Genomic DNA, 131963 nt, shown 5'->3' with positions numbered 1-131963 from the left:
TTTTATCATGATAACAAATAACTCCAACTGAGCAGCAATGCACAAAAAGAAACCTATGTTCTCTTCAAAAGTCAATGTCAATGTCAAAGGTTCAATGTCTAGATTAGTGAGAACTTAAAGAGACATAGAAATTAAATTTGATGTATAGCGCTAGCCTAGAGGTTGACCTAGAAAAGCAAAACCATTTAAGTTTTATTAACACAACTTAAAAATTTGACTATGGGGGGGTCCACTCTCAATATCTCTCCCCATAAAGAGGAACAAAATAATATAACACATAATTTAATTTTGCCCTTGTATTTTCCCTTCCCTTTCCCATTTATTATTCTTTTGTCTGTCCTTTTGCTGTCCTTGCCTTGCTCAGTATGAGTAGGGTGATGCCTCTGGTTTAGTATAAGACCTTGGGGAAATTCTATTATCTCCACAGGACTCGGACTTTTTCTTCCCACGAAATTGGAATAGTAGAACTTTATCTCTGGTCTTGTGTGAGGAATGTAGGAATCAAATGGATCTACATGTGTGAGAGTGTAAGAAATGACTTTTAACAACAATATTTGTTACCAATTTCCCCTGGATGCCAGGCCGTGTACTATTACAAGTTCTGATTTAGGCTCCAAAAAGATAAATAGAGATCATAAAATTTATAAAATCGTCAAAACTAGCAATGATATGTGAAACCCAGAAGGAAAGTTTATGCTTTCTGTTATAGACAGCTTAGCCAATAATTGTGTTTGTCTTCTGGGAGACAGGGTCTGCTACGCTGCCAGGCTGGCATTGAACTCTCAGGCTCCAGTGATCCTCTCGAGTCTGTCCCTGATGTAGCTGAACCTACCGATCAATACTCTTGAGATGGGGATGAAGGAAGTGACACCTCAGCAGGGGCCTATTTCACAGCATCTTGATAGACATACATCACTCATCAATGTCTCACATAACCCTTAATTATCATTTCAAAACTCATACAAATTTACTGTGTACACAGTATTAATTTCATGAGAGAAACTTACCAGGTCACCTCAACTGAAGAGCTTCATTTGACAATGAGTAAGGTAGTTTATATCACCACCACCATCATCATCATCACCATCATCATTGTCTTCATTGATACCATAAAGCTAATGAAAATAAAGTATTTAACTGGGTCTAATCTTAAGGCAGGTCAAAGAAGAAAAATCAATTACATTACTAATGTTAAGGACACAGATTATGATAGTGTAGTTATTTGAAACAGGCCATATATAAACATTGTCTGGTTTCAATGTCATGTTAAGAGAAATACAGTCCTAATAAGATGAAAACTCATACAGGAAGGGTTTGCCCAGATACACTGAAACTAATAGAAGAGAAAGTCAGGAAGATCCCTGAACACATGGGCACAGGGGAAAATTTCCTGAACAGAACACCAATGGTATATGCTCTAAGATCAAGAGTCAACAAATGGGAACTCATAAAATTGCAAAGCTTGTGTAAGGCAAAGGACACTGTTGTTAGGACAAAACGGTAACCATTAGATTGGGAAAAGATCTTTACCAATCCCACATCTGATAGAAGGCTAATATCCAATATCTACAAAAAACTCAAGAAGCTAGACTCCAGAGAATCAAATAACCCTACTAAACCCCTATGGGGTACAGATCTAAACAAAACATTCTCAGCTGAGGATTATCAAATGGCTAAAAAGCACCTAAAGAAATGTTCAACATCCTTAATCATCAGGGAACTGCAAATCAAAACAACCCTGAGATTCCACCTCACACCAGTCAGAATGGCTAAGATCAAAAACTCAGGTGACAGAGGATGCTGGCGAGGATGTGGAGAAAGAGGAACACTCCTCCATTGTTGGTGGGATTGCAAACTGGTACAACCACTCTGGAAATCAGTCTGGAGGTTCCTCAGAAAATTGAACATAGTACTCTCTGAGGACACAGCTATATTACTCCTGGGCCTGTGCCCAAAAGATGCCCCAACATATAACAAAGACACACACTTCACTATATTCATAGCAGCTTTATTTATAATAGCCAGAAGCTGGAAAGAACCCAGATGTCCTTCAAAGGAGGCATGGATACAGAAAATGTGGTACATCTACACAATGAAGTACTACTCAGCTATTAAAAACAATGACTTCACGAAATTCTTGGGCAAATGGATGGAACTAGAAAGTAACATACTGAATGAGGTAACCCAATCACAAAAGAACATACATGGTATGCACTCACTGGAATCCTCAAGATACAATTCACAGACCACATGAAGCTCAAGAAGGATGACCAAAGTGCGGATGCTTCAGTCCTTTTTAGAAGGGGGAACAAAATACTCACAAGAAGAAATAGATAAAGTGTGGAGCAGAGACTGAAGAAAAGGCCATCCAGAGACTGCCCCACCTGGGGATCCACCCCATATACCAAACCCAGACACTATTGCTGATGCCAAGAAGTGCATGCTGACAGGAGCCTGATATAGCTGTCTCCTGAGAGGCTCTGCCAGAGCATGACAAACAAAGAGGCAGATGCTTCTTCCATTGGACTGAGAATGGGTTCTGCAAAGGAAGATTTAGAGAAAAGACTGAAGGAGCTGAATGAGTTTGCAACCCCATAGGAAGAACAACGATATCAACCAATCAGACCACCCAGAGCTCCTGGGAACTAAACCATCATCCAAAGAGTACACATGGAACAACCATGGCTCCATCTGCATACATAGAAGAGGATGGGCCTTGTGGGACATCAATGGCAGGAGAGGCGCTTGGTCCTGTGAAGGTTCAATGCCCCAGTGTAGGGGAATGACTGGGGGGCAGCGAGAAGGGGGGAAATCACCCTCATAGAAGCAGGGGGAGGGAGAAGGGATAGGGGGTTTCCGGAGGGAAACCGGAAAGGGGGGGATAACATCTGAAATGTAAATAAAGAAAATATCCAATAAAAGAAAAGAAAAAAAGGGGGTTGTACCTGTTTTGTTCCTTAAAGTTAATTCTATTCTTATCTAATCAAGCTACCAATACCTAAGAAGGTAATAAAGGATTGTTTTTTATAACAACTGAAGTATATGAAAAACTGGTCCAACATGGCAACATTGTTTAATCTACAATTACACGATGGATTAAGGATAATAATTACAACAACCTTTTCAACCCTTTTTATTATCTCACTATGAATGTGTCCAGAGATGCTGCTACACTGTTTGTTTGTTATTTCCCATTGCAAGTAAAGAAACTATTCTTTAAATAGACTTCATTCTCTGCAATAAACACTACAGGGATATTTTTATTATGATGATATAAGCATTAGATCATCCATCACATCCAAATAAATTAAATTTTCCAAGAGAATGAAACTGCCACTAAAACATCCTTTTAAGTGGTATTCTTTCAAAAAAATGAATCTTTCCATGAAATGTAGGGAATAAATTTTAACAATTAATGAATGTGTTGTCTCTTTGTAATTAGGTGGAAATAAAACTGCTTTTACAGAGAGAGGCGCATGTTTGATCTGTAATAACGTCAATAATAAGAATGACATTCACTTTGAAAATCAGGAGATGGACTAGTGGTTTAGTAAGCCACCTTGGTATTTTCTGTCTTGCAAGCAAAGTGATAAGCTGACTAGAGCCTTAGTTATGCATTCCTCTCCCTTAATTAGAACTCTGAGCTAACTAGTCCAGTTTATGAAAGACTGGAGCCTAGCCTATAGAAAAAGCTGCCCAGAAGTTTAGGCAAACCAGAGCCGGGGAGTAGGGAAGTGTCCATCCCTCTAGGCGGGACAAATAAATAAGAAGAACGAAGACTTAGGGGTCTCTTAAACGTGGCAGCTGTTAGGGAGACACGACTCATGACCCGGTTTCTACCGTGTCCAGCCTAGAGTGAGAGGCACCGGCACACAGAAGTAGTGGCATGGGTAGCGTAGGAGCAACCGCCACTTTTTAAGAAAAAAAAAAAATTATTAGATTTAAAACGTACTGTCCACAAGACAGAACTCAACCCTATAATCGCTACGTGTAGTCACAACTCATGACTCACTGGCTAGTGCAGAACCTAATACTGTTTTCTGCAAAATGGACCTAGTGATAAACTGCCCTATAAGTTCCGATCTTTGTATCCTTAAATCAGTGCACTTCTCAAGCCTCCTAGGAAGGCTTTTATTTGGTTGATTTGTGTAGTGGATGGCAATTCATACAAAACCCCTTGACCAGTCAACCTACAGAGAATAAGAGACTTCGAAACACTGAACTTAAAATGGGATGCCTATATGTCCTACCCTCAGGATTCGAGTCAGAAGGGGAAGCAGAAAAATAGTTAAGAGCCAAAGGAAATAGACATCTGCAGCAAAATAGTATTTTTCCAGATAAGACAGCTCCTCTACGCACATGAACTCTCAGGGGCTTTGACTTCAGTACATAACCTGCTCAAAATCAGGCCAGTCAAAATCTCCCAAAGAATGGGAGAGAGGCTCGCTAAGATACTAGATAAGGGGTTACCATCAGTTGACAGCTAGAACAAAGACTGAGTTGGTTTTCTTCAGGAGTGTGGTCTGTGAGAGGCTACCCACGTTCCAGTCCGATAGCCCACCACCCATGCACACACAGGCAGCGCTATGTGGACTCAGTATCTTTTAAGAAAACAGAGACACAGGAAGCTGAGAAACGAATGTTGGGGACGAGGTGGGGGCGGAGACTAGAGAGGACGCTTGTATGGGGTGGATTTAAAACACATTATATGCATGCATGAAATTTTGAAATAATTAAAAAAACGCTAATAGTCCACATCAGAGTTATGTAGCTATGAATTCTCTGAGACACCGTAACAACTGGCTTGGGAAAGTACATTATGAACTCTGGTACAATTTCCACAGTTTTCGCGTAACTGGTTTGCATGTTTTAACCATTTTCAGAACCATCGAGCACTTGCTCTAATTTCTTGAATTTACTATTGTTCACAATTAATGATTTTAAGTTATGTAATCCAGAGAGGTAAAAATGTAACTTGACTCTCAAAAAAGCAGGTACATTTGCAGAAATAAATCCTTGGTCTTGAAAGATAACTACACCTAGACGAAAATCCACTTGGTGCTGCTGTGGGGAAGCAGCGACACTGGCCTCGCCTCGGTCAGCCACTAGAGGACGGTGTGCTCACGCGTCACGACCTTGCCAAGGCCCAGAAGGCACCCTGGGAGAATGAAATGATTGTTGCCAAGTCTCATCGCCCAGCTTCTAGTCCTACCCTTGGCAAATCCTGCGCGCAATTCTGGCTTCCAAATGTGGAGAGAAGAAAAAACAAATAGCGAAATTAGAACGCGTAGGTGATTGGCAAGATTAAAAAGTCACAGAAAATTGTGCAAATGTCAGGAGTCTCGATGGGGAAAGAAAGTGCAGGTCAGCAGACACTGTGCAGCTGTCAGGACACTGAGAAAGTGTTGACGCTGAGAATATTTGACTCAAGCTATTCCTGCGAACAGGATAAGGTTCTAGCTGGCAGTGAAACTTAAATCTGAGTTCAAGGGCGAGAGCCGAGTCAAGTAAACGGAATGACAGGGAGTCAATGGCTAGATTTGGAGTCCACTGCTGTCAAGTATAACCACTAGTAATTTCTTTAGGAACCATAACAGTCATAAAGCTGTGTTTTCCGGAATCTGTGACAAAATAATAGAATTGCAGCAGCCATGCATGCAGTGGGGGTTTGTAAAATAAGACCTGAAAAAATTCTGACAGCAGCCTTTTCTGTCCTTAGCAAACTCAGATCCATTATAGCTTCCTCAAAGCTATCAATTACAAGCTGCGTTTCTAAGGAGATGTTCCCACGGAAGTTTATTTTGCATCTCCATCTTCTCTTCAGCTGGAAGATTGCTGATGTGGGTTTCTGAATCTGGGATAATTCAACCACAATCTTATTGCCCTGAGGAAAGAGGTCCTCTGTCCGTTAGATTTGCATGGATTTTCAGTAATCTTATAAAAAAAATACAAATATTTTCATTCTTTCAAAAGCATAAGATTCTGTTTGCTTGTTTGCTTGCTTGTTGAGACAGAGTCTTGCCACACAGCCTTGGCTGGCCTGGAACTTGCTGTTTAAACCAGGCTGGCAGAGGCTCTTTGGTGCTTTTCTCTCTACAGAGTCAGGACAAGGAAAGATCATCGGCTCATGTGTATACTTCAGAAAAACACCCTTTCATAAGGCAGTTTCCAGAAAAAAACATCACGTGACACAACCACTTCCCCAGGGAAGCCAGAAATTCCCACGTGAAGTTTCTGTAGCTTTCCTAAACATACACAGTATTTCTGTAGGTCTATCTGTGGCTTCCCCTTTGTTATTGTGCAAACGGTATCTATGGGATAAAATGTATATATTTTAGCATTACCCACTTTTATTTAATGTTTTTAAATCACGAGTTTTAACTAAATACTGCTTTTAAACTCAGATTTCAAAAGTTGGCTTTAAAGATAAAAGCTAATTTCAGGTAGTTTTTTCTTAAGGCATCAGGCATTAGGCACCTAAATTTCAGTAACTTCATTTTATGACCTCTATGTCAGATATGAAGCACCCGATTGGTAAAACTGTAAAATGGCACCGGCACTTTGGAAAATGCTTCTGTTTCTTAAGTGACCACACACACATCCATGCAATTATTAAGCAATTCTACAATCAATAAAAATAAAAAGATATGCCCATGTGAGTGATTGTGGTGCATCTGAATAGAGTGCATAATGTCCCTCAACAGGAAAGCAGAATGCTATACTTCAGGATAGACACGTAAAATTCTATTTTGCAAAATGAATAATTGGTAGAAACCAAAACATGGATAGATTTTAATAGCATGCCGAGTTAAAGCACTAAAGCAATCAGGTTGATTGAAAGTGGTAACATCAATTTATATAAAACTCCCAAAAGGTTACAAAGGATACAAAGGATACCACAGGATACAAAGACAATTAACTTTATTATAGCTATCAGATCAGATCAGGGTTACCTTCTGGATATGGAAGGTAAGGAATTAATTGGAAGGGGCTGAAGGAAGATTGCTGAGGTAACAGAAATAGTCTACCTTGAACTTTGCCAAAACTATCTGATTGGTACTTTTGACAGCTAAGCACTCCAGACTCTCAATACCTGTCGATTGCATTTCAATGAAAAAAAAAATGAGTGTGAATTAAACATTCTGCAGAAAGAAAAGGGGTCCCTCCTGAAGGTATGGGCCACATTTGTGTAGTAGTCTCTTCTGGATTAATGTCCTGTCAGCTTGCATAGTGATAAGAAAAAAAAATTTTGAAGGAAACTTCACTTAAATAAACAGACTTGAAATAAGACCAAAGGAGCATTTGTACCCCATTTTGAGATAATATTGCTCAGCTTCTGTCTTGATAAGACTGTTTCAACCCTTCCTTCTTCGCTGGGATAGTTTCCAATTCGAAAGATCACCTTTCTTCCTTCCTTCCTTCCTTTCTTTCTTTCTTTCTTTCTTTCTTTCTTTCTTTCTTTCTTTCTCTTTCTTCCTTCCTTCCTTCCTTCCTTCCTCCCTTCCTTCCTTTCTTTCTTTATTGGAAAATGTCTTGAACATTGTGGGTTGACTTTAATTGTACTCTTCCATCTCAACAAATCCATCATAAATAGAAACTCTTCTGAAGCGTATCAGTAAGTCAGTGTAACCTTCATAGTTCACTGTAGCCATGAGCGCAATGGTTAATTGTGGGTATCACAGAACATAAGTCTCTATGACAGAAACCTTGATCAAAGTATATGCCTCAAAAAAAAAAAAAACCCACAAGATTCTAGTCAAATGTGGTTCCCTTATATTGCACTCATGGGTGGAGGATCACACCTCTTTATTCTAGAATTTTATCTCGTTTAAAGATACCTGTACACCTTTGTAATGATGTTATGGTAGATTGTCTAGTGGTTTCCTATAAAGTCTTATCGCTAAGTGAAAGGTCTACGTCTTTCCCCTTGATGTGGTCATTTGAGGTTTGTAAGGGGCTGAGCACAAGATTTGAGATGACCTTGACAAATTGAAAGCCATTTTTGAAGTGTGTGGGTTTTGATAAGCTTCAGTTGCCAAAGCATTTAGGAACACCTGTACTTTCAAACTTTGTATGGAGACCAATCCCTAATTTCTGAGACACACTAATTTATTATATATAAAAGAAAAAACACATTGAATCGTTTAGATTCAAATATTGCATCATGTGGATAATATACAGATTTTTAAGTGGAATAAATTTAAGCAGCAGTTAAATGCATTACATCACTGATATATGAATTTGAAACCCATGTTGGTCAAATCTAAAAATTATTGTTCGCCTATACAACACCCTCATTTCCTGGTATTGTAAAATAAAAATATTGCTTTTAAGTAGATTCTTGCAGATCTAGCCACGATGGCCTCTACCTGGTGTGAATAGTATGCTGAGCCCAAGCAGTGTTTGCAGGCTTGAAGAGTTCCCACATTCTGAAAGAAGAAACAGTAAAATGGTAGTGTGCAGGCTGCTGAACTTAATGAACAGCCTGGTGAAAGTGATAAGAACTGGGGTCTTCCTCTTCATTAAAGATAAGCAAATGTATTTGGCCATCTATGTCTGGAGACAAATCCTCACTGCTGTCTTGTCCACTCCGTCTCATTTGTGTGTCAGTTGTTGAAATTTCCAAAAGGTTTTCACCACCAGTGGTGATCCAGTTAATCACCATGGATGGGATCGAACACTGAATTATAGAGACTTATCATTCAGTAGAGTACATTACGAGTTGATATAATTTACATCCATTAGCTAAGAATGAATACAAAGCATGGTGAACCCCACTTCCTGTTTATTTTGCTGTCACTGATTTCACCTTTCTTTTGTTAAAGAAAAAATAGTAAAACCTTTTCTCATTTACCTGTCTGTTCCTGCTGTGGTCTCCATCATCTTTTTGGAGGAGTTTTGAAGAAACCATGGTGCTCACTCACCCTTTGCAGACCTACTCACCCCTAATTTTTTTCATGTGAATTCTAAGCTTATCCTGAAATTTTTACTTCATCCAAATTCTGGGTAAATAACATGAGATCCTAGATGTTGGCAAAAGAGGAAACTGGTCTGCTAATCCACTCATTTTCTCCAGGCATTCACACACACACACTGAATTCCCCTTGCTGCCTGTCTATCACTCCCCTCTTTCCTGTCCACCTGTTCTGAAGGTTGTCCTTCTGTTTGGACATCCGCCCTTAAAGCAATTTCCCAACTAACATATGACAGTCTGGGGTCGGCGCCAGGGACTGCAGTGTGCATTAGCTATGACACATCTTAAGACCAGGTACCTACTGAGCCTGTCCATACGGGCATTTCAGAAGAGAGTATTGCAGGTCACAAAAGAGGGAGCACTGAGCGTTTGCTTACAAATCCTTTTGGCTTTTCTTATAAACAAGCAAAAAATAGCTAGTGACCATCTTCTGTGGTTTCCAGTATACGGATTAATGCTCTGTAGTCTATGTCAAGATTGTCCATATTTCCTTTTAGTTTTGAACACTTCCGTTAATTTTATTGTTTTAGTTCACACTGAGGTCCATATGGTCCTAAGTTTAGATCTTGTAACTCTATAAGATTTTTCTAGCTGGTAAGGTGTAAGAGCATCGAGAAGCAAAATTTTAAATTATAAAAATTTTATGTCATGATATATACAAAAAGGACTTGCAAATTTTGAGAGTATAGCTCTATGAATATTCAGAATGAAGACACTCTCTCATCCACCCAGAATATTCACAGGACTCTGAAAGTAGTTAACTTAACTAGTAGTTTCCTTAACTAGTCTTGTCAGCATCATCTACTAAGGATACCTACTACCCTGAGTTCTAATATTATAAATAAATAAATAGGGCTGGCTGAGAGGTCAAAGGCATTTATAGCCAAGCCTGAAAACCTGAGTTTGACTGCCATGACCCATATCATGGAAGGAGAGAACCAATGCCCAAAGGTTGTCTTCTGACTTCTACGTGCACAAGACTCATATGCACTTGTGCACACGCACATACACACAAAAGAATAAATGAGTTTAATTTTTAAATTTATTTTTATGCATATGACTATTTGGCCCTCATGTACGTCTGTACACTACATCTGTGCCTTGTGCCCTTGGAGTTCAGAAACAGATGCCATTTCCCCTGTGAGTTACAGACAATTGTGAGCCACTGTGTGGGTGCCAGGACTCAAACCAGGTCTTCAAAAAGACTTGCTAGTTCTTAACAGCCAATCCATCACTCCAGCTCCATAAATGAGTTTTTGTGTTTGACATCTTAGACTCAGTTTTATCCTATGAAATTAATCAATATGATCACATGTAATTACAGTTTAGAATTTTTTTTTATTGATTCTACCCAATTGCTCAGATAAACTATTTTCTTTATATCCACACTTTCATTGAAGGACATAGAAGTAGCTTATATTCTGTTGACAATTACAAGTGGTGCTGCTTTGCAAAACATCTATGTCTTCTGAATACTTAAATAGTCACTTATGCTATTTCAAGGGGAAGTAGAATTACTGGGCCCCAGGATATGCGTATGTTGAGTCTTGGTGAATACTGCTAACAGTTTTCAGAAGGTCGTTAGTTGTTTTGATACTCTGGTATTGTGGTTGTGTAATGGATGATTAGTATTGGACTAGGCACCTCTTTTCTGCCAGGAGACATCCTTTGATGGTTATGGAGCTTTAGTCATTGTCACTTCTGTGTTAGTCAACATTGTATGCTATGAAGAGACATCATGACCTCAACTCTTATTAAGGAAAACATTTCACTGGGGCTTGCTTATGGTTCAGAGGTTTAGTCCATTATCATCATGGCAGGAAGTGCGGCAGTGTGCGGGCAGACACAGTGCTATAGAAGAAGCTGAGAGTTCTACATCTGTATGGGCAGACACCAGGTAGAGAGAGATACTGGATCTGGCTTGTGTGTTTGAAACCTCAAAGCCCACCCCTAGTGGCACACTTCCTCCAACAAGGCCATACCTACTCCAACAAGGCCATGCCTTCTAATAGTGCCACTCTATATGAACCTATGGGGGTCATTTTTCTTCAAACCACCACGACAAATGAACAAAAGAAGAATGACAATAAGATGAGTTTGCTTGCTCTGGATGGGGGAGGGGGAAGCTTTGCTGGTAGTAAGTCTGAGCGGCTATTCCTTACTATTCTTTAAATAATGTAGAAGTCCCTGCCAACAAGGGGCAAGCAAAGATGGGGATTTTAAGGACTACACAAGAGGAGTTGGGCAATAAAGCACCAATAGCAAAGACCTTGATGGTGTGAAGAGTATGTTAAAAAAATAAAAAACTAAGGTGTAATGGTCATGGTTAGAGTTTTACTGGCCTTGGTGTTAGAATATATATGGGCATCGCTAAAAATTTGGTTACTGCCAACAAAGAGATACCTGAGAACAAAAAGGGTCATGTGACCATCAGGCCAGGGACTTGTGGCAGTGGATAATGGTGAACTTCCTTAGGGGGCTGTGAAAACTGAGATTGAAGGCTCGATCCAATGTGCTAGCTCCTAAACATCTCAAAATCTCAGGACTTGTTTTTGAATTAATCCTTCTCCGCGATCAACTTCCTCCTTTGATTCTTTCCATTTTCCCTTTTGACCTCCTCTACGTTGAGCAATGGTTCTCAGGTACACGAGTGTTTCCTAAAAATATTAACACTAATTATAAATCATTAGCTGTCTTTGCCCAAAGTCCAGAAGCCATCCTTATGTAGCCCACAAATACTAATTCAGAACTGCGGTCTTTATGACTTGAAGTCATAAAACTTCAGCATGAAACCACAGAGCACTCGGACCGTGTAAGGATCCAGCACCGAGCAGAACACAGAGAGCAGCCGGGCCTCTCTCCGAGGGGCGCCGGGTCACCCCGCAGCCTCGGCTCCTGGAGTTCCGCGGGCCAGCGGTTCCCGGGTGTTGGGCTCCCTTGCAAGTTGCCGTGGCTACGGGCACTGTCCTCTACGACTGCGTGGCGGGGCTGGGGAAGCACGATGGAGAACAGCCTGGACTTGGGCGGCCCTCGAGCTCTCTCCAACGTGCGCCTGTATCCAAAGGCTGCTCTCGGGGAAGCCGGGTCCTGGCTATGGTCGACAGCTCGTCCGCTCCAAGCTCTAGCGCTGCTCCGACCTCTCGCGAGATTTCAGACCGCCTCTCCCGCCCCCACTCCCCACGGCTGGGCCCGCAGCTCCCGCTATGGCTGCGCTACGGAGGCTTCTGTGGCCGCCGCCTCGGCTTTCGCCGACGCTCGCCCCTCAGCAGCCATTCCTCTCGCCATGGGGGCGGCCTGCGGGGACCGCTCCGGGGATGTCGGGTCGGCCCTTCTCCTGCCGGGAAGAGGACGAGGGGGCCGTAGCGGAGGCGGCGTGGCGGCGGCGGCGCTGGGGTGAGCTGAGCATCGCGGCGGCAGCGGGCGGGGGGCTGGTCGGCCTTGTGTGCTACCAGCTGTATGGGGACCCCAGAGCCGACCCCTCGGAGCTAGTGGCCCCAGAGCTCGAGGAATCGCCCCGCGGCAGGGGGCTGCTGCCCATCCCGGTGGCTGCTGCCAAGGAGACGGTAAGTGCCTGAGCGCGTGCGCGCACCGCCGGAGGTTGGGTTGTCAGGTGTCCCACCTGTCCCGGGAGGGAGGGCTGGGGGGAGGGGGTCACTGTGACACTTGACTGACACTTGGCAGTGGAGGTTGTGGAAGCACTGCGAACTCTGTAACCCAGATCAACGTCAGGCGTCCCTGTGCACAAGGATGCTGGGAAAAGATGAGGATGTTTCGATCACTCGTGCCTCAGGACAATTCTGGTTGCTGCGGCTACCATCGAGCAACCAAATACAAACCAGATCCCCTCACGACACAAGTGTCACAGCTAAGGGACTTGACAGGCATAAATACGAAGAAGTGACGGAGGGCCGCATGAGTAAGAGAAACTCAGGAGAAAACGGTACGGGAGGCGAACGCCGGATGCATTCTGAAGGTGTCTTTAGATATCAGAATCTGACTCATCAGTCCCAAGAGAGATGTTGCCAAGAAAGAGAACAATTACTCAAAAGTAGTACATCTCTCTTTCTCTTTCTTGCATTAAAACCAGAATCCCTGAAGTAATGGGTTAACACAAACCAGAAGATAGGTCAGGAAAGGTGGTAAACTATGCATGAAGCCAAGTGCAGAAGCATCATATAAAAGCGCGGAGCAGTCGTGTAGTTCTGATATAAGGTAAAGACTGTAAGGCAAGAAGAGTAAGAGGTGTGGGTTTTTTTCCCCACTTCTCTGTATTTGTTATGTAAATGACTTAGAGAATTAGCCTAGGGAATGTTTTGACCTCTGGCTAGGAGAATGTGACAAGATTAGATGGAATAATTTAGAAAAACAGCAGCTGTGCCCTTTTAACCCTAATGAAATTTTGTGTTATTTCTCCTGTATGTAAGCCTATAGTGATCGTGTACAAGTACGCAACTTCTTTTCTATGTTTTGGATGAGGGTTGGCAGTGCATTCAGCTCAGGGAATCTAGGCTGTGTACTTTTGCTTAGTGCCAAGTCATAAGCACACTATGTAAAGTACTTTTATACAAATAAATAAGCAAATAAATAATGAAGTACTAGCAAATACTGTCAACTTTCAACCCCCCACATACACACGTTATTTGGTGGCTTAGGAGAGTAGCATGACATTTGTCTTTTGATTGACCATGTGAGAATTTTGATTTTAGTTGGTCTGGAAACAGATTAACAAGGTAGGGAACGTGCAAATAGTGTTTTCTTTCCTTCTTTTAAGAATTAACTTTCCCTTTAGTTTGGAGAGACTTGATCACATAGTGAAACGAGTGTGCTAGGAAGGCTGAACACTGACTCGGCGGTGCAGTGGGAGCTAAGTTAATATATTTCGACAGAATAGAATGCCTGGTGTGTAGTAAACCTTTGTTCATTTTGCCTTTATTCATTTATTTTGTGTTTTTTGTTTCCTTCCGTGTTACTAGTCATCAAGTCCAGGGCATCATGCCTGCTGCACAAGTGGTCTATCACAGGCTCACCTCCCTGGGCCCTTTATTATCTATTAGTACTCACTTACATTAGTATTGCTTCATGTGCGTATCATTCTCTGTGTGATGTTTTACAAGTGAAATGATACTGTAGTCCCCTGTCTTCCCCATCCAGTCTCTGCTTCAACATTATAGTTGTCATACCTTTTGCATGTGATAGTTTTTCCTTCTGGAAAACATGTTATAATCTTTTTTTATTATCTCAATATTGGAATTTTCACCATAACGAGCTTTGGCTTGAACATTTTTTACATTGCTTTGCTAGGTACTTTCATAACAAAAGGTCTTTCATTATGGAAATTCAAGTCAAACAGTTTCTTATAATATTTCTGATCTCTTTTTCTTTTCTGGAACTGCCATGGGTCTGAATTTAAGCCTGACATCCTAATGCTTATTTAGGTGTTTTTTTTTTTTTTTAATGCATCCACTGGGCATTATGACCAGCCTTTAGCCTGACTAAAAAAAGATAATTCACTTATAGAAGTTTAGGTTTGGTATATAACCTGGAGGAAGAAATATTTTTTCTTCTAGATCCATGGAGATTTGGGATTTGTGTTAGTTACATCATAGTTGCCATGAATGGCACCTGACAAAAACAGCTGAAGGAAGGAACGTTTTATCTGACTCACAGTATCAGGGAATAGATATCATGACAACAGAAGTATGAGGCAGCTGGTCACATGGCATCCACAGACAGGATGCAGAGAGAGAGGGATGCTCACGCTCAGCTCAGTTTACAGTCCAGTGCACAGAACAGTGTCCCCACAGTGGGACACTTAATCCAATCAAGAAACCCCCTAGTAAATATGCTCAGAGATTTGTCTCCTAGGTGGTTTTGGGTCCTGCCAAATTGACAACCAACATTAACCATCATAGGTTTGGGCTGTTTTAAGGAAACTGTAGCTATCATCTTAGAGACTGACTCAGTAATTTATCTTTAATAATTTTAAAGAAATAAAGGTTAAAGAGGACAACTGGAGTCATTAAAATAATTATGTTGACTTTATACTTTATTGCATTTACGTATTTATGCATTATATGGTATTTTGACATACATACATGACACACACACATATATAGTATGTGTGTATATATATCATGACATATATATCATATATATATGTATATATATACATATATATGTATACATATATACACACACAACAGTTTGAATATGAAATATCCTCAATGGCCTCACCTGTTTGAATGGTTGGTCCCTAGCTAGAAGCATTGTTTGAGAAGCTGTAGATCTGTAGATGCTAGTCCTTGCTGGAGGTAGTATGTCTCCTAGACAGGTTTAGAGATTTACAATCTGGCCCTACTCCCCATTCTCCCTCTACTTCTTTCCTGTGAGAAGATGAAATGTTCACCTTGATCACCTTGCTTCCTGCCAGACTAGTTTGGTACTCCTGCTACACACCTTTCCCACAGTGATGGACTGGAACCTTAAGCTCGAATAAACCCAGCTCACCTCTAAGTTGCTTTTTATCAGTATCCTTCTGTCTCAGTTAAGGTTTTGTTGCTGTGAAGAGATACTATGAGCACAACAACTCTTACAAAGGAAAACATGTAATTTTGGATGGTTTACAGGCCAGAGGATTGGGTCATTGTTGTCATAGTAGGAAGCATGGTGGCATGCAGACATAGTGCTGGTGACGAATGATCCACTGGACAGGCAGCAGGAAGAGAACTCTGGGCCACTAGGCCTGGCTTGAGCTTCTGAGACCTCAAAGCCCTCCCTCTAGGGACATACCCTCCTCCAACAAAGCCACACACCTTGTCCAGGAAGGCTTCCCCTCCTAATAGTGTCATCCCCAAGAGCCCATTGTGCCACTTTCATTCACACCACCACACCAGCAGAGCACCAACAAGTAACTCATACACAGACTTTGTAGGATGATTAAGTTGAGTTAATTTACCTTCTCTAGCAACTTTTCATTTTTCCCCTTTTCAACTTTGCTAAACTAGGGAATATTTCAAGGAGAAACAGTACCCAGTTTCTAATCGCAGTTGAGGTTACATCCTAAATTACTTCTTTGGGAAAATTCAAATCACCCTTTTTTCTGTATATAGCAGACACCCAGCACCAGCATTGGGAACGGACACTGTAGATATTTCAGGGTGATGTGTAAATAAAGTTTTATTGGTGGATGAGAGACTGCAGATATTTGGCCTGTTGTCATTCTTGTTGACCCTCACCTCCAGATGTAGTGACCTTCACAGGAATAGTTTAAAATTATTTACGATGGTTTTAAAAATTAGTGTTGAACACAAAATGGTAGAACACAATGTAATCCCGTATAGTTGTGTGAAAAAGTGTCTCAGCTTTGTGAACGTTCATTCATGTCATTTTCCGAGGTGTTTCTGTTACCTGATCGCATCTTCAAGGCCGCTGTTTACTTTGGCGCTTTGCTCTTCATTGTGCATAGTTTATGAGCGGCCACAGGATGGCTGAAACGAAATCAATTATGGCTCTATGTTTTGCTCAGATCTTCCATGAAAGACCATTTTACTTTTTAGAGTCACTTCTAAATTTCTGAGCCTTAATTTTGGGTACTACTTTGCTTATGAAAGTTGAAAGTTAGTGTACATTAAAACTCATTGCATATCACATCATGAAAGTTTACAGTGGCTGTTGCCCATTGTATCCTATATTGTATGCCTGAGATTTTGCCCAGGCCCCTAAGCAGACAAATCCCATGCTGTACCACATAGCCATGAGGACTAATGACTAGAAATTTAAGTTATAATAGCATTCGCAGGTATGCACAGAGTATATATAAGGTTTTTTTTTTTGTGCAATAGCAGGCACAAAATGTATACATTTATTTTTTCATCACTTTGAGCATATGATAAAGTGATTTTCTTTGTATACATCTTTAGTTTCTCAGCATTAGTATTTAATCCAATGCTTTTTTGTTTTTCTTACTTTGAGATGGATGTACATGTAAAATTATGTATTGAAACTGCTCACCACCTGGCTCATAATAGCTATCAAGCTATCAATTTAGTAGTTCTGTCAGCAAGTGGCTCCTTTCATCCCTAATTAGTTACTTCTGCATCTCTCTCATCATATAATCTGACATTAAAAAATTAAGCCAGCAAAGATTTATTTTGACTCAAAGTTTTGGATGTTTTCAACCTATCATGGCACAGAAAGCTTACAGAGGAGCCCAGTTCACAGCACAGAAACATATGGAGACAATGCACTATGAACAGCCAGGAGGAAACCTTCCTAGGCTCCCTTCAGTGACACCCCCCCACACACACACATTTACCTGACCTCATAAAGATTCCTTGGGTTCCTTAAAGAGCACCACCAACTTGAGAAGATATCTTCACAACAAAAGCATGTGGACGATAGTTCACACTGTAACAATGACAGTCCCCTCACTTTCTGCTTTTCTTTCTTTTAAATTACATGCAACATGTTAATTATCCTTGATGTGCTAAAGGGTAATACAGTTTCTAAAGGTGATCATTTATGGCAATGGACATAAGTCTGTGTAAATAATTGTTGTTTAGTTTGTTTTATTTCTTTTGAAGATGCTGGAGATTGTACCCAGACCCTTGAGCATGCAAATTACACATTCTTTTATGATTTGTGCCTCCAGCCCTAAGTGATTAATGTATTTCTTAAACAATTGTACCATTAATCTTTTGCTCTTTTGTTTCCCGGATATAATATCAAGATTTCTGTTTCATGTTTTATTTGGTAGTATAATAAATATATCAAACTGGACATTGTTCATTTAAATACTTTATTCACAGAATATTTACTAGGGGCAAGTATAGTAATATATATCTGTCATGTCAGCTTTGGGAAGGTGGAGGTCAGACGATCATCCATGGCCTGAGCAGTGCAGTGACATTGAGCTCAGCTTGAACTATGTGACAAGATCCTATCTCAAAAATAAATACGTAAATTGGAAAATTTAAATAGGTACTAGGGATTTAGTGATAAATGAAATAAAATGCATATATGGTCTCAGTTTATAATATGGTGAAAACATAGAATGTAACATGCTAGAATGATGTGATGGGAAAAATAGAATGTATCGTGGGACCATATAGGAAAGAAATATGCCCCAGACACTACACCTTAGAACGTGTTTTCCTGATGAAACAGCCTTATGATGAGAATGAAATGGTAATGAAAATTGAGTAAGAATTCTTAGATACAGAGGGAAATGAGGGCTGGTAGGTAGTATTGTAGCAGGGTCTTTGCCTAGCACCTAGGAGGCCCTGGGTACAAACTCCAATATCACCCACCAATAAAATAAAATTTAATATTGAGTAAAGAGTGGGATGAGGATTAAGATGAAGGACGTGTTTCATACACAGGTCAGAATCGTAGTAGTGGTGTCTTTGTGATAGAAGTGAAGTTGGGAATCATCGAGTATTAAGACTTATAAAATGAATGGCGTGGCTTACAACATGTAGAATGTTAACAGAAAAGCAACTTAAGTGGAAAACCACTTAAAGAACTGACAGGTAAGGTGCAGATATTTGGAAAGAAAACCCCAGGCATCAGCTAAGGAGAGAGGTAGGAACTGCAAACTAGTTAACTAGTTTATAGATTTTCATGTTTTTATTGAGATGCAGAAACCTTAAGAATCTGATCTAATAATTTATACCTGTGATGTAACATTTAATTTGCATGGAAGATGTATCTGTCATAGTATAATATAGTTTTTGTTTGTTTTTAACTTTCATTGGCTGGTTTTGTCTACAAAATTTTAGAATGTACTATAATTGTGCCAGACACTGAGAATTTGAAGAACTTTGTGTCCTATAAACACTTGTGTTTGAGAAAATGTCTAAAAGTCAAATAAATTCTACTTGTTTATTATCTGGCATTAAAGAAATTAGTGGACTATAGCAATATTTTACAAATATGTTTTTTCTTTTTCTGGAACCCTTTTTTTTTTTCTGTGAATGTGAAAACAGAGCCCTCACCTCAAAGGGAAGAAGATAGGTTATTCAGGAGCCAATGAATGGCTGGCTCCCACCATGCTCTAACGTGGGAGAAGTGTGAGTCATGAGACATCATTGCGCTTCTGTTGCTAAAGAACAGAAGAAAGGTGCTTTCCAAAGAGTTGGTGGGAACTCCAGGGGGAGTACAGCAAACCACAAAATCTATGCTCTAAATGTTACTCATCTGAGGACATCATTTTTGGGTGGAAGAAAGCCAATGGTCAGTTAAGTTAATACCTCCCCAAAATGTCAAGTGATAGTCACAGAACAGTGGGTCAGAAGTGGGTAGGCAGTTAATAGCCACTACAGAGATTAAAGTGAGCCCAAGATAGATGGGCTCCGGCTCAGTGACGTCCTAACTCCACAGTCATGAATTCCCATATTGTCAGCCCTGGAGAATCTTCAACATAGGGATGGCTTTTGTCCTGTGGAATTCAGTTTACACCTCTATGTTCTATGATGTACTGATGTGGAATTTTGTTTAAAAATGTGGAATTTTGGTGCTGTATTATTTATTTTATAAGCAGTAGATGTGCTACACAGCAGTAGTATTTGCTTGCAAGTTCTCTTTCCCCCCAAATTGGAAAAGTAAAATCCATGTTTTTCATATCCCAAACTCTCATTTAACCAGCTCAGTGCTTAAACTTCTTCCCTAAAATTTGGAATATAGAACATGTTCTGTTTCCTGTCTTTAATATCCCAGGTTGAACATGTGTTTACAAGAATTTTAAATCCTTCTATTGTTTTCTACCTTTTCATTTGCGTGGTACGTGTGATTGATACTGTGTATTGACTAAGATCTTGGTAGAATTCTGATCCCTAGAAAGGTTTTGGTAGAAGGTACTTGAATCAAATAAATCAATTTAAAACAGCTTCACCCTATTACAACTTACTGTACTTAGCCATGGTCATCTAAACATTTCCTATGTTCTTACACATCTGACAATGAAATGGAACTTTTCCTTTTCATATGAACACTGTTCTCAGTAGATTAAGAGAGTGAAACAGGGTCTATCCTAAATGTGGAACAATTATTTTATGCAAATTTATACAGCATTATTAAAATCCTCTATATGGTAAACATAAATAAATAAATTTCTCTTTTTCATGAAATGATCAAAATCCAATTCAAGTATATTAGGGTCCTACATGTAATAAGTAAGACTTAAAAATAATTAGAGGAATATGACTGGTTTTTAAAACCAAAGTAAAACCCAGAAGGAAAACAAAGAAGTCTTAGATAGCAGAAGATGTACCACAGCATTCAGACAGAACAAGTATGCAGAGTGATGGGCTACAGGCTGATATGACCTCAGCAGTGAGTGCCCAAAGCAACAGGTAAAAAAAGATAAAAATGTTCAAATGACTGAAGGATTCATGAAAAGGTATTCACCTCCACCAATAACAGAGAAATGTAAATTATAACTACAGTGAGGAATTCTTTCTTACCAATTCAAATGATTAAATGTGAACAATGTCAGCTGTTGGCAGCAATGTACGGCAGCAGAAGTTCTCTGTAATTGTACACATTCAAGAAAGTAGTGTGGCAATTTATCCTCAAATGAGGACTCATGGTTCTTTTATTCAGTAGTACTTGCCTAGTGTGGTGGTTTGAATGAAATTGGCCTCTATAGGCTCAAAGATGTATTACAGCAGGTATGCGTGGCCTGGTCGGGGTAGTTGTTGGCTTATTGGAAGAAGTGTGTCACTGGGAGTGGGCTTTGAGGTTTCAGATGCTCGAGCCAGGCCCAGTGTCACTCTCTTCCTGCTGCCTGCTGGTCTGGATGTAGGACTCTCAGCTAGCTCTCTCTCAACCATGTCTGCCGTGTGCCATCATGCTGCCCATCTTATTGACAGTGGACTAAACCTCTGAACTGTAAACCAGCCTCAGTTAAACATTTTCCTTTGTAAGAGTTGCCTTGGTATGGTGTCTCTTCAGAGCAATAGAAACTCTAGTCACCTGTCATGCAGAAGCCCTGACTATGAAGAGAAGACCAGAAAGGGAAGAAGAAAGGGGACAGATGGAGGGAGGGAGGGAGGAGGGAGGGAGGGAGGGAGGGAGGGAGGAGGGAGGGAGGGAGGAGAGAGAGAGAGAGAGAGAGAGAGACAGAGAGAGAGAGAGAGAGAGAGAGAGAGAGAGAGAGAGAGACAGAGAGAGACACAGACACACAGAGAGAGACAGAGACACAGACACACAGAGAGACACAGACACAGAGACAAATGGGGGTGTGGTAGGCTGATTCCATGTTGTCCAAATTTCAAAGAAACTGGAACACGTGCCACATGACATTGGGGCTGGACTCTTCTCAACCCCTACTAACTCTGATTAAGACAGGTACAACATAGTCTTCATTTTTATGGTAGAAATGGACTGTCAGATATAAATTTTCTCATTTATTACTTCCTCACAAGTGTTTGCGTACTTGAGTTGCTTACTTCTAGTTCAACAGGAGAGAATTTTCCCTGTGAAGTTAGTGAGGAAAGATCACAATTTATATATTTACATTGCTGTCAACTGTCATACTTCAGGAGTAAGAACTACTCTAGCTATAGGGTGATATAAGGTACTTACAGAATCCTGCACCTTGTCCTGATATTAGATGTCAGTGAGCTTTGAGACTATTACTAGACAAGCAATGTGCTTGGACATTGGAGTTATTTCTGATGTGTTGTGGGGTGGTGAGGGAGATCATAAATTGTATGTAGAAGTCCTCTTCAACAACTGAGTAGGAATGCATACAAGCTGCTACCAGAAATCAACATATAATCAGTGCATAACAGCCCTTATTAGCATTCATGATTTAGAACTGCCAGATATAAATGCCAGGTGAAATTAGAGGAAGACACACCAGAAGAGGGCATCAGATCTCATTGCAGATGGATGTGAGCCACCATGTATGTTGTTGCTGGGAATTGAACTCAGGACCTCTGGAAGAGCAGTCAGTGCTCTTAACCACTGAGCTATTTCTCCAGCCCCACTAGTTACAAGATTTTTTAAAAAAGGAACATAAATGAAGATATTTTATGAGTCCAGCCAGGTAATGATACATATCCCTTCATCCATTTTATATTTTCTAAATTTAGTAATATGACTATATCTAAGTGTAAGAGATTGAGAAGTGTACTCTAGACACATGCTTGGGAAGAAGAGAAATAGGTTTCGTTGGAAATTAGCAGAATTTTCCATAATGATGAACCATCTCAAGAGAAAAACCACTTTTCCTCCAGTGCACAGTATGGTAATTACCCTTGTATATCTTCAGTTCCCACCAGTCTGCAGTAGGATGGGTAGGGAGATGGGAATGATCTTGGAAGTGATGGGGGAGAAAAAACACTATCAGAATATGTTATATGAAAAAAAACCTTTTTCAATAAAAAAACAATTTCAATCATTGTGATAAAACTTTCTCAAATGAGTTAGGGCATATAACTTAAAGTTCTCTTTTTAAAAGCTAGCAACATTTCAAATGAATGAGTTTTAATAAACAAAATTGTATACAATACAATCCATAGACTACATGAAGCTCAAAAAGGACAACCAAAGTACGATGCTTCACTCTTTCCGAAAAGGGGGAACAAAAATATTCATAGAAGGACATAATAGAGACTAAGTTTGGAGCAGAGACTGAAGGAATGGGCATTCAGAGCCTGCCCCACCTAGGGATCCAGCCAAACCTAGACAATATTGATGAAGCCAAGAAGTGCATGCTGACAGGAGCCTGCTATAGCCATCTCCTGAGAGGCTGAGCCAGAGCATGACAAATACAGAGGTGAATGCTAGCAGCAAACTGTTGAACTGAAAATGGGGTTACCATAGGAGGAGTTAGAGAAAGGATTGAAGGAGCTGAAGGAGTTTGCAGCACCATAGAAAGAACAATACTAACCAACCAGATCTCCCAGGGACTAAACCACTACTCAAACAGTACACATGGACAGGCCCATGGCTTCAGCTGCATATGTAGGAGAGGATGGCCTTGTTGGGCACTAATGGGAGTTGAAGCCCTTGGTCCTGCCAAGGCTGGACCCCCAGTGTAGGGGAATGTTGGTGGGGGCAGGTATTGGGGAGGGGGACACCCTTATAGAAGAAGGGGAGGGGGATGGGACAGGGGACTTATGGACGGGAAACCAAGAAAGGGAATAATAACATTTGAAATGTAAATAAAAATATCCAATAAAAAAAGAACTAGCAAAATTTCAAATGTGTGAGTTTTAATAAACAAAACTGTCACATATATAACATTATATTGTAGAATGTACAGGCCATGTGCTTAGTCCCTAGTGTTGTATAAAATCAAAACAATAAACATTGTTTTCAATAAGTTCTGTAAGGAAAAACATGAACATTATTTTTTTATTTTTATACCTTTTAATTATTCATGTATTTTTCTTATATGCTTTTAAGTATTTTTTCTAAACTTAAGAGTTAAAAAGTTATATACTTATCATTAAAAATTAAAAATTTTATGATACTTTTACACCATTGTTTTAGAACTACGTGTGCTGTATTTTTAAGAGCAATGTTGACAGAATTTCCCTTCTTTAAGAAAAAAACAGATTTTTTTAAAAGTTTTAAATTCATAGTAAATTGACCCAGACAGTGTAGAGTTTCCATGCACCTACATATATAGGCTCCCCCTCCTCCCCATATCTAGCAGCATGATGATGTATTTGTTACATCATGTTAGTTAGCTGCATTACCAAAATGATAGATTTAATTTACTAATTATTACTACCCAGTGTTGGTAGATATAAATAGCTACACGTTAAAATTCCATTCTTTAGTATTACATAGCTGTAGTTTTTAACAAATGTCTAGTGTGTCCATTATTGTAGTTGTACAAAATGATCACTGTGAGGGATTATCTAGGAAGAAGCAATTAAAGTTTGAAAGAATACTCCAGATATAAGCAAACTTGGAAGGAAAACTTTCTCCCTGGGTCAGAATGTGGGTCTTTTCAGTAGTTGCAGAATCTCCAGATGTTGGGCCAAGGCTAGCAGACAAAGACTGGTATGCTTGGATTGGGAGCTTGAAATCCTACCAGTGGGGTGCCATATTGTCAAGGCAGTCATTTAAGAGACTTTTTCCCAACCCACTGGGCTTCAGGAATTTCAAGGGAGGTTGTAGGCTAGGTAATCTTGGACAAAAAGCAGACATTTCCACTGACAGACACCAGGTAGCAAAGGATTCTGGATCTGATCTTAAGAACTGTCTTGTTTGTTTACAGGTAATATAACATTCACAGTGTTCCACAGAGTGAAATGCCCACTTGGTAAGAATGACCTGCTGGAACATTTATAAAGCTTACATGGGAGTGTAGAGAAGTAGGGGGAGGGCAGATAAGTTGCTCAGTGATTGACAGTATGTACTGAATATTGGTGTCCTCCACAAATCCATCTTGAAGCTCTAACCTTGAGTGTGATAAGTAATAATCAAAGATAACAGTGGTGTGGAGATAACATCATTTCACCTCTTGATCTTGGGAGAACAGAAAAAGAAATTGGGTATCTGCAAACCAGGAAGCTCTTACAGCCAAACCGTGCCTACCTGCTGTTTTCAGAGTGAATTGCCGTTGTTTAGTCTAACTGGTATGTGTTAGTTGTTGCTGCTGTACGAGTTGTTGTTTGGTAACACATGCTGAGTAACATAGTTGGTAAGTTCAGGATGATTTACTTATTTACTTGGGGGAAAGTAGTGTAAACATTGATGATGTATCTGTGTTTCTTTTAATTTCAACCTATAAAAACTGTCTTGGAACCTGTATTAGTTTTTGTACCTGTCTCCAAAATATATGCAAAAATGAGATTTATTTTGACTCTGGGGTTCACAGATTTCAGTGTATATCCCTTGGCTCCTTAACTATCAGGAGAACCACCATAAGCTTAACCTGAAATGGAACACCATGGCTGTAGGAGCATGAACCATGTGCAAGAGGTTGCTGTTCATTTCAGAGCCAGAAGGAAGCAGTGAGATCAGAAGAGAGGTCTGGGAATAAGACACACTGCAGGAACACTCCCTGTGACTGACATTTAGGTCCCACCTCCTACAGTCAACAACACCTCCTCTAAAATAGTGCCACCAGATGGAGACCAAGCCTTCACCACATAGGTCTAAGGGGTAGCTTCCAAAGACTACACATAGACAGACCCATGGCTCCAGCTGCATATGTAACAGAGGATGGCCTTATTGGGCACCAATGGTAGTTGAAGCCCTTGGTCTTGCCAAGGCTGGACCCCTTCCTTCCAGTGTAGGCGAATGTCAGGGTGGGGAGGTGGGAAGTGGGGGTGGTTGGGGAAATGGAACACCCTTATAGAAGAAGTGGGGGGATGGGATAGGGGGCTTATGGACGGGAAACTGGGAAAGGGAATAGCAATTGAAATGTAAATAAAACATATCCAATTTAAAAAAGGGGGTATCTTCCTCTTCAAACCACAGCACAGGCATTGCATAGCCAGTCCTCTGTGGTCATGGTGAGCGTGTAGCCTGAGAGTTTGCCTGGAAAAGCTAGTTGTGACTCTCTAGTAGTAAAATCACCACATTGTATATCTAGACATTTGGAACTGAGTGAGACAGAGAAAAGTGATAGGCCTTCAGACTGGTGAGAAGCACAAGGATGTGCAGGACAGGGTATTTGGAATAACCATGGGCAAATGGAATGAGCATTGACCAGCAGCAACACAGAGACTTAGTTAAACCTGAAGCGTGGAGCTGAACATGGAGACTGTTTCAACAATTAGCCAATTCATAGAATGGATTTTCTTGACTATCAGAGAAAGAAGCATTTTTCCTACTTTTTACTTGGTCTTTATAGTTTGTAGGCTTGGTATTTATCTATTTTGAAGCTAAAGTTCAGAGAGATTAAGTATTTTTCCCAAGGTTACCTAAATAGAAAGTTGTGAAGCTGACATTTGAACATAAGCCTGAGGGATTGCAAAAGCAGTCACTTTTATTCCAATATACCAAGTTGTGTAATAGGAAAGCATATTGAAGTGGGTGTCAGAACACCTGACTTCAAGTCCTAGATTGATTTGCTGTCTGTATGACCTTGGTGATGACCTCTATAGACTTAACTCTTTTTTCAAAGTTAGACTAACACATTTTCTACTTGCTTGTTAAAAGATAAAAAAAAAAAAAAAATATATATATATATATATATATATATATATATATATATATAAAAGATAGCACACTATCCTTAAGTGACAGTTGAGTGCTCAGTCCAAAATAAAGGACATTTATACCACTGCCTCTAAGGCTGGGGAATCATTACTGAAGAGAGACCTAAAGAATACAAGAGCAAGAAGATAGGGGAAAAGGTTATGAATATTGACTTTATAACTTCCCAGCATCTGTAGATGTCTACAATGGACTTATACAATACTGAGTTCATCAGTAGTCAGTCATGTTTTAGAAAGGAGCCCACAGGGCCCACCTCTTCCTGGAGGAAGTAAGTATTACTTACTGATGGATTTTAAGATAGGGCAGTCAATATCTTCAGTTGTGTATTCACTGAAGTGTCCAATAGTCTACAAACCCATGGTCCCACACATGATTCTGGTTAAACTCAGCGGGTCTCAGGAATGGGATAGAGTATTTGACAGGGGATTGTGAGGAGAGGGGCTTAATAGAAGTGCTAAGGAAATTTGAGAGGAAGAGGGTTACAATAATCAGAATGTACTTGATAACTGAAATTGAGAACAAATTCAACAAAAGTTATACTTTTTTTTTTTCTTTTCTTTTTTTCGGAGCTGGGGACCGAACCCAAGGCCTTGGGGCAAGCGCTCTACCACTGAGCTAAATCCCGAACCCCTACTTTTTTTAAACAGATAATACACCATTTTAAATTTTCTAGTTTTCTAGTTTTCTAGTTTTTCTACATATAAGCATATTTCTATAAACATGAGATTTTAAGACCAACTTTCTATAACTGTTTTGCTAACTATGTTTTGTTAGCATATAGTTTTGTTTACCTCTAAATCTACTGTATTTCTTTTATTGACCATATTCCTTTTAAATGTGGTTTTACCAGGATATACTTTATATGCAATTAGTTATAGGTTTTCAGATTTCATATTCTACTTTCATTTAATATTGTCCAGTAAGTTTTTGCACAGTTTGCTTTTTGTTTCCCTGTTAATCTGGAGATAAAGACGTTTTTAATTTTTATTGTAAGATAAGGTTTCTCTATGTAGCCTGGGCCGGCTTGAGACGTATACGTAGACCAGGCTGGCCTTGAACTCAGAAATCCATTTGCCTCTGCTTCCTGACTGTTAGGATTAAAGGCATGGGCTTTAATTAATGACTTAATTAATGGGCTTTAATTAATTACAGTAGAGAAATACTGAAAGTTTCTTTTCTAGAAGTCACCTAGTTATATCTTTCATCTATTCTTGTGTTCTATATTTGTTTTATTATTTTCATGCATTATGAATTATATATCCATGAACTTGATATGTGAGTATCTACTGTGTAAATATTTCCTAACAGTGATGTAACTTCCACATTTTATGTTGTTATTAATTTTGTGAAGTAGAAATCGTCAACTTACAGTCTCTTTATAGAAACAATTTTTTCTTTCTTTTTTTCCCCATCTTTATTAAATTGGGTATTTCTTATTTACATTTCAAATGTTATTCCCTTTCCCGATTTCCAGGCCATCATCCCCCTAACCCCTTCCCCTCCCCTTCTATATAGGTGTTCCCCTCCCCGTCCACCCCCATTACCCCCCCAACAATCCCATACATTGGGGGTCCAGCCTTGGCAGGACCAAGGGCTTCCCCTTCCACTGGTGCTCTTACTAGGCTATTCATTGCTACCTATGAGGTTGGAGCCCAGGGTCAGTCTTTGGGTAGTGGCTTAGTCCCTGGAAGCTCTGGTTGGTTGGCATTGTTGTTCATATGGGGTCTCGAGCCCATTCAAGCTCTTTCAGTCCTTTCTCTGATTCCTTCAACAGGGGTCCTGTTTTCAGTTCAGTGGTTTGCTGCTGGCATTCGCTTCTGTATTTGCTGTATTCTGGCTGTGTCTCTCAGGAGAGATCTACATCCGGTTCCTGTCAGCCTGCACTTCTTTGCTTCATCCATCTTGTCTAATTGGGTGTCTGTATATGTATGGGCCACATGTGGGGCAGGCTCTGAATGGGTGTTCCTTCTGCCTCTGTTTTAAATTTTGCCTCCTATTCCCTGCCAAGGGTATTCTTGTTTTTTTTTTTTTTTTTTCCTTTTTTTTTACTTTTTTTTTTTTTTTTTTATTAACTTGAATATTTCTTATATACATTTCGAGTGTTATTCCTTTTCTCGGTTTCTGGGCAAACATCCCCCTCCCCCTCCCCTTCCTTATGGGTGTTCCCCTCCCCACCCTCCCCCTATTGCTGCCCTCCCCCCAACTGTCTAGTTCACTGGGGTTCAGTCTTCAGGACCCAGGGCTTCCCCTTCCACTGGTGCTCTTACTAGGATATTCATTGCTACCTATGAGGTCAGAGTCCAGGGTCAGTCCATGTATAGTCTTTAGGTAGTGGCTTAGTCCCTGGAAGCTCTGGTTGCTTGGCATTGTTGTACATATGGGGTCTCGAGCCCCTTCAAGCTCTTCCAGTTCTTTCTCTGATTCCTTCAACGGGGGTCCTATTCTCAGTTCAGTGGTTTGCTGCTGACATTCGCCTCTGTATTTGCTGTATTCTGGCTGTGTCTCTCAGGAGCGATCTACACTTCTGCACTTCTTTGCTTCATCCATCTTATCTAATTGGGTGGCTGTATATATATGGCCCACATGTGGGGCAGGCTCTGAATGGGTGTCCCTTCAGTCTCTGTTTTAATCTTTGCCTCTCTCTTCCCTGCAAGGGTATTCTTGTTCCCCTTTTAAAGAAGGAGTGAAGCATTCACATTTTGATCATCCGTCTTGAGTTTCATTTGTTCTAGGCATCTAGGGTAATTCAGGCATTTGGGCTAATAGCCACTTATCAATGAGTGCATACCATGTATGTCTTTCTGTGATTGGGTTAGCTCACTCAGGATGATATTTTCCAGTTCCAACCATTTGCCTCTAATTTAGTAAAAGTTTTTTTTTTATAGCTGAGTAATATTCCATTGTGTAGATGTACCACATTTTCTGTATCCATTCCTCTGTTGAAGGGCATCTGGGTTCTTTCCAGCTTCTGGCTATTATAAATAAGGCTGCGATGAACATAGTGGAGCACGTGTCTTTTTTATATCTTGGAACATCTTTTGGGTATATGCCCAAGAGAGGTATAGCTGATCCTCAGGCAGTTCAATGTCCAATTTTCTGAGGAACCTCCAGACTGATTTCCAGAATGGTTGTACCAGTCTGCAATCCCACCAACAATGGAGGAGTGTTCCTCTTTCTCCACATCCTCGCCAGCATTTGCTGTCACCTGAGTTTTTGATCTTAGCCATTCTCACTGGTGTGAGGTGAAATCTCAGGGTTGTTTTGATTTGCATTTCCCTGATGACTAAAGATGTTGAACATTTCTTTAGGTGTTTCTCAGCCATTCGGCATTCCTCAGCTGTGAATTCTTTGTTTAGCTCTGAACCCCATTTTTTAATAGGGTTATTTGTCTCCCTCTTGGTCTAACTTTTTGAGTTCTTTGTATATTTTGGATATAAGGCCTCTATCTGTTGTAGGATTGGTAAGGATCTTTTCCCAATCTGTTGGTTGCCGTTTTGTCCTAACCACAGTGTCCTTTGCCTTACAGAAGCTTTGCAGTTTTATGAGATCCCATTTGTCGATTCTTGATCTTAGAGCATAAGCCATTGGTGTTTTGTTCAGGAAATTTTTTCCAGTGCCTATGTGTTCCAGATGCTTCCCTAGTTTTTCTTCTATTAGTTTGAGTGTGTCTGGTTTGATGTGGAGGTCCTTGATCCACTTGGACTTAAGCTTTGTACAGGGTGATAAGCATGGATCGATCTGCATTCTTCTACATGTTGACCTCCAGTTGAACCAGCACCATTTGCTGAAAATGCTATCTTTTTTCCATTGGATGGATTTGGCTCCTTTGTCAAAAATCAAGTGACCATAGGTGTGTGGGTTCATTTCTGGGTCTTCAATTCTGTTCCATTGGTCTATCTGTCTGTCTCTGTACCAATACCATGCAGTTTTTATCACTATTGCTCTGTAATACTGCTTGAGTTCAGGGATAGTGATTCCCCTGAAGTCCTTTTATTGTTGAGGATAGTTTTAGCTATCCTGGGTTTTTTGTTATTCCAGATGAATTTGCAAATTGTTCTGTCTAACTCTTTGAAGAATTGGATTGGTATTTTGATGGGGATTGCATTGAATCTGTAGATCGCTTTTGGTAAAATGGCCATTTTTACTATATTAATCCTGCCAATCCATGAGCATGGGAGATCTTTCCACCTTCTGAGGTCTTCTTCAATTTCTTTCTTCAGTGTCTTGAAGTTCTTATTGTACAGATCTTTTACTTGCTTGGTTAAAGTCACACCGAGGTACTTTATATTATTTGGGTCTATTATGAAGGGTGTCGTTTCCCTAATTTCTTTCTCGGCTTGTTTCTCTTTTGTGTAGAGGAAGGCTACTGATTTATTTGAGTTAATTTTATACCCAGCCACTTTGCTGAAGTTGTTTATCAGCTTTAGTAGTTCTCTGGTAGAACTTTTGGGATCACTTAAATATACTATCATATCATCTGCAAATAGTGATATTTTGACTTCTTCTTTTCTGATCTGTATCCCCTTGACCTCCTTTTGTTGTCTGATTGCTCTGGCTAGAACTTCAAGAACTATATTGAATAAGTAGGGAGAGAGTGGGCAGCCTTGTCTAGTCCCTGATTTTAGTGGGATTGCTTCAAGTTTCTCTCCATTTAGTTTAATGTTAGCCACTGGTTTGCTGTATATGGCTTTTACTATGTTTAGGTATGGGCCTTGAATTCCTATTCTTTCCAGGACTTTTATCATGAAGGGGTGTTGAATTTTGTCAAATGCTTTCTCAGCATCTAATGAAATGATCATGTGGTTTTGTTCTTTCAGTTTGTTTATATAATGGATCACGTTGATGGTTTTCCGTATATTAAACCATCCCTGCATGCCTGGGATGAAGCCTACTTGATCATGGTGGATGATTGTTTTGATGTGCTCTTGGATTCGGTTTGCCAGAATTTTGTTGAGTATTTTTACGTCGATGTTCATAAGGGAAATTGGTCTGAAGTTCTCTTTCTTTGTTGGGTCTTTGTGTGGTTTAGGTATAAGAGTAATTGTGGCTTCATAGAAGGAATTCGGTAGTGCTCCATCTGTTTCAATTTTGTGGAATAGTTTGGATACTATTGGTATGAGGTCTTCTATGAAAGTCTGATAGAATTCTGCACTAAACCCGTCTGGACCTGGGCTCTTTTTGGTTGGGAGACCTTTAATGACTGCTTCTATTTCCTTAGGAGTTATGGGGTTGTTTAACTGGTTTATCTGTTCCTGATTTAACTTCGGTACCTGGTATCTGTCTAGGAAATTATCCATTTCCTGCAGATTTTCAAGTTTTGTTGAATATAGGCTTTTATAGTAAGATCTGATGATTTTTTGAATTTCCTCTGAATCTGTAGTTATGTCTCCCTTTTCATTTCTGATTTTGTTAATTTGGACACACTCTCTGTGTCCTCTCGTTAGTCTGGCTAGGGGTTTATCTATCTTGTTGATTTTCTCAAAGAACCAACTTTTGGTTCTGTTGATTCTTTCTATTGTCCTTTTTGTTTCTACTTGGTTGATTTCAGCTCTGAGTTTGATTATTTCCTGCCTTCTACTCCTCCTGGGTGTATTTGCTTCTTTTTGTTCTAGAGCTTTAGGTGTGCTGTCAAGCTGCTGACATATGCTCTTTCCTGTTTCTTTCTGCAGGCACTCAGCGCTATGAGTTTTCCTTTTAGCACAGCTTTCATTGTGTCCCATAAGTTTGGGTATGTTGTACCTTCATTTTCATTAAATTCTAAAAAGTTTTTAATTTCTTTCTTTATTTCTTCCTTGACCAGGTTATCATTGAGTAGAGCATTGTTCAATTTCCACGTATATGTGGGCATTCTTCCCTTATTGTTATTGAAGACCAGCTTTAGGGCGTGGTGGTCGATAGCGCATGGGATTATTTCTATCTTTCTGTACCTGTTGAGGCCCGTTTTTTGACCAATTATATGGTCAATTTTGGAGAAAGTACCATGAGGAGCTGAGAAGAAGGTATATCCTTTTGCTTTAGGGTAGAACGTTCTATAAATATCCGTTAAGTCCATTTGGCTCATGACTTCTCTTAGTCTGTCTACGTCTCTGTTTAATTTCTGTTTCCATGATCTGTCCATTGATGAGAGTGGGGTGTTGAAATCTCCTACTATTATTGTGTGAGGTGCAATGTGTGTTTTGAGCTTTAGTAAGGTTTCTTTTACGTATGTAGGTGCCCTTGTATTTGGGGCATAGATATTTAGGATTGAGAGTTCATCTTGGTGGATTTTTCTTGTTCCCCTTTTAAAGAAGGAGTGAAGCATTCCCATTTTGATCATCTTGAGTTTCATGTGTTCTGTGCATCTAGGATAATTCGAGCATTTGGGCTAATAGCCACTTATCAATGAGTGCATACCATGTGTGTTTTTCTGTGATTGGGTTACCTCACTCAGGATGATATTTTCCAGTTCCATCCATTTGCCTATGAATTTCATGAAGTCATTGTTTTTGATAGCTGAATAGTACTTCATTGTGTAGATGTACCACATTTTCTGTATCCATTCTTCTGTTGAAGGGCATCTAGGATCTTTCCAGCTTCTGCTATTATAAATGAGGCTGCTATGAACATAGTGGAGCATGTGTCTTTGTTGTATGTTGGACAGTCTTTTGGGTATATGCCCAAGAGAGGTATAGCTGGGTCCTCAGGTAGTGCAATGTCCAATTTTCTGAGGAGCCTCCAGACTGATTTCCAGAATGGTTGTACCAGTCTGCAATCCCACCAACAATGGAGGAGTGTTCCTCTTTCTCCACATCCTCACCAGCATCTGCTGTCACCTGTTTTTGATATTAGCCATTCTCACTGGTGTGAGGTGGAATCTCAGGATTGTTTTAATTTGCATTTCCCTTATGACTAAAGATATTGAACATTTCCTTAGGTGTTTCTCAGCCATTCTATATTCCTCAGCTGTGAATTCTTTGTTTAGCTCTGAACACCATTTTTTTTAATAGGGTTATTTGTCTCCCTGCAGTCTAACTTCATGAGTTCATTGTACATTTTGGATATAAGCCCTCTATCAGTTGTAGGGTTGGTAAAGATCTTTTCCCAATCTCTTGGTTGCTGTTTTGTCCTAACAACAGTGTCCTTTGCCTTACAGAAGCTTTGTAGCTTTATGAGATCCCATTTGTAGATTCTTGATCTTAGAGCATAAGCCATTAGTGTTCTGTTCAGGAAATTTTCTCCAGTGCCCATGTGTTCGAGATTCTTCCCCTCTTTTTCTTCTTTTTTTGCATATATCTGGCTTGATGTGGAGGTCCTTGATCCACTTGGACTTAAGCTTTGTACAGGGCGGTAAGAATGGATTGATTTGCATTCTTCTACATGCTGACCTCCAGTTGAACCAGCACCATTTGCTGAAAATGCTATCTTTTTTCCATTGGATGGTTTTGGCTCCTTTGTCAAAAATCAAGTGACCATAGGTGTGTGGGTTCATTTCTGGTTATTCAATTCTATTCCACTGGTCTACCTGCCTGTCTCTGTACCAATACCATACAGTTTTTTTCACTATTACTCTGTAATACTGCTTGAGGTCAGGGATGGTGATTCCCCTGGATCTTATATGTCTTTTCCATTTCAATGCAGATTTATTGACATCAAAATTTTTAATCTTTATTTTGAATTCACTTAATTCCCTAATAGTTAATGATTTTAGCTATTATTTCATGGTTTATTATGAGTTTTTCACAGTCACATTTAATTGCTCTAACCTCTATAATTCCATGTATTTTCAGATATTTCTAGTAATGTTTAACTGTGATAGTTGTAAGGGATACTTCTATGGATTTTGGAAAGCACACTATGAGCACTTCCTTTTCTGTATTTGAGTATGCTGGGAATCTTGTACAGAATGAGCATTCCCTGTACTACTTACTGAGCAGTCCCACTAGCCCTGTGAGGTCCTTTTTTTATTTTTTTTATGATGCATCTTATCACTATTTTATTTATTGTGATTAGAAACTTGTTTATATTGGTTTTGCTGTCTTATGCATATATGATCCCTCATTTGTATTCCCTGATATAGAATGGATCCATTTTCTTGGTTTTTGTCATTGTAGAGCAGTGGCTCTCAACTTGTGTGCCACAACTCCTTTGGGGGGTTTAATGACCCTTTCACAGAGGTCGCCTGGGACCATTGGAAAATGTAGATATTTATATTTATAATTCATAACAGTGGCAGCATTTTCAAAAATAGTTTTATGGTTGGAGGTTACCACAGCATAAAGAAACTGTATTAAAGGACCCACAGCATTAGCAAGGTTGAGAACTGCTACTCTAGAGGTTTGAAGGTTGAACATTTTTTCTTTAACTTTCAGTTGATTGGCTAAGCACAAATTGAATAGTTTATAACAATCAAGGATCTTAACCCACACCTTTAATCCCACCACTTGGGAGGCAGAGACAGGAGACTCTCTATAAGTTTGAGGCCAACTTTGTCTATATATCAAATTCCCTATCAGCAGGGTCTACATAATGAAAGCCTGTGTCATGTAGTTTGTAATGTATGAGTCTAAAAATTAAGGATAAGTTATTAAGAGGAAATTTCCCATTCCAGGGAAGATACTTGTTTGAAATGTTACATCTGCTTTTACGTTTTTCTGAAGTCACCTAAAGTATAAGACATATGTAATCGTTGACTTTCTCATTTCTGTGACCAAATGCCTGGCAAGGAGCAACTAAAAGGAGATGAGGATCACACAACCTGTAGTGGTTGTGGAGATGGAGCCACACCTAAGGGTCCACAGACACCGTTCTATTCTGAGTGCTCCACTTTCAGCTGGCCCCTCCTCCAGAGGTTCTGTAGTCTCAGAATACTGATACCAGACTGCGTTCACAATGACGTATTTTCTCTACCTAAACAGCCCATGTCTAAACAGTTCCATAAATTTCCCAAACTGTCACCAGTTGAGGACCAAGGATTCAAACACATGAACCTCACGTGGAGACGTTTAACATCCGAACTGTAAGAAGATGACAGATTACTGGCACTCACTGGTTGAATTTCTCTTTTCACAGCTGGGGATCAGATTCAAGGACCTCATCTTTGCTTACCAAGCCTTCTACACCAAAGTACACCCTAGCCTTGTTGCTACTTTTACAAACATATTTTCATTATTAAAAGAATCATTGTTTAACAGTTATAGTAAGCTTTACAACTACACTCATGCACTCACTCAGTCAGCAGGCGTTTGGGAGACTGTTTGAAGACAGAAATTCTTGTAGGCACGGGTAAACCCATGCAACTGAGTAACTGACAATTCCTGCCTATGTACTGAAATCATCATGTGGAATAACTATAGATAAAGGATGAGTTTAGCTGATGCCCAACAAAGGGGAGGGAGAGTCTGTAGAGATCCTATGCAGAGGTTAGGCAAAGCCCGTGGTTGGGGGATGGGGCCACTCACTCATTTCCAAATTTTTAACAGAGAACTGCACCTGTCTAAAGGAAATACAGGGACAAAGAGTGGAGCAGAGACTGAAAGAAAGGCTTTCCAGGGACTGCCCCACCTGGGAATCCATCCCATATACAGACACCAAACCCAGACACTATCGCAGATGCCAAGAAGTGCTTGCTGACAGGAGCCTGATATGGATGTCTCCTGAGAGACTCTGCCAGATCCTTACTAATATAGATGTGGATGCTCACAGCCAACTATTGGACTGATCATGGGGACCCCAATGGAGGAGTTTGGTAAAGGACTGAAGGAGCTAAAGAGGTTTGCAATCCCATAGGAAGAAAAACAATATCAACCAACCAGACACTCCAGAGCTCCCAGAGACTAAACCACCAACCAAAGAGTACACATGGGGGGACCCATGGCTCCAGCTGCATATGTAGCAAAGGATGGCCTTATCTGGCATCTGTGGGAAGAAAAGCCATTGGCTCTCTGAAGGCTCAATGCCCCAGGGAAATGCCAGAGCATTGAGGTGGGAGTGGGGGAGTGAGTGGGGGAGCATCCTCATAGAAGCAAGTGTACTGGGGATGGGATGAGGGTTTGCAGAAAGGAAGTCAGGAAAGAGGATACCATTTGAAATATAATAAATAAAATATCCAATAAAAAGGAATATGTAGAAGATTTACTAAAGATGGGACACCAGTAATATAGCTTTCACCATGTGGTCACCACGATGGAGTGACACAGTGACGCAGCTCTTTTCATGTCACCCACCAATAAATTGGTTGGTTCAGAAAGACAGACAGACAGACAGACAGACGGAAAGAAAGAAAGAAGAAAGGGAAAGGAAAGAAAGATAGATTAAGGGATGATCTAAGGCACCATATAAAGGGAAAATACCCAAAAGGAGGGGCTACAAAAATGACTCATTGTTTAATAGCATTTTTTTGTTTCTGCAAAGAATCAGAATTTGATTCCCGGAACCCACATGTTAGCTTACAACTGTGTATAACTTCAGTTCCAGGGGATATGATGCCCTCTTCTGGTCCCACTGACATCCCACTGGGTGTCATTGCCTAGTGCAGTGGGACCTTGGAGCATGGAGTCAATACATGAGGGTGGCCGAAGCCACATGCAATAGCCAACTTTATTGAAAGCATCAGACGATTTTACTATGAGGGCTGAGGAGTCACATGAGTAAGTGCATAACTACAAGGGGGAAGTTCCACATGCCAGACAAGCATAAGCCTCCACTGAGGCTTACAAACCAATAACAATAGCCAGCTATAATGAATAACTAGAAGTAAAATCACTCCTATCCCCTATACCTGGACACAAAAATATATTCCAAGAACAATTTTCCAAAAGTAGCCCTCTAACTTCCACAGGTGTGCCAGGCACTCAAACACACCACACATATGATAGACAGACAGACAGATAGACAGACAGAGACATAATTTGAAAAGATTAACTCAATTAAAAATTTCCATGTCGTTGAAGAAACTGACATCACAAGACTCAAGAGTTTTTTCCACAAATGCTGAGAATTCTCCTCACATGGCTCCGTTCGTGGACTGTGGTCCTCAATTAAGTACAAACATGGTGAACAAACATATGCAGAAAAACAATCATACAAATAAAAATAAGTATATTTTTAGATAAAAGAGAGTATCAAAAAGGAACTGCGAGGACAGAAGAATATCAGAAGAATGTTGTTTAGGAACTTGACGAAATGAATTTTTTCAAGGGAGTTACTAACTGACAAAAAGTGTAGGATGAAAACTGAAAATTGACCTTTGGTCAGGCAACAAGAAGGTCATTAACAACCTTGACAGACAGATTTAGTAGAGGAAGAGAGTAGAGCCTGCTTAAGTTCAAAGGAGAAGAAATCTGAGACAGGGAATGTGGAGTCCTTTCTCCTGTAGCTGCTGTTAAAGATAGGAAAGAAGTAGAAGAAAGGAGGAGGAGGTTAACTAACTGGGGAGCTCAGACAGAAGCCTCTAAGATGGGCAGTAGTACAGTGGCCATACTCAGAGGGAAGTAGGCAGTAGAGAAAGAGAACCGTGAAATTGAAGGGCAAGGGAGATTGTAAGGAATGAGATACTCAGCAGACAAGAAGAGATAGGCTCTAAGCAGTAGTTCTTCTCGTACCACCTTAAGAATTGCGTATATCTTATAAGCTATTTATATACGAATTTATAGCTTATCAAGAAAGGTACTTGACAGATCAGTAAAGAATAATCTATCACAAAGCACTATGGACAGAGACTAAGAGCCTGGGGCTGTACCAGTGGCTTGTAAGTGAGGAACTGTGGCTGCTCATTCAGAGGAAAGGGTTGATTCTTGGACCTACTTGGCCTTTCACAGCCATCTGTAACTCCTATTCCAGGGGATCTGATGCCCTCTTCAGGCATGTTGGGCATCAGGCATGTAAGTGGTGTATTAACATACATACAGACAAAACATCCATGTAAATAAAACCCTCATAAATGGCCAGTTGTTTATTAACACCTTTGTTCTCATCTGATCTCAGCCAGGAATATACTGCAGGCTTGTCTTCAGCTGTGTTTTTCCATATAGATATGTTTGTTAAGCATCAAAACATTTACCTTGTGTGCTTTGGGATTTTCCCACACTGGGAATTGATGTTTAACCTTTAGACCACCCAGCTAGCTAAGAAAATATTATGTCTTTTATCTTCTCAGACTCTTAAATAAGCCTCAAGCCATATAGAAAGTACTACCATGAACAACTTTTCCAGCTACTTGAATAGAATATGTCCCATAAGATTCTTGCCCAACAAATGATTAACCAGGAATGTAAAAAAAGTTATTTGCTCTTTAATGTTGTATAAAACAGTTGGTACAGTTGCCAGCATCAGATAGAACCTATTACCAGATGTTCAACTTCCTATGTATAATTGAATCCATTTTTATTTGAAAATTTAAATTATTTGATTTAAATAAAACAAGTGCATTTTAAAGTAGTGATAATGTCTGCTCTCTATAATCTGGTTAATACAAATGATATTAACTTTCCCTGCTATTCTTCATTCTCACTTTTATGTTTCTTGATTGCTAAAAAAGGTAATGCAATGTTCACTGTTTAAGTAATTGCTTCCAATTACCTTTTTATGGTATTATCAGCTTGTAGGCATTAATTTCTCTAATTGTCTAGTAGTAAATCCCTTATCTGGCATTTAATCTTACCTCCCTGGGAAAACCAGACCTTACCACAGAGTAAATTTTTACTCTGCTGACCTGAAGTAACAGAAGACTGTCTTGGCAGTAAACCTTTGCTTTCTATATTCATAGGAAGGATAATGATGTACTCTGTTGCCTGGAGGCCCTAGTTAAACTCCAGTAATAAGTAACGTCTAAATAGTGTTTGCAAAGTTCTGCACTGGAAATTCCAGGATGATAATTGCATTGACATATTATTTCTATTTCTTTTTGGAAAGCACAGTAATTAAAAATACAGTTTAAATTTTTTTTGCTACTTCGTAAGGTAATCTTAGTTATGTCTGCTTGACTTTAGAACCATGGTTCTCCAGCTATGGGCTGCAGCCCCTTTGGGGCTGCAGATACCTTGCATATCAAATATTTACATTATAGTTCATAACAGTAGCAAAATTACAGTTACAAACTTTGAATTCGTATGCAGTAGCAATGAAACAATTTTATGGTTGGAGTCACCACAGCATGAGGAACTGTATTAAAGAATCACAGCATTAGGAAGATTGAGAACAACTGTTTTAGATAATTCACACAGTAACCTAAAAGTAGTCTATGAACTTTTTTTTATCTTTATTAACTTTGGTATTTCTTATTTACATTTCGATTGTTATTCCCTTTCCCGGTTTCCAGGCCTACATCCCCCCAACCCCTCCCCCTGCCCTTCTATATGGGTGTTCCCCTCTCTATCCTCCCCCCATTACCGCCCTCCCCCCAACAATCATGTTCACTGGGGATTCAGTCTTGGCAGGACCAAGGGCTTCCCCTTCCACTGGTGCTCTTGCTAGGCTATTCATTGCTACCTATGAGGTTGGAGCCCAGGGTCAGTTCATGTATAGTCTTTGGGTAGTGGCTTAGTCCCTGGAAGCTCTGGTTGGTTGGCATTGTTGTTCATATGGGGTCTCAAGCCCCTTCAGCTCTTTCAGTCCTTTCTCTGATTCCTTCAACGGGGGTACCAATCTCAGTTCACTGGATTGCTGCTGGCATTTGCCTCTGTATTTGCTGTATTCTGGCTGTCTCTCTCAGGAGAGATCTACATCCGGTTCCTGTCAGCCTGCACTTCTTTGCTTCATCCATCTTATCTAGTTTGGTGGCTGTATATGTATGGGTCACATGTGGGACAGGCTCTGAATGGGTGTTCCTTCTGCCTCTGTTCTAAACTTTGCCTCCCTATTCCCTGCCAAGGGTATTCTTATTCCCCTTTTAAAGAAGGAGTGAAGCATTCACATTTTGGTCATCCGTCTTGAGTTTCATGTGTTCTGTGCATCTAGAGTAATTCGAGCAGTTGGGCTAATAGCCACTTATCAATGAGTGCATACCATGTGTGTTTTTCTGTGATTGGGTTACCTCACTCAGGATGATATTTTCCAGTTCCCTCCATTTGCCTATGAATTTCATGAAGTCATTGTTTTTGATAGCTGGGTAATATTCCATTGTGTAGATGTACCACATTTTCTGTATCCATTCCTCTGTTGAAGGGCATCTGGGTTCTTTCCAGCTTCTGGCTATTATAAATAAGGCTGTGATGAACATAGTGGAGCACGTGTCGTTTTTATATGTTGGGGCATCTTTTAGGTATATGCCCAAGAGAGGTATAGCTCTGTCCTCAGGTAGTTCAATGTCCAATTTTCTGAGGAACCTCCAGACTGATTTCCAGAATGGTTGTACCAACAATGGAGGAGTGTTCCTCTTTCTCGACATCCTCACCAGCATTTGCTGTCACCTGAGTTTTTGATCTTAGCCATTCTCACTGGTGTGAGGTGAAATCTCAGGGTTGTTTTGATTTGCATTTCCCTTATGATTAAAGATGTTGAACATTTCTTTAGATGTTTCTCAGGCATTCGGCATTCCTCAGCTGTGAATTCTTTGTTTAGCTCTGAACCCCATTTTTTAATAGGGTCATTTGTCTCCCTGTGGTCTAACTTCTTGAGTGCTTTGTATATTTTGGATATAAGCCCTCTATTAGTTGTAGGATTGGTAAGGATCTTTTCCCAATCTGTTGGTTGCCATTTTGTCCTAACAACAGTATCCTTTGCCTTATAGAAGCTTTGCAGTTTTATGAGATCCCATTTGTCGATTCTTGATCTTAGAGCATAAGCCATTGGTGTTTTGTTCAGGAAATTTTCTCCAGTGCCCATGTGTTCGAGATTCTTCCCCTCTTTTTCTTCTTTTTTGCGTATATCTGGCTTGATGTGGAGGTCCTTGATCCACTTGGACTTAAGCTTTACCCCCTACTCTCTCACTTTCTCTTCTCTTTCTGTGTGCATGCACTTGTCTAGGAGATGCCATCAACAGGGCGTCCTGATAACTCTCTATTTTATTCCCTTGACAAAAGGTCTCTCACAAACCTGAAGTTAGTTGCATGGCTTTTAAGCCTCAGTAATCGCCCTGTCCCCAGCTCTGGAGTTATAGGAGCCCACAGACCCACACGCAGCTTTTATATAGAAGCTGGCATTTGAAATTGGGTCTTCATTTCTATAAGACCTGTATTTGTATTCTTATCTGCTGTGCCATCTCCTCGGCCTCAAATTCTCCACTTTTTTTTAATGAGTAGAAAGTATGAAGTAAAGATGACAGATTCTTTTTATATAGGATTTTTTTATTTACATTTCAAATGTTATTCCCTTTCCCGGTTTCCCATCCATAAGCCACTTATCCTCCTCTGCCTTCTTCCATAAGGGCGTTCCCCTCCTCAAACACACTCCTTCTCACCTCCCTGCCCTGACATTCCTCTACAATGGGGGCGTCCAGCCTTGGCAGGACCAAGGGCTTCTCCTCCCATTGGTGCCCAACAAGGCCATCCTCTGCTACATATGCAGCTGGAGCCATGGTTCTGTCCATGTGTACTGTTTGAGTAGTGTGGTTTAGTCCCTGAGAGCTCTGCTTAGTTGGTATTGTTGTTCTTATGGGGTTGCAAACCCTTCAGTTCCTTCACTCCTTTCTCTAACTCCTCCAATAGAGACCTCATTCTCAGTTCACTGATTGGCTGCTAGCATTCGCCTCTGTATTTGCCATGCTCTGGCTAAGCCTCCCAGGAGATGGCTATATCAGGCTCCTGTCAGCATGCACTTCTTGGCTTCATCACTACTGTCTAGTTTTGGCGGCTGTATGTATATGGGCTAGATCCCCAGGTGGGGCAGGCTCTGAATGCCCATTCCTTCAGTCTCTGCTCCAAAATTTGTCTCCAATTTTTGTTCCCCTTTTAAGAAGAACTGAAGCATCCACACTTTGGTTGTCCTTTTTCTTGAGCTTCATGTGGTCTGTGGGTTGTATCTTGGATAATTGGAGCTTTTGGGCTAATATCCACTTATAAGTGAGTGCATACCATGTGTGTTTGTCTGTGATTGGGTTATCTCTCTCAGGATGATATTTACTAGTTCCATCCATTTGCCTATGAATTTCATGAAGTCATTGTTTTTGATAGCTGAGTAGTGCTCCATTGTGTAGATGTACCACATTTTCTGAATCCATTCCTCTGTTGAAGGGCTCTTTTCAGCTTATAGCAATTAAGAATAAGGCTGCTATGAACATAGTGGAGCATGTGTCCTTGTATGTTGGAGCATCTTTTGGGTGTATGCCCAGGAGTGGTATAGCTGGGTCCTCAGGTCGTACTATGTCCAATTTTCTGAACTGCCACTCTGATTTCCAGAATGGTTCTACCAGCTTGCAATCCCACCAACAGTGGAGGAGTGTTTCTCTTTCTCTATATCTTTGCCAGCATCTGCTGTCACCTGAGTCTTTGATCTTAGCCATTCTGACTGGCATGAGATAGAATCTCAGGGTTGTTTTGATTTGCATTTCCCTGATGACTAAGGATGCCGAACACTTCTTTAGGTACTTCAGACATTCGATATTCCTCAGCTGAAAATTCTTTGTTTAGCTCTGTACCCCATTTTTATAGGATTATGATTCTCTGAAGTCTAAAATTAAAGGTCTTTCCTAATCTGTTGGTTACTGCTTTGTCCTATTGATAGTGCCCTTTGCCTTACAGAAGCTTTGCAGTTTTATGAGATCCCATTTGTTGTTTCTTGATCTTAGAGCATAAGCCATTGGTGTTCTGTTCAGTAAATTCCCCTGTGCCTATGTGTTCAAGGATCTTCCCTACTTTTTCTTCTGGTAGTTTGAGTATATGTTTTATGTAGAGTTCCTTGATCCATTCGGACTTGAGCTTTGTATGAGAAGATAAGAAAGGATCGATTTTCACTCTTCTACAGGCTGACCACCAGTTGAACCAACACCATTTGTTGAAAATGCTATCTTTTTTCCACTAGATGGTTTTAACTCCTTTGTCAAAGATCAAGTGACCATCAGTGTGTGGGTTCATTTCTGGATCTTCAATTCTATTCCATTGATTTACCTTCCTGCCTTTGTACCAATAACATGCAGTTTTTATCCCTATTGCCTTGTAATACTGCTTGAGGTCAGAGATTTTCCCCAGTAGTTCTTTTATTCTTGAGGATAGTTTTAGGTATCCTTGGTTTTTTGTTACTCCAATTGAATTCGCAAAATGCTTTTTCTAACTATGAAGAATTGAGTTGGAATTTTGATGGGGATTACATTGAATCTATAGATTGTTTTTGGCAAGATGGCTGGTTTTACAGTCTTAATCCTGTCAATTCATGAGTATGGGAGATTGCAGTGTCATTTCTAAAATTGACTATTCTCCCCCAATGTAATTGTCATTTCAGAGGCTTGCTGCTGAATAAACGCAACCTTTTCTAATTCTTTCTGAACTCTGGTTAGCTGGTTTTACTCAACTGTTCCGGGTTCAATCTCCTTTCCAGTTTGACTGATTCAATCTGGCTTCTCTCAGCTTTTTACTGAATTGTTCCATTTGGCCTCATACTAACTTTGGCAGTCTCTTTTAGTCTGGCTCCTCGTTTTCTGCTTGTCTGTCTTCAACTGTGTCTAGCTTGTTCTCTGCCACCTGTCTCTGTTAAACTGTGTAAAAACTACCTCTCAATTAGACATCACTTTCAAACCTGACTGCTTCCTTCTACCACCGAACCTTACCTACATTGTTTGATTTGATTAATGGTGTGTACAAAGGGTGTGTCTACATTCCAGCCAGATCACAGAAACCTGGAAAGTCTTTGTATTTGATCCCTTGCCAGAGCAGCCATGTTGCTGGATGTAAATTCCTCTACAGTCATTGGAAAAGGAGATGATTTTTTTCTTTTTCTTTTTTCTTATTTTTAATTTATTCTCTCATATATTACATCCCTACCAAAGCTTCCCCTCCTTCCTCCACCCCTCACCTCTTTCATCCACCTCCCCCACTTCTTTCCTCCCCATCTGCTGTCCCTCTCTTTCCCTTCAGAAGAGGGCAGATCTTACAGGAATATCAATCAAACATATCATATTAAGTTGCAATAAGATGAGGCACCTTCCCTTATACTAAGATTGGATGAGGCAACCCAGTAGAAGGACAAGGGTCCCAGAGGCACTAAAAGCATCAGGAACCGCCCCCACTCCCTCCGTTATGAGTCCCATGAAAATACCAAGCTACACAGCTGTATCATACACAGAGGGCTCAGGTATGGTCTATGCAGGCTCCAGGTACTGTTACTGTAGTCTCAGGGAGCCTCAATGAAACCAGGTTTGTTGTTTCTATAGCAAGCCAATGGCCAACGTCAAATTAAATGAGGAGAAACTCAAAGCAATTTCACTAAAATCAGGGACAAGACAAGGCTGTCCACTCTCTCTATATCTTTTCAACATAGTGCTTGAAGTTGTAGCTAAATCAATAATAACTAAAGGAAACAGGGGATTCAAATGGGAAAGGAAGGAGCCAAAGTATTGCTCTTTGCAGGTGATTTGATAGTATACATGTGACCTCATAAATTCTACCAGGGAACTTCTATAGCTGATGAACACCTTCAGTGAAGTGGTGGCCGTATAAACAGACAGGGAAACAACACCCTTCACAATAGCCACAAATAATATAAAGTATCTTGGGTAACTCTAACCAAATGAAGGACGACCTATGTGACAAGAACTTCAAGTCTTTGAAGAAAGTATCAGAAGATGGAAAGATTGCCCATGCACATGGATCAGTAGAATTAACATAGTAAAAATGGCCATCCCTGCTGTTGGATATTTTGGCTAATGTCATCCCCATTATATCCTGGGATCCTCTCGCATCTCTGGTGTCTGGGACTTTCTAGTGGTTCCCCAAGACACCATCCACTATACTTATTTATATTTGTTCTCCTGGCCCTCTGAACTTCTCTCCTATCTCTTCCCATACGTGCCCCCCCATTTTCTTCCCTTCCCTTCTCCCACCCTGGTTGCTCCCTCCCTCTGCCTCCTGTGATTATTTCGTTTCCCTTCTAAGTAGGTTTGAAGCATCCACACTATGGCCTTCCTTCTTGTTAAGCTTCATATGTCTTTGAGTTATATAATGGGTATTCTAAGCTTTTGGGCTAATATCCACTTATCAGTGAATACATACCATGCATGTCCTTTGCAGTCTGGCTTACCTCACTCAGGTTATTTTCTAGTTCCATCTTTTGCCTGCAAAGTTCGTGAGGTAGTCATTTTTAATAGCTGAGTAGTATTCCATTGTGTATCCATTTTCTGTAGCCATACTTTGGTTGAGGGACATGTGGGTTCTTTCCAGCTTCAGGCTATTATAAATAAGGCTGCTATGAACATAGTGGAGCATGTGTTGTGATATATGTTGGAGCACCTTTGGGTATATGCCCAGGAGTGGTATAGCTGGGTGTTCAGGTAGAACTATTTACAATTTTCTGAGGAACTGCCTTCTTAAAGGTTGTAGTGCTTCTCCCAATTTATATTTTCCTTCTTCCTCAACCATAGGTTGCTACTGGCAGAGCCGTTACTGAAGACTTGGACCTCTATGCTACATCTCGAGAGAGACGGTTTCGTTTATTTGCATCTATAGAATGTGAAGGACAGTTATTCATGACTCCATATGATTTTATTCTGGCTGTTACAACAGATGAGCCCAAATGTAAGTAAAGATTTAAAATTATCTGCATAATTTATCTTCAGTATCATAATAATTTTCAAGAACTTCCAAAGGTGGTGGTAGAGTGATGGGTACTAAGCAGTTCTGGCCAAGTTAAATAGATGACAATAGAAATGCAGTTTAAAGAGAAAAATCTCTACTTTGTAAAATTATGAAACAGTATATATATATATTTTAGAGTATATTACAAAAGTAATGTGACACTTGAAAATTCATTGCCTTATCTGTGTTTGCAACTGATATTTCTTTTTATCTTTTTTTAAAATTTGCATTGGTGTGAGCATGTAAGATCTCCTAGAACTGGAGTCACAGACAATTGTGAGCTGCCATGCAGGTGCTAGGAATTGAACTGGGGTCTTCTGGAAGAGCATGCAATGCTCTTAACTGCCAAGCCATCTCACCAGCCCCAGAAGAATGATATTTCTTTAAAATCTTTATTATGTCTAACATTGCAGAATTTTTGAGTCACTCCCTCATATGTTGAACACCACCTTACTTTAGATATTTTTATAAGATATTAACATTCTACATATTATTTCTTATATCAGAAATTAATATAATAATTCAGAGGACCAGCACTGCTGTTAGCCTTGCTCAAGAATTGGGCATTTTTATATCTGCATTTGCATAGCTCCTGAAGTATAAAGATGGACTGATCCTTCCCCACTTTTTCTCAGATTAAAGGAGTGGTTTTCAAACACTTGGATAGTTGCACATTTCTTGGAAATGTTTTATACCTGACTTTATAAAGAGCCGTGAGATTCTTGGGTATAGTTTTACATCCAACCTGTTTTAATATATGCTTCTCAGTAACGTGTATAAAGAAAATGCACCTCACAGATACAGGTTGCTGGGAAAGGGAAGGCTACTTTCATTGTGTCTTCTGACCTTGGGTATTCTCTTTGGCTTTGTCACAACTTGTTAGTGACAATTCAGATTCTGTTGTATGAAAGGGTTTGGATTGGATTAACTGGATGGATGGCTTGTAACAATAAGGTTGAGGAGAAAAAGAAGCACTAAATTTTAGAGTGATGTATTGAGATGCACTTAATATATAAAAGTTGGAATTGCCTACTTTCAGTTCACTGAAAGATGATTCATTAAAAATTAGTGTATCAAATAAATTGTTTGACTTTCATTTCTTAAAATTTCTCATAAATTTATAGCCATTTTCCTCCATAGCAAAACCAAACTTTAAAGTTTTCATTAATTTGACAAAAGCGTACAGGCTAGCTTTTAATACTTTCTTTCCCACTCAGTGCTAGGCATTGGGCCCAGGGCTTTGAATATGGTGAGCCAGTGCCTTTCTGCTGAGTTTTGTAGAGGGAATCTCTTGTGTATTGTTGGAAGCATCACCTGTCAATAAAAAGCCAATGGCAGGAAGTGATGGGTGGGAGTTCCGGTAGAGAATTAGAAGTCTGGGAGTTAGACTAGAGCTGGGGACTTAGCCCTGACTCTGAGGAAGACAGACACATGAAACTGAGAGGTAACTAGCCTTATGGCAGACGTAGACTAGCTTAAATGGGATAATTGAGTTATGAGCCAGTGGGAACGAACCAAAGCTTATCGCCTAAGATTTATTCATAAAAAATTACATCTCAGAGTTGTTATTTCAGGAACAAGGAGAAACAGGAGGAAAACCCTGAGCTTACAAAGTTTCATTCCAAACCTAAATGAATTGATTTTTGATGCTTTGAATTCTTCACAGTGAAGACCAGAGGTCTGCACATACATATTTGGGATTTCTCTGTACATGATTAATAGTTACTATACATATTGAATCAGAGAAACAGTGTCCTATTTTAGATGACCAGGAGCCAATTCTTGAAGAACCCTTATTCATTAAAAAGAAAACTGTACAAATGCTGGAAAAGAATAAACCTCAAAGGTACTACTATCTAGAAACTCAAGAAATATACCAAGACGGTACAGAGTCATGAAAGCCAGAAGTGAATAGCTGGGGTGGTCTAATGAGTGGGACAGTGCCAAGATGGTGAGGATAGAATATAGTCCAGACTTAGTAAGATGAAGGTTGCTGATAATTTGTAAAACTGACATTTCAGGTAAGTGACTAATAAAATACTAGATGGCAGAGTAGAGAAATAAATGAAGAAATGAAGGCTTTCTCTGACAGGGAAAGGAAATGCAGCTGGATGGAATTTGAGGTAGACACTTGATCATACGGGATTTTAACCCAAAATCAACTTTAAAAGTAGAAGGTGATTTTTGACTGGCAGGAAAGCACTGAGAAAGAACACACATTCTAGAGAGGAATAGTGTACATACCGTGCCACTGTGAAAAAATACAGGGCAGAAATGGCTGAAAATTAAATAGATCTCTTTTAAATAGTAATTATCAGGCTAAGATAAGAATTATAGCTCTTTGACTTAATTGACTTGGTGGGTTCTCTATCATTTATTTTTAAGTATTGTAATTTTATTAATATGAAAATAATACTAACCTCATGAAGAACTTCTTGTGAGTAAAATTGTGTGACTAGCAGCACAGAGCCAGCTTTGGGGTGTCATCACTTTCACCATTTGCATTCATAATCAGGGTTTTTATAATAGTCAATAGGAAAATTCATTTAAGGATTTTCTCAATAATTGTAATTCAAATAAATGTTAATTGTAAAATATACCAGATTGTTGGTTTTAATTTTTAGAAACTAAAAATTACCTTATTTTTCTCTTTAGAATAAAATCTGAAAAGTAAATTTTCTTCTAGGATTAGAATATGTAGTTATTTTCCAATACATCAAAAATCATTTTAATTTAGATTTTAGAAATGCACTATTAAAATATTTCCTATACAAAATTATTACAGATATGATAAACATGCATCTACAACCTGAGAAATAAAATATCTCTAATAGATTTAATGCCTCTCCACCTGTTACTTTAAACACTCAGTGATTTCATATGAAATAAGAAATTTAGAAAATTAGCACACCCTTTGAAGACTTACCTTAACGGCTCTTAAGTTTTTATTTCTTTAACAGCTAATAATATTGAACATGGTACATTTCCTGCAGAATGAATATGTCTTTTGTGAATAATCTACTGTGGAAATCTTAAAACCACAGACTCAAGAGTAACTCTAACTTCCTTGCTGAATAAATAGTTTCTAAGCATTGCTTAAGAATATGTCCATGGATTTGTACTTGTTAAGGGTTTTTTAATACTTGTTCAGAACTGTCACTTCATTGTTCTATTCATTCAAAAGAGGCATAGCAAAATTATGTGTATAGTATCATAATTAAGGTTACATGCAAAATTCCTGTAATTTTACTGCTTGATTACTTGAGTAAAGAAAGATTTTATTATGTAACAGAAAAGAAAAATTATTTCCCAAATTTTACAAAATTATTTCCTAACCTTTGACTTCAAGATGAGTTAATAATTACCTTAAAAAGAGTTGCATCGCAGTGTGTTCCTTGTAATTTTAAATTCAATATATTATTAATTATACAGAATTGCTTTGTAGAAACAATTATTGATAGTTCATCAGTTTTCCTAATACAACAATACCATAGAACTTAACTGCTACCGACTTGGAAACACTTCTTATCATTTGCAGTGATAGGACATGAACAAGACAAACAGCCTAGTTGGCCATGCAGCTGTCCCAGCACTCTCCTGATTAAACTGAGATGCTGACACAATAAAGAAAATGGCATTTTATTCATCTGCCACACTTTTGCCCCCAAGACCAAGTGTAGAAGGAAGAATCCAAACTGGATAAGAACTTCCTTTAATTTGTCCAGTGCTCTTACTATGTCTACGTCTCTTTGCCTCTGTCATTTTTATCCTGGACAGACCTCACCTATGAATTATTTTCTGAAAAACCAATGCATTTGATTCCAGGTGAATGTTTTATAAGTATCATTATTTGTCCTTAAGTCCCATAAATAATTGTAGCTTAGCTTACCTTATGAGTCCAGAAGAGCCCAACCATAATCTGGTTATGGGGAAAAAAATTCCCATGAGACTGATTTTATTGATTATAAAGTTACTGTATTAGAAGCAAGTAGATAACATGAAAAGAGTATATCTTAGATTCAAATATTGAGGGTAAAAAAACCCTTTGCCTTTGAACATAAAAGCTTAATTTTGAGTTATGGTTATATATGGTTACTAAATATGGATATACATTACATACAATATTATCTAATTATTTTATATTTATTTTAGTTGCTAAAACGTGGAAGTCACTTTCTAAACAGGTAAGTTAAAGCTCTTGGTATACAACATATGCATGTACACAACACATGATACACACATGTGTAAGCACACATTCACGTTATCTGATTCTATATAATTATCTGTTTTTATATGTGTGTGGTTTTTATAAATAAAAGTCATATAATGGTGGTGTTTTGAATCTTCATAGTGTAGAAAATGAAGAAGGTGGACAGTTCCTAGGGCTAGTAATGATAAAGATTAGTGGTAACCGTCATGTGGGAGTGTAAATCAGTATCCCGTAGTTCAAAACAGTTAGCATTATCCACCACAGTGAAGATATATAGACTCTATACCCTACAGTCCCATGCCTGAGCTTAACTTCTACATCAGTACATTCACAGTACCTCGTAAAGTCAAACTTGATATATTTTATGACTGGTTAATTTCCTATAGAATTCAGTTACATAAAAAAGAGGATCAGAAGTTCATAGGCTAAGTTCTTGGTTACAATAAAGCACATGGATAGTAGACTTAAGGGGAAATAAGACCAAAATATTTAAGGATTCAACCACAGTTGGCAAAACTAAGGGATAAATTTACATAATATTCAGGCAATAATCACTTCTTGGAGAGATGGAAGGGACTGTCAGGGAGGACCACAAAGAGGCTTCTAACATACTGTCTGGTTCTAACTTTGCTATCTTTAATTTCTTTTCTTAGAAGCCTATAATGGCAAATGCATGCTTACTTGTGAAACTTCAGAAACATAACTGTAAAGACAAGGTACATGGTGTCAACCGCTAGAGGGCTGTATATCTCATTAGCTGAGAATTCTAGATTGTCTTGATAAAGGCCACAGTCTAGGGGCAATATTATTGTCATTCAATTGAACAAACTGAAAATGTAAGATCAGGGCATTCACAGGTTGTTTTCTTCTGGCTTTTCTCCTTTTCTGTGGCCATCTTCTCACTCTGTTTCCACTTGGCCTTTCTTCAAGAAAGATCTCATATGATGAAATTAGTGATGTCTCTGAAAGACCTGTCTGCAGAGAAGCCAGATTCTTCTACTGCATTATGGCTGTAAAATAGACTATGTCAAGGAGAAGGAGGGAATGATGGCAGAGGGTGGAGAGTGGACTGAAATAGTGACAAGTATACACTTTAAAAAGTGATATCTAATAAGAGTTTTGCAAGCTATATATAAAATAAATGAGTCAAAGTTACTAACGTTGATAACAAGTGTACATTAATGCTGGCAGTTAGAAAACTGTATCAAGGTGTTGCACAATAGCACCAAGCTCTATCAGGTACTCACAAGTATAGCATCTCAGTTACTTTGTTTTTCTGTGACAAAACCCAGAGACCAAGGCAACTTAGGAGAGAAATTACTTCATTTGGGCTTATGGTTGTGGATAGCAACCATTAACACATAGATCGTCGTAGAGCAAAGGAATGCAGCAGAAAGGGCTGAGAGCCCTTATCCTGATCCCAAAGTAGGAAGCAAAGAGCTAACTCAAAGCTGACCTGTGATATACTTCCTCCAGCAAGACCACACCTTCTTTTTTTAAGATTTATTTATTTATTTAATGTATATGAGTACAGTGTTGCTATCTTTCAGACACACCCTAAAAAGGCATCAGATCCCAATAGAGATGGTTGTGAGCCACCATGTGATTGCTGGGAATTGAACTCAGGACCTCTGGAAGAGCAGCTAGTTCTCTTAACCACTGAGACTTCTCTCCCAGCCCCCAAGGACATACCTTCTTATGCTCCCCAAAGAGCCATGAACCAGAAACCAAATATTGAAACATGATGCTCTGAGGGCCATTCTCATTAGACCACTATGTTCCATTCCCTGGCCCCCATGACCTCTGGTGGCCATATCATAAAGCAAAATCAATTTAGTTCAACCTTAGAAGTCTTTGTGCTCCTTCACTCTCAACACCATTTTAAAGACCAAAGTCTAATATCTCTTCTGAGACTCAAGGCAATCTCTTCATTATTAACCACCTGTAAAATCAAAAGCAAATCACATCATTCCGACATACAGACTATACATTATCATTCCATAAGGGAGGCATTGTAGCATAGTGAAGGAATTGGCAAAACTGAAACCCAGAGGGGCAACCTCCAGATCCTGTAGCTTTGTGTTTGGTATCAGAGGGCTGAAATGGCTCTGCCTTTCCAGCTTTGCAGCCTGCACCAAACGTTTCTCTTTGGCTGGTTCCATTCCATGTTGTCAGCTCTCCTTGGAAGATATCCCATGGCTCCAGCACATTTAACATCTTTGGTTTCTAAAAAATCCAGGCTTCACTTTTTCAGCTTCACGTAATGAACTTTCAGGGCCTTGATGCTGGGACGACACTGTCACAAAGTGCCTCAGCCATTCTCCTCCTTAGTGCAAGATGGCATAGCCCTGTACTGTTGTATCCCTCATGACTTGAAAGCCAGAAGCACATGGCTGGGGCTGCCAGGCTTAGCTGCCCACTGGGATGGAGCCCTCGAATCACATTGCAGCAGCATTTCCCTGCTGCTGCATTTAAAGAGGGGAATGTTTTTTAGGTCTTTTCCCTTTGCAAGTTGAAACCTAATTGAGACCTTCCCTTTAAGTCACCACTCTCCTTATTTATTTTAGGTCAGGCCTCTCCTCAGTTATATCTCTTTCAGCACAAGCCTTGACTTGAACATTAAATTTTCTGATATTATTCTTCTCTTCCAACTCTACATTTCTTATTTCTTTTGCCCCACTTGTGGTTTTTCATTGTAGACCTACATAATAGTAATTACAAATAACCATGTGACAGAATCAATATTAGGTTGTCTTGAAGTCTCATCTGCAAAATAATAATAACAACAACAACAACAACAATAATAATAATAATAATAATAATAATAAAGATCAGTCCATTGCTTTTTAATTTAGCCTCAGGAGAATTCTTAGGACAAGAACAGAAAGCAGCAATTCTGTTTGAAAATATCACAAAAATGCCCCCTAGTTCACTTACTTCCCTAGAAGGTTCTTTAGCTGGACCTCCATGGCCCATGGGGCTCTCAGGACTGTCCTGTAGGTCTCTACTAGGATGGTCCATTGAGACCTGCTTATTCAACCACTTTTCTAGTCCCAAACCCCAAAATCATGGGTAAGACTATCACAGTAACCGCCCACTCTGGTACCAACTTCTGTCTTAGTTACTTTTCTGTTACAGTAACAAAGTACCATGAACAAGACAACTTATGAAAGAAAGTGTTTAATTGAGCTTATGGTTCCAGAGGCCTGGCATCAGGAACAACCGAGAGCATATCTTGATCTAAAAGGTGGCAGAAAACTCAGAGTAACACCCAGCTTAGGAAACCTCGAAACTGGTTCCCAGTGACATACTTTCTCCGGCATGACCACACCTCCTGTCTTCCCCAATAACCACCAACTGGATCTCAAATGTTCAAACATGAGTCTATGGGGTCACCACATATATTAACAGAATATGTACAACATTTTGTAATTGTCTTTCAAGCAAAGGAGTGGATATATAGTATCATGTTCATGGGTACTAAACTCTTCATGATACTTATCTCCAAATTTATCTACACATTAGTGTTAATATTAGTCTTTTATAATTTGAACAAAACAGATTTTATTTTTTACTTTTTACAACATTTGGGTAAGAATGCTAAAATATTTAGAATGGTTTTGAAAAGGAAATTAAGAGTTATAGACATGAGAGCAAGAAAGTCATATTATTAGAAGAGTGATAAAGATTAATAGTAAATTGATAGTTCAAATAACATTGGATTATTACAAGGATTGTTTAACTAGTTAGAGATGAAAGAACAATAGGTAATAGAATAGTCCAGAAACAGATCTAGACATTTTAGGAAAGATCTGTAAATCAGTAGAGAACAGACTGATGCCCCAATTATGTGTAAGAATAGTATGTTTTCTGTATGGAGGCAAATTAAACTAATCCTCCGATCCCACCATCATATATAAAAGCTCATTACAGATGGGTTTGTGTTCTTTTTTGTTCTTCCAAGCATCATGGTTAATAACTTTACTCTTCATAGAAAAGTATTTCATAGGCTTAGAAGAATAAACACATCCTAATATAGCCCTGTAATTATGTACTGTAGAAAATCATTTCAAATTTATAAAAATACAGTATTCATGACAGCATAGATACCAGTATTGTTCATTGTTTACTAGTGATTGATTAACATATATGACGATAATGTTTAAATAGCCTATTATGTATCAAATGCTGTCAGAGGTATATAAGTACATTTATAATCTACTGAACTGTTGGTTGTAATTATAAACACTGGTAAACACTAACGTATCAGTGGTTGTTATTACCAAAAGAGGTGATCCTTCTCACTCAGAAATAGCAGAGAGAAATAAGTTCTTGGGAACTGGGAAGTAGAATTGGAGATGCACCATTTTTGTCTTTGCCTTTAGTTGTACTTGTTACCCTGATTAATTTCTCAGGAGTGTACCTCAATCCACATAAACATAAGTTGGGTCCAGAACTGAAGATGTCGTTCATTTTGGACCATTATAAAGTATAACAGGTGTTTCCTTGTGCAGGAGAAAAGAGTACAGTGGAAGCAGTTGAGCTTCTCAGTCCCTGAAACCAAAATGCCATCGGTGCAGGTGACACCCAGAAATGCTTGTCTTAAAAATTCAGAGAATTGCCAACTAGTACCCTCTCTGTTGGCTTCAAAATATAATAAAAAAGATCATTCTATACACCCAAGTCTCAAGTCCTTAGAATTTCAAAGAAAAGAGTAAACTCTGCCCATAGGTACGGCTTAGCAGAAAGGTGAGGTCTGAGGACATGCTTTCCATGTGTGGAATAGGGTAGACCCAAACGACAAGTAAGGAGTGTCTCCTACTCAAAAGGGAGGTTCACGCCCTTAGGAGAGGAGTTGGTACTTGTACCCCACCAAAGAAAGTCATCGTTTTGAAAAATATATGTGATTATTGTTGACAGAGTAAATGTCAAAAGCTTTGTCCAACTCTAAAAGAAGTCCGTGATGCCCCAATTTAAAAAAATAAATGTTTAAAGGGTGTCATAATAAAGTAAACTTGTTACCTGGAGAGCAAAGAATCACCAAGTGCTCAGTGTAAGTTGGATTTTTGGTTTTTTTTTTTTTTGGTTTTGTTTTTAATATTGTGTTTTTATTTATGATTAAAATTTGAAATGGTAAAAAGCAAAAATTGAAACCACAGGACAGGATCTTTTTAGACAAGGCACATGAAGCAAAGCTCAAAGGAAATTACTCGCAATTTTTACTAAATTACTTAAACTTTCACTAACCACCACTAAAAGATACTTGACACATGGGAAAATGTGTCAAGTATAAAACAGTATTTAGAAAGTAAAGATTCAATATTTACAATAATAAAATGCTGTATAAATGCTGTATAAATGTATGTATTTTGGTAATTTATTATCCAAAAACTTTAAAGACAATTGTATAGTCATTTAGAATTGGTTTAAGTTTGTATGAAAAAGATAATCGTTTCAATAGAAAACAAATGGACAGGCATAGCTAGAGTGGTTAGTAGAGGTTTATCTCACTAATAATCCAAGACATGCAAATTAAGGCAGTGATATTCCATTTCACACCCATAGATGGCTAGCTTCCAGAAATGTCAGTAATGAGCAAGGGCATGAAGGAACCAATTGAAAAAATAGATGTCTTCCCATTGGGAAAGGATTTGGTAATGGCTGATGAAATTTACAATGTATGTTTGAGATCCTATTTATATCTGCTACAGAAATGTTTAAATGTTCATACCTATGTTGTTCATGTAGATCAATGAATGGAAGACAAAAATTAGAACCAGTATGGTCATTGGGGAAATGGATCAAATAATTGTAAAACTGCATACCATAGATAACGTAGTAGTACAAATAAAATGAATTAAGTGTGTTAGTGTGTATGTATCCAGATTCAGACTCAATAGATATGGCTGAGCAAACAGCAGGTGGTAGCATGCTGCTGATTTCTAGGACCTAGGAAATTAATTGTCCTGATTGTGAGGTGCCAACTGTTTTACTCAGTCTTATTCTCTCAGAGGTCTCAGTAGAGTTTTCTGAAGGCTGTGCAATGAGTGATGCCCTCCCTCTTGGCAAGAGAACCAGTGTACGGCTCTGTATGCTTATGTTTTAATTTTTCATTTTTACATTAATAAATAACATTGATGAATTCAGTACAAACATCTTTTGCGTCCTTAGTATTTTAAATATGTAAACAGCTGACTTTCAAAGGTGCTGTTATAAACAGCCACTTTATAGGCATTAATATCAAAATTAAGGCTAATTGGCATAAAGATATGTCCATAGTATATAAAAGAGTAAAGTATAAAACAGTATTTAGAAAGTAAAGATTCAATATTTACAATAACAAAATGCTGTATAAAATGTCTATGAGAGAGTTCAACTAAAAAATATTAAATAAAATGAAAGTTTAGTTTGTCTTTGAATGTTATTTTTCTTTTCTGAACCTACAATTTCTGGAGAGGGTGGGGGCAATATACTATGATTTAAAAACTATACTTAAGAAAATTATGTAAATACTTTAAAAACACCTGTAACTATAGGAAAGTAAAATTAATTCAGCAAATGTGTGTTTGTTCTCTACTTGCAATGCTGCAGGGTAGATCTGACATTGGGCACCCCAGTTAGTATCTGACTCCACTAGTTTGAAGACTGCTCTCTTTTCTGATGTGTATCACCAGGTCAGAGTTTCCTGGCCTCCACACTTCTGACCTTACTGGTTACAGTTCCAGGATTTTCCCAAAACTCCCATTCGATTTAATAATTTACTGAAATGACATATGCCACTTAGAAAATGCTATAGTTGTGACTCTAGATAAAGAACATAAAGTAAGCCAACCCCAATGAAGAGCATTAGATCTGGAGCGCTCTGACAGAGAGTGTCTGTGCTCTCTCCATATGGAACAGGGCCTGTCACTCTCACAGCATCTTCATTGGGCCCCAGTGAGCATCCTGTCTAGATCTGGGTTTTATTTCTGAATTTTAAGTGATCACATGATGGATCATGTCTTCACTTCCCAGTCTCAGCCTCTCCTTGTTCCCAACCTTTCTTCTGGTGACCGAGCACCATGTTGAGCTATTTCCTTAGTGAACACACTGAAGCAGGACTCAGGGATTGGGTCTTCGTCCCAGGAGCAGGAGACAAAGGTCAAATGCATGTTATGTAGCCCAGCACTATGCAGAAAAGACAGGCACTGAGAGAGGAAATGAATTTCCAGCATGAGTGGATATACAAAGCTTTTAGTAAATCTTAAAATATTTTTTAATTAAAAAATCTTCTTGGAGTCAATGGATATCATTTTCTGTACTTCACTACTATGTGCCTATCAGGCAAATTACCTATCCAGTTTAGGTCTAAGTTAAAATATGTGTGAGGATTGGTTAGTAGAATTAAATGAACTGTTATAAGTTCATTAATCACATGGGAGACCCTCAATAAAGGTAATTGATTTTTAAAATCAGAACAGAGATGAGGGACATAGTTGTAATGGGAAAATAAATTTAATTATGCAAAATGTATTGAAGATTTCCTTAATTCTTTACTGCAACAATACTTTTGAGTTTTATCTAAATGACAAATATCCCGGTTTTTCATTATCATTCACACCTGCAGTCTTACCTGTTTGCCTTGGCCCCTCTCAGATGCTCATCGTGGGCAGCACCTGTTACTTGCAGTGCATCTAAAGCTTCAGGAAGGACCTGAACGCTAGAGTCTACACATGGGCTTCAGGGGTCTGTAAAGCTCCTAAAAATGGCCTGCTTTTCATATCCTAGGGATAACAATTTCCTGACATCTCAGTTTTACAGTTTAAAATTATTGTTTATAAACATCTCAGAGCATCTCTAGATTCCACTTACGGAAACAGTCTATTTGAAGTATTCTCCAACTTGAATGTGCACAGAAATCACATGGAGATCTGGAAAAACCTGAGTCTGGTTCAGAAAGTCAAAAGGAAATGCTACTCTGCAGACTAATAAGCTTCCAGATGACACCGGGATTATTGGAAACCACAGTGTAGCAAATAAAGATCAGATATAAAAATCGAAGTTTCTACATTAAAAATATGGTACTGAGAAAAGTAATTTCATTATTTTACCAAATCTTTTCACTGGTTTTCTTCATAGTCAAGCACACTAAAGTTGTTGCTTTGTTATTTTTATTTGTTGTAGAATATGCATAATATATTACAATATTTTTATATAAGCAATGAGTCAACTATTTAAATTCTCCAGTGATTTCTCCAGTGATGTGCAATGATAATTTGCTCATAGAAAGATGAATATAAATCAATACTCCCAGTTTACCCAGTATTAAAATTCTTTAAGTCACCATGAAAATTCTCTGTTCATTCCTAGCATATTCTTTTGCTCATTTGTTCCTTTTGCTCAAAATCAGATAAATCTAGGCAAGCAAGAAGACTGTGGCGTCCCTGGTCAGCTGACTCATGAGGATGGATGTCTGCATACAGACAGCCCTTGTTCCTTACTCCTGAACCCAAGCTTGCCTTAGCTTAGTCATCTTGGCTATATTCATCTAGTTAGGAAATTTATCTCAAGTTTTGAATAGCTCTAATTAAGTTTAATACAGCATCTTTACTATTTTTTTCATAAATTTATTTACATTTTATTTACATTACGGGCAAATATTGTGGTAGAATGAAGCACAGATACTGAATACAATAATTAATGTTAAATTTCTGATCATTTAAATGGAGAATTTCCTGGAAAGGATGCTTATATTTTTTAAGATTCCTGTTGTAAGAAAGTGATTGGACTGCTAATCAGTATTCCAATCCTTCTTTTATAGGAATTAAGTCAGATGCTCTCAGAAACTCCACCAGTTTGGAAGGGATCATCAAAGCTTTTTCGAAATCTTAAAGAAAGAGGTAAGCTAATCTTATGTGCCTATGCATTTTAGTATTGGTGTGGACTTAAAACTGCATGCGTTTATAAATATACATTTAATAACTGGATATAGCCCAGTGCAGGAAGGAGAATGCAGGAGGATCAGCTATATAAGGCTAGCCTTGACTATATAGTTGGTGCAAGGCTATCCTGTGCTATTTGATGACATGATTAAAAGAAAAAAAGCAAAAACGTCTTGGTTTAAGTGCAGTTTTCTTTCATAATTTCCCATTTTTTTTCACATGGAATCTGAATGAAAGACATGTGTCTTTTATTGTGGACATTCTTTTTAACTAGGATTAAATACTGGGCTCAGGTACATTAAAATACCCCTGGGAGAACTGGGCATGGTGGTACATTTCACCAATCTCAGCTTCTCGAGAGCCTGAAGAAGGAGGACTTGAGTCTGAAGCCAAACTACACTCCATCGCAAAGATTTATCTCACAAACAGACATATTCTTAGAACATTCATTCATATTTTAGAGTGAGATAATAAATAGCATTGGAAGTGTTTAAAACTCAAAAGGAAGAGGTAAATACAATGAATCTTTGCCTTAATATATTTATAAGAAAATACAGATTGGATCAAATGTAATAGAGAACAACAACAAGAAGAGCAAACGCGTGGAAGAAGGAAATCCGTTTTCCATAAGGAAGGGCTTGGCGTCATTAAACATGGACTTAGGGGAGTTAGGAGCTGGCCTGTTAGATGTTAGAGAAGTACTCAACTACTTAATTTACATGTATATGAAGATTAAGTGGTGGTAGATTTTTAAAGCTAAATGTTTAAAGCTACTAAATATTAATTTAAAATGGATTTTATCTTCTTAGTTATTACTTAGTAAAAAAAAACATTAAGCAACTTCTTATAAAAGCAGTATGAAACCCTAAGGAAAACATGGTAGATCAAGAAATAGTAATTTAATGATGTCATACTTTAAAGGAAGTTCTTTAAGATTTTAGTTGAGTTTTCAGAAGCTAATTGTCAGTTCTTCTCCCTTTCTTTCCACTCCTCAAGACAGGGGGCTCTCTAAACTGATGAAGGCTCCTGCCCGAGCCTCCTGACTCAGTACTGTAGTTGTTGTCCTCTTTATCCTTTACTTCTAAGACTGTCCCATTACTGTGTTAGTCGTATGTGACTTTGTCCTGAGTGTTCTGAGTGATCTTCTGATTTTCTTCTTGTTTTAGATGCTTATAGTTAGGAAGAGCTCTGAATCTATAGTTCATCTTCAGCAGTATTTTCTCTTTCCTTGACCATTTTCATTTAATTATATCACTTTTCCTCCCTTCCTGTGTATGTCCTACCTTGTTCAGTAGCCAGGTAGCCCTACAGACAAAAGCTGGCCATGACCTCTGCATCCAAGTAGTCCTCCTGTTAAGTAATCTTGAATGAGGGAACCCTTGAATTAATTTGCAATTATATGGCATTATAAAAGTTATTTATATTAATTACAATACTTTGTTACCCACTAAGTGATTCAGACTGGTAAGAGAACTCTTCAGTAATTGTATCTTACAGCCACTGACCATTTCAGAATCTTTCTCCCATAATGTTCATGGCGTCACCCTGAACTGTCTGTCTATAGGTGACAATTTTCTAGTATAAACAAGAGAGAATGCTTTCAGAGCCTCATGGGATGCTCCCTTCATGTCTGTGACAGACTGCCTGACAGTGACTCCTCGTCTCTTTGTTCTAGAACAAAGAGTTAGTGGAGCCTTAGAGAACATCAGATAAGTGGAGATCTAAAGACCACAGTGTATTTAAGGGTTTCTCCCACACTTTTTACCAAACGTTAAGAATGACTGCAATCTAGGAAAATATTGTACACTTATTCCTGAACTTAATTCTTTCAGTCTTTTCTTGGTCAACTAAGCAAAAAAAGGTGGTGAAGAGTTCAGTAACAGAGTGTATATTTATTTACTTCATACAGATTCTTAGTGAAACTTGTAATTATAGGGTACAGAGATTTCACGATGCAGAAAACATAAAGTGAGGGCCATTAGGGGAGAACAAATCTTAGAGTCAATTAAGGATAAAAGCTGTTATAAAAGTAGCATTTGACAGGAAAAAGAGGTAAGCATAAGGTTTTATTTTTAAATTTCTAAACAAATGTAAATTGTTATTCCAGTGACACTAAAAAGTGACTAAGTTCTTCATTGCGTTTCTGAGCTCCTTATGTTAGTTTCATATAGTAACAAGTTTAAAAGTTAAGCTATAAATAAATGTTAACGTTTTGATTTTGTTGTCAATATATCTCTCGTGAATGGAAACTTTATAGGAATTTTTAAAGAGGCATGTGGAACAATTTAAATAAAATGAATTTTGTGACTTTTGCAATGATTTTATAATATAGTAGTCTCATTTTAAACAATATTTAGCTTATGCCTTAAAACTAAATTAGTCATAGTTTTTAGTATACAGTATTTTACTTTGATAAATGTGAAAGATAAGTTAATATTTGAAAGCATAATTGATACTGTTTTCTTCTAGGTGTGATTTCTTACACGGAATATCTTTTTCTTTTATGTATTTTAACAAGTAAGTATACTCATTAAATTTATTTCTAGATGTATTTTTATGATCTTGAAAATGAATCTTTCTTAGCATACTATTGTAAATTACCTTACGCATATGTTGGCTCTTTTGTAATTTCATGCCTAAATATCACAAGAAAATGTTAAGTATAACACTGTAACAGTCAGAAATCTATATGCTTGGCTTTAGTAAAATTTTCATAAATTATAAATATATAACTCTTTGGGGTTTCAGCTAGAAGAGACCCTAAAGGTCAGGATTTATCTAAGTTATCAGGTTTGTATTACATACATTTAAGGCAGGCGTTCTGCAGTCCAATGTGAGAGAGTAGAAGGTTTTGAGTCTCTCAGCTGCCTGTCATCCCTCACCGCAGGAGGAGTGGTTTGCTCTCTCTGACCCCTGCAGCAGTGTTTATGAACTGCATGCAGGCTTACTAAAGCTTTGGGTTCCGTTTCTCAGCATGCAGTAGATGAAATTGTGTGCTGTACTCACTGTGGTTCGGCCACCAGGCCTTTCCGTTTCTGGATCTCCTTCCTGTGGAGGGAACCATGCTCTTTTGAGTGCAGTAGTCTCTGCTATTTCAGCTATCAGTGCTTCTCAAGAGCTTCCTGGGAAATGGCTCGTTCAGACGTCCTTTCAAAACTCAAGAGTTCTTCTCACTTGGCTCCACTCTTCAAGAGCTCTTTTGCCTTCTCTTTTAATCCCTTCGTCATGTTTTATTTTCTTCATGAATTTAGATTACTTGAAATTGTGTTTTATAAGATAAGTCTTTCCACACTGCTGTGAAAGGTCTGCAGTGTCAAAATGTTGCCCTCCTTTGGCTCATCTGGGTCACAAACGATGTCTTAATCAGTGTCCTTTCAGAAAACTACTGATGAATGGAAAAAAAAATAAGGAAGAATTTACTTTAGGAAATTTCAGATGATGAAATCTGAAAATGAGTACAAACAAGCACTAGTAAAACCCACATTAAAATTCTGTTTCTATGCTTAGAAAGCTTACATTACTGTGCTAGTTATGAATGATATAGCGGCAGAAAGAGGGTTGTGAACCTGTGAATACATATATATGTCAAAAGTATCTTTTATTTTCTCTTACGTTGTTTATTCTTTCTTTTTTGTTCTTCCCATCTTTATTAAATTGGGTATGTCTTATTACATTTCAATTGTTATTACCTTTCCCGGTTTCCAGGCTGACCACCCACTAACCCCTTCTCTATGGGTGTTCCCCTCCCCGTCCTGCACCCATTACCGCCCTCCCCCTCAAGAATCACGTTCACTGGGGGTTCAGTCTTAGCAGGACCAAGGGCTTCCCCTTCCACTGGTGCTCTTACTAGGCTATTCATTACTACCTATGAGGTTGGAGCCCAGGGTCAGTCCATGTATAGTCTTTGAGTAGTGGATTAGTTCCTAGAAGCTCTGGTTGGTTGACATTATTGTTCATATGGGGTCTCAAACCCCTTCAGCTCTTTTAGTCCTTTCTCTGATTCCTTCAATGGAGGTCTCGTTCTCAGTTCAGTGGTTTGCTGCTGACATTCGCCTATGTATTTGCCGTATTCTGGCTGTGTCTCTCAGGAGAGATCTACACCCAGTTCCTGTCAGCCTGTACTTCTTTGCTTCATCCATCTTGTCTAATTGGGTGGCTGTATATGTATGGGCCACATATGGGGCAGGCTCTGAATGGGCGTTCCTTCTGTGTCTGTTCTAAACTTTGCCTCTCTATCCCCTCCTAAGGGTATTCTTGTTCCCCTTTTAAAGAAGGACAGAAGCATTCCCATTTTGATCATCTTGAGTTTCATGTGTTCTGTGCATCTAGGGTAATTTGAGCATTTGGGCTAATATCCACTTATCAATGAGTGCATACCATGTGTGTTTTTCTGTGATTGGGTTACCTCACTCAAGATGATATTTTCTAGTTCCATTCATTTGCCTATGAATTTCATAAAGTCATTGTTTTTGATAGCTGAGTAGTACTCCATTGTGTAGATGTACCACATTTTCTGTATCCATTCCTCTGTTGGAGGGCATCTGGGTTCTTTCCAGCTTCTGGCTATTATAAATGAGGCTGCTATGAACATAGTGGAGCACGTGTCTTTTTTATATCTTGGAGCATCTTTTGGGTATATGCCCAAGAGAGGTATAGCTGGGTCCTTAGGTAGTTCAATGTCCAATTTTCTGAGGAACCTCCAGACTGATTTCCAGAATGGTTGTACCAGTTTGCAACCCCACCAACAGTGGAGGAGTGTTCTCTTTCTCCACATCCTCGCCAGCATCTGCTGTTGCCAGAGTTTTTGATCTTAGCCATTCTGACTGATCTGAGGTGGAATCTCAGGGTTGTTTTGATTTGCATTTCCCTGATGACTAAAAATGTTGAACATTTCTTAGGTGCTTCTCAGCCATTCGAATTCCTCAGCTGTGAATTCTTTGTTTAGCTCTGAACCCCACTTTTTAATAGGGTTATTTGTCTCCCTGCAGTCTAACTTCGTGAGTTCTTTGTATATTTTGAATATAAGGCCTCTATCAGTTATAGGATTGGTAAAGATCTTTTCCCAATCTGTTGGTTGCCGTTTTGTCCTAACAACAGTGTCCTTTGCCTTACAGAACCTTTGTAGCTTTATGAGATCCCATTTGTCGATTCTTGATCTTAGAGCATAAGCCATTGGTGTTTTGTTCAGAAAATTTTCTCCACTGCCCATGGTTTGAGATTCTTCCCCACTTTTTCTTGTATTAGTTTGAGTGTATCTGGTTTGATGTGGAGGTCCTTGATCCACTTGAACTTAAACTTTGTACAGGGTGATAAGAATGGATCCATCTGCAATCTTCTACATGCTGACCTCCAGTTGAACCAGCCCCATTTGCTGAAAATGTTATCTTTTTTCCATTGGATGATTTTGGCTCCTTTGTCAAAAATCAAGTGACCAAGGTGTGTGGGTTCATTTCTGGGTCTTCAATTCTATTCCACTGGTCTATCTGTCTGTCTCTGTACCAATACCATGCAGTTTTTATCACTATTGCTCTGTAATACTGCTTGAGTTCAGGGATAGTGATTCCCCCTGAAGTCCTTTTATTGTTGAGGATAGTTTTAGCTCTCCTGGGTTTTTGTTATTCCAAATTAATTCGGTAGTGCTCCATCTGTTTCAATTTTGTGGAATAGTTTGAATAGTATTGGTATGAGGTCTTCTATGAAGGTCTGATAGAATTCTGCACTGAGCCCATCTAGACCTGGGCTTCTTTTGGTTGGGAGACTTTTAATGACTGCTTCTATTTCTTTAGGAGTTATGGGGTTCTTTAAATGGTTTATCTGTTCCTGATTTAACTTTGGTACCTGGTATCTGTCTAGGAAATTGTCCATTTCCTCCAGATTTTCAAGTTCTGTTGAATATAGGCTTTTGTAGTGGGATCTGATGATTTTTTGAATTTCCTCTGAATCTGTAGTTATGTCTCCCTTTTCATTTCTGATTTTGTTAATTTGGACATACTCTCTGTGTCCTCTCATTAGTCTGGCTAAGGGTTTATCTATCTTGTTGATTTTTCTCAGAGAACCACCTTTTGGTTCTGTTCATCTTATTCTTTCATAATGAGAAAAATATTTCGTGGTGAGAACAAGTGCTCTGCCATTCCTAGCAGGGCCACCTGATATTGATCTCTCTTGAAGACTCATTGATGATACCAGTCTAAGTCTGGGATGACACTTATTTTACATATATTCATATACTTTTTCAAACTCTCTTAAAAATGTAAAGGTTGATTTTCAGTTGTGGTTCCAGTATTTGTGAAAGATAATAACAGTAAGTGCAGATTCCTAAAATACTCGTAAAATATAAGAGAACATAAAGCAGTAGCTTGCATTGGTTGTTTCCAGAGACAGTTCTGATGGGTGAAGAAAGTAGGGCTATCTGCTTCGCCACAGAGATCAGGACTGCAAATCAGGCTGGTGAGTCTAATTGGAGATGGGAGCATTCAAATTTTATTAGCCATTTCAAAAGACAAAGGTCAAGTCTTTTCTTAAAAGCATGCACTGAAGGATTCTTTTCTTTTCTCAAGGTTTTCTTGTTCATACTCCAGGTATAAAAAAATAAAAACAAAAGTATAGAATTCCACAGTAGCTCATAAGATGAAGTCAATTCATAGAGCATGGGAGTCTTTCTCAGAAAGATAATTTCTTGGATTTTGGAAGGCCTGGTACTGCACATTCACACATTTTATGAAAGCCTCGGACTTTTCAAGCTTCTAGAAATTCAACCCCAAATCTGTACCCATCATGAGCACATTGATTCCCAGGTGATTTCAGTTAAAATTTCCTGAGGAATTGGAACTGGTACATTGTGTTATATTTTTATTCTTTTTTTTTTTTTTTTTGCCACTTCAAAGTAGTTGAACATAGGTTCAATTTTTAAAAAAATCAAGTGCAGTGGCCTCATGTTTGTCTTTGTTGACAAATAAGCAGACTCTGGATATTTATTTTTAGAGGGACAATTGTCAAATATTTCTTTTAGTACAATGCAGTAAGTGCTTGGTACCTAGAAAGCTTACAGTCAGTCCTGTTACTGAGTCTGCAGTACATGAAGCAGAAATACGTATTCTCAAAACAGCTCTCACTGTGTGTGACCTGTAGCAACATATTACTTTGATTTACTTGTGATCTTGTGCAGTGTATGTATCTAGCTGTTGAATGCATGGATTTTGTACTTTCAAGTATTTTTTTCCATCTTATGAAAACTTGTTCTGGGTTTTGTTTGTTTGTTTGTTTTTTCTGGCAGAGCCCCATGCAGGTTTTAGAATAGCTTTCAACATGTTTGACACTGACGGAAACGAGATGGTGGATAAAAAAGAATTTTTGGTGGTATGTACACTATATGCTGCATTTTTCTAATAACTAAATATTGCTTGTCTATATTATGTTTTGTGTTAAGACTATTATGGAAATATAAGCTATATTGAGTGTTTAAAGATGACTGTAGTATGATATTTGGAATTTTACTGACACTTTCTACTCAACGGACAAAGGCAGTCCTGAGATTGCTTTTCCAGCTGGTTACTCAGCTTTTCTCACAGTTCTGTGCCACAGGAACTTTTCCTTATCAGTTTGGACTCGTCTTCCCATCCCCTTTTCTTCCCAGTTCCCATTACCTGTACTTAAGGTGTAGAGCACTTCCTGCTCCTTTCCTTTCCTCTGATCTCTGCCCTCCTGTGTAATCACTTACTTCTATGACCGACCGTGTCTTTATTTGCCTCCTCCTTTGCCCATCTCCCCTTCAAGCCTTTGCTTTCCTTGTGTATCCTGTATCTGTTTCTGTGGCAAAATACCTTCTTTTTCTTCTTAAATAAAATGTAATGTTAACTTATTTCTAAGAGTAGCAAAATCTGCCAATAATATCAGTGTTCTATTCTTATTTTTTCATATCTTCTGTTTAAAAGTAAGAGAAAAGGTGCACATAAAGAGCCATTTTATTTTATTTCAGAACAAACCTGTTTAAATAATTTGAATAAACATTCTGTATCAGCACTGACTTTTGGAGATTCCATTTCTCAAAAGCTCTTTTGGAATATTGCCTGCTTCTGGGATGGAGTCAGAGGCATTCACTCAGCTCCTAGTTGTTTCCATATACTCTCTGCAAGAGATGTGCTTGCTCTAAAGCTATAGTCTTCTCCCTTCAGTTGCTGGAGTGCTTCCTTAGATCTGATGTTTACCAGTCTGTTTCAAAGACTTCTGAAAGCAGGAGTAACTTGACACTCAACTCTTAATATACACAGTGAAGTAGAGGTGCTGGGCAGGTCAGTCAGTCAAGTGCTTGCATCCCAAGCATGACTGTCTTCCGAGCTCCAGCACCACATAAATAGCCAGCCTCACCATAACCTCATTGCTGAGGAGGCAGAGGCAGGAGAATCTCTGGACCTTGTTGGCCAGCTAGTCTAGCTAATATGTCAGCTCTAGGTTTAGTGAGACAACCTATCTTAAAAATGTAAGCAGGAGGATGATTGAGGAAGACAACCAGTGTTGACCACTGCCCTCTGTCTGGTGCACATGTACACACACTCATATACTAAAGTAAAAGTAACAACATAAAAAGAGGGAAATGATAGAGTTGAGATTGTTGCCCAGATTCCATTAACAAGAATAACAAACTTCAGAAACTGACAAAATCCATGTGTGTTATAGGAGTCTCTGCAGACACCGCTGGCAGCAGAGTAGAATCTTCATGAGGCAAAAAGGAGGTCCAGTTCAACAGAACTGAATAGCCGGTATTGGTTCCTCGAGGCTGACACCAGGTGGTTTATTTAGGCATATTAACACAGAGGACAATTTGGAGTTTCCTGGTAAAAATTAACTCAATCCTATGTGCACAATAAAGCTTAATACATGTGACCTCTTCCATAAAAACAGGTTCTGTAAATCGACTACATGTGACAACCTTAAGTCTCTGGAGGAGGGTCTGCTGTGGTCTTGGTCTTACAGATAGCACAAAGGTCAGGAGGCTATAAAATGCCTTTGCTCCTGTTTGTAAGAGTCTGTGGGATCCAGGTGTGGCCTAGCCACAGAGATAGCACAGAAGCCACCGTGCTATTAACCACATCCATTCCCAGCTTTCTGGGCTTGTAACAGCTTGTACATTTCTTCCTTTGAAGACAGACATTCCTGTATGTTTAACATTCCTAATTTCCTAAATGCTTATCTGTGAGCACAAGCACCTCAGGTTCTCCACAGTAAAAGAATTAGGCTTCCATTTCAAACCATAGAAATTTAAAAATTTATAAACAGTAATGAAGCTATTTATAGCACTAACATTTATTTAGATATAATAGGCAAAGTGCTAGGTAATTAGTTTTGATACTTAGTTTATGTAGCACTCTATACAGTAAGGGACTTTTCTTATTTTCCAAATACAAAAAAAAAAAATAAATAAAAAAAAAAATAAAGAGCCGTAGACAGTTAATCTATCTTAGAAGTAACACCAGCAGTCGCCTCTCTACCAGGTCCCGTTAGTGCAGGAACTTCACAGGTGGTCGTGTCCATTTTCATACAGAGACAAATTAGAACCGGTAGAGTGACAGTCTACTGTAGTAGCATTGAGACAGAAAGCCGGCTCAAACCCAGAGCCATGAGAACGGCTTCAGTGCTCCTCACTGCCCAGCAGCCTTCATCTCATGTGCCTCAGGCTCAGAGATGAAGTAAAACTGTAATATTAGATGCATTTTAACAAAACTGAATTCCAGTACCAAAGGATATGGTTTGTCCTGTGAAAAGTGACACAGTAATAAAATACAGAGTAGTTTAAAAGTTGTTGAAATTACTTTATTTATGTATAAGATATACTTTTATAGAGTAATATATAGGTATTTGATTCCTGATTTATTTCTGTATAGCTTCAAGAGATATTCAGGAAAAAAAATGAAAAGAGAGAAACTAAAGGAGATGAAGAAAAACGTGCAATGCTGGTAAGAAATACTTTATAGTGGTTTCAGGTGGGTTTCCAGTGAGAGTTATTTTGTACTTCTTGAAACAGTGTAACACTTAGAATTTGGATCTTTACTGAAGGTTTCATGTAGAAAAATTATTTAAATATCTTATGCAATAATATCAATATTTCTGTTAAATATTGATATTAAATATCTGTACCCAGTCATATTCATTATCATTTCCATCCATATGTCGTTATCTGTGAGATATGAAGGGTATATATCATACAGTAGATTAATAAGATCATTATGCATGTACAAATTTAAAGGTGAATATGCAAAGATTTAATTCTTTAAGTGAATTTAATGATAGTGTAATACAATGAATGGTAAATATAAGAAAATAATGTAGGCTTTCTGCATCTCTTAGAAGCAGTGGACTCTTCTGGGTTACATGTTAGTGCCTTGTTCTGAAGTTAGAGTTAACAGGATTTCCTCTTTTTAGGCTTCATTTTAATTGTCCTAAATATTTTAGTCTTGACAACAGGCCAGTTCACATTGTAAATAAATAAATAACAGACTGGTCCTAAGCCCTTCCTCTCAGGCACAAGGCTAACTGCTTTTCGTACATTGCCATTTAATATCCAACAACCCTCCTGTTGTCCACAGCCAAAGACAAGAAAACTGATCATTATAAAGTTTAAGTATCTTATGTAAAATTAAAATCCTGTTCAACTGCAAAGTCACGGTTTCAACCTTTGGTGGCCTGCTGTGAATTCTCTACTTTTATCCATCTTAATTGATTCATTTGCTACTTAAATACCAAAACATATGATTATTTTATTGCCATGGAACAAATACTTAATTAGAAGTATAATTCTGCTCATTAGCATTTACTAGGTCAGATAACATAGTGGAAAACTGCAGTATCAGCACCAGAGCCAAGTAAAGGAATAAGATACATTGTACAAAGAAATGTAAAATATGTTGAAAGCAAGTATTTCATAATAATGATGTAATTCACATTAACTTGGATTAATTAGGTAAGTCTAGGTAAATTATGAAATCTGTTTTATATCACCTTATCCTAGGTGATATGTCTTATATTCATATATATAGTGATGCACTCCCTAGCAAATATTTTGGGAAAAAAAGATGGTCTTAAAGAACAAGCGAAAATAACAAATAAGTTATATGCACCTTGATCTATGTAAATGACCTCGTAACAGTAATTGATCTACAGGTACCTCAAGGTGTTGATCTGAATCTAAATAGCCCTGCACAAAGCTCATTCGTAGTGTGGTTATCAGGTGTTCCTGTCAGTGACCTTTCCCTGGCAGCACCGTTTAGCAGCTCTACAGTTCCTCATTACTGTATTCCGTGTGGCAGTCCTGGGTTTCAGTGTGTTAGTCATATTTTAAGTAATATAACTCTGAAGTGACTTTTTACTGCTTTATCTAGAGACCATCAAGTAAAATGCAAATGGTATGGCAGGTTGATAGAAATGATAGTAAACCTGGACACATGTTCTAAACACTGGGTTGAACTTGAAACAACTAAAATTTATCTCATAGTAAAAAATGAGACAAAACCCAGAAAGAAAGTAAACCAGGCCCATGAGCGAGGTCTAGAGGGTTTGGATATTTTCTCTGTGATCTTCAGTAAGATTCTTAATCTCTCTGTCCCAGGTTTTTAGTTTTACAATTGAAATTATAGAATAATGTTGTCACCACCTGTAATTTTATGAAGGTTAAATAAGTTAAAATGCTACTTACCAGTATAACATAATTATAAAAATATAATAAACATTAAAAAATGTTAGCTAATAGACTTGATAACAACCTCCTGGTCTCTTTAACTGAAAATTAGCATATCCAAATGAAAACCCTAAAATAGGTCCATATCACTAAAACTGTGAAACCAACACTGCCCTAAGGTCTGTGCTAAGACCACAGTGAATGGCACTCTGAGTCCTCTTCTCATTCCTGTCAGGTAAGTATTACTGCTGCCCCACAGGTGAGCAGAGTCTACAATCAGAGCAGTGAGCATAGCCAATAGCATTCCAGAGCAGGGCCTCATACCATTGTCCACATCCATCCACCTCCACTCAGGAGATGCTGTTCGCTCACAGCAGTAGTCCTTTCATGTACAGTGAAAATGGCTGACAAGAACACAGGCTCAGTTAATGTTTACTTATCTGGAGTTAGGAACTTTGCTACTCATCTTTACATTTATCTCACTCATGTGTGCTTTATAGAGAATGTAGCATAATGATTTGCCCTTCCTAATTGATATTTTGTCGTCTTTTTCTTTTTTCTTTTGCTATACTTGGGTTCATTCTGAAATGTGACACTTCATTTGGCCCTTTGTGCTCTATGTCAGCGTCTTCAACTTTATGGATACCATTCTCCTACTAATAGTGTATGTACAATACTTTAAATGTTTTTATGTATATTTCCCTCACCTGCTATATTGGATAATGTTATTTCTTTATATAAAGCTAGATATGCTATTTAAAGTGTTTTGGAATTTGTTAAATACAGTAAGATACAATCAAGCCAAAATTTCTAGATATGTGAAACAAAATGTAGAAAGTAATTGTTTATCATTGTTAGTTTTATATCTGTAAATTAAAGTAAATGTGAGTAAACAACCATCAGCAGACATTCTGGTAGAGGAATTGAAATTTTATGTTTTTCAGCAACATATGAAGCATTATAGAAAAATAATAGGACAGATAGGCTCTCTTCCTGACGAGCACAGGTATTTTAAGAATTAGCTCTAGACATTGGTCAATGCCCATAATATCATGTAAATGAATAGACTTTTTCATCTGCAGTTTTCATGTTTGTCCTGAAACTATTGCCTGCCTGCTTTCTCTGGTCTGTTGAAAACTCTGTATGAGAATATACTTGTTACATTCTACACAGACATGACTCTGAGTTTTATTCTTTATCTTGTAAACTTCTGTAACTGCTCTTCCCAGTCATGACTCTTCTGTTCTCTTGAGAACAAGCTTATTGGTTAACCCAGGACATAAGAACCTCTCAGAAGAACCTGACCCTGTCCCATAAACTTGCAGTTCACTTAATTTCCTAGGTAGTCATCAACCTTATTAAGAATTCCTCAAACTGTAGAAATCCCACCTGAAAAATCCCTTGAATTTGGGGGACAGTGTTTAATTAGCTACTATAAACTATAGAAACACTTATTTTAGATTTGAGCATCCTGGAGGTGGTTTCAACATCAAATAAGCACAGGGTGTCCTGCCTACTCACAAGGAATGACACGGGATGCTTGGAGAACAAGGCAAATCTAGGGCGCCCACACAGACCTTAAGTTTGTCTAAGAAATTTGGAAACATTTTCTATAAAATCTACTGCTGCTTCCCAATAAGAGAACTTTTCTAATTACTTTTAAAAGTTTTTCTTATAATCATTTAAATATTTGTAAGTGTCTATAAAATGAAAATCTCACATTATAATATCATATATACTTTTAAACATACAATTAGTAGTATTTATGATTTTATGGCTTAATTTTTACTGTCACAGTGGGAACCACTTTTTAATTGTGGCAGTTTCAATGTTTCCTTTCATTTTTAAGTAGTTAACCATATAGTTTAAACTTCATAGACTTTACAGTCACTGCCATTAAGATATTTTCAATAGCCAGATTTAAATGGTATATTTTGTTCAATTATCCTCGATGAGGAAAACATATTTGTTATTTTTATTTTATTGGTTCGCAAATTTCTCATTTCATTTTACTGAGGACAGCTTCTGTCCTTATGTAAAACAAATGTTAATATGCTATAATTTCATGTTCTTTTAATTTTCACTCAAAGTGATTACATAATTTAACTCTTAAAATTTTCTTTAATTTTTTACAAGCTTTTTTGTATAATAGAAACATTGTTGTGAGGAATGACTTCCCTAAGTGCCTTTGGGAAACCAGATGTTGTCTGGACACGAGGACAGACCCTTTGAGCTCTCAAATCACCTGTTCCAAGATAGCACCCGCTATAGTCACTTCTGCCTGTTTTCATTCTTTCTGCTACAGTGAAACAAGCTCAAGGCTGTTCCTGTGTCTCAATATGATAGTTACCCTAGTAGCTTTTCCTCCAGATAACCCAGATCTTTTATATTCTGCATGGAGTCAAGTCTCAATTGTTTTTCCACAGTGATGAAAAAAAATACAAAAGAGTTGAAAAGAATAAGCAATTCAACAGTTCAGACATCAAGGATGTGTGACTTCAGCATCCCTTATGTGATTTTATGATATTAAGTTTAACTCCCCTAATGTTATCACTATCAGAAAAGGTGTCAATTTTTAATACCACTTCACTGATATTTCATCATATGTTGAAATGCGGTTTGCACATTTTGTTATTCATAAATAATTTTTATTTTAAAAATATGTCTTCTCCAGTTTTGGATGCCAAGTTGTAATATATATTGTACATATTTACACATATATATTACCGTGCATGTTAATTATGTGTTTTCAGTCTTGTCTGTCCTTACTGACAGTTGTGTCTGCTTGACTGTGAATTGGTATATTAAAACTAAACTAAATGTTATAATTATGAATTTATTATTTACTCACAATGTTCTTCGTTTTTATGTTACTTATTTTGAACCATTATTACATGTGTAAGAATATAAATTAATTATGCCTTAACCTAGTTTCTGGTAGCTACTGTACTAGATTTCTGGGTATATTTTGCCTTATAAAACCTTTAGTTATCAGTATAGACAACCTCTCAAATTAACATTTTATTTTTTATTATCATTCCCTGTAATGATAATGAAGCTTTTCCTAATTTTAAAAATGTACTTTAACTCAAGAGCGTAATACAAATAAAATGAATAATTATAAAATAGTTCAAGATATAAAATGTTGCAATTTCCCACAATCCCCTTTATACTATCCCCAGGCATAATTCTTCTCCCAAAAATAATTCTCCCAAATGATTGCTGCAACTGTGGTTTATAGATAGATCTTTGCTTTTCTCCCTGTGCAATCTGAAAAATAGGCCTTAGTTCTGCTCATGGAGTTTATACGCAGTCCCAGCTTGATCTCCTTTACTGCTTCAGACAGTAGATTTATTAGTTGTTCTATCCAATGAAAATGGTTGTTTGTAAAGAAAGCGGCTCTTCAACTCATAACACAGACTGTCACACAGATGTTCTCTTGGTGGGCAATTCCAGCCCCTGAGTATGCAGCAGAAGTGCCTCATGAGTTTTTCCTGTTTGTCACCCCAGTTATTGGAAATCCGAGCGAGTTTATTCTTAAATTGAGTCTTCTTTTCTCATGCTGTGAGTGTGTGGCACTAAAGAATGTGGTTGCTTTGGTCTTTGATGACACTGTCTCATTTGTATGAAGTTACCAGGACGTCTAGTCATTTTTACTATCAGTGCAAGTATCAATACAAAGCCAAAGGCAATAGCATTTCTGAGACTCTTTAAGGTGTGTTAGCTTTGCTCTGGCCTTTTCACTTATTCTCATCCAGCAAGCTAGCACTACTTCCTGGCCTCTGTCAGCGTAGCCTGCTGTGTCTTTTTCAGTTTTGCATTAACTGGGAAAATTTTGATGGTATATTTTGTAAAATGTACTGGTCTCTTTTCTCCTGGCTGATTGATATAGTCTGTGCCTCTTTAATTAGAAAATTCAATTAATTTACATTAGTGTGGTTACTTTGTGATGTAAATAGTTTTACTGAGGTGAACAGAGACCATGACCAAGGCAACTCTTATAATGACAACATTTGACTGGGGCTGGCTTACAGGTTCAGAGGTTCAATCCAGTATTGTCAAGGTGGAAACTTAGCATCTAGGCAGGCGTGGTGCAGGAGGAGCTGAGAGTTCTACATCTTCATCTGATGACAGCTAGGAAAAAGCTCTCAAAGCCCACTCCCACAATGACACTTCCTCCAACAAGGCACACCTACTCCAGCAAGACCACACCTCCTAATAGTGCCACCCCCTGGGCCAGGCATATTCAGACCTCCACAGCTGCGTACTTACCATTCCTTACTCAACTTGTGTTTTGAAGCTAAGGAGACGGCTCAGTTTATAAAGTGTCTATTGTTCTGAGTTCTGAGTCCTAGAGTCCACATAAAGCCCAAGTAGGTGGGACATGTATGTAACCCCAGCACAGGGGAATGTGGGACAAGAACAGAGCTCCCTAGAGCTCATGGGCCAGCCAGTCTAGCAGACTTGAGGAACTCCAAGTACAGTGTCTTGTCATAAAAAAATAAGGTGGAGAGTAAAACAGGAAGACAAGTAATGTTGACTTTTGGCCTATGAATGCATACAATTCACTCATGTATGTTTATGTGTATTTACCAGTGCTCATAATTAATTTAATCTCACCCCTTTATAAGCCTTATAATCTAATATTCATAAAATGCATTCTTAAGATAGAGTCCCTTGGAGATTGGAAAATGGTGACTTAGCTGTGTACCTCATGGTAGAATTACTGTTGAGCTTTCTTGTTCAATTGACCCTGGGTTCAATTCCCATTACAACCAAAAAGAAAAACAAACAAACAAAACCTCTTTCTGAAAATATCTTTATTGTAAGTTAAAAGATGCTTCTCAGCAAATGATGATAAAATTTATACACTGTTTTTGGACTTCTATAATTGAAATTAAAGGGTCAGCTCTGAATATAATTAGTTTTCTTCTGTAGGTTACCTGAGTCTCCTCCCAGCCTAGTTCCTGTCTCCCTCATTGAAAACAGACTTTTTTTCCTCGCTTAATATATCCTTATTGTGGTTTTCTCTCTCTCTCTCTCTCTACTCATTCCAGTTCCTCTCCACATCACCTCCGATCCCAGTCAAGTGCCTTTCTCTCCCGCATTAGAAAGCATACAGGGATTTAAGGGATAATAATAAAGTAGCAAACCTAAACTAGAAACTAACACATTGGAGTTGAAGAAGACAAAAATCAGGCTGTGTCACTTTTGACAAAGATATCCCCTTTTTAGCAGAGTGTCCCAAGGTCACTCATTCATTGCACATGTTGAGGGTCTCTGCATTAATTCCCATCTGCTGCAGGAGGAAGCTTTTCTCATGATAGCTGAGCAAGGCACTGATCTATGAGTATAGCAGAGTGCACTAGCTGGTTTTGTGTGTCCACTTGACAAAAGCTGGAGTTATCACAGAGAAAGGAACCTCCCTTGAAGAAATGCCTTGATGAGATCCAGCTGTAAGACATTTTCTCAATTAGTGATCAAGTGGGGAGGGCCCAGCCCATTAGATGGTGCCATCCCTGGGCTGGTAGTCTTGGGTTCTATAAGAAAGCAAGTTGAGAAAGCCAGAAGAAGCGAGCCAATAAATAACATTCCTCCATGGCCTCTGCATCAACTCCTGCTTCCTGGCTTGCTTGACTTCCAGTCCTGACTTCCTTTGGTGCTGAACAGCAATGTGGAAGTGTAAGCTGAATAAACCCTTTCCTCCCCAACTTGCTTCTTGAGCATGATGTTTTGTGCAAGAATAGAAACCCTAAGACAGTGTCATTTTAAAAAATCTTTATTTATTTATGTACATTGGTGTTTTGTCTGAATGTATGTCTGTATGGAGGTGTTGTTATGCCCAGATGGTGAGGTCCCCACAGACCATCAGAGACCACCAGGAGTCTAACTCATATGCAAAGCAAAAGTCTTTACTCAAACTTGAACTCAAACCCTCCACCCTCTCTAACACAGTGGAAGATGCTGAGCCAGTATAAACCTTGCCTATTTATCACGGTTGCTGTATCAAGGTGAGGGACTTTTTTCCAACTTGGGAATTGGTTAGCATTTGCTTGGCATTCTTGTATTGGCTAGTAATGATTTCAGCTTGATATGAACAATGGTGGCTAGCCTAACCAGATCTACTTGTCAGATATTAGGTACTTTCCCCTTAAGAACTGGGTGGTTGTTGCTAGGAGTAAAGTGGCTGTTTGCTCAGAGGAATTGTGATAATTGGCAGGGTGACATGATTCTTGGGACAAGTTGAGGTTTTTCCAGTAGCTAAGTTTACTCAGAGGGCAAGTTAATCATAAAGTGGAGTCTGAAAGCAAAATGGAGTTTGTAATGTTAAGCTTGACCCTTCAGGGTCAAATCTTGGAGTTACAGATGTAATGTTGTAATGCCATGTGGGTGATGGGAATTGAACCAAGGTCGTCTGAAATAGCAGTTAGTGTCCTCAACTGCTGAGCCATCTCTCCAGCCCCCACAAAATGTCATTTTAAGTCTTCTTTGCCCTTGTTTTTCTATAGTCTTGCTGCAGTGTGCCTCTCTGCCCTGCTTTTGTCCATGGTGAGATTTGTTGAGCTTCCAAAATAGGAAATTGTTTTTTCCCCTTTATTATTGGAATTCGCTGTCTTTACCTCTTTACCTGAATGTTATTTCCCATCTTTCTCTGTTAAGATTTTCTGATGCTTTCATGGACATTCATTTGGCCCACTATGCCTGTTAGCTTCTCTCTGAGTGTTTGACAGACCTGGAGAAAATTAGTCCAATACAACATTGAATTACAGTTCCAAGATTACTTGTTTTGATGCTTTGTTTTGTTTTGTTGCTGTTATTTTGACACAATTATCAATTGTTACAATAGAACATAATAGAAAGATGGTTTTATTTTGCTTGTTTTTGTTTGCTTTATGTAAAGAACTGGCCTGTTTAGTCAGAGATAACTTTGGGTCACCATCATTCCGTTTACCTCAGTGGTAGATCAGTATCTCTAGGAAGAATCTCTAGTTGAGAACTTCCTTTGACCTTTCCGTCCTCCCTCCCCACTGCCAAGTCTGCCTTCTCTGCATTCCCGTCTATCACAAATACCAGTGACAGGACATTAGCAGATTGTGGGAATAGGACCTTGCTTAGACAGTTAAAAAAGAGATGTAGAGGGGTTGGGGATTTAGCTCAGCGGTAGAGCGCTTGCCTAGGAAGTGCAAGGCCCTGTTGTCCCAGCTCCGAAAAAAAAAAAAACAAAAAAAAAAAAAAAAAAAAAAAAAAAAAGAGATGTAGAAACTCTTGAATCTGCCAGGTTTAAGGACTTCCACTAATAAATAGCCTCTTTGACATACATAGACAGGTAGGTAGGTGGATAGGTGGGTGGGTGGGTGGGTGGGTGGGTGGGTGGGCGGGCGGGCAGACAGACAGACAGACAGACGATAGATCAGATTTAGAACATACAGAATATCAGTCTGCCTAGTCCGTCCTTTTTGCAAGTTCTTTTGAAACTTGTTCCATGTGTTCCTTTCTCTCTTTGAAAGTCCACACTCAGTGTGTTCTGCTGTGAAGGCCTGAAAGCTGAGCGCACGCAGAGATGTTTTCATCCGTCTTTCTGTGCTGCCTTCCATTCACACACTGAAGCATCAGAGCTGTCTGCTCCGTTTCTGTCTCAGAGCCCGGTCACAAGTGCACATCTCTCGCCCTTCTTTAACTTTTACACACATGCGCTGATATTAAATTTGCTCAAAATTTCTTCCTTTTAAATTCTACTTTGAGTTTGTTATTTATTTGAACCTTATTGCAGTGCCTTATGTATACTTTCTGCTTTTAAATATTTTTATTATTTTTCATGTTAAAAAGTTTTTTCTTACTTACATCATTGAAGTTTTTATGATTTATAAGGGTTTTATTTTCAATAAATATTATTTTTAAATCCCTTTAACATTTTCCATATACTTTGACCATATTTTTTTTATCTCCCCAAATTCTTCCAAGATCTGGTCCCTCTCTATCCATTTTTTTCTTTTTTTTCTTTCTTTCTTTTTTTTATTTTCTTCTCTTTTTTTAGCATTTTTTTCTTCCATCTTTATTAAATTGGGTATTTCTTATTCACATTTCAAATGTTATTCCCTTTCCCAGTTTCCAGCCCAACATCCCCCTAACTCCTCCCCCTCCCCTTCTCTATTGGTGTTCCCCTCCCCATCCTGCCCCATTACCGCCCTCCCCCCAACAATCATGTTCACTGGGGGTTCAGTCTTGGCAGGACCAAGGGCTTCCCCTTCCACTGGTGCTCTTACTAGGATATTCATTACTACCTATGAGGTCAGAGTCCAGGGTCAGTCCGTGCATAGTCTTTGGGTGGTGGCTTAGTCCCTGGAAGTCTGGTTGCTTGGCATTGTCGTTCTTATGGGGTCTCAAGCCCCTTCAAACTCTTTCAGTCCTTTCTCTGATTCCTTCAACGGGAGTCCCGTTCTCAGTTCAGTGGTTTGCTGCTGACATTCGCCTCTGTATTTGCTGTATTCTGGCTGTGTCTCTCAGGAGAGATCTACATCCAGTTCCTGTCAGCCTGCACTTCTTTTTGCTTCATCCATCTTACCTAGTTTGTGGCTGTATGTATGGGCCACATGTGGGGCAGGCTCTGAATGGGTGTTCCTTCAGTCTCTGTTTTAATCTTTTGCCTCTCTCTTCCTGCCAAGGGTATTCTTGTTCCCCTTTTAAAGAGAAGGAGTGAAGCATTGAATTTTGGTCATTCTTCTTGAGTTTCATGTGTTCTGTGCATCTAGGGTAATTCGAGCATCTGGGTGAATAGCCACTTATCAATGAGTGCATACCATGTGTGTTTTTCTGTGATTGGGATACCTCACTCAGGATATATTTTCCAGTTCCATTCATTTGCCTATGAATTTCATAAAGGCATTGTTTTTGATAGCGGAGTAGTATTCCATTGTGTAGATGTACCACATTTTCTGTATCCATTCCTCTGTTGAAGGGCAACAGGGTTCTTTCCAGCTTCTGGCTATTATAAATAAGGCTGCTATGAACATAGTGGAGCACGTGTCTTTGTTGTATGTTGGAGCATCTTTTGGTAATATGCCCAAGAGAGGTATAGCTGGGTAGTGCAATTCCAATTTTCTGAGGAACCTCCAGACAGATTTCCAGAATGGTTACCAGTCTGCAATCCCACCAACAATGAAGGAGTGTTCCTCTTTCTCCAAATTCTCGCCAGCATCTGCTGTCGCCTGAGTTTTTAATCTTAGCCATTCTTACTGGTGTGAGGTGGAATCTCAGGGTTGTTTTAATTTGAATTTCCCTCATGACTAAAGATGTTGAACATTTCTTTAGGTGCTTCTCAGCCATTCGAATTCCTCAGCTGTGAATTCTTTGTTTAGCTCTTTTAATAAGGTTATTTGTCTCCCTGCGGTCTAACTTTTTGAGTTCTTTGTATATTTTGAATATAAGGCCTCTATCAGTTATAGGATTGGTAAAGATCTTTTCCCAATCTGTTGGTTGCCGTTTTGTCCTAACAACAGTGTCCTTTGCCTTACAGAAACTTTGCAGTTTTATGAGATCCCATTTGTCGATTCTTAATCTTAAAGCATAAGCCATTGGTGTTTTATTCAGGAAATTTTCTCCAGTGCCCATGTGTTCGATATTCTTCCCCACTTTTTCTTGTATTAGTTTGAGTGTATCTGGTTTGATGTGGAGGTCCTTGATCCACTTGGACTTAAACTTTGTACAGGGTGATAAGAATGGATCCATCTGCAATCTTTTACATGCTGACCTCCAGTTGAACCAGCACCATTTGCTGAAAATGCTCACTTTTTTCCATTGGATGGTTTTGGCTCCTTTGTCAAAAATCAAGTGACCATAGGTATGTGGGTTCATTTCTGGGTCTTCAATTCTATTCCACTAGTCTATCTGCCTGTCTCTGTACCAATACCATGCAGTTTTTATCACTTTTATTGCTCTGTAATACTGCTTAAGTTCAGGGATAGTGATTCCCCCAGAAGTTCTTTTATTGTTGAGAATAGTTTTCGTTATCCTGGGTTTTATTCCAAATGAATTTGCAAATTGTTCTTTCTAACTCTATGAAGACTTGAGTTGGAATTTTGATGGCGATTGCATTAAATCTATAGATTGCTTTTGGTAAGATGAACATTTTTACAATATTAATCCTGCTGATCCATGAGCATGGGAGGTCTTTCCATCTTCTGAGATCTTAATTTCTTCAGAGACTTGAAGTTCTTGTCAGACAGATCTTTTATTTGCTTGGTTAGAGTCATACCAAAATATTTTATATTATTTGTGACTCTTGTAAAAGGTGTCATTTCCCTAATTTCTTTCTCAGCTTGTTTATCCTTTGAGTAGAGGAAGGCTACTTATTTGAGTTAATTTTATACCCAGCCACTTTGCTGAAGTTGTTTATCAGGCTTAGTAGTTCTCTGGTGGAACTTTTGGGGTCAGTTAAGTATACTATCATATGATCTGCATATAGTGATATTTTGATTTCTTCCTTTCCAATTTGTATCCCTTTGACCTCCTTTTGTTGTCTGATTGCTCTGCCTAGGACTTCTTTGAGAACTATGTTGAATAAGTATGGAGAGAGTGGGCAGCCTTGTCTAGTCCCTGATTTTAGTGGGATTGCTTCAAGTTTCTCTCAATTTAGTTTGATGTTGGCTACTGGTTTGCTATTTATTGCTTTTACTATGTTTAGGTATGGGCCTTGAATTCTTGATCTTTCCAAGACTTCTAACATGAAGAGGTGTTGAATTTTGTCAAATACCTTCTCAGTGTCTAGTGAGATGTTCATGTAGTTTTTTTCTTTGAGTTTGGATTACATTGATGGATTTTCTTATATTAAACCATCCCTGCATCTCTGGGATGGAGCCTACTTGATCATGGTGAATGATCATTTTGATGTGTTCTTGGATTTGATTTGAGAGAATTTTATTGAGTAATTTCACATTGATATTCATAAGGGAAATTGGTTTGAAGTTCTCTTTTTTGGTTGAGTCTTTGTGTGGTTTAGGTATCAGTGTAATTGTGGCTTCATAGAACAAATTAGGTAGTGTTCCTTCTGTTTGTATTTTGTGGAATAGTTGACTATAATATTTCTGTTTAGAGTTTCAGGGTAGGATTTTTAACCTTAGAAACTCCCTCATGGAAGTCAATACTGAGGGGGAAAGGAGTGCCCTGCCCCTGTGAACATTAAATGCACCTTATCTTTCATAGTAGTCACACCCATGAAATCCTAGAATAGGTTGACATCATTTGACTTAAACAGTTATATTTTATTTTCACAAACTTTATATTTAAGTTTGTATCTACAAGGTAAGAATGAACTTATTTTGATTGTGTTAGTCTAACAAGATGGATGAGAAAACAACTAATTTTGAAATTATATATGCATTTAAGAGGTTACCACAAATCAAAAAAATTGTCTCCATATACCATTTCACAAAATGTTTAAATAAATTTTTTTATGTCATACTTTCATAGAATTACTTATGTCTCAACAAAAGCAGGCAAGATTGCAGAGTTTGAGCCTTTTTGACATAGCCACATTGTACTTAGAAACAGGTTATACAGCCTTTCGTTCTGAAAGCGCCATGGGCTGCTGGCTGTGTAATGTAGTACTGTTGTGTGCACCAGAATACAATGAAGGTAAGCCAATGGGCTCTTTTCCCGTCTGTGGTTGGTTAGAAGAGATGTAAAGCATGTAAGGTGTTCTCTGACCATTGTGTAGATTTATGTGCTTGTTCTTAAAACTTCTACAGGTACTTAAACCAGATGCTGAGGAACTTGTCTCCAGAAGCTACTGGGATACCCTGAGACGTAGCACAAGCCAGGCGCTCTTCTCAGACCTTGCAGAGGTATAAGGAAGCATTCGTGTGGCCCTCATACTCCTGTACTAGATGCCATTTTGTGAATCTGATCTTCAATTGGTTTCAGATTCACAAAGCCCAAAATGTACTCTTTTTCTATTTCTTTTAACTTTTTTAGTAAATTAATAAGTACTACGTATCATCCGTATAATCACTGTATAGAAAGAATATTGTAATATGTTTATTGTACTGACAGGGGATGTCAGTTATTATCTGTGTTGATTGAACTTGTTTATTTTACAAAACATAACATCAGAATATACCTAAAATAAAATAATAGTTAGCTTTAATTAAGGATCAATTCCTAGAAATTTGAAGTAGTAATACAAGATTTGTAAATTTACTATCCTACAACATAACTGTTACATAGAAATACTAAATTCTAGTAAGAGCAAGACTGCTCTTATGTTAGATTTAGACAATTAACTTCCCCAGCTAGTAGTGAGCAGCTTACGGGAAGGAGATGTAGAAATGTGAAATTCAGTCAAAGAATTGGAAATTTATCTTTATATTAACTTAAGCCCATGTTTAAATAAAAATCAAACCAACTCAGATTTGGTTTTTTCATTGCTTAAATTTTACTGCTGGACACTTTATTGCTGCACTTGTGATAGACTGCCTCTACTCCGCTATTTAGTGCCACCATCAACAGGAATTTAAATATCTAATATTAAACTTGGTGTCTGATATTTTATCTAAACTTTAAGTTCAAAAAGTAAAACACTGTGTGTGATACAGTGTTGTTGGAGTGCTTGACACACAAGCATGGGCTGAACCTCCAGCATTCCTGGAAAAGCCTAGCACAGGCACATAGTATATTCTGTAAAGCCAGCAGTGAGGAGGAAGAGATGGGAGTGCAGATCCCTGATGCTGCTAGGCAGACAGTCTAGCTGCATTGGCAAAGCCCAGGTTCATTGAGAGACCCAGTCTTAAAAGACTAGGTAGATACTGTTTAAGAAAGACATCTAGGATTGATGTCTGATATTATGCATGTGCTCTGGCAATGTGTGTGTGTGTGTGTGTGTGTGTGTGTGTATGTGTGTGTGTGTGTGTGTGTAACACGCACACATACATCAATATCTAAAATAAATACCAATTATTTGTGATTTTTTTTGTTTTCTCCATTTATAAATAAAGTTTGAGGAGGTGTTTTGCTTGGAGAGTCTCTCTGTTACTGTACTCCATTATAAAAAAATGAGAATTTATTACAAGTCACAACTTGTATAAAAGAATCATTTATAGTATTTGTATTTCAAGATACAAACTAGTTCAGAAGGAAGGCTTAGAAATGTACTTAAATACTTCTCATTGCATATAATACACAACTCTTAAAATATAATAGGTAAATAAGAGCTTAGCCCCTCATTTTCTCATTCTTTTAACAGCTGCTGTAAACTGTTGGCATCTTAAATTATAAAGAGGAAACCATGTTTTTAAAATTACTATAAAATTATATAAAGAAGATTTGCATGTGTGAACAGCTGGCACTAATGTCCGCCTAAAATTACTCAGAGTGTATGTAATATGACAAATATATCACACAGCATTGAGAGCAGTTGGTTAGTACCAGGAATCTAAAGATGACTTTGACTTTTACAAATAAAATTTAATGTATTTGTGGTATAAGGAATAACTTATCCATTGGATTATTCAGAAATTGTTTATGTTAAATTTGAAGATTCCCCTTTGCCTAGAGAGTGAAGTTTTTTTTACATTGTAATCAAGAGAAAGTTGTTTAAGAGGCTGTCTTAAAACTTTAATAGTTTGATAAATTTGTATTTTATACAAATTTTGAGATTTAAGGTAACTTTGGCCATGTGTTTATTACCGGTGCTGAGCGCTGAAGCATACTAACACACACCACTGCTGACCTACACCCCTATTCCGCACTCTGTCTGACCAAGCTCCTTCCCAGCTAGCACCATTTTTAGCTTAAAAAAATAGTCAACTTATGTCTAAATGACCACGAGGGTCTCTGTTCACTTTGAGGTTTTTTTTCCATTGTGTTATGAAACACCTCAATTCATTTTTTTTAACAGTAAGCAAAAGAATCAAAGAAATAAAGTAATGTCTTTTTCTTTCTACCTCCTTGTAATTCACTCTGTAAACTGTCATGATGCAAGGACACTGGCCTAGCTCTCACAATGGCTCCAGTGCTTGGCTTCACATGGGAGTGGGGTCCCCATTTCCATTTTCTGGTTTCCTCCTCCCCACTCCCCACCCCCACCTCTGCTGTCAAACTGTTACTTATCCCTCTGTGGGTTTGGATTACTTGAATAAGTGCAACCTGAAGCTAATAAGATTGGACACTGAAAACCATAAGTGAAGGTCTGCTCCGCTCAGTGAACAGCCTAAGTAAGGTCATTGTAGAAGCCTGTGTGAACAGTCTCACCGCAGACTGGCGTCGTGAATGTGCTGGTGCCCTCTAGCATAGTGCCCCTGCAGCCTCTCATTCTGACGGTCTTTTGTCTTCAGATTTATATAACAATACTTGTTATTCAGTAACAAGTAAGAGTGTTCCATGAAACAACCCATTTTTCCATTTCATTGAAAAGTTTTTGTCATTTAAGTCATATTTCAACTTTTTAATCCTGACAAATAGTAAAATATGATTAGAATATATAAATGAATATATGCATAAAAGTTTTTTCAATTAAAGAAAAGGAAAAAGTCTGTCACCTGCTCCCTCTTTGTAGCTTGCAGACAGGTACACTGGTTTTTCGTGTTAATAGGCTAGTGCCCATTCTTAAACTCAACTTGAGCATGCCTCCAAGATGTCCGCCGCACCCCATTTATGTTTAAGCTCTTTGAGGCAAAATAAATTGGTATTTGCAGCTGTGACTACCAGTAGGAACATGTGTGCACTTTATCTGCATCTTGTAGCTTTCTCCTACAAGTCAGTATAGACAGGATTATTTCTGTCTTCAGATACAGAAGCTGAAGGTCCAAAAGGTCATTGAAGTCAAGACCTCTGATGTTAAAGCCTGTCCTAGCCCCATTAGAACTGCATGCCTCATCCACCCAGTTAGTGGTGACATGATGTCCCTCCAGGGCTACTCTCTCCTCACATGGGACACTGGAAGAAGGGCTGGTCCCTCTCTCATCCTTCAACATTCATAATGTGCTTTACAAGCAAATATTTTTAAAGAGAGTGTGTGGTACTTGGCTACGTGTATTACTTTCTCCTCTAGCCACCGGGTGGGACTGCCTGCCTCCTGGTCTTTGGAAGGCGGTGGCATGGGAGTGTGGGACGTAGCTTTCCTCAGGGGCTCTGACCACTGAGGAGGAGAGACTGTACAGAAGGGAGACTGGGACCAGTAAGAAAACCCATACTCAGTTATTTAATTGTAAACAGAACATTTGGGTAATTACCAAAGAATTTCAATAATTTTAACTTACTCTACAAGATAGGAGTTGTTGACCTTTTTATTTTTGAGATAGGGATTCCTGTAACAGCTCCTGGCTGGGACGCAGATTCCTGATTCCTCCATGTTAGCCTCCCAAAGCCATGTGAAGTCACATGCGGCTCAAGAAGTCAAGTTCTTAAGAAAGATATGAGTAATCTAAGTGGCACAGATCACTTGGTGGGAAGCAGCTGAATTGAGTAAAAGTGCACATCCAAGGGGAAACCGATGATCTAGTATCTGCTGCAGACTAATTCTTAGAGGAAAGTATTTGACCCATGGAGAAAGGAAAGGAAGATCCTACTAATGTTGCTAGAGCAACTACCCTGTGAAAGAAGGGCAAGAGGGCTTGGAGGAGTCAGAGTGATATCCAGATGTATCTTATGGACGATAAATGAAATGGAGCTACCGCTGGACCCATCGTTTCTGTAGGAACATCCTGCTTCCTGACTCTAATAAGTTCTTTCTCAGGAACTCACCACAGCGGATGTACACAGCCACTTACATTAGTGTTGAAAATGGTGGCACTGCGGTATCTTCTTACATTTCCTGTGAGTTGTAATTATTTGAGTTTCCTGAATTGTGTCCTTGAATTTATGAAGTAGTTATGATTGATGACAAAGGAAAGAGGAGGGAAAAGACAAAGGAAGGAGTAAAGTGGGAAGTTACATAAACCAATTTTATTTTGTGAGGACTATAATCACTTAGGAATATGTTTATTGAACTGTAGTTTATTGAGTTGAGTAAAGAAGGGAACATCCCGTGGAATTAAGTTCGTGACCATTCAAAAGTTATATGATGCTTGTCTTTGAAAACAGTGCCAGAGATAAATTACTCCTGCAGTTCCTCTTCCTAAACACACTACCACACATTTTAATATTGTTGTAATGTAATCAATGTGGTTAAAGAAAGCCGCTCTGTAAGTTTGAGCTCATTCTCTGTCATTTCCAGAAAGTCAGTATCTTTGGAGAATAGCTCACTTTCAATTGAATTTTTCAGGTTGTTTATGAAAAAACCTAACTACTTAAATTAAAAAGGCATAATTAAATGATATCTAAATAACTACTTGAGATAGTCAACAGGATAGGTACACTAGATGCATAGTGATTTTAGGTAGAATGCTTTTAAGATATAACTGATGGGCATTTTCAAAAATAAAGGTCAGTATTGCTCACGTTTCTGTTTTGAAATTTTGAATATTTTAGCTATAGTTACACCCATGACTATTGACTTTCTCTTCATTCTAATGTTTGTACCTTTTCATTCTTGGGTTTACTTTACATGTAAAAGCGTTTTGCCTCAGTGTATGTATGTGTGCTGTGTTATGTGACTGAGCATGTGGAGATGAGAAAAGATATGCGATGCCCTGGAGTTGTGGACGGTTAGGAGCCATCATGTCAGGTCAGTGCTGGAAAAGCTGGGTCCTCGGGGAGAGCAACAAGTGCTCTTCACAGCCTTTCTTGACTTAACATTTTTAATAAAATTCTTGGAAGAATATTTAGTGTGCTGTCTTGTTTTGGGTTTGTTTCTTTATTTGTTTTTGTTGCTAATTTGAAATTCTGTTTTTCAGCGTGCTGATGACATCACAAGCTTAGTAGCAGATACTACACTTCTTGTACACTTTTTTGGAAAGAAAGGAAAAGCTGAGCTCAACTTTGAAGATTTTTATAGGTGAGCTAAGTTTCTGTTTAAAATTACTATGCTGCTAAGGTCCAGGGATCTTGGGAATAATCTAATGTCGTGAAACTGTGCTGCTCTGGTCTCGGTGGAAAATACTCTCTGTGGTGTGCACTGCATTGCTGTCTGCAGGGGTAGTTATAGCGATGCACAGCAGCTAACAGATAAAAATGAATACATAGGGATTATTGTAGCTTGGGTATTTAGAAGAGATCGCCTCAGTCAGTCCCTCAGTCTCAGTAAGCCACAGGAGAAATGGGCAGGATCATCTCTACCCCACGAGATGTTGTTAACCATTATGCAGGCAGGCAGGCAGGCAGGCAGGCAGGCAGCTCAAACCTAAGAGAAAGGCAGCTGTTCAGGTAGCACAGCCACTGAGCAGTAATGAATAAATTACTTCCATATGACCTTTCCTAGGATGGTAAATGTCTGACCATTTATCTTGCTTATTTTTCATTATTTTTTCACAGATTTATGGATAATCTGCAAACAGAAGTTCTAGAAATAGAATTTCTTTCCTACTCTAATGGAATGAATACTATCAGTGAAGAAGATTTTGCCCATATTCTTCTACGGTATACTAATGTGGAAAATACATCAGTGTTTTTGGAAAATGTGCGCTACAGTATACCTGAAGAAAAGGTGCTTAATCTTTTATTTTGTTGTAGCTATTATCTTGAAACACACTAGTTAGTAAATGCCGTTTTGTAATGACTTATCAAATAAGTTTACTAATCCAGCTCCTCTGTGAATTAAAACCAGTGTTTGGATACATTACATTCAAGCGGAGGTCATTATTCTTATTCTTAGAAATACTTAAAAGCCTTTAAGGCTATTAGGTTTGTTTTTTGTTTTTTTTTTTCAAATATGACTATTATTGTTTTTCAAGAGAATTTTGTTGTTTTGACTAGTACCAAAACATGTAAGGCAGCTGGTATTGACATTATTTCTGTCACCCACTGTTCATTTCTATAGCACCTCTAATAAAAGGTCATTTGAAGAGTGCCATTGATGAGTGAATGATCTTATCTACATTTGAAGAGGCCTTTCAGCAGCTTTTGGTGGCATGAATGCTTAAGAACCCAAGACAAGTCCTTGTCTATTTGCTTGGTAGCGAATATGGTGTCAGCCCTTTTGCGCAGTTGCATTATCTAGTGGTATTTGAATGCTTCACTGCAACCAAATAGAATTGCTGTCACGAGTACCCTTTAAGCCTGGGCTGTTTGCCTTCTATTTGTGTTTATGGAAGGATCAGGTTAAACTGTTGAAGAAAACTTGCAAATAGTTTGAGTTTGTTTAGAGTGGATACACTGCCAGAGTTAACAATTCTCAGAATCCCCTAAGGATGTAGGGGCAGGGAGGGGTTTGATGCACTTGGCTATTAGGTTACATTATCTTTTAATCAAGTGACTTATATCTGTTTTACCCATGGAGCTGTGTTTTCCCGACCAGTAGATAATTCCCTAGAGATAAAATCAACATTGTGCTATTTAAGCTTCTATAGTGTTACATAGGACCTTTCATCTGTCTTCTTTTTCTAAGTGGAAACTTGGAAAACTAACTTAGAAGCTCAAATTGCAGGATGACTTTATAGAAAGTTTTCACAGTTTATTTTTACAATTTTTATATTTAAAATTAATCCAAAATAAAATCTGAAGTTAAATTCAGCTTTTGTAAAATCAGGTTAAACTGTTGAAGAAGTATCTGTACAATAACTATCATAGAAAAAATCACATTATCATGGACTCAGTGTGGTGATTGCTTGATCTGGAACTCTCAGAAGAACCTTGCAGGCACTAACATTTTTCTTTTGGGAAAGGAGGTACTAAGGACCTAAGGTACTTGTCCACTCAAACCCAAGACTCTAAGGCAGTGGTTCTTCTACTGTACCCTTCTTAAATCTCTCCCTTCCGCCCACCACTCTTCCTTGTCTCCATAGTAGTAGAAAAGAAAGGAAAGGCGATATTCAAATGGCATTTCACATTTCTAAACTACTTTCATTTCCATTCACAAATATTAACTATCTACAAGCCTTATTATAGGAACAAAGGATAAAGAAACAAGATTGGCAATTCCCTCTTTAGTAGGAGTGTACACTGCTGGGAGGGCAAAATAAGTAATGAGATTTTTCAGATAAAGGCAAATGCGGTGGACAGGACAAGGATGGAGATTGGAAAAGAAGGCCACTGTAGTGGAGAGTTTTTGAGCTTTGAGCAGAGCCTGAATGCAGTGAGCTGGGCTCATGAAGAGTGTTGTAGACAGGAGAGCAGCGGACGAACAGCAAGGGCCTGGGGAGGGCTCAGACTTAGGTTATTGAAAAAGTGGTAAAGGCATTGCATAAACCAGGAGAGGAGTAGGTGATGAGGAAGTTGTGTGTCAGGTCTGATACAACTTGGTGGACAGAAAGAGAAGGGGCTTAGATTTCCTACCAGTGGAGCTACTGAGATGGACAGGAAGCTGCTGCCATGTCTAAGTTTTAAATTGGGGGCCTGGAAAACTACCTTCCTAGTTAGTTCCCAGGCTGCCCAGAGCCCTTATCAATGGTCCTCTTCACTTACCCTGTGCTCAAGCCAGGATTCGGGAGGCTGCAGCTGAGGGCTCTGTCCCCTGTCCTTCTTTTCTGTATGCTTAATGACTTAAATTTTATTGATTATATCCAAAGTAGAGATACAGTATTTTTATTTCAAATAGTGTTCTATTATCTGAAGTAACAACTGGGGTAGAATCTTAGCCTGTGACTGACATCTCCCAGAGCAGGCTGCTCTGAGCACAGGTCCTTCATCCTCAGTGTCATTTCCTGAAGTCACTTCATGTTCCCTGTTGTCATGGCTGCATTTTCATGGCTGAAGATCAACTAAATGACAGTTGATGCTGACAGTTGGATTTTAGTATTGTCGTCAGAAGCATATTGATGGCCTAATGTGAAGCAATCAATATGCAAAGCAAATGTGGCTTATGGCTTTTATAGGTTTAATAAATGATATTTAGAGGATTATCAGAATCGGAACTTTTCTAGTCATTTTTATTAAAGCATGTAACAGTGCTACCCAATAGAAATAAGTATGCCCAAATCCTAAGTTTATTTGGAGAAATTTTTCCAAACACACCTGAAGTGCTTTCTTATGAAATATACTGCAGTTCCTAGTGCTTCCTTTTAGTAAATATATTATTACACTTATTCTAATTCATCTGTCAATACTAATTTTTTACATTTATTTTCTCGATATAGGGTATCACATTTGATGAATTCAGGTCATTTTTCCAGTTTCTAAACAACTTAGAAGACTTTGCAATAGCTCTCAATATGTATAACTTTGCAAGCCGTTCTATAGGACAAGGTAAGAATTACTTTCCAAACGTATTGTCAAAACAGCCCTACCTTCCTTGTTCACGGAGGTTTGGGTGACAGGCAGTGAGGTGTGTTTGGTGGTGCCTCAGCTTACCTGAAAGCCTGGCTTCATCATTTCTACGGGCAAACACTTCTGAAAGTTAACATTATGCAGAGTCTAAGGAAATACGCTGATTTCTTACTGGGTTTATATTTGGCCTTTCATATTATGAGGAAGAACTAATAATATTTATTGTAAAAGGTCTAAGAAGAAGCCTCATGACTACTTGGTAGCATCAGGGAACTGATGTCTACTTGTAGAAGCTGCTGCTGGCCATTGACCAGTTCAAGAAAGTCTCATGATTTTTCCATAATCAGAAACCAGAAATAATAAGCAGAACCTCTTAGCCATTAACTTACACTAACAGGTTTTTTTTAAGAGTGATACATAAAATTGATTATTTTTTTTGTTAGATATATTTCTTTACTTACATTTCAAATCTTATTCCCTTTCCCGGTTTCCTGTCCATAAGCCCCCCGATCCCCACCCCCTCCCCCATATGGGTATTCCCCCTCTACATCCCCCTTACTGCTCCCCCTTATTCCCCTGCATTGGGGGTCCAACCTTGGCAGGACCAAGGGCTTCCCCTTCCACTGGTGCCCCAGCAAGGCTATTCTCTGCTACATATGCAGTTGGAGCCCTGGGTCAGTCCATGTATAGTCTTTCAGTAGTGGTTTAGTCCCTGGAAGCTCTCGTGGGTTGATATTGTTGTTATATGGGGTTGCAAGCTCCTTCAACTCTTTCAATACTTCCTCTAATTCCCCCCAAGGGGGTCCTGTTCTCACTTCAGTGGTTTGCTGCTAGCATTGACCTCTGTATTGGACATGCTCTGGATATGTCTCTTAAGAGAGATCTATATCCGGTCCCTTTCAGCATGCATTTTTTAGCTTCATCAATCTTATCTAGTTATGGTGGCTGTTTATATGTGGGCCACATGTGGAGCAGGCTCTGAATGGCCATTCCTTGAGTCGCTGCTCTAAACTTTGCTTCCATATCCCTTCCTATGGATTTGTTTTTCTCCTTTTAAGAAGGAGTGGGAGCATCTGCATCATCCTTCTTCTTGAGCTTCCTGTGGTCGGTGGATTGCATCTTGGTTAGTTCCAGCTTTTGTGCTAATATCCACTTATCAGTGAGTACACACCGAGTGTGTTTTTCTGTGTTTGGGTTACCTCACATCTTTTTTTTTAATTTACAAGAAACCACATCTGTCATGTAACTTCAAACACTGGTGTTCTTGGGACTGCCTCAGTCTTTGTTTCTAGGTTGGCTAAGAAGCCAAATATTTCTCTGTTCTTTCCCTTATAACCTTGTTCTTACTAAAAGGACCCTGCTGTGTAGGCTCTGTTCATGTCTTTAAGGCAATTTCCCTGCCTCTGCCAGAATCTATTATGTTAGATTTCAGATTATCGTCTGGAGGTTTTTATGTTCAACTTGAAGGGGAACGTGAAGCTGCACCCTAATGTCGGTGCCAGTTACTTCTCTCAGAGGCAGAGAAGGGACGGGAGCAGTGACTGTGAGGGCGTAGGTTCAACTCCCACTGCCAGAGCACTCAGCACCACTTGTGTGTGCATCTGTTGTGTGGCCTCACTTATCATTGGATAAGAGAAACCTGAACATTCCCTCAGACTCATCTTTCTCTAAACTGTGTTCAAACCTTGGAAGGCATGCCTCAACAAGTGTATTACATACGTAATATATTATACATTATATATATATATATACATATATATATATATATATCACAGTTAATATATAATGTCTTACTGGAATAATATACTCCTTCAAAAGAAATAAGTATCGATGTATTTGGTTCAGAGCAGAAGGTTGCTCTCTTATTTTATGGAGAAATTTCGCGTCACTTTTTCAAATGTTTGGAACAATATCCACGTGTTCTCCCCTTGCCGCTTTCAGCACACTTATGACAGGCTGGTGCAGCAGACCTAAGCGGCGTTCCTTCACCAGCTCTTCCTAGAATGCACAGAAAGCTCCTCTAAAACAAATCAGCCTCTTTCGAACAACTGCTGTGCACAACTTTTCAGTTTCCCAGTCGTCTGTAGGAGCGTATCAGGTTCCCAAGCCCACAGCTACACAGCTCCTCCCAGGCCCTCTGAGCTCTGCTCTGCCGCGCAGAAGGCTCAGTGCCCCACACTCCCTGGTCTCTACTCACGCGGCCTTCAGGTTTACCCAGCTGCCATTTCTCATCCCCACTGCTGAAGCGGTCCGTCCTGTGACGCTGGGCTCCATACCTAGTCCTAGCCTTTTGAAATCATTGCCTGCCCTTTCCTCCATCCTTCTGTGTCCACACTGTAGACAGAATTAATCACTCCTCTCCAAATTCGCAGAGCACTTTACCACCACGTTTTGGGTGATCCTTTGAAATGATCGTTTCCGCAAACCCCGTCTCCACTCTGAACTGTTTCTTGAGGATATATTTATTGTAAAACCCTGTCATATGGTGTCTCCTCCTGACAGTAGCTGCTCATACAACGTTCCTCGAGTAGGAGGACAGCATTAACCCAGTTGAGCCCTCACTTGCTCTTTTCAGTAAACCACGGTGTCCCCTTTCTCCCTGAATGAAAGTCATTTGCAGTGCACCATCATGGCTCATGCTCACAAAAGACTTTTTACAGCCTTTGCAATAACTAGCATCATGGATTAAAGAAAAATACTGCTTTTTCTTTTTTTATGACATTTATCTAGATGAATTTAAACGTGCTGTATACGTAGCTACGGGACTGAAACTTTCACCACATTTGGTGAACACTGTCTTCAAGATTTTTGATGTTGACAAAGATGACCAATTAAGTTATAAAGAATTTATTGGGATTATGAAAGACAGACTCCACAGAGGGTTCCGGGTAAGCCTGCAGATTTCAAGCCTATTGATAATTTGTTTTAAGTCTAAGTGCAAAAGAAATTTATGTGAAATTTTAAAGCTATAAACATGAAGTGTTTTTTTTAACTTTGTATGGCCCTCAACCTGCTTTCAAAAAAAATGTGATAAAAGATAATTTTTAAATATATAATAAATTTGATTGTTTAGTTTATTTTCATGTGCAATTAGGGGGATGTCTTTATTGCTATTTGGGGAAAGGGTATGCTGCTTTTGTTTTGTTTAGTCTTCCCATTAGATTTCAGACTCACTAGTAAACATCCCCGCTCCTCCTTACACTTAAGATGCTTCCTGTAGGGAACTGAGTCTTTAAGACAGTGCACATTCACTATAATATAGTATAAAATAAACCAAAAATCAATTTTTGTTTCCTGTACTGTTTTTCTAATCGACATACTAGAAAGCAATAAGAGTTCATTCATCCTTTTCTCAAAATCTTTTTTTTCCATTTTGTTTATAATGTGGTTTAATAAGTATTTACATTTCTGACATACCTAATGGATATTTCAGAAACAGAAGAGGAAAATCCTTTTAAATTAACAGCTGCTATAGTCAGGGATAAACACTTTAAATAGAAAAATCCATATATAGAAAAATATCCTCTTAGTCTGAAACTCAAAGATTTGTTGAATGACTTTCTGCCCAAGCTATCTTGAAAAAACTGCTGCTGTACTTAAGTGCCACCTAGTGGACACGAGGGACACTTGTAAGGATGAACAGAGAAATCCGTTTCTTCAAAAAAAGTAAGAAGGTTTAGTATGACCCATCCTGTAGGCCTTTGTCACAGTTTTCCCTGCAAGCACAGTTGCCCTCACTTCTGTTCACTAGTCCTTGTGTGCCTGAGCTGCTATCATGGTTCTCTTGTTTACATGTTACACGGTTTACACACATTCTTTAAAAGGTGAAGGGACAAATACACTCGTGTGTTTTTATGGGATACAATGTAGTATCTTGTTACATGAATACATTGTGGAGTAATAATCGAATTGACGTCATCTCACACTTTGTAGTGTAAGCCATTTGATTCTCCTTTTCAACAGTTTTAAAGTGCACTTGGTGTCAGCTCTGGTCACCCTTCTGTGGCCGTCCTGAGAAGGCACTTCTCTTGTGTGACTGGAGCACTGTCTGTTGGTTCACTTGTGCCCATGTCTGCCAACCCTCCTGGCCTCTGGTGACCAGCATCATGCTGTTTGCACAAGTTTGGCTCCTAGTCAACATGTAAATTAAACAGCGCTGTGTATACATTTGGACATTTGTAATCCTTTATTCCACAGGGTTATAAAACAGTCCAGAAGTATCCGACTTTCAAATCCTGCCTGAAAAAGGAACTTCATAGCAGATAAGTATGTTAGCTTGGGTTTATCCTAATTGTTTCAGTAATTATAAAGAATCACCATTGTTTTTATAATGTGTAGACAGTAGCTGGGAAGGGATCGGGATTGGATCTTAGTAGTAGAACACATGTTCAACACCATGTCCCACAAGAAGAGAGTAAGTGATAGAGATCTAACTGTCGCCTACAGTCTGTGAAGACGGTGCGGGTGTTGTGGTTTAAAACCTGTGTGCTAGGAGCTGAGGACATAGCTCAGTTGGTAGGGTGCTCAGCTAGGACGCAGGAGGCCCTGCGCTGTCTCCAGAGCCACAGAGAGCAGGCGTAGGGGTGCAGTCCCTTTTCCCAACATCCCAGACAGAGGCAGGAGAATCAGAAATTCAAGGTCATCCTCAGTACCATAGCCATTTCCAAGCCACACTGGGGCACAGAGTTACTCTCTCAAGAAAGGAAAAAGGAAAGAAGAAATGTTTTGTTGAATTTGTAGTTCCATTCCTGTGTGGGAACCTTATAATAAATCCAAGCTGTACTTCGTAACATAGGACCTATAGCGCCTGGGGGACGTGTGTTGGAGGAGCTTCGAAGCCACTGCTGAGAAAGGCAGTGGTACTGTGGACGAGCGTAGGGTGACAGTGTGCTGAGCGGTCCTCCTCATGCTTCTCACCCTTGTGAGGAGCCTTCCTGTGGCCTTGGGCATTTGAGGCAGCCGCTGAACCACTGGTTCACATCCCTAGCTCTTGATTCTTGTGGTTTTGAACTCCTGATTCTCTTGCTTCTTTCTTCAGAGTGCAGATATTATAAGCCTTAGCAAGCACTCCCCACATTAGACTGTCAGCTCCTTTATCAACATAGAAGACTCAGGAATTAGAAAGTGACTTCTCAGGGTAACTTACTAGTGAGTGACAAGCCATGATTTGAGCTGCTTTGGTTCGTATGGTAAAACTATTTTTTTACTTAATATGTTATCACCCTTCATTGTAGTAACTGAGGGTGAATCTGTCCTGTTTTTGTTTGAATCAGAGAAATATTTCAAACATTAATCTCCAGAAAGATTAGTTTTGTTTCTACCATTGATCATAACTGCATCGTGTCAGGGGCTGTGTTAGGTTCCCATGATGGAGGTTTTGTTGCTGATCTTGGATGAGTACATGCTCTTACGTATATTTCTCATTTCTCTCAAGTTTGAAGCACTTTATATGTTCTGCAAAGTGGTTTTTAAAAAAGAGCAGTCACTGTAGCCTGCTACTTACTTCCCCGTCCCCATTTATACTGTTCAAATTCCCAGCCAGAGAGCAGGGAATCACCCACCTCACATTTATGCAACCAGTGAACTCCCACAAGCATGTCCAGAGACCTGTCTCCCAGGTGACTATAGCTTCTGTCAAGTGACAACACCAACAGCCATCACATTGTCAACTTTGAAAAAAGTAAAAGAAATGGCCTCATTGCTGTTTTCCTCATAGAATGTATCGGCTTTTAGTTTGCTGCTATTCGGTTTTGTCTTTATGAAAAGAACCTGAAGTGTTCAGTATTCTGTGAGGTAGCTTTGAGGTCTCTCAGATATAGAATCCGTTTTGGGAAATAGTGGTCCAGAATACTGAGAGGAGAGCAGCAGGCTGTTCATCCGTTTAGGTAACTGTTGGGATTCCGCTACCTAGGGTCTCCCATCCTTGTATTTTGAGAACCTGTGTGCTGCCTTACAAAACAAGAATAATGCACTGAAACAGTGCGTCCCTGAATATAGTGTCTCATTCTGCTTGTCATAGCTTCCACCACCACTAATTGTCTGTATTAGTGCACAGAACCACAGCTTAAACTGACTCCCTAATTCTATACCTCCCTGAAACTGAGCCTCAAAGGAGTTTCTTAACAAAATGTGAACCTGGGCCACTGGGATGGCCCACTTACATGCTACCTCCATGCACAAATAGAAACAACAGATAAATACAGTTTTTAAAAAGCTATGCACTTGTAAACTAAAATTTGTGTACACTAGATTCTTTTATTTTACTGTATTGATTTTAATTAGATGACTGCTTCATATAATTTCTGTTAAAGTTTAAATTAAATGTCATTACCTTGACTTACATAAGTACTACTTTGGTGTTATGTGTTTGTTTTGTTTTGTTTAACTAGATCCTCCTAAACAAGAATTGGAAGAATATAATCTATGTGACTAGGCAAGGAGCAAGATTTTGAGTGGATCCAATATAAGGTCAGAGCATGCAGAAAATAAAAGGAATGTGAAATGCTCTGAAATGTACATCTTTTTCCTTGAACGGAGTTTGTCAACATCAGAGGAAAACTGCGTCTTGTAATTACAAGCATTAACGGGGACTGAGCCCGAGCACCACCAGAGAAACCTGCTGCAAACACTGAGTGTAATCACTGAGCTTTCGCCTTGACTGACTGCTCTGAACTCTTCATTCCCTAACATGGGTAGTCCCGATGACCATCTGAGAATATTTAGATTGTTTATTTATTAGAAACGTCCTTTATTTCAGAATAATTTATGAATGATGACTATAGATGGAAACACATTTCTTCAGTTTGCACTGTGAGCGTGTGTTCATACAGTGAGTATTGCTTCAGGCTTGTCTTGGGCCCTTCATTGTTGTAAGTATTTGTTATTTATCTTGTATTTAATTATACTGAAGTAATTTCAGAAAACAAGTGAGAATTTACTAAGCAATAGGATGATGGTTTACATTGTACTTTCAGCTTTTAAAAGTACTTATGTAATATACATTGTTGGATTTATGTAAATTTTTGTTTTGCTGTTCTTTGTGTGTCTTGTTTTGTTTTGTTTTTGTACCAAAGCCAACAGGAATTCAGGTATTTTATTTTAAATTAGATTTTTCTTTCTAAGAAAACACAGCAGCCGTGTGCTGGTGTTAGAAGCAAGAAGAGTGGTAGTAGTAATCACCATCGTGAGGTTCCTAGTCGCAGGAGTGACATGGAAACAAGATCAGTAACATAATGGATATTGTTAATATATGTCAGTAGCATCAAAACTAATATAGTTGGCCTAGAAGGTTGATGTATATTTATTTAATAGATAGAAGATAATGTTTTGTTTCTTGAAAAAAGGACCACATGCAAAATTGATCCAAACAGTCAGTAGTGATTAATCATTTATAACTAATCCATTACATCAAAATAATATGTCTTAAAAGAGAAAATAAAGCTTTCTCTTGAAAAACCCCACTTGAGAGACTGGCCGGCATGGGTCACGACTCAAAGTCTGCCTGGGCTGTAGTGCACGCTCAAGCCACCCTGGCCACTTAGAAGAAGAAAGAGTGTAGCTTAGTGGTGGAGGGTTTGCCTGCCATGTGTGAGGCCTCAGGTTTAATTCTCAACTCTGAAAAAGAAGGGGAAGGGGAAGAAGGAAAAAAAGAGATCCTAGATTTTCACATTGAAAAATAATTTTAGAATATTTAATAGAACTTTGGCTACATGATAAAACTGGTTTATACAAGGGTACTATAAATAACGCAATGAGTTTTAAGCTAATATATTTATGTATTGCATGTCAAAGATTAATAGATTGATTTATCTTCTTTTATAAGATGTACATAGTATAAATTGCATACACTCCAACCATTACTTTGCTTTTGCATCGGAAAATAGGAAACACTGGCTTTATTTTAAGTTATTGAATGTGAAATTGGTCTGCATCAGCCTATTTGTAAAATGTTATTTTTGTGTTATTAGTATTGATTATGTTTTTAGACCCTTCCACATTCTTTGTCTGATATTATTTATTGCACCAATAAAGAAATATAAATATGCAAATGCAGTAGAGTTATACTTACATAATTTCACCTGCTACATACACATTTATCATGTCTTAGGCCTAGATTGTTCTTAGTAATACATGGTGTATAAAATAATTGAAAAAATGCAAATTAATCTTTGTCTATTAGGTATTTTATTACACATAATGGAAGCCTTGTTGATACGGATTAAAAGTTAAATAACCTATTCAAAGATCCTTTGTAAGTATGTCAATGTCCCAAGAAAATAACATGATATATTCACAGCCACTGTCCCTTATTGCTTTATTGTGAAGCTGTTTATATATAAGGTGGCAAAATAATATAAAAATGAGGGAAATAAAATACTCTGACCAATTAATAAGGTAAGAGAATGGTGAGTGACAGTGGCTTCCCTCTTAGCACTCTTAAACTTTTCTGCCTATACAGTGGAGGTAGAAATAACTCGCTGGGGTGTGGTTAAGTCAATTGAAGTATTTTTGAATGCTTGCAAATAATGTACTAAATTCACAAATGTTAGCTTCGAATTTTCCTTCTACAAATTACACAAATTTCACCAACATTAACCTCTGCATATAATTTTAGTGTTATGCTTCTTGAAGAAAGCCTACATGGTATTTGGTACTTCTCAGAATAGTTTATAATAAATTATTTTAGCCTAAAATCTGATTGTTACTATAAAACTTAATTGTAAAGCTACATCTTAATTGTTATATTATCTTAAAATAAATTTACCTTTTGAATCAAGGAATTGCAGTTTGCTTTTGAGTATATCAGTGAACTAATTTTGTTCTGAAAATATCACTTTCTAAGGTGGGAAATCTTAGTGGGTTACCATTGATCCTAAACCCACTTTTGTAGTATACGTGCCATCAAACTCACGAAAATCTCAGTGGGTACATACATTGCAGTCTTGGAGCCTTCTCAGAGCATTGCAGAGGTCCTTGTCTTATAGAACTGTGTTAGTACTACAAAGATTTTCAGGAAGTTTACATGTGACTTAAGAGTCGTCTTGTTAAGAGAACACCTAAAAATTATATTTTAAAGGTGTATTAGTTATTCTCTCCTGTTCTGTTGTCTTGGTCTTAGTTTCATTAGACAGTCTGACTTTGTGGCCACAGATGGATTCAAATTCCGTGGTTCAAGCAGTGCTCTGGCCTAGGTCACCTGAGCTCTCAGAATGTCGGTGTATATCGCCACACCTTATCCCACCTCTGCTATCAGTAAGCAAACACTAAAGGGTGTGAAAATGTGAATCTTGTAATAGTAAGTAAAATAAAATCTTAAGTGTTCAAAAAGCATGTTTTTCTTTTGGGGCAGATTTTTACTTTGTTAGTTACTGCTGAAAAGATGGCTTGGCAGTATCACATTAGAGTCTGTGAAACATAACCTGTGATTAATTGTCTTTATATCATAGTAAATATTTTAGCATCTTAAAAATAAGAGCATGCCTATAATTAGAACTATATGTGTGTAAGTATGCAATGCTTTTAGAACATAAAAAGTTACTGTGAAATTCATCTTTCAAGGATAATTTTGTCCACTTAGTGAAGGACAAGAAGTTCTTAACAAGAAGTTGGTAGGAAAAAAAAAGAAAAAAGAAAAAACAGCAACAACCCCCCCCCAAAAAAAAAAAAAACAAGCACATGGAATAGGAATCTAAATGAGGAGAGATTTTTTTTTTATTAATTGAGACTAAGTAATAGGAAAAATTATTTTAAATGCATGCACATAAAGGTGAGTTCCAGGTGGCAAAGATGGTTTTAATGAGTGTGGTATGGTTTGCTGTCCCTCCCTCGCCAGTGCTGGTGACGCTGTCTTGACTGACACTGAATTGTTACTCTACCTTTATCTGTGGATCACAGCATCCTGATGTGTACTTAAACTCCATAATTTTAACATGTGTGTCCACAAGCTTGGCACAGCAGTATGTAATGGAAGAGAATAGGCAGTTCGTTTATAGAGTTGATATGACATTACCTGCAAGATATCTATATGAGAGCATCGTAGTTTACAATGCCTACTCAGCTATAGTTGTATTCAAAATATATTTTATTATATAATACTGCATTAAAATTGTATTCATTCTATCAGTGCTCCTCAGCCTGTGAATCGCGACCCTTTTGTGTGTTCAATGGCCCTTTCACGGGGGTGGCAAAGACCATCGGAAAAGACAGATTTACATTATGATTCAGGACAGCAGAACTGCAGTTATGAAGCAGCAATGAAAGCGACTTTGTGGTTGGGGTCACCGTGGCAGGGGGAACTGTATTAAGAGGTTGCAGCATTAGGAAGGTTGAGACCACTGCATTATGTGTCTGTATATATTTTAAAGGCAAAGAGCTAAAAAGTCGCATTTTTAGTCAAAATTAACAACTTTCTCCACTTCAATTTGCTAAAATAACCTTGTACCTAATTTACCTGGCACTGATTGATTCTAGATCCATCTCTAAAGCTGTACTGCTAATGGATTAGAACACGCCTGGCTGTACTGAAGCCCTTATCATTCTGAAAATCCCGGCAGGCAGTTTCCATCCCCCTGACCTATCACAAGCAGTCCCGCTGCCCTGGAACAGAGCTGACACTCGGGACCGTCCCGGGACATCCTCCGCACTTTTCTTTCTGGAGTGAGAATGCCCTGTAGCCCCTGGGGGAAGTTGCATAGTGAGTGAATTTTCTAGCTGTGTGCCTTGAAAACAGCTTTACTGTGCCGTCAAGGTTAGGGAGTCCTCCGAGCAGAGACAGCCGTCTACAGTGGAGCACTCATCTCTCCCTCCAGACTGTGAAAGCACCATCCCACTGCTGTCCAGCTTCAGTGTTGTGCTCGATGTTTGATGTCACTGATGCCTCACCTGTTTTCCTTCCCTCCCGGAAGCTGCTGTCTTTTGCTAATTCCTTTTCTATAAGGTTGTCCTGGCTGTGCCTTGATACAGGTTTTGTATCCGTTGCTGGTGCTGGGCACAGTAGTGTTTTATCTGTGGGCTCCCTGCATCCAGCGTTGAGAAAAGAATATCCTCTCCTCTTGCCTTCTCTGCCTGACATTCCTGGGGTACCTTGTTGTTCAGATGCTGGCCCTTCTCTACTCAACCTGTAGTCATTTGCTCCTCCCTTCCTCTCCATAGAGCACCTTCTTTATCCATTCTCTTCCGATGTTTTTTATTCTACTCCTTAAGTTGTTCTGGACGTTTTTCTGTCTTCTCTTCTGTTTCTTACACTCCATTACTTATTTCTAATTGTCTGACTTCAGTGTCTGGTGTTTTCTCCTACTTCCTTTACTGCCTCATTCTGTCTTGTGTGTTTGGGTGTGCCTCTCACATTATGGTTTTTGTCCACATTCTGATGGTTCTTTGCTGTACACTTGTATTTTACAACACATTGGAATCTGTGTGGACAGGGGGAGCTTTTAATGGATGGATTTCCCCCTGCTCTCCTGACCAGCCTGCTTGCCTACAAAGCCCCTTTCCCTCAGCACTGACAGGCCTTTCTCTGGCTGCTAGAATTCTGTCAGGTAAGTTCAAAGCTTCATTTCTGTTTTGCTCAGTGCTGAATACAAAAAGATTTTGAACCCCCTTTCTTTCTCTGAGCGCTCCCATGTGTGCACAGAATCCTGTGGGTGCTCCAGAGCATTTCAGCCAGCCATACTATTTACAGAGCAAGCCTTGGGGAGCCCAACTGTGGGAAGCCACCTCCTTCAGAGCTCTCCCATATCACAGCCATTTGCATTCTTTGGAGCTAAGATAGTTAGCTACTGCCCGTTTCTGAAATTTAAATATATATATATATGTGTGTGTGTGTATGTATATGTATATATTTTCTGTTATATATATATATCCTGTATATACATAAATACATTCTGTATATACAGTATATATATATATATATATATATATATATATTCTGTAAATATATTCTGTAATACCATTTCCAGTTTTCTTGTCCACGGCAAAGAAAACTTTAAAAGAAAAATCACTTTTTATTGATATTTTAGTATCATTTCAATGACAGAAATGTGTCTTCCAGACAACATATAGTATTTAAACTCTGTTCAGAATGTATCTGGAAATATACATAAGAAACTTTAAAATGTCCAGTTTTCTGAGGAATCTCCAGACTGATTTCCAGAGTGGTTGTACCAGTTTGCAATCCCACCCACAATGGAGGAGTGTTCCTCTTTCTCTACATCCTCACCAGCATCTGTTGTCACCTGAGTTTTTGATCTTAGCCATTCTGACTGGTGTGAGGTGAAATCTCAGGGTTGTTTTGATTTGCATTTCCCTGATGACTAAGGATGCTGAACATTTCTTTAGGCACTTCTCAGCCATTCGATATTCCTCGGCTGAAAATTCTTTGTTTATCTCTGTACCCCATTTTTAATAGGGTTATTTGTCTCTCTGGAGTCTAACTTCTTGAGTTCTTTGTATATTTTGAATACTAGCCTTCTATCAGATATAGGATTAGTAAGGATCTTTTCCCAATCTGTTGGTTGCCGTTTTGTCTTAACCGACTCCTTTGCCTTACAAAAGCTTTGCAGTTTTATGAGGTCACATTTGTTGATTCTTGCTCTTAGAGCATAAGCCATTGGTGTTTTGTTCAGGAAATTTTTTCCCAGTCCCCACTTTTTCTTCTATTAGTTTGAGTGTATCTGGTATCTGAGGACCCAGCTATACCTCTCTTGGGCATATTCCTAAAAGATACTCCACATATACCAAAGACACATGCTCCACTATGTTCATAGCAGCCTTATTTATAATAGTCAGAAGCTGGAAAGAACCCGGTTGCCCTTCAACAGAGGAATGGATGCAGAAAATATGGTACATCTACACAATGGAATAATACTCAGCTATCAAAAACAATGACTTCATGAAATTCCTAGGCAAATGAATGAATTAAATCTCATCCTGAGTGAGTTAACCCAATCACAGAAAAGCACACATGGTATGCACTCACTGATGAGTGGATATTAGCCCAAAAGCTCCAATTACCCAAGATGCAATCCACAGACCACATGAAGCTCAAGAAGAAGGACAACCAAAGTGTGGATGCTTCACTCCTTAAAAGGGGGAACAAAATATTCATAGGAGGGGATATGGAGGCAAAGTTTTGAGCAGAGACTGAAGGAATGGCCATTCAGAGCCTGCCCCACATGTGGCCCATATATATATACAGCCACCAAAACTAGATAAGATTGATGAAGCTAAAGAAGTGCATGCTGACAGGAGCCAGATATAACTCTCCTGAGAGACACACCCAGAGCATGTCAAATACAGAAGCGAATGCTAGCAGCAAACATTGAACTGAGAACTGGCTCCCTGTTAGAGGAATTAGAGAAAGGACTGGAAGAGCTGAAGGGGCTTGAGACCCCATAAGAACAACAATGCCAACCAACCAGAGCTTCCAGGGACTAAGCCACTACCTAAAGACTATACATGGACTGACCCTGGACTCCAACTGCATATGTAGCAGAGGAAGGCCTTGTTGGGCACCAATGGAAGGAGAAGCCCTTGGTCCTGCCAAAGTTGGACCCCCAGTGTAGGGGAATGTTGAGGGGGAGGGGGCCGGATGGGGAGGGGAACACCCTTATAGAAGATGGGGATTGGATAGGGGGCTTATGTCTGGGAAACCGGGAAAGGGAATAACATTTGAAATGTAAATTTTAAAAAATTCAATTAAAAGAAAAAATATTCAAAAAACAAAAAAAAGAAACCTAAAAATGGTTGTCATTGAAGATTGGGGTTTCGTTATGTTTTTATATTGATATTACTAAGCCACTGGTGAACTGTTTTGAATATTTTAACATGACTACGTTTATGTTTTTGAAAGATTTATTATTTTTATCTTATATGTATGATCGTTTACCTATATGTCTGTATGTCACCTCCTGTGGATTTGGTGCCCTGAAAGTCCAAAGGATGGAGTCCGGCCCTCTGGTACTGGACTTAGAATTAGCTGTGCGTCTCCATGTGGATGCTCAGAACCAAACCTGGGTCCTCTGCAGAGCACCAACTGCTCTTAAGCCTTACCTCTCCAGCCTCATACTGAGTTCAAGGAGATTTAAAGTTTAATTTATTTTCCATTATGTGCGTGTGGGGGAGGGGTACCCCAGACTCCAGGAGAAAGGTAGCAGATATTGTAGTTGAGGCTGCAGTTACGAGCCGTCCAGCACTAGTGCCGAGAAGCAACCCTAGGTGCTCTGTGAGGGTGACTCCTGGTCTTCATCACTTCATTTATACGTCAAGACAAGCATAGTCTTCAGTGCTTAGGATCTCAGCTTAATAAATATCCGTAATCACATTTATCTGTAAGACACCAAGCTTAATGGCCACTGCACGTAACGGTGTTTCTGGAGGAATGGTTCTAAGCCAGCAGTGGGAGCTGGCAGGTGGAGTGAGCCGGTAGCCCAGTGTATACAGATTAATATGATAGCGGGTCTTAGGCCAGGTAAAATGAGAGTTTAGGACCAAGCGGAAGACAATGACGATATCTACTCCACACTGCATATTGCCCTACGTGTACTGGGCGAGTTAAAAGTTCACACTGAAACCTAAAAGTAAGTACTGTGAAATCTATCCTTCTCCATGTCATCGCTCTGTGCTGAGAAGTTCTCAAGAAAGCGAGTATCTTATATACCGTTTGTGCCGTAATATTTAATTACAGTGAGTGTCCAGAAGATTAGCTGTCTCAAAGAGCCTTTTGAAATCAGATTGCACATCAAAACTGCATTGTGCCTGCTAGGCAAGGAAATCTCAGAAAGAGGAGAAGGTGATGTCGTTATTGCAAAACGAGCAAACAAAAGAGTAGGCCTTGCCAGTTGTTCAGCCTATTAAAGCATAGCCCGGATGTCAGCCCTCATTTGTCACATGTGTTTCTGAAACTTACAGCAGCCCAGCCCGTGCAAAGTGTACTTAAGCCTATACTTGCTAAGAAGTAAATTAGGAACCAAACGAACGCAAGTAGGTTATGCCGGCCATTGAAGTTTTTCTGCTTCTGATACTCATTCGCTGACCAGAAAGGTAATGTGTGTTTTTGCTCCCAAGCACATGCATTTTCAGAAATGAAACTTAATTTCTGTCCACAATTGTTAGACCCCAACCGCATCATCTGTTCCAGTGGTTATAGTATCCAGGGATACCCCCCACACACACACACACACACACACACACACTTGGAAAACAAAAAGACAAAAAGTAAATTTTTTAAAATCGGAGAGTTAAGTCCCAGGTAGGGAAGCAAGTAGCCCAGAGCTGACCTGGAGTGGCTATAAGCAAGCAGGAACAAGACACACAGAAGAAAGGCCTTTGCCGGAACAAGAATTTGGTGGCAGTTGGAACTTGAACAGTAGTGAGCCTGCAAGCTGGGGTATGGAGGAGCAGTTTGCTCTGAACCCACAGTTCTATATTAACAATATGAATATAATGTGCCTGAAATGACTCCTTAGGGTTGGAAATCTTCAGGGATCCTGAGGTAAGTATGCACAAGCACGTGTGTTGTGTGCCTATGCATATGCCCAACTGCTTAAAGCAGAAAAACTCTTCAGATTTTCATAAATTACAGACAACTCTGTGTGTGTGTGTGTGTGTGTGTGTGTGTGTGTGTGTGTGTGTATGTACACATCTAAGTATTGCTGGATATTAAACTAAAGGCCTCACACTTGCTAGGCAAGTACTCTACAACTAGGCTATATTCCTATCCACATAACTTTTTTAAAAAGATTTTTATGTTGATTTTATGTGTATGTGTATTTTGCCTGTGTACCAAGTGCTTGCAGTTCCTGTGAATGCTGTAAAGGGGCCTGAAATCCTCTAGAACGAGGGCTACAAAGGGTCATTAGCTGCCATGTAGGTGCTGGGAACCAAATTCTGGGAAACCAAGAACTCTTACTGCTGAGGCTTCTCTGCGGCACAAGCATAACCTTTTCCAAAGAGACTGACCAATCCAGAACAGGCAAGCAACTAGGAATCAGTGAAGAGCAGCCCTGAATCCAGCCTCTGAGAATGTTAGGACAGGGGACAAAATCTAAAGGAAATACATATGAAGTAAACCATGAAACTGCAAAGACTATTTTCCTTAAAACTAGGTATTAAGTGCGTTCAGTTAGTAGGTCAAATCTCTAGAAAATAAAAGCTGAAATCACACTGGATAGTTTTGGCCAAGAATGTGTCATCAGACGAATCTGCCACCACAGACAGCTACAGCATTGTACAACAAACTCTGTCTCCCTCGACATTCATTTTGGCTTTCTGCCTTGGTGTACCTTACAGGTAGTAAGAACTCGAAGGAGAAAAAAAATAATGAACTGGCAGAAATGTGACCAAAATCCAAGGTCACTTGGTAGTTTGGGGAAAGCACCAAAGAAAACTCCACAGAGAAGCCCCAGGATCTGCTGAATACCAGGAGGCATGAAAATCCCTCCCGTCAATAAACTGGCATTTGTCTTAGTTGTGGTTCGTTATGTGATAAAACACCATGGCCATAGAAAAAGTTTATTTCAGCTTACACCTTGTAGTCAGTCCATCATCTGGGGAGGTCAGAGAAAAACCTTTAGGTAGGAACCTGAAGGCAGGAGCTGATAGGCCATGGACGAACATTGCTTTCTAGCTATTTGCATACCCTTTCTACTTTTCTCTTTTTCTTTCTTTCTTTTTTCTTTCTTTATTTCTTTCATTTATTATTTTTATATTCCAGATTTTATTCCCCTCCCAGTCCACCCTCCAACTGTTCCACATCCCATACCTATCCTCCCCACCCCAAATCTGGTCTCCACAAGGATGTCCCTATCCCACCCACCCCACAGGACCTCAAAATTCCATGGGGCCTCCGGTCTCTTGAGAGTTAAGTGTATCTTCTGAGTCCAAACCCAGGAGTCCTCTGCTGTATATGTGTTGGGTACCTCATCTCAGCTGGGGTATGCTACCTGGTTGGTGGTCCAGTGTCTGAGAGATTTTGGGGGTCCAAGTTAATTGAGACTGCTAGTCCTCTTAACACAGTCGCCCTCCTCAACTTCCCCCAGCCTTTTCCTAATTCAACCAGAGGGGTCAGCAGCTTCTGTCCATTGGTTGGGTACACATATCTACATGTGACTCTTTCAGCTGTTGGGTCTTTTGGAGGGCAGTCATCATAGGTCCCTTTTTGTGAGCGCCCCATGACCTCAGTAATGGTATCAGGTCTTCGAGCCTTCCCTTGAGCTGGATCCCACTTTGGGCTGTCGCTGGACCTTCTTTTCCTCAGGCTCTTCTCCATTTCCATCCTTGCAGTTCTTTCGGACAGGATCAATTACGGACCAGAGTTTTGACTGTGGGATAGCAACCCCATCCTTCACTTGATGCCCTGTCTTTCTGCTGGAGATGGGCTCTACAAGTTCCCTCTCCCCACTGTAGGGCATTTCATCTAGGGTTCCTCCCCCGCTTTGAGTCCTGAGAATCTCTCACCTCCCAAGTCGCTGGTACATTCTGGAGGGTCGGCCCCCACCCCCGCAAAGATTGCATGTTTCTGTTCATTCTGCTGGCCCTCAGGACTTCAGTTCTTTTACCCTACCCAGTACCAAATCATTTACCCTCTCCTCCCCAACCCCCAGCACCTTTCCCTCTCAGACTCCTCCCTCAATCCTCCCTTGTGGTTGCTTTCTTCTCCCTCCCAAGTGGGACTGAGGTGTCCTCACTTGGACCTTTCAGCTTGTTGACCTTTTTGATATCTGTGAACTTGGGTATTTGTACATTTTTTTTTGGCTAATATCCACTTATTAGTGAATACATACCATGCATCATGCATGTCCTTTTGGGTCTGAATTACATCACTCAGGATGATATTTTCTAGTTCCATCCATTTGCCTGCAAAACTCAGGATGTCCTTGTTCTTAATTAGCTAAGTCATACACCATTGTGTAAATGAACCACATTTTCTGTATCCATTCTTCTGTCGTGGGACATCTGGGTTGTTTCCAGCTTTTGGCTGTCACAAATAAGGCTTCTATGAACATAATAGAACATGTGCCCCTGTGGCATAGTGGGATATCTTTTGGGTATATGCCCAAGAGCCATATAGCTGGATCTTTAGGTAGATCTATTTCCAATTTTTTGAAGAGCCTCCAAATTGATTTCCAGAGTGGTTGTACCAGTTTGCAATCCCACCAGCAATGGAGGAGTGCTCCTCTTTCTCCACATCCTCGCCTACATGTGTTGTCACCTGAGGTTTTTGATCTTAGCCATTCTGAGTGGTGTAAGGCAGAATCTCAGTGTTGTTTTTTTTTTTTGGTTCTTTTTTTCGGAGCTGGGGACCGAACCCAGGGCCTTGCGCTTCCTAGGCAAGCGCTCTACCACTGAGCTAAATCCCCAACCCCCTCAGTGTTGTTTTGATTTGCATTTCTCTGATCACTAAGGACTTTGAACATTTCTCTAGGTGTTTCTCAGCCATTCAAGATTCCTCTGTTGTGAATTCTCCATTTAGTTCTATACCCCATTTTTTGACTAGGTTGTTTGTTTTTTGGTAGTTAGCTTCTTGAGTTCTTATATATTTGGGATATTAACCCTCTATTGGATGTTGGGTTAGTGAAGATTTTGTCCAAATCTGTAGGTTTCTGATTTGTCTTATTGACTATGTCCTTTGCCTTACAGAAGCTTTCTAGTTTCATGAGGTCCCATTGATCAATTCTTGATCTTACAGCATGAGCCATTGGAGTTCTGTTTAGGAAATTTCCCCCTGTGCCAATGAGTTCCAAGGCTCTTTCCTACTTTCTCTTCTATTAGTTTGAGGTCCTTGATCCACTTGGACTTTAACTTTGTGCTAGGTGACAAATACGGATCTATTTTCAGTTTTCACATGCTGGCCAGTTAGACTAGCACCATTTATTAAAGATGTTTTCTTTTTCCATTGGATATTTTTGGCTTCTTTGTCAAAGATCAAAATGTGTGGTTTTATCACTGGGTCTTCAATTCTATTCCATTGATCAACCTGTCTGTCTCTGAACTAATGCCATGCAGTTTTTATCACTATTGCTCTATAGTATAGCTTGAGGTCAGGGATGGTGATTTCCCCAGAAATTCTTTTATTGTTAAGAATTTTTTTTTTCACTATTCTGGATTTTTTACTTTTCCAGATGAATTTGGGAATTGCTCTTTCCACGTCTTTGAAGAAATGTGTTAGGATTTTGATGGGGATTTCATTGAATCTGTAGATTGCCTTTGGTAGAATGGCCATTTTTACTATGTTAATTCTGCCAATCCATGAGGATGGGAGATCTCTTCATTTTCTGATATCTTCTTTAGTTTCTTTCTTGAGAGACTTGATGTTCTTATCATATAGATCTTTCCCTAGTTTGGTTAGAGTTACCCCAAGATTTTCTATAATATTTTGACTATTGTGAAGGGAGTTGTTTCCCTAATTTCTTTCTCAGTCTGTTTATATTTGTAAAAAGGAAAGCTACTGATTTATTTGAATTAATTTTATATCTGGCCACTTTGTTGAAGTTATTTATCAGCTGGAGAAGTTATCTGGTAGAATTTTTGGGGTTGCTATTATGTATAATATATCAGCTACAAATAGTGATACTTTTAATTCTTCTTTGCCAATTTGTACCCCTTTGATCTCTTTTTGTTGTCTTATTGTTCTAGCTAGCACTCCAAGTACTATATTGAATAGATATGGGGAGAGTGGGCATCCTGGTCTTGTCCCCAATTTCAGTGGGATTGCTTCAAGTATCTCTCCATTTAATTTGATATTGGCTGTTGGTTTACAGTAAACTGCTTTTATTATGTCCATGGGCCTTGAATTCCCGATCTCTCCAATACTTTTAACATGAAAGGGTTGTTGTATTTTGTCAAATGCTTTTTCTGCATCTAAGGAGATGACCACGTGATTTTTTTTCCTTTGAGTTTGTTTATATAATGGATTCTGTTAATGAATTTTCATATATTGAACCAACCTTGCACCCCTGAGATGAAGCCTACTTGATCATGGTAAATGATGGTTTTGATGTGTTCTTGGATTCGGTTTGCAAGAACTTTATTGAGTATTTTTCCATCGATATTCATAAGCAAGATTGGTCTGAAGTTCTCTTTTTTGGTTGGGTCCTTGTGTGGTTTAGGTATCAGCATAATTGTGGCTTCATAGAATTAGGTAATGTTCCTTCTGTTTCTATTTTATGGAATAGTTTGAGGAATATTGTATCAGGTCTTCTTTGAAAGTCTGGTAGAATTCTGAACTAAATCTATCTGGCCGTGGGCTGTTTTTGATTGGGAGGTTCTTAATGAATTCTTCTATTTCCTTATGGTATATGGGCCTATTTATGTAGTTTACCTGCTCTTGATTTAACTTTTGTATGTGGTATCTGTAAAGAAAACCATCCATTTCATCTAAATTTTCCAGTTTTGTTGAGTATAGGCTTTTATAAGATCTGATGATTTTTTAAATTTCCTCTGTTTCTGTTGTTATGTTTCCCTTTTCATTTCTGATTTTGTGAATTTGGATAGTGTCTCTATGCCCTTTGGTTAGTTTGGCTAGAAGTTTATCTATCTTGTTGATTCTGTCAAAGAACCAGCTTTTGGTTTTGTTGATTCTTTGTATTGTTCTCTTTCTCTCTATTTGGTTGATTTGAGCCCTGAGTTTGACCATCTTCTGCCTCCTGGGTGAGTTTGCTTCTTTTTGCTCTAGAGCTCTCAGTGTGCTGCTAAGTTGCTAGTGTAAGATCTCTCCAGTTTCTTTACCATGGCACTTAGTGCTATGAATTTTCCTCTTAGCACTGCTTTCATTGTGTTCCATAGGTTTGGGTATGATGTGTCAATATTTTCATTAAATTCCAGGAAGTCTTGAATTTCTTCCCTGACCAAGTTATCATTGAGTAGAGAGTTGTTCAGTTTCCACATGTATGTGGGCTTTCTGTTGTTTTTGCTGTTATTGAAGACCAGCCTTGGGTCATGGTTGTCTGATAGGATGCATGGGATCATTTCAATCTTCTTGTATTGGATGAGGGTTGTTTTGTAACCAATTATATGGTTGATTTTGGAGAAGGTACCATGAGGTGCTGAAAAGAAGGTGTGTTCTGTTGTTTTAGGGTGAGCTATTCTATGGATATCTGTTAAAACCCATTTGGTTCATAGCCTCCATTAGTTCACTGTGTCTGTTTAGTTTCTTTTTCAATGAACTGTCCATTGCTGAGAGTGGGGTGTCGAAGTCGCCCACTATTATTGTATGGGGTTCAATGTGTGTTTTGAGCTTTACTAAAGTTTCTTTTACGAATGTGGGTGCCCTTGCATTTGGGGCATAGATGTTCAGAATTGAGACTTCCTCTTGGTGGATTTTCCCTTTCATCAATATAAAGTGTCCTTCCTCATCACACTTGATAACTTTTGGTTGAAAGTCTATTTTATTGGATATTAGGATGGCAACTCCAGCTTCTTTCATGAAACCATTTGCTTGGAAGACCTTTTTACATTTCTCTGAGATAGTGTCTGTCTTTTTTTAATGAGGTGTGTTTCTTGTATGCAGCAAAATGCTGGATTTTGTTTGCATATCCAGTCTGTTAGCTTATGTCTTTTTATAGGTAAGTTGAGTCTATTAATATTGAGAGATATTAGTGACAGATGACTGTTAGTTCCTGTTATATTAGTTTTTGTAGGTGGCTTTATGTGCTTGTGGTTCTCTCGTTTTGGCTTTGTTGTGAGATGCTTAATATTGTGTCTTTTCTTTGGTGTAGGTACCTTCCTTATGTTGGAGTTTTCCTTCTAGGATCCTCTGTAGGGCTGGAATGGTAGATAGATTCTGTTTGAATTTGGTTTTGTCCTGGAATATTTTGGTTTCTCCATCTATGTTGATTGAGAGTTTTGCTGGGTATAGTAGCCTGAGCTGGCATTTGTGTTCTCTTAGAGTCTGCGTGACCTCTGACCAGATTCTTTTGGCTTTCATAGTCTCTGTTGAGAAGTCTGATGTAATTCTGATAGGTCTACCTTTGTATGTTACTTGGCCCTTTGCCCTTGCAGCTTTTAATATTCTTTCTTTGTTCTGTGCATTTAGTGTTTTGATTATTGTGTGATGAGAGGATTTTCTTCTCTGGTCCCATTTGTTTGGTGTTCTATAGGCCTCTTGTACCTTTATGGCCATCTCTTTCTTTAGATTGGGGAAGTTTTCTTCTATGATTTTGTCTAAAACATTTTCAATCCTTTGAGCCAGGAATCTTTGTTCTCCTCCCTTATTAGATTTGGTCTTTTCATTGTATCCTGAATTCCCTATGTGTTTTGGGTTAGAAGGTTTTTTATGTTTTGAATTTTCTTTGACGGTTGTGTCAATCTCTTCTATAGTATCTTCTACACCTGAGATTCCCTCTTCTATCTCTTGTATTCTGTTGGTGTAATTCCTGTCCTCTTTCCTAGGTTTTCCATTTCCTGTTTACCTCTATTTGTGTTTCCTTTATTGTTTCTACTTCCATTTTTAGGTCTTGGACTGCTTTATGCAATTCCATCACCTTTTGATTGTGTTTTCCTGTATTTAAGAGATTTATTTGTTTCCTTTTTAAGGGCTTCTACCTATTTACCTGTGTTTTCCTGTATTTTTCAGTGAGTTATTTATATCCTCTTTAAAGGACTCTGTTGTCTTCATGAGATAGGATTTAAGGTCAACTTCCTGATTTTCAGGTGTGTTGGTGTGTTCAGGACTTGCTGTGTTGAGAGAACTGGGTTTTGATGATGCCCAGGTATATTGGCATCTGTTGCTTATGCTCTTGTGCTTGCCTCTCACCATCTGGTTAACCCTAATGCTTGCTTGTCTGGGTGACTCTGTCTGGAGCCTGCCTCTTTTGTCCCTAAGTTACTTCAGGTCTCTTGGTGGGTCTGTAGCCCTGGCTGTAGCAGACCTCTTGTGGGGCCTTCCAACTGGAGGGTCTTCAGAGAGATAGAGAAGCTGCTGATTTGGTGCCCCGGCTGCAGTAGATCTCTTGGGAGGCCTTCAGACTATTGGGTCTTCAGAGAAGAAGTCAAACTCTTGTCCCGTGTGAAGCTATTCTCCAGGGAGGTCTATGGACTATGGTTTCTGTTTTCTTGTTTACAACTGAACTCCAGGGAGGCTTTTAGTCTTTTGGGTCAGTTGCCCTCCATGCCACAGAGCCCCTGGCAGGTCTTCAGACTGTGGTGTCAATTGCCCAGTTGCCCTATGTACAGAGGAACTCCTGGGATGCCTTCAAGCTGTGGTGTCCTAGGTGCAGTGGATCTCCTGGGATGCCTCAGGATGTGGTATCAAATGCTTTCTTTGATTGCAGCGGATCTTCCCATATGTTTCAGGATGTGGTGTCCTACAAGGAGCAGACTAGCTAGCAGCCTGTCCCAGCAGCAAGGACCAAATGCTCTGAGATCAATGGATCTTCTGGTATGCCTCAGGATATAGCCTCTTCTGGGGAGCAGACTAGCTAGCATCTCTCCCAGCAGAAAGGACTGAGCAGTAGAGTGCCTTCCTTCTTCTTATATACCCCAAGCACACCTGCACAGGAGTGGCCCCTCCCACGATCGGATGGGCCCTCCTCATCAATCCCTAATTAAGAAAATGCCTAACAGACTTGACCACAGGCCAATTTTATGGAGGCATTTTCTCAATACTGGTCCCCTCCTCGCAGACTATCTCTAGGTTTATGTCAAGTTGACAAAACCCAGCCAGCACAGTATTTGTTGCACTCATTATAAAATAGTTTTGTACTTATTAAGGAATGGGAAAATATGACCCTTAAGTTCAAGCAAAAAATCAAAGAAGTACACATAGAAAAGACCCCACTATTAGTGAATTAAAAATTTTGATTGCTGTTGTAGTAAGCCATCCGTGTCCATGGGACTAAATAAAAAATTGAGTATAATAGGAGAAAAAATATGACACAACCTGCAAAACAAAAACTTTAAAAAGCCAGAGGAAATTATTGGATGAAAATATATTTTTCCTTGTGTCTGGTGGAGTATGTTAACAATGCCAGTAGTCAGGAGGCAAGCAGAACTTTGTGAGTTTCAGTACAGCCTGGTCTTCATAGTTCCGGGCCAGCCAAGGCCACATAATAAAGTCCCAATTAAAACATTTCAAATAAGCATCTAAATGAGTTAGCAGAAGATTGGGAAGGAATAAAAGTCTGCTAGACTTGAGGGCAGGAAGATAGAAGCTATTTAAATGTATGCACAAAGGAAACATGTATTCGGAAAGCAGCATCTTAGTGATATGCGGGAGCACATAAAACAGCTCCCTAAGAATAACAGGATGAAGAGAAGAGTGGGTACCAAAGGAACATTAGGAGGAAACAGCCCATTTCCATTCCATAAACCAGAATTTCAAATTCGATCACTCCTAAACAAATCCCACACTTGGTGACATTTCTGGGAAAAGCAGATTTCTGGGAGAACAACTGTCTTGAAAGCAGTAACAAAGGACCAAGAGCACGCAGAGTGGCATTCAAGTGGGACAGAAGCTGGGACACCTCAGTGCAGAGAGGAGGGTTAGCCCAAAAGGCTTCATCCAGAAGAACTGCCTTTCATCATCGTGGTGGTGGGAAAAGAACCTTGAGAGAAAGGTTATCAGAGAGGAAGCAGCCAACACGCTTGCCCCATAGGAAGGACCAGAAGTTGTCTAGATGTGAAGAACAAAACCACCCCAGAAAGCCTGGATGGGTGCAAAACGACCTTTCAGTAAACCAATGGTCCTGTTAAATGTATAGAAAGGTAATTAACTGATTAGAGGGTAACAGCGTATTGTTGAATTCATCATCAGAAACAGTAAGCGGAAGGAGGCTGCTGTAAAATCCTTCCAGGACACTGATGTAGCAGTTACTCCAGCTAATGCACAGTATAAGCCATGGGGCCATAAGCAGATTAAATGCAGTGATGAAAGCATGATTACCCACAAGCAAAGTACAAAGGAGAAAAAAAAACACTAAATAGAAAAATAGTTACATGTATCTAACAAGAAAACTGATTACATGCTGCGGTGTGTGAATGTGGTTTAACTCTGTGCGTTGGTCCCCTGTGCTGTCCATGTCAGGGTTATGAAACCTTTGCAGGGAGAACCTAATGGGAAGCTCTTAGTCCTGTGGGCCCTGCTCTCAAGGGAGGACTGGTATCGTAGAATGAGGTTTTAAAGGGAACACTAAACCCTGAACCATGCTTTTGCCTCATCTGGTGATGTGACGTTTTCTTCCCAACAACCAAAGCTGGACCCTGACAACTGGAGCAGGGCTATCCCAACAGTTTTCTACGGCTTATCTCTTACCCAGTCTAATGGACTTCATTATAAGAGCCCAAGAGAGGTGTGATGGAGTAGCCACTCTTGCTACATTTTCCTGACCCTTTGATTCTGGCTATAATTCTGGAATTATCAGATGAGATAATACCTACACAATGCCTCACACCATAGTTAATATTACTGTTATTGATTGTAACCAACAGCCTTGAATACAATTTGACTTTGTAAAACTGTATTTTTTTTAAATTTTATTTATTTATATTTATGTACATTGGTGTGTTGCCTACATATATGTCTGTATGAGGGCATTAGATTCCCCTGGAAAAGGAGTTACAGACAGTTGTGAGCTGTCATGTGGTTGCTAGGAATTGAACCCAGGTCCTCTGGAAGAGCAGTCAGTGCTCTTAACCACTGAGCCATCTCTCCAGCCCTGTAAAATTGAATTCTTAAAAAAGATTACTTTTATAGATTCATCTATTTGCATGAATGCCTGGTCTGCCTATGTGGCTGTGCACCATATTTGTGCCTGGTGCCTCAGAGGTCAGAGGAAGCATTGGATCCCTTGGAACTGGAGTCACAGATAGTTGGAAGCTGCCAGTTAGGTGCTAAGAACTGAGCTCAGTTAGTCCGTAAGAGCAACCGGTGCTCTTCACCACTGAATCCTAAAACTGTATTCTTTTAAGGACTTATTAAAATATTTATGAGAGGGGCGGTTTAAAAATAAAATAGCCATTTAATTCTCTCTGTGTGTGTGAACTCTAGGGAACAACAATTTCAAAGTTAGCTTCTCGGTTTTATTTTAAAACAGTTGTTTGTTTACACTTTACGTCTTTGGGAACTACATACTAACTCCTTCGCCCTCTTCCTGGGCAGTGGGTTGTACAAAGTCCCAATCAAAGACCCACAGGAGTGGATTTTATTGTCTTCAACAACCCTCCTGAGAGTCTTAATAATCTTTAAAGATTTGTTTTGCTGTATTGTTTTTAATTATGTGTACCCACGTGTATCCGCATGCTGGTATATACATGGGATTGCGGGTGCCTGTGGAAGCCAGGAGGCCTCAGATCCCATGGAGCTGGGGTTACAGAAGGTCCTTTGGAGGAGCAGCAAGTGTGGAGCCCCAGAGATTCTTAATAATTTGATTCCACGCTTTGTTTGTGAAGTCAGTGGGAGAGTGAAGTTTGGGGATCAGCTTACAGCCTCTGCTCACATGATACTCTCTTTCCCACTCCCTCCCCATCTGTAGAGAATGGTTCCTTTGCCACCCTGTGCCGTGCCTCACCTAACCCTACCTCCTTTCCAAGGCTATTTCTGCCACCTTGTATACCCTGGCAGAGCCCCAATAAAGGTGTAGGTTGTGGGAAAATCGGGCATCTATACTGAACAAAGCGAAGGCCACTATGCCTTCGGTTGTCCCTGCCATGGTGGATTAGCTGGCATCCACCCAAAAACTCAAGCTGGTGAAGATGAATTCTCTTCACCCCTGATCGATGTGTTTGGAGCCTTACAGGGTGAAGCTTGCAATATCTGAGAAGGTTGCCTTTTCCCATGGATTGGGACAGCAGACATTGGAGATAGAACATGCCTGACCTGGCATTTCCTGGACCATGATGCTTCAGTCCAGAACCTGGATCCCAAGCTGAACCAGCAGCTCATTTTTCAGTGACAAGTTCCTGACAGGGAGGGCCAGGGAATCCAAAAAAGATGACTATAGGAAAGCTTTAGGTCAGAAAGTCTTGCACCAGCTAGGTCTTATCCCAAGCAGACTTATTAGGAAACACAGCACCTTATATATTGTTTGCAAGGAAAGAACAGGACAGAGAAAGTTGATTAAGTGATGTTGTCAAGGAGAACACGGGATACCTCAGACCCAGCTGATAACCAAAGCCCAGGGGTAACAGGCACGGTCCCAGAAATCACAGATTGACTCCTTTGAGGACTTGGCCACGGTCCCAGACTGGACCTTGTCAAGTCTGCCCCGAGCAAAGGTGTAGAACTAATATTTCCTTTTTCCTTTAACCGGGGCCTCTGAGAAATCCTTGGATTGGCCCAGCTCCCAACAGACACCAGAGATAAATTGGCAGCAGCCAGCCCTAAGCAGAGGCATGCGCATCCTATGTCATGGGTTAGAGTCCCGGGTACCTACGATGATACCTTGCCCACATCCTGTGTCAAGGACGTGTTTCCTCAGCTAGTCACATGCTGCATCAGGGCTTTCCTCTGAACCTCTGCAAGCCTGGCCTGTGTGTGTGTGTGTGTGTGTGTGTGTGTGTGTGTGTGTGTGTACGTGTGTGTGTGTGCGCGCGTTTGTGTATGTCCTGAGCAATTGGATACAACATCTGGTACTCTTATTATGAGATAAGAGATGGGTGATTTCAGTGAGTCTACATAGGAGTTGAATAATCTGAAATGTTTTTAAAGTGACATTTTAAAATACAAATGGTGAATGTCATACTACTCGTTTAACTGTTTAAGAACAGCAACAGCGCCCTGCTGTAGAGCCCTGCCTGGCTGAGGACTTGCTCTGCAGGACAGGTTAGTCTTTGACGCCAATGCTCTTCCTGCTTCACCTCCCAGGTATGCCACCGCATCTGCCTATAATTATTTAACATTTTGCAAATTTCGCTGACATAGAATGATGTTAAATAGTAAGTAAAGGACATTACAAATTAAGAGAAGGCCCAGAGGGGAAAGTTTTATATAGTAATATCATAACACCTCTCTCTCTCTCTCTCTCTCTCTCTCTCTCTCTCTCTCTCTCTCTCTCTCTCTCTCTCTCTCATTGATTCTATTTTTTATTTTCCTGTGGGCTCCAAAATTTATCTAGCTGATCCTTTCCTGAGATAAAATATTTTTTAATGATTGTTGTCTCCCGTGAAAGGAAGCTTCTTTGAGGAAAGGCAAAAGGGGGTACTTGTCCATTAGTGGGAAAAAAAGTATTTGGGGGTGGTCTTAGAAATTCCCTTGGTTTAGAAAACTGGCAGCCATATATTTTTCTTTAGAATCCATGACCTCGCCAGCCAGCCTTACAGCACCAGGCATGAATTCTCTTACTGAGGTCTTGCATCCACTCATATGGCTGCTGGGTACCCCTGAAATGTAAGTGTCATTACTGTACCCTTGGAGATGTCTCGCCAGAGCAGCTACTGTTATGGGTCGCAGGCTAACACTACCGACTGCTTTTCTCACTGGGCAGCTTGCACAGCACCCCCAGATACTATGAGAGCTAAGTCCTCAGTGAAGTTTTCCAGTCAGTTCCAGCTTCATTCCTTCAAGGCCTGTGGCCAAAGCGTGTGGTGTCTTCAACAACATTCTTCAACTTCTGGGAGGCAACCAATGGCCACAACAGTAAACTATAGTTTGTCGTTGTTGATGATAATTTTGCTGTTGTCTCTTGTACAACCCTGACCAACAACTCAAAGGAAAGTTTCCTACTGGAGTTTTTTATGGCTCTTGGGAGGACATTATCACTGAAAGTAGCCTATGTTTACATATATTTGTAAAAACTATATATGTATTTCTAGATAATTATGAAATAGTACTATTGTCTATGGGTCTTTTTAAACAAGCTCTATCCTACCATGTTGCCCTCCCCATCCCCTTCTCCGTTATAGCCTCACACACTTTGCCCAGCTGCCCCCAGCGCCTGCGTTCCACTATCCCCTCCTTTAGAGTTCCTCTCCCACTTCCCATGACCCACTTCCTTTACTTTCCTGGACAGCAGGACAGCAACCCACAACTGGTCAAAGACAGAGGACCACAGACGGATGCCCAACACCAACGGATACGTCTACAGCTCAAGCTCTACCCCTAAGGCTCAGGGACAGAGGGATGAAAAGACTGTGAGAGCCAGAAGGCAAGGGCGTATGTTGGAAAATAATGTAGGACAGGGAAGCTGCATCCATGAAATCTCAGGCATACAATCACTCAAGATTTGTACAATGACAAAGCCAGTTGACATTCCAACGGGGATGCGGGTTCACAAGCTCTGCCCCTAGATGAAGAGCTATAGGCATTTTTTCTTGTCTTTTTCTCTTGTATAATACATCCTGACCGCAGCCTCCCCGCCTACCAGCACCCCCTCACACCTACCATCTCCCCCAGATGCACTGCTCCTCTGTTTCCCTTCAGAAAGGATCAGGCCTCCCAGTGATAGCAACAGATTTTGGCATATAATAAGATACAATAAGACTAGGCACAAACCTGCATATCAGGGCTGAACGAGGCAACCCAGTAGGAGGAGAGGAGCCCATGATCAGGAAAGACGCCCCCCACTCCCACAAAAACCATAAACTAAACAACCACAGGAGGTATGCAGAGGGCCAATAGCAGATCTCTGCAGGCTCTGTGAAGGGAGCGCCTAGGGGCCCTGCTTAGTTAATTCTGTAGGCATGTTCTCATGGTATTCTCCCCTATGGCTCCTACAATCCTTCCTCCCTGCCTCTTCAGGAGGGTTCCTTGAGCTCTGCCTAATGTTTGGCTGTGGGTCTCAGGATCTGCTCCCATCAGCTCCCGGAGGAACCTCTCTGATGATGACCAAGCCAAGCACTGATCTAGGAGTATAGCAGATCACCAGGTATCACTTCAGGGAAGAGGGAAAGAGAGCTCAGCAGGTGAAGCCTTCTACCAAGCCTCGGACCTGAGTTCATGCCCCAGGACCCACTTGGTGGAGGTGAGAGTCACTACTACAGGCAACTACATACAGGCTGCTAAGAGAGGGGGAATCAATCTTTCGCAGGGTCTAGCACTGGAGATACACGTTCCCAGGGCTTTACCAACACATATACATAAGCAATACTAATGTGTATTAAGACTAAGTGTATCCCTCAGCACACACATCATATATAATGATATTACGTAACAATAATAATAAAAGAAGCCATGAATTTGAGAGTAAGTGGAGGAAATGATGGTGCATTGTAGGAAATTCTGAAAAGCAACATTTAAATTAAGAAAGATAGTTTGGGCCCTTGCGTGAGTGTGTCTGAGTATGAAGAAACAGAGAGTGTTAAGAAGCTGATAAAGGAGAGATTAATATTCTGTGCTACTCAGAGGTATGCACTGACATTTTTTTTTGCAAGATCTTGATGAATTAAAGCACTCGTGCAGGATGCAAATTTACAACAAACAAGTAACAGCAAGTTGCTGTGATTTTGTTTTGCACCAGTTTGCAGAGATGAGGTTCTGAAAGAATAGCCTTCTACCGGACAGTAGGACTGTGGGCTACGGACAAAGGACTTTGTCAGACCAACTGGGATGACAAATGGGAGGACGTGGTGAGTGAGAGATCGGGAGGAACAGCAGAAGGAAAAGAAAGATGCAGGGACTGACGAAGGATGACAGTCCATCTTTATCCAATGCCAAGAAGATGCTGGTCACCTCGCCCCTTAGTAATAAATATACACATCATCATCTTCAAGGACAGTGGAAGAAATGTTTGGCCACCATGGCGGTGACTCGCACAGCCTGCACTGCATTGTTAGACAAAGTACTACCAAAGAGAAGATTCATTCAAGATGAACAGGTAACTAATTAGCACTTCAAGAAAATTGAAGTCTCTCGGTACCAATTTCTCATTAAGATGATTCATGAAATTTTTTATGACGTTCCTGGGATTTTTTTAAAAGTTGGTTTGGTTTTTACCTTTCAACTAAACGAACGAGTCTGTGTGTCATTTAGACAGGAGTAATCTTGCATAATTATGAGGTTCAATGATCCTGGGAGAGAACTGAGAGAGTAGGGCAAGTCTCAAGTCCCACACCTGTAACTGTTTAGAGGAGGATAATTAGAGCACACACAGGTGGGTCTGCCTTTGACCCACCCATCTGAAAGAGCACGGTAAGTAAGTCTGGGCTTTCAGGGTGTCATTAGCCACCTCGGGGCTGGGATCCAATTCAGTGGTGAAGTAAGTACCCAGCTAGCATGGTCAAGGCCTGGGGTTTGATTTCCAGCACCAGAAAAGTAAAAACCCAATCGAAGATTAGGAGTCACCATTGTAGCCCAAAGCCTGACTGAGTGAGGTTTCAGCTCCAGTATAAGAGAGAACCGATCCTCCTAGTATGAAGTATGTACTCATGGTTTCCAGCGTTTTCACGTGTGTGCAGGTGATGGTAGCAACCATGTCCAAAGACGCTGTGAGAACTGAACGGGAAATTCTCACAAAACAGCAACGGTAGCATGCGGTAGACACTTCATTAATGTTAGTTACTATTCTGCAAGAAGACTGTTCGTGCAAAATCAGCTTATGTATAACCAGTGCTAACTTGACCTTGAGAACGACAAAAAGGCAAACACATCGTGAGTCACTAGAGATATAAAGCAGTACTCGGGGACTGAAGAGAAGCAGAGAAAGGAGAACACCAGCAATGCCACTGGGTAGTTTCTGTGACACTGTTCTGTCAGGGAAAGAGGACAAAGCTTAATGGTCATTGCCACTTTCCTGTAGTGCAGTTCCTTGGCTGCTAGGCTCCTGGGCTTGTTGAATATTTTATGCTGTGCTTGTGAGAATATATCATTCATGTACGCAGGAGCATTTCTATTTCTGTCTACTAGTTTTCCTGGTTTCTAAAAACAGAAGTGAAGAGTGCCTACGGGGGTAAAAAACAGAGAGAAACAAGGAGAAAGTAAGCTGTCTCCTGTCAGCTCTTCTTACTGGGGTCCCAAAGATTTCAAATTATACATTTACAGAATTCGCATTTTCCCAAAATTAGTTCAAAAAAATTAGTCAAAAGCTAAAATGAATTCCTTTTATAGGATAAAATTAATTATATTTTGCAAAGTTAATTTAAAATAAAATTCAATCTATGAAAAACATGCATTATATATATTACTTATATTTTTTAATTTGGCTTCAGACCTCTAATTAATACTTCCACATATACTATTTAAGTTTAATCTAAGAGGTTTTCCTTTCACAAGTGGAAATAAAGCTTTATATTTTATGAAAATCATTATTCAGTTCTGTGCATTATAAAGTACCTGGCAGTTGGTGGCTAACAGATTACCTTGTTTTGAAAGAGTAAATTAATCTAATGTAAGAAGGAAGAAAGGGAGGGGGGAGGAGAGAGGAGGGAGGGAGGTAGGAGAGAGGGGGGAGGGAGGGGACAAGGGAAGAGGAAATACTATTTTAGTCTGACTTTTAAACACCTTGGCACACTTCATGAACTACATCTGTGTTCCAACATTACAAATTATAAATGCAGTTACCATTCTTGAGATTTTCATGGTAAAATTCATGTTCAAATTCTAGTGTTCCAGTGTTAAGGAGGCAGGGTTTTTCTATGCAATAAATACTCATACTAGAGATAGAAAGATAGATAAATAGATAGATATAGAGATAGAAATATAAAGATATAGAGATATAGATACCATAAATGCATAAATATGTAAAATACATAACATATAATACACATAAAAGTCTCAGTGCATACATTTATATACTCTTACAGTATATATTTTATATGCATACTATTATCAATATCTTCAACGATCCTACTGAGGGATAGATTTGTTATTATGTTCCTTGTATTTGAAGTTTAAGGAAGTCAAATAATCCCCCAAAGTCATGTATCAGGGAGTATTAAAAACCACTACTCACCCCCAAGTATGCCTGATTTCCGAGCCAGGCTCGTCATACTTGTGATAGATTGCTTACTCTGGTGCAAGAACTTGGCAAAGGGAATTGGAGTGAAGAGGTGCTCCTACGAGGTCTTTTTGTTTGTTTGGTTGGTTGGTTGGTTGGTTGTTTGGTTGTTTGGTTGGTTGGTTTTGGTTTTTCTGGTAAGTTGAGTCACCCTAAGCTGTGCCTGACGGTGGGATAGGTTTGGAGCAAAGCTCTGGGAAAGGTAAGGGTTACAGTAGAAAAGTGGGCTGGACCTAGGAGATGGCTAAGAGGGTGGAGTGCTCACTGTGCCAGCCCAGCTGAGTTCAATCCCCAGAACCTATTTTCAAAAGGCTGGGCTGTAGTCCTACCTCTGAGACGGCAACGAGGAAGATCACTACGGTTGGCTACCCAGACGGTCTAGCCTGTCGGTGAGGTCCAGGTTCAGCAAAAGGCTGCACCTCAAAATAAGACGTTGACGACCAACTGAGGAAAGCACCTTCGCCATGATATGTATGCCTTCACCATGACGTGTATGCCTACGCCATGACATGTATGCCTATGCCATGACATGTATGCCTACGCCATGATATGTATGCCTACGCCATGACATGTATGCCTACGCCATGGCATGTATGCCTAGCCTGCACCACACACGCTCGTGCACATGCTTGGGTTGGAAAATTTTCAAAGTATTAGCCTCTCTCTGGATATATAATTAATCATCCAAATGAAGTCTCTTCTAAGAGTGAAAAGGGAGTCTTCAGGGTTGCACCAGGATAATACCACCAATGAGAATTATCCAGCGAAAACTAGAATATGGCCACCTTCCTGTGTTCCTCTCTTGCCGATATTGATTTTTCTCTCATTTTTTAATTTTCTTTCCCTCATTTCCCTGGCTGGCTGTTTTCTAAGTAGCAATCACTTGCTAGTTGCTTTGAGTTGGGAGGCTTGCTCGAGTGCCTCATATTTGAAACCAGTGCTTCGCCACAGCAACATCTATTAAAGCATTAAAAATTATCCCAGAATGCTTTGTAAATAGTTCCTCCTAGAATGCCTCATTCAGGAGTGGGTTAGCTTAGCGCATGAGCTTACACTCATACCCAGATGAAACTGGCAGCATCTGAAAGACAAAGTGCAGAACTGCTTATTCAGAGAGCTGTAGGCTCATGAGATGGCTTCTTCTGGTCTCTCAGAGTATCCATGACTGAGAGGTGGAGAAGAACGGCACAGTGGCTTTTCTTAGTCCTAAGTTACATCAAGTCCAATTTATTCTGATAAACGAGACACTGACTTCTGCAGTCTGAATGCGTCAAATGCTTGTGCTGAAATCCTAATGCCCAAAGTGATGCTTTGGGACATACAGGCTGTGGGAGATCAAGATGGGATTAGGCTGTACTTGTGGAATTCTAAAGGGGTCAGGACCTTTTGGAAGGAAGCCAAAGAACACCGGTTTGTCCCTTCTGCCATTGAAGCATGCAGCCAAAAGATGTGCTCTAGAGTCAGAGAGAACCCAGCACTGGCCGCCACATCACCAACGCCTTGGTATTTGTTCAGCTGTGTCTGTTGTTTTGGTTGGAGTTTTGTTTATTTTTGAGACAGGGTCTTACCATATGGCTCAGGGTGGCTTCTAATTCTGAGCCTCCCTTCCTTGGCTTCCTCTGTGGCATGGTTAAAGGTATATGTCACCATGTCTACTGAGCCTCCACTTCCTGAAGATGTGTCAGAGAATTTGTGTTCGAATGCTATCATTTCAACTTTAACAAAATAATCAAGAATACCAAGTAGAAGCAAAGTTAAATAAATAACACACGTCCTGCCTACTCCTTGAAATGACAAGAGGTTTTTACCCCTTTGTCTTCCCAAATTTTCCGTTATTTAGCCAGTGTGGATTATTCCACAACATACCATCTTCTTATAACTGGAGAAGAATGTAATTAAAGAAAATGGAGAATGGACAGATGGAATAGTTCCATGATGGTGATATTTAATATGATTGTCATGCTGACAGGATCAGGAAGTACCTGGGAGACCAACATGTAGGCATGTCTTTGAGGGGGTTGCCTTGAGGGTGAAAAGTCATACACTAAATGTAACACCATCCCATAGGTCGACAACAGAATCAAAAGGAGAGGGTGAGCTGAGCTCTGCCCCTATTATTCTTTGCTTCCTAACAGTGGGTGCTGTGCTGTAACCAGCCACCAAGCCTTCCCCACTGTGGTAAACTGTGCCCTACAATCAGGAACCAAAATAAGTCCTTCCTTCCTCCCTTGCTTTGTCCAGATATGTTGTCACAGCCTCAGGAAAACTAATACAGGGGCCAGAGAGATGGCTCAGTGGTTAAGATCACCGACTGCTCTTGCAGTGGACCCAGGTTCAATTCCCAACACGCACATGATGGCTCACAACTTGTCTGTAACTTCTGTTCCAGGGAATTTATGTTCTCTTCTGATTGCCAAAAAAAATTAAAAAAGAAAAGTAATACAGGGATTGATGCCCATGCAAAGGGAGGGAGTGGACATTATCTCCCATAAGCTATGATCCTTTGAGTCAAGCTCAAGAAAATGGAAGAGACACTCATAGGCTATTTTCTGACCCTCTGATCGTCCTCCTAATGAGTGAGTCAACTAGAATCCAGAAGGCAAAGAAGTCCACGGGGATGAATGGGAGATGAGGCTCCTATGGCACGAATCAGGGTGCAGAGTGGATCTGTAGGAGGAGCGAATGGAAATACCCAACCCGGAGGATTATTCAAAAGGGCTGGAGACGCTCTACTTTGACGAGAAGATTCCAAAGCCGTTGCATATCATTTACACCTTTATCCTCAAAATGGACATCAGCAAGTTCTGAGAAATATATGTTGGCATCGAAATGTTAGTGGAAATATCTCCAGATTTCACATGAGTTAGGGACAATTTTACTTTTAGACACAACATGTCTCTGTTTTTTAGGTCATAGCAATTCAAAGTAATTCTGAATCCTTTCTATGTGTATTTTATATCAAATTTTAGCTAAGTTTAGAAAGATAATTTTTAATGATATATACATAAGGGACTATCCCTATAAACACACCTTTATTCAAATAAGAGACATGAACTGGGATATTCTCGTCACTGTCTCTTTGCAATGTGTTGCCTTCACAATAGCTCCCTCCTTGGTTGAAATTAGATTTCCTCACCCCAATTCTTGATGGAGAACCAAACTCCAGTGCTGGTACTTTGGTTTATTCTAAATATCTAGCTTGAAATATTATGTCACAGGGCAAAAAAAAAAAAAGAAAGAAAAAGACAATACTCTGCCTTCTCTTCAATACTCTGGAAACAGATTTAATGTTCTTCCAAAATGAGCATGTTCCATTATATATTATTCTAAATATCTAGCTTGAAATATTATGTCACAGGGCAAAAAAAAAAAAAGAAAGAAAAAGACAATACTCTGCCTTCTCTTCAATACTCTGGAAACAGATTTAATGTTCTTCCAAAATGAGCATGTTCCATTATATAATCGACATAATTTTTTTGTATATGAATGGACAATATGGTAAAAATAATCCCACCCACCATTGTCTATTTAAGATGGACCTTCTGTAGCATTCTGTAGTCTAACAGTGGTGATCTTGAAGTTAATAGCTCCTAGAACTCTGACCATCCCTACTCCAACCCATAAAGGGTAAGAGGATACTTTTGTCTGTCATAAAAACCCAAGAAAGGTCCAGCTAACTGATGAGCAGAGATACCAGGAGTGAAGAGCGCCCCGCAGTGCTCAACTGCGTCCTAGACAATGCCACCACCTCTTACTCTTCATCTGTTCGTCTTGTCTTTCTTTCCTCCATTCTTTTCTCCCCCCTCTTCCATTTTCTTCCCTTCAGTTCCCTTTCCTTTCCTCTCCTTTCCTCTCCTTCCCTTCCCTTCCCTTCCCTTCCCTTCCCTTCCCTTCCCTTCCCTTCCCTTCCTTCCTTCCTTCTTACCTACACAGGCCCATGCATGAGTGTCATGGAGGCCAAGGGTCAAAGCTGGATGTCTTCCTCCACCACCACGTCTTATTTTTTGAGGCAGGGTCTCTCATTGAACGTTTGCTATTTGACTGAATTGGCCGGGAAACCAAAGGGAATGAAAATGTGTTCTTATTTTGCTCAATGCACAAAATCCCAATCTTTAAATGTTTCAGTCCTGAACCTTCAACAACTGTACTGCATGTGTGAACAAACCTCAAAGCTATGTCTTTTATTTCATACATACATGTTTTTGATTGTCCACTGCCAATGTAGAATTCTGTAGCATGACCTGTTATCCAATACTGGATGGAATACAAAAAACAGGAAGGCTTTATCAGACAGTGAAATAATCCAGAGATATTTAGAATACTTCAAGTAACAGTTGAAAACAACATAGATATGTAGAATACTTTCTCTAAGTAACGGTTGAAAACAATTCTGGACCCAAGAACTCCCAGCTGTCGGGTGTCATTTACACAGCATAAATTCTAGCTGAGGGGAGAACCCCCCAATAACCATGTTATTTTTACCACTAATCCAAAGTCAACATGCTTTTTGGTTAAATGTCATCATTAAATATTTATTGTTTATTTTACCTGCCCTTTACACAAGCTGGGATAAAGAGGGAGGAGAAACTTCTGCTTAGGTTTTTGCCCAGTTCCACAATTTAAAGTTGTATGAAGAGCTTTGCCTTCAAGTTCTTCTAGATCTTCGACAACGCTTGGAAATACACTCAAAGGATAACATTTTTCAAAGTTATTTTTCTTTCTTTCTTTTTGTTTTCCTTCCTTTTGTTCCCTGCCCCCAGGCTAAGGTATCTTGGAATAGAATCAAGTGAGTTTATGAACTCACTGGACATGATTCAGTAGCCCCCAATCCTCCTACATCTGCCATAAAGAAAACCCAGCGCCTCTAATCTAGCCTGCAACTCCACAGAGTCACGGGAGTTGTGTTATTTTTATTATTTATTAACCATTATTTTTCAGATGCTTCAATGGTGAAATGACAATCAAAAAGCCACACAGAAAGAGTTCTGATAGCCCTGAATAAAGATAGATCATTCCATGTCCCAAGGCTCATGCTGCCCAGAAATGACACCATGCCCCCCATTACTGTTGGTTTAGCATTTAAACTCAGTGTGTATCTTTAAAAGTTTATGTAGCTCCTCGGTTCTCCTAAGTTTCTCTCACACACTCTTTCAAAGTAATCATTTGTACACACATCTATGTTCCAAGACTACAGATCTCCATTAGCATCCAACTGGTCTTCAGTCTTTAGGCTCATCTTCAGAAGAAAACAATAATTTCCAATATAAGCCTAAAAATGTCAACTCTCCATTACTTTACTTTTTCCTTTCTGTATAACAGTAAAGATTCGATGGGGAGCCCTTTTCTGTCTTGCACGTACAAAAATAAAGCTGGCCTCATGAATATTCAGAAAAGGTAAAATGTCAAGTTCCATCCAACGCTATTGTCTGTGGTGACGGAAGTGTTCTACATCTGTCCTGCGTAATGGAACTCCCGGCCGTGTGAAGCTACTGAACACTGGTGGGTGGCTTCCTCAACCCAGGACTGAGAATTTCATCTTCATCTTATCTAAGTTTAGTCTTTTAAAATTGAATTTGAATGAGTACGCATGGTTGGTGACTGCCTAGTGGGAAGTGCGGGTCTAGAGAGTGTACCTTGATGGACTTGGCTCCTGTATTTTTTTTTTTTTTTTTTTTTTTTTTGTATTTTTTTTTTTTTTAACTTGAGTATTTCTTATGTACATTTGGCAAACATCCCCTTCCCCCCCCCTTCCTTATGGGTGTTCCTCCCCCCCCCCCCCATTGCCGCCCTCCCCCGACAGTCTAGTTCACTGGGGGGGTCAGTCTTAGCAGGACCCAGGGCTTCTCCTTCCACTGGTGCTCTTACTAGGATATTCATTGCTACCTATGAGGTCAGAGTCCAGGGTCAGTCCATGTATAGTCTTTAGGTAGTGGCTTAGTCCCTGGAAGCTCTGGTTGCTTGGCATTGTTGTACATATGGAGTCTCAAGCCCCTTCAAGCTCTTCCAGTTCATTCTCTGATTCCTTCAACGGGGGTCCCGTTCTCAGTTCAGTGGTTTGCTGCTGGCATTCGCCTCTGTATTTGCTGTATTCTGGCTGTGTCTCTCAGGTTCGATCTACATCCGGCTCCTGTCGGTCTGCACTTCTTTGCTTCATCCATCTTGTCTAATTGGGTGGCTCTATATGTATGGGCCACATGTGGGGCAGGCTCTGAATGAGTGTTCCTTCAGTCTCTGTTTTAATCTTTGCCTCTCTCTTCCCTGCCAAGGGTATTCTTGTTCCCCTTTTAAAGAAGGAGTGAAGCCTTCACATTTTGATCATCCGTCTTGAGTTTCATTTGTTCTAGGCCACTAGGGTAATTCAAGCATTTGGGCTAATAGCCACTTATCAGTGAGTGCATACCATGTATGTCTTTCTGTGATTGGGTTAGCTCACTCAGAATGATATTTTCCAGTTCAACCATTTGCCTCACTGAATTTCATAAAGTCGTTTGTTTTTGATAGCTGAGTAATATTCCATTGTGTAGATGTACCACATTTTCTGTATCCATTCCTCTGTTGAAGGGCATCTGGGTTCTTTCCAGCTTCTGGCTATTATAAATAAGGCTGCGATGAACATAGTGGAGCACGTGTCTTTTTTATATGTTGGGGCATCTTTTGGGTATATGCCCAAGAGAGGTATAGCTGGATCCTCAGGCAGTTCAATGTCCAATTTTCTGAGAAACCTCCAGACTGATTTCCAGAATGGTTGTACCAGTCTGCAACCCCACCAACAATGGAGGAGTGTTCCTCTTTCTCCGCATCCTCGCCAGCATTTGCTGTCACCTGAGTTTTTGATCTTAGCCATTCTCACTGGTGTGAGGTGAAATCTCAGGGTTGTTTTGATTTGCATTTCCTGATGACTAAAGATGTTGAACATTTCTTTAGGTGTTTCTCAGCCATTCGGCATTCCTCAGCTGTGAATTCTTTGTTTAGCTCTGAACCCCAATTTTTAATAGGGTTATTTGTCTCCCTGCGGTCTAACTTTTTGAGTTCTTTGTATATTTTGGATATAAGGCCTCTATCTGTTGTAGGATTGGTAAAGATCTTTTCCCAATCTGTTGGTTGCCGTTTTGTCCTAACCACAGTGTCCTTTGCCTTACAGAAGCTTTGCAGTTTTATGAGATCCCATTTGTCGATTCTTGATCTTAGAGCATAAGCCATTGGTGTTTTGTTCAGGAAATTTTTTCCAGTGCCCATGTGTTCCAGATGCTTCCCTAGTTTTTCTTCTATTAGTTTGAGTGTGTCTGGTTTGATGTGGAGGTCCTTGATCCACTTGGACTTAAGCTTTGTACAGGGTGATAAGCATGGATCGATCTGCATTCTTCTACATGTTGACCTCCAGTTGAACCAGCACCATTTGCTGAAAATGCTATCTTTTTTCCATTGGATGGATTTGGCTCCTTTGTCAAAAATCAAGTGACCATAGGTGTGTGGGTTCATTTCTGGGTCTTCAATTCTATTCCATTGGTCTATCTGTCTGTCTCTGTACCAATACCATGCAGTTTTTATCACTATTGCTCTGTAATACTGCTTGAGTTCAGGGATAGTGATTCCCCAGAAGTCCTTTTTATTGTTGAGCATAGTTTTAGCTATCCTGGGTTTTTGTTATTCAGATGAATTTGCAAATTGTTCTGTCTAACTCTTTGAAGAATTGGATTGGTATTTTGATGGGGATTGCATTGAATCTGTGGATCGCTTTTGGCAGAATGGCCATTTTACTATATTAATCCTGCCAATCCATGAGCATGGAGATCTTTCCATCTTCTGAGGTCTTCTTCAATTTCTTTCTTCAGAGTCTTGAAGTTCTTGTTGTACAAATCTTTTACTTGCTTGGTTAAAGTCACACCGAGGTACTTTATATTATTTGGGTCTATTATGAAGGGTGTCGTTTCCCTAATTTCTTTCTCGGCTTGTTTCTCTTTTGTGTAGAGGAAGGCTACTGATTTATTTGAGTTAATTTTATACCCAGCCACTTTGCTGAAGTTGTTTATCAGCTTTAGTAGTTCTCTGGTGGAACTTTGGGATCACTTAAATATACTATCATATCATCTGCAAATAGTGATATTTTGACTTCTTCTTTTCGATCTGTATCCCCTTGACCTCCTTTTGTT

The 131963-nt window shown here is 39.4% G+C and overlaps 1 protein-coding gene across 2 annotated transcripts; it reads left to right on the top strand.

The window, feature by feature from the left end:
- Positions 1-12146: 12146 nt before the first annotated feature.
- On the top strand, positions 12147-100623 carry Micu3 (mitochondrial calcium uptake family member 3). Of its 2 annotated transcripts, XM_032919479.1 has the most exons (15): positions 12147-12537; positions 45648-45801; positions 50014-50045; positions 58872-58950; positions 61462-61509; positions 66266-66348; positions 68871-68942; positions 71286-71324; positions 82405-82500; positions 87487-87587; positions 88064-88235; positions 90823-90931; positions 93683-93840; positions 95150-95218; positions 97342-100623. In XM_032919479.1, the coding sequence occupies exons 1-14, from the start codon at positions 12178-12180 to the stop codon at positions 95216-95218; spliced, it is 1572 nt and encodes a 523-aa protein (XP_032775370.1). In that variant the 5' UTR covers positions 12147-12177; the 3' UTR covers positions 97342-100623. The 2 variants fall into 2 exon arrangements, with proteins under 2 accessions (XP_032775370.1, XP_032775371.1); XM_032919480.1 differs by lacking the exon at positions 71286-71324.
- The last annotated feature ends 31340 nt before the right edge of the window (positions 100624-131963 follow it).

Source organism: Rattus rattus, chromosome 13 (assembly GCF_011064425.1).
Source record: "Rattus rattus isolate New Zealand chromosome 13, Rrattus_CSIRO_v1, whole genome shotgun sequence".
NCBI lineage: Eukaryota > Metazoa > Chordata > Mammalia > Rodentia > Muridae > Rattus > Rattus rattus.
Note: the sequence above shows the minus strand (reverse complement) of the source record. Positions and strands in the feature narration are given on the sequence as shown.

Bases quoted from the DNA above. Each gene is read 5' to 3' on its own strand.
- Micu3 (XM_032919479.1), top strand. From the start codon at position 12,178: ATGGCTGCGCTACGGAGGCTTCTGTGGCCGCCGCCTCGGCTTTCGCCG. The intron at 87,588-88,063 runs GTGAGCTAAGTT...ATTTTTTCACAG, and splicing joins AACTTTGAAGATTTTTATAG to ATTTATGGATAATCTGCAAA. The intron at 90,932-93,682 runs GTAAGAATTACT...ACATTTATCTAG, and splicing joins AAGCCGTTCTATAGGACAAG to ATGAATTTAAACGTGCTGTA.